At 27.8% G+C, this 129591-nt stretch overlaps 6 protein-coding genes across 22 annotated transcripts in view; 4 read left to right on the top strand and 2 right to left on the bottom strand.

Annotated features, from left to right (window-relative positions):
- LOC101240287 (uncharacterized) overlaps positions 1-19392 on the top strand; it is a 24967-nt gene extending 5575 nt beyond the window's left edge. The window contains exon 3 of the mRNA XM_065787398.1: positions 16189-19392. Coding sequence (XP_065643470.1) covers positions 16189-19343 — 3155 coding nt within the window. The 3' untranslated portion in view covers positions 19344-19392. The remainder of the gene's footprint in view (positions 1-16188) is intronic.
- An 11634-nt stretch (positions 19393-31026) lies between these two features.
- Positions 31027-54401, top strand: LOC124810514 (uncharacterized). 6 transcript variants are annotated; one of them, XM_065787402.1, is made up of 5 exons: positions 31027-31095; positions 31376-31406; positions 37405-37557; positions 43024-43211; positions 51256-54401. In XM_065787402.1, exon 5 carries the CDS (start codon positions 52710-52712, stop codon positions 54147-54149), a length of 1440 nt encoding a protein of 479 aa, XP_065643474.1. In that variant the 5' UTR covers positions 31027-31095; positions 31376-31406; positions 37405-37557; positions 43024-43211; positions 51256-52709; the 3' UTR covers positions 54150-54401. The 6 variants fall into 6 exon arrangements, with proteins under 6 accessions (XP_065643474.1, XP_065643471.1, XP_065643476.1 ...); XM_065787399.1 differs by lacking the exon at positions 43024-43211 and adding an exon at positions 48173-48437; XM_065787404.1 differs by lacking the exon at positions 43024-43211 and having other exon boundaries at positions 51256-53728; positions 53806-54401.
- Positions 54402-62800: 8399 nt separating this feature from the next.
- Positions 62801-64914, top strand: LOC136074101 (uncharacterized). Its single transcript, XM_065786402.1, has 4 exons — positions 62801-63157; positions 63367-63606; positions 63738-63969; positions 64160-64914. Exons 1-4 carry the CDS (start codon positions 62801-62803, stop codon positions 64912-64914), a joined length of 1584 nt encoding a protein of 527 aa, XP_065642474.1.
- A 7374-nt stretch (positions 64915-72288) lies between these two features.
- LOC136075110 (uncharacterized) lies at positions 72289-80708 on the bottom strand. Of its 3 annotated transcripts, XM_065787405.1 has the most exons (5): positions 80566-80708; positions 73967-74171; positions 73331-73788; positions 73011-73213; positions 72289-72895 (listed from the first exon to the last, which is right to left on the bottom strand). In XM_065787405.1, the coding sequence occupies exons 2-4, from the start codon at positions 74169-74171 to the stop codon at positions 73145-73147; spliced, it is 732 nt and encodes a 243-aa protein (XP_065643477.1). In that variant the 5' UTR covers positions 80566-80708; the 3' UTR covers positions 72289-72895; positions 73011-73144. The 3 variants fall into 3 exon arrangements, with proteins under 3 accessions (XP_065643477.1, XP_065643479.1, XP_065643478.1); XM_065787407.1 differs by lacking the exons at positions 72289-72895; positions 73011-73213; positions 73331-73788; positions 73967-74171 and adding an exon at positions 74333-76400; XM_065787406.1 differs by lacking the exons at positions 72289-72895; positions 73011-73213; positions 73331-73788; positions 73967-74171 and adding an exon at positions 74333-76433.
- An 11371-nt stretch (positions 80709-92079) lies between these two features.
- LOC136075111 (uncharacterized) lies at positions 92080-98860 on the bottom strand. 9 transcript variants are annotated; one of them, XM_065787411.1, is made up of 12 exons: positions 98499-98855; positions 95190-95219; positions 95039-95068; positions 94879-94905; positions 94504-94526; positions 94273-94296; positions 94016-94050; positions 93500-93529; positions 93397-93417; positions 93192-93215; positions 92323-92419; positions 92080-92241 (listed from the first exon to the last, which is right to left on the bottom strand). In XM_065787411.1, exons 1-9 carry the CDS (start codon positions 98599-98601, stop codon positions 93408-93410), a joined length of 312 nt encoding a protein of 103 aa, XP_065643483.1. In that variant the 5' UTR covers positions 98602-98855; the 3' UTR covers positions 92080-92241; positions 92323-92419; positions 93192-93215; positions 93397-93407. The 9 variants fall into 9 exon arrangements, 4 of the variants coding, with proteins under 4 accessions (XP_065643483.1, XP_065643482.1, XP_065643481.1 ...); XM_065787410.1 differs by having other exon boundaries at positions 93192-93417; XM_065787409.1 differs by having other exon boundaries at positions 92323-93109; positions 93192-93417.
- A 436-nt stretch (positions 98861-99296) lies between these two features.
- Positions 99297-121295, top strand: LOC136075112 (E3 ubiquitin-protein ligase RNF4-like). Of its 2 annotated transcripts, none has more exons than XM_065787412.1 (7): positions 99297-99435; positions 102790-102833; positions 103412-103568; positions 111552-111693; positions 116868-116949; positions 120819-120894; positions 121028-121295. In XM_065787412.1, exons 3-7 carry the CDS (start codon positions 103425-103427, stop codon positions 121175-121177), a joined length of 594 nt encoding a protein of 197 aa, XP_065643484.1. In that variant the 5' UTR covers positions 99297-99435; positions 102790-102833; positions 103412-103424; the 3' UTR covers positions 121178-121295. The 2 variants fall into 2 exon arrangements, with proteins under 2 accessions (XP_065643484.1, XP_065643485.1); XM_065787413.1 differs by having other exon boundaries at positions 116883-116949.
- Positions 121296-129591: the final 8296 nt, after the last annotated feature.

The raw sequence follows: 129591 nt of genomic DNA on the forward strand, positions 1-129591 counted from the left end.
GAAAAATGATTTTGAAAATTTTTAAAGATATGTTTGGCTTTAAAAGTAAATGTGTTCAATAACTGTATTAAAAGAGTGGTGAGACTTTTTTTGTAAAAAGACTCGACTTGAAAACAACCCTTTGGCACAAAACGTGTTTAAGACATATAAAAAAACGTATTAATACACTTAATTTGACTTGAAGAAAAAAAGTAAAAGAAGACTTCATTTACTTTATTCATCGTTATTCACTGTTTTGTTTGTACACTATTTTATTTCATTGTCATTTAATTTTGTTGTTGATTTTATTATGCTTTTAATGTTAATTATTCTGTATTAACAACAAAATCTTGATCTGTTGATTGATTATAGCATCAGCCTGATAAACCATAAGTTCCTGGTTCGAATCCTGCTCTGAGCATATGACGTCAAGCTTTGCATTTTAACTTCGTGTATTTTCAGACATTGCATGTTGGTTATGATTTTTCATTATGAGTTTCAGTTTATAATTTCCATTACATTATTATTTTTTTAACATACATTTTACTTTAGTATCTTTGTTTTACTCTGAACTTCTCTTCAAAATATCTTTTTAATTTTATTTTTTTATCTTTTTTCTGTTCCTAATTTTTTCCTTATTTCACTTTCAGCTCAGTCCTTTGATGCATATTTTTGCATTTTTTTAAAATAATAATTAAATTATTATTATTATTATTTTTTTAAAGAATAATTGTATTATCAACATACAAAAAAAAGTCAGTTGTTTAAATAAAAAATTAAAAATGTATTTAATAAATTTCAACAGTAAATGGACGTTAGCACCAGACAATACAATTTTTTGAAAGATAAAAAAAGATGTTCACACTTTAGAGAGTTGTTTTGGTGAAAAAAAAATTATTCATCTGTTGAAAGAAATTTTTATAAAGCCTTTATGTTTGGATTTTTATCATTTGATGAAATTTGTAGATCTATTGACTCATCTGACAATTTTTATGCAATTTTGTTATGCAATTTTGTTATGCAATTTTGTTATGCAATTTTCTTATGCAATTTTCTTATGCAATTTTCTTATGCAATTTTTTTATGAAATTTTCTTATGCAATTTTCTTATGCAATTTTCTTATGCAATTTTCTTATGCAATTTTCTTATGCAATTTTCTTATGCATTTTTCTTATGCAATTTCCTAAAATACTACTCTTATGAATTTTTCTTCCTGTAGAAACTTGTTATGTTGTTTTCATCATTGTTGCTTTTTTTGCAATTGTAAGTGCTTTGTTTTCTGATCATTGACTATTATAGATTTACTCTTTAATTATTAGTGATATATGTTGTCTTCGATTAGTAATGTTTGATTTTCTTGGTGAAGCTTTAGCATATGGATTAGTTTTTTATGGTGTAACATATGAATTAAAAAAATGTGTTGATTTAGTGAAGTTTATACTGTGTTAATTTATGTTTTATAATTGTTACAGGATGTTATGATCAATATTATGTTACTTATGTTATGATCAACATTATAAGATAAGGAGATGAATTCCAACATGAAATGAAATAGTATGAGAGACTCATGCTTATTTTGCAGGCTTATATTAATGAATTCATAGTGTTTTTGTCAGTTTAATTTTATTTTTGTGTTTTTCTCTGTTTTTTAATATTTAGTGATTTTGTCTTAAAAACATGATATCTTAAAATCAACATAAGCTTTTAGGTTGAAATTTTCATAATATTTTCTTTATTTATAATGGCAGGAGTTGAACAAAAACTGATTTTTTCCACTAAAAAATTGTCATTTTATGGCACTTTTTAAGGGCAAGTGGAAAATTTCATTAATGAGTAAGAAATATCAATATCTTCTGAACTTTTTTGCATTTGATATTTATTTTTGCAAAAGACTAAATATCAGAGCATCTAAATCCAGATTTTATATTTGTAGAAGTACGAGCTCTATTTGAAATTCATTTGAGAGTTTTGATTCATATTTGTGGTATATCAGAAATGCTATTCGTTTGATTTAGATGTGCTAATATCTATAAATCACTGCTAATGTAAAAATGCTTAAAAATGCCCTTTATGTGTTTTTCTGTGTTTCGGATTTATATTCATGGTCGTTTTTTTTCCTTACATGGTTATTACAAAAATAATAATTTAAAACAAAAATTATAATACTTTTAAAATTATTTTTAGGGTGTCCTAAAAAGTCCTTATGGTCTTATCACAGAGCGCCTCATTCCTAACCGATCTCGCAAAACTTGCCCATTATTGCTTAAACAATTTTTTCTTATTTTTATATGAACCATAATCAACATTGTTCTAATGTCAAGATTTTAAAATGTTTTTTGTTGGAAGAGCAATTAACCAGGAAGTTCAGATCTACTTCAAATATTTTCTTGAAGGCAATTTCTTGAAGATATGACCTTTAAGGGTAACATCGATGCATAAATGCTCAAGTTATTTAGAAACAACGTTTTTTTAAACCAATTTTAGTTTTGACAAAAGTAGAATTTATTAAATATTTGTTAGAACAAGAAAATGGAGCCAAATAAAAAAAAGATCAAGAAAAAGAAATGTTAATAGTTAATAGTTCTGATTGCGGTTGGAACACTTTTTCCTGGATTTTTTTTGTAAGTATACGCCCTACTTAAAATACATATTTTTTGCGTTTCTCACACTAAAATAGAAGGCCATTTACATTTATATTTTACATACGTTTATTTTTAAACACAGAAAAATATTAAAGTTAGATTTATATGAATACTTTAATAATGTCTTGTTTATTTTAATTGGAATTGTTTATCGCACAATAAAACATCAAAAAATGTATTTCTTTTTTGTCCTGATCAATGTTAAAACATATTTTGTAAGGAACAATGCAGAAAAATTATAATAATGTAAATACTTTTATTAACTCCTTATTTTAGACTTAAATATGGTGATCTTCAATTTTCATTTAGTTTTTATATAATGATTAGAAAGTAAATGGAAATTGATAGGTGAAAAAAAAAAGTTGTCATCACATGGCAAATTGGAGCTTAAAATATAAAATAAATGAAAGAGACATGGTCGAATTTGTCATAATTTTTATCTTAGATAGGTTCATTCAAAAAATGAAATAAATAACTTAGCACGTAAAAACTTGAGTTACTTTCACACAAGTTAAAAAATAAAAATTGTTTCTCTCTATCTTTTTTTAAAAGAAATTATATTGTCTTGATGAACCAAATCTTTAATTTTTGAATTGTCTTTAAAGTATATGTTTGAATTAGGGCTGTACCGGATTCAATTTTTCCAAATCCGGCTGGAGCCGGATTTGGAAATATGGATTTAAATTGACAAATCCGGCTGGAGCCAGAGCCGGATTTCGAAAGCAAATTACAGGAGCCGAAATCCTGTAAATCAAACAATGTTTGAAATGGTAAACAATGTTGACCATTTTCAATACCAAGTGACAACTTTTTTCTGTTAAACTTCATTTTTTTTATTAAAAAAGAAGGAAAAATTTTCAAGCAATATAAATAAAACAATATAACAGAACAATATGACAGAACAAAATAACAGAACAAAATAATTGATAAACGATTTTTTTCTATTTACTAAATTAATCTATATGCATAAGACTAAATAGTATTTAGTCTTTGATCAGTTTCGAATTGTACTTAAGAAATAATAATCGAGCTGCATTATTTGGAAGGAGTGAGCTGCGGTGATCATTGAGGACCTCCCCAGCATAACTGAACAAACGTTCTGATGGTATACTTGTCGGCAGTGCACCCAAATAAATGCGAGCTACTGTCGCCAGAGCTGGCAATCTCTGCATATTTTTACTTCATCACTGTAGTGGATCAGCCAGTCTATTTATTTCTGCCAGATACTGGCTTAGCTGAGTTTCAATGCTTGTTGGCAATTGTTGTTCAGGTGCTGACGTAGATTGAACAATTTCATCAATACATCGCCAGAGTAATGATGATGATGTTGAAGAATTATCCAGACGGATTTTTTTTGCTGGAACTTCTTCAATTTTGTTAATCTGCTGCTTAGCATGCTCAGATTGACTTTCATCTTGCATCAATACTCTCTGCACTGTAACTTTATTGAATGCAAGCAGAACCGCTGCCTTTGCAGCTGTCAGTGTTGCCTGTGATGAAAAGAATTTAGTTTTAAATCGTGGATTAACCAATGTCGCCACTGTATAAGGAGGTTTCTCCTCAATGCCTTTAAAACGCTCATCCAATGACTTAAGTAGTGTTGACTTCATAGTCTTTACACCTTCATCATTGCCTTCATTTTTCAACAGGTTCCGCAGAGCTTTTACAATAGGGATAACCAGTGAAATATGTGCTGTTTCATAGCTAACTTCATGAGTAGCCTCTTTAAACGGAGCCAGCACACAAACTACATTCTCCGCCACAGACCATTGATATGCAGTTGGGCAATAAGTTCCATCAACTTCTGAACAGTAGACAGTTAATGCACGACGCTGTTCACATAAGTCAGCGCAGCAAGTAAAACGTTGAATTCCACCTTGTACTCACATCTTGTATCAGCTGGTGGTCTGGTAAACAAAGTTCAGCCTGCAGCTCCTTGAACCAACTAGTCGCAGACAAAGAATGCCTAAAATGACTAACTAAATCTATGTTGGCATCACGGAAACATTTCGATATGTTTGCCGCATTATCGCAAAGTACAACATGACAGCGTCCAACGTCAATGTTCCATTTGTCAAGCATCTACTGAAAGGCAGTCATCAGTGCAGGGGCAGTATGATGTCCAATGAATGGCTTACAATCCAACACAAAGCTCATGTTTTCAAAGTGCTCTGTTAGCCAGTGGGCAGTTAAGCCCATGAATGATTGCACAGTATTGCCTGATGTCCATGTATCAGTGGTAAATGACAGAAATGGAGAAGTTGCTGGATCTAGTATTACCAATAGTTGAGCACACACTTCATCGTTTATCTCAGGAATTAATTGCTCTGAAAAATATTTCCGTGATGGATCAGTGTACCGCCTCTCTAAAACTCTCATCAGTTCAACGAAGCCTGTCTTCTGAACAACCTGAATCGGTTCCATATCAGTTATAATCATCTTAGCAATGGCACGATGAATTCTAATTGATGAGCTGTTGTTGATATCCCATATTTTCAAGCGTGCAACTTGTTCTGGAATTGTGTACTGAACCATGGCTTTACTGGTTGCAAGTTGCACCAGACTTAGCATTTGACAGTGCTACAGTTTCAGCTTTCTTCTGTGAGTCAGCAATTTTTATTTGCATTTCGTTGTATTCTTTAGGATGTTTTGAACGAAGATGTGTTATCATAGACGAAGTTGAAAACTTTTTAGGTTCACCAGCTTTACCACGTGACAAGATGCTGGGACACAGCAAGCACTAGGGTGTCCCTAAAAACAACTTTTTTGAAAAAAATCTGCTCCCACCCCTTAAATGTGTTCTATATAATACGAAAACACTAGGTTTAAATTTTTTTTGAAAAAAACATATTTATAGAGGTCCCCCAAGACCCTTTAATATTTAACGGGTCCCTAATATTTTCAAAAAAAAAGTTTCTCAAAAATAGGTCAACCTGGTACTCAAATGAAGCGCAGTTATATAAAAATTTCAAAAATATTATTCATTTTGAAAAATAAATTTGAAGTTTAAACTTATTTATCACAATTATCATGAAAAATTCACTTATTTCATTTTTTGCTAAAAAACAAGATTTTTACGTAGTAAAACCTAAAATAACTTTATTATTTCAAAATGAATGTTATTTTTGAAATTTTTATATAATTTCGCTTCATTTGAGTACCAGGTTGACCTATTTTCAAGAAACTTTTTTTTTTTAAATATTAGGGACCCGTTAAATATTAAAGGGTTTTGGGGGACCTCTAAAAATATTTTTTATTCAACAAAATTTTAAACCTAGTGTTTTTGTATTATATAGAACACATTTAAAGGGTGGGAGCAGATTTTTTTCAAAAAAATTGTTTTTAGGGCCACCCTAGCAAGCACTGGCATTTTGAGCTGTCGCTATCCTTTAATTTGAAGAATTCCCAAACTGGACTGCTTTTATCATTTTTTCCTTTGCCTGCCATCTAGTTAAAAAAAGTTAAAACAAACCTTATGAATGACTATACAATTTTTGCAAAGTAGTTGAATGTAATATCTCAACATAAATATAGCTAAACGTTAGAAAATTGTATATATTATATTCTTAATTATGTTTGAAATAAACAACTTTAAAAATTTGATATTTTGAATAAGCGTGAATGATTTGATTAATAAGCGAAAATAAAGTAACAAATTACTTCTAAAGATTGTTTATAATAAATAAATTTTATTTAAATTATCAAAGAAAATATTATATTATGTTAATAAAGTAGTTTTATTAATTAAATACTTTAAATAATTTAATTTTTATTTAAGTATGTATTTTTATCAATTTAAATCTTTCAGAAATATTTCAACGACTAAATTTTTCGAATTTCGAATTTTTTTTGCTCTGAAGTTACCAATTTTAATTGTCGCAATGAATGGAATCGATAACTTCAAAGGGGAAAAGGAATTGTAAAGAAATGTAAATACAGATACCTTTACAAACATGGAGTACATTGATTTGTATAAATAAAAGCAAAAAAGATGTAATAAATAACTGACCAAAATTCAGAAATCCGGCTAAAATGTGGCCGGATTTCAAAACTTTTTGGCGGAGCCGAATTCAGGCCGGAATTGGTAAAAATGGCCGGATTTTGGCTGGAGCCGGAATCCGGTACAGCCCTAGTTTGAATAAGTGTGATGAATGAAATCTTGACCCTAAATTCAGCGGTTGAAAAAAAAAAAGCTTCATGTTTCATTGCAATAGCAATAACAAATTCAGCTACTTTTCTGTTTAGCAGTTTTGAAGCATTGATAGTTTTTCCATTGACAATATTGGCATCTTTCAGGTCACTTATAAGATCACTTTAGAAACGAGCAGTTAAAATACAGTCAAAGTCATTTTAAGGTCCTCTACTAGTGATGCTTGGCATAAAAGTTTCCTTTGTAAAGCTGAAGCTTTGAGCTGATAAGGTGAAGTTTTCACAATAATAAAATTTAAAGTTTACCAAGTTAATAGCCACTGTGCAATTGAAAAATACATACCTAAGAGGAAGTAGGTTCAAGCCAAAAATAGTGTCCCAGAGTCATGTCATACTTTTCAGAAAATGTACTGATGTCTACTTTCAGAAAATAACATTTAGAAAAAGTTTTGTAAGGATGCAAGAAAAAAAAAAAAAGTTTTTGTAAAAACACACAAGTCCAGTATTTTGCTTTAGATGTACAATAGATATTTTATTCAATTATGAGTTATTTCTTAAAAACTACATATTTTAAAAACTTTTAGCCTCAAGATAAGCACATATTTAAAAAAATTTTATTCACAAAATGTTCACAATAGACAGAGACAAATGTTCAAATTAGGCCGCATTTATTTGATGGGTAATGTTGATTATTATATTTTATGTTTGATGTTCTCATATCAACAACAATTACTGAGTTAATGGACAAAAATGCAATAGTAGGTTTTTTGAAAAATATTTGAAATAATTTTACTGTTAAAAAACCATACTGATGCCTTGTGTAAGGATAATGTCTTTATAAGGTTGTTTCAAAATTGTGGACTATTTTTATTTTAAATAGCTGTTTAATTGTTTTTTAAGACACTTAAAACCATATCGAGACCTAATATTTAAGTATATTATATTTCCATACATATGAATTACAAGTTTAAGATTAATTTTAGGTAGTCAGCAAAATGCAAATTGCAAACTGGTAAAATGCAAATTTTTTTGCGAATCATGGTTCTATCGGTTGTTAATGATGTAATATTTTCCGTTTACCAGTAAATTATTTATTTTATGGACTTGAAGCAAAAGCATAAAAAAAAAAAAATCAAATAATAATAAAATATATTTAATGTCACTATATTTCATTTAAATGAGAAAATTGATGAGCAAACACTTTTTTAAATATTATATATGTTGTGGTCATTAAAATTTATTGCCTTGGTTTGCAAAATAGTTTGTATTTTACTGGTTTGCTGTATGCGGTTTGCAGTTTACCGACTACCTTATTTTTGATATAAGATAAAGTTAAACAATAAATTTATAAAAAATCTTATGAAATTTACTTGTCTGCCTTTATAAACAATAACTGACCTCAATAGTTTTGGTTTATGCAGTTTGTGACAAAAAGAACAGTTTTAGGAGCCCTCTGTGACCAAAAATCCAGACAGAGTCTTCTCCATTTTATGATTCCATATTATAAAACCATATAATTCCAGAAAAGTAGGCATAAATAACTAGATAACATGTGTATGCACTTACCACATTTTTTTGAGTGCAATATATGCTTCCTTGCAGGCAGTGATGTGATCCTTGTAAGATATGTTCAAACTTAAATTAAAACAAGTTTTCTTCACATTATTTAGTATGGTCATTGCACACATAAGTTTTCGTAATTTATCAGGTACAACATCATACTTGGGTTTAAGAATATTGTCTGTTTCTTTGTCCAATAGCTTTAAACACTGTTCTCCCTTGAATGGGCCACTGTGCAATTTTGGTTTATCAAAAAAATTTTAATAACGATAAACTGATTCCTAATTACCTTGCATGATTGCAGATTGTGAAACCCTGCATGTCCTGCTTTGCCAGTTTACATCAACTGCAGGGGTGAGTAGAGGAAACTGCTTCAATGCCAAAAAAGAATGTAGCAAGTCAAATGCTAAGAAATACTTCTCTGTTGCAATCCCCAATAGATCTATGCTTGATGTTGTGGCAATTCTCTTTGACATATTGAACAATTATAAATTTCTCAACTCCTAGTTTCTTAAATTTTTTATGCTTTAAAATCACTTTATATGTAAGGTTCATTTTTAGTTTGGTGTTAGGTTCATTTATTTCACACTACTTAAATAAACCTTTCAAAAGCCATTTATCCCAATTTTTACAAAATAATCTGGGGATATTTTTCACTTTTCAACAAGTTTTGGTTTATTTTCAATCAAGCTTTTAAATTATGTAATCACTGTAAGAGTTTCTATTTTTCCTAGACTATGACATATTTTATTACAAGTTTTATTGCTGTAAATATTATTAAAAAATTGATGAACTGTTTAATCTTTACAGCCTTCTAACGTCTCATTGAAAATATTTCATGATTTATTACATGATTACAACATATTGCACATATGTATAAAAAAATAGACTCAGTGTTTTTGCAAAAATGCATTTTTTTCTTGGATCATGAAAATTTTTCTCCTAAGTGTTATTTTTTGAAATTAGGGATCATCATGGCTCTGAAAGTGTCATGACTCTCTACTCTAGGGCATTTACAAAAAAGGTATGACATGTAGGACATTTTTTTGGCTTGAATCTATTTCTTCTAGAGTGAGTCAGGCTTTTTTATACCTTTAATAGATGCTGTTCCAAGTCATTTACTAAAACAAAATTGATCTATTGAGAAATTAAGATTTAAAGGAGCTAATATAGTTTCATGCAGTCTAAACTGTTTAAGTTTACCTTGATTTATAACTTTCTGAGACTTTTTTGTAAATTTTTCTTAATTTCCAAATTTTCATCCTTTTTGTGAACATCTTGCAACAGTTTCCAGGAAATTTCACTAGACTTGACATCAAAAAAAGAATGAAATTTAAATGCATAAAAAAAGTCTTTTTCTATTTAACAAATTGTTTCTAGAATTTTTTATCAGATGTACAATATCGAAAAACAAATAAACCTTTTTGCAAATGAACTTTTTAACCAAAGTTTGAATATCTTGATCGTAATCACATTCAATAGTTCTTACTCTAAAACCACTCTTATTCAAAATTATTTAAAGCTCAAAATTTCAGCTTTTTACCAATCACTGTTGATTTTGGTGACTGACAAGGTTTTATTAATGCACTGTACATTTTCTTTTAACCCCTATTATCATAAAACATGCAATTCTCCATTTAATTCTATAAAGTTCATTCTTATCATTGCACAGTGGAACAGAGTGTTTCAAAATACCAAAATATTAATGTCGGCATTGCATGGTGAAAATTTGTCATAATGGTGAAGATATGTTCATTGAAGAAAATATCTAGTTGAAAAAAAACATTAAATATTAATTTAAGCGTTATTAAAAAAGTTATAATAAAACATTGGATTTTGGGAGAGAAATAATGATCAGTTTAAAAAGATGTTTTGTACACAAAGAATACCTACAAAATCTCTCCTTTATGTTATAATATATAAGATCTGTAAGTATAAATCTAAAAAAGTTATTTTATGACAAATACATGCATTGAAAAGTAATATTTTTGATATTTACACTGATAAAAGTTGTCCATTAAAAATATTTTGTATTTTTCACCAAAATTTAATTTTTTAATTTTTTTTAATATTATATAGTTATATGTTTATTACTTTATGTATTTTATATATAAATATAGCTATTCTCATAAAAGAGAAACTATGAAAATAATTTTGGCACAAAAATCTCGATTTTATCCCACTGTGCATTGGTGCCAATAAATTCTCCCCCAGAATATTCTGTACACTTTTGTAAGTACATTTCATTAAATAAAAGAATAATTTTTTTTGATAAACTTATTGTTTCCATTAATCATTTTGCAACTTTCATTGATTCAATTTTACCTCTTTTATCTTGTTTGAAAACAGAAGTTAAAAGAGTTTTTTCCAGAAGAAGCTGCTATGTTATTAAATAACATGGCAGCAAAGCATATTAGATAATACTAGCTGAATGAACGGAATGAACCTTTTTTACAAATAATGCTTCTTATTTTTTGCTTTTTCTTAATCATATGAGTTAAAGTTTTAAGCATGCTTGGTTTACTAAGTTAACAATTGATTCCATACCTAAACCATTGGAACTAAGATCCAGGAAAAAGTTTTATATAAAATTTCACATGTAAGTTTTTATCAATTTCAACACATTCTATAACTTCTGGCAAAAATCTTCGTTATAAAAATACATATAAAAACAACATAGCCACCATAATTTGAGAAGATTTAACATAATCATAGTAATTTTAAAAGAAAAAAAAGGTCTATCACATCGATTTATTCTAAATTGTTTATTATTGTATATTGTTCTTTATAATCAAGAAAATCTCCTTATTTTTAATTATAAAATTGTAGGTAGATGGTATTTTTATTGAATTTGGATAAATTGTAGAAGCTGGTTTAAAGGTTTTAATCAATTAAAATTTTTAGCCTTGATCACCTTTCTTTATAAGTTAATTGTCAAACACAAATAAAAATGTCTTTACACAGATTAAGATGAGGAAGTTGGTTGCCAATTGCCAATGTTTACAAATCAAATCTTTTTTTTTTTTTTATATCTTCACTTGTTGGAAAAGAAAATTTAGTATTTGATTGATTACCTGAATAAATCAAAATCAACAACACAACAGTTGGTAAACATATTGCACTAACAGTTTTGCGGATTAGTTTTGCATTTCTATTTATTATTTGGCAAAAATGCAGATTGTAAGGCTGTGCATTTTAGGGTATGGTAGGCCATGGTATATCCATTTTAGATAGGCCATGGTATATCCATTTTAGGTAGGCCATGGTATATCCATTTTAGGTAGGCCATGATCAGCGCCGCCGAGAGGGAAAGGGCAAAAAGGGCATACGTGACTTGGGCGCCAGAAGATGAAAGACAAAAAAATTTTTAAATTATAATTGTTGTGTTTATAATTGAATTTTAACTTTTTTTGCTTTTTCTAATGTGTGTACATGTCTTCTAGTCTATATAGGAGGCAAAGTCAAGGCTTATAACTACAAGCTGATGTCTCTTGCCTTTACTTTGTGCAAGGTGGTGGAGAGAATTATCAAAGGTTGAATTATGAAACACTGTAAACAATCTAGTTTCAAAATCTCAACACAGCTTTGTAGATCACAAAGGCTACTTAACAAGCCTGATTGAATCCCGCAACATTTTGCAGGCAGTTTACCATAAACACCTAGTTAAGATGATTTTTACTAACTTTGCCAAAGCATTCAACAAAGTGTCACACAATGACTTTTTTGTAAGGTTCAAATCTAAGCTAATTGAGGCCAGCTATTAAACTGGATCACTGGCTGGCTGGCTGATAAACAAAAACGTGTAGTAATTGAAGAATAAATGACCGAGATGAAAAAGTGGTTAGCAGCGTCCCTCAAAAATCAATTCTTGTAACACTGCTATTTGTTTTTTTCGTCAATTACTTTCTAGACTGCATTTATTACCATACTAAATTATGCGTTGATTTTGGCAGGATTATGAGTTATCGATGTCAATTGATGTTGCAGCAATGTCGATCTTCAGCATTGGAAAATCTAGTGTTGCTTTCCTTTATCAATACAAATATTTTTATGTATAAATTCTATTGATTATCTAATAATAAATTAAAATGTAAGATCTTATTTTATTCTTCAGGTGCAATTAGTTTTATAGCTTGCCGCTATAAAACTAATTGCAAAACTTTTGCAGGAAAAAAATAGCCCAAGAGATTTGTTTTATCTTTACTTGATACATCTAATCATGAGGAGCAGATGCCTCTTCTTGACTATGAAATAGAATTTTTGGCAAAATGTATGATCTTCAAAGTTGCCCATCATTGTTTCATTCAAAAATTTTAATCTAGATTTGGTATTGCGAAAACTGTTACTTTAAGATTCTCCTTCATCTGGTTGAAAGATCAAAGGTAAAAATTAAAGCTTTTGAAATAGAAAACAACTTCATGAATAATGTTTTGCATCTTAATAGCATATAGAAAAGCAAAGACTTATCAGATTTTTAAGAAGGTGAACAACCTTTAAGCAATACTAAAAATTAATTAAAAAAAAGATTGTAGGATTACTCAGCATGTGACCTAAAAAAGGCGTATTTTTTACATCCCGTGCCCACTGGGCTATAGAATATATTATGTTGAAAATGAATTAAATTCATCTCTTTGTTAGATGACATAATAATGATAATAATAATGATAATAATAATAACAATAACAATAATAATAATAATAATAATAATAATAATAATAATAATAATAATAATAATAATAACAATAGTTTGCTTGTTAAAATGCAAGAAAAGGGTATTTTCAATATTAATTTCGAAGAATCTGTCTATTATTCCTAATCAGTAAATGCTAAATGTGTCATTGAAGTCAGAATGCTTTCATCAAAATGTTAATGTAAAGCAACAGTGTAAGAAAAAAAAAACAGGGTTGTTAGCTTGTATAATTTTACTTGCTTTTAATTTAAATTTCTTTTAAAAATATGCATTATAATAGGGGTGCCTAATTGCCCCGGGCTTCTTTAAAGCTCTTGGCGGCCCTGGCCATGGTATATCCATTTAAGGTAGGCCATGGTGTATTCATTTTGCACTATATTTCCATTATGTTTCACCTCTTTAGAAAATCATTGAGGATCTTCTTGGCCTAACTGATTAGGAATCCTTAACAATCATGTCTGTTAAACTAAAAATTTTTTTTACTGAGAGAAACTTATTAGTGACTAGTAGCACCATGCCTTTTAAGAGGACTTTTATCCATAATGGTCAAAGAAGATTTAACTTTTTTTTTTTAACTCATTTTTAAGTTCATTATCATTATCTTCATAAATCCTGCTACAAGTTCTCTTCGCCTATTATCCTTAAATGACATAAATTGAATTCTTACATAAAGGGCATATCTTTTTTTGAATTAAAATATAGAGTTAGCAAAATATAATACCAATGTTTTTTATTTTTCCAAACAATTGAAGATTAATTTCCTTACATTTTCTTAAAAACACAAATAATGCTTCTGTGAATTTTTTGCAAAATATATCTCTCTACTTATAATTACAAAACAAAAGTTTCGAAGCAGTTTCTTGGTAAAATAATATTTTTTCTTCTTTCTTCATGTTCTTTATGAATCTATTTTTTCATTGCTCTTAGCAACTTTTTTTCTGCTAATAACGCTGTTGAAGTCTTTTTTGTCATATAACCAGTCAAGTTTTTTTTTTATGGTCTCTATGTCCATAAATTGACCGGTTTTTACTTGTAGTTTTTGAAAAACTTCATATGGGATAACTAAAATCATTAAACTAAAACAGCAGATAATACAGCTATTTCAAGAATATTTCGACTTCCATAAACATCTTAAGGACATTTTTTCTAAATAAAATTGTTAATTGCTTCATTATTGTTTTGTGTCTGTTCATGCAAACATTTATATAATAACTAATTTTTGCTCAAGTCTCAAAAGATTTTAAAATTTTCTTTTATTGCTAATGGAAGATATAATTTAGCTTTGTAATTTGATATACCTTATTTGACTGCCACATGCACCAGCTACTTATATTTTGAGCACAAAATTTATGTCCTTCTGTTTCATCAAGAATATCTGAATTATGGAAAAAAATTTTTTATGACTCTTTTTCATTTCATAAATGCTGTTAAGATTTTGCCTTAAGGCAGTACCTTAATAGTTCTGCAACATATTTATAGCTTTATCAGTTAATTTATCAGAAAATTTTAGACAATATATTTATCAGACAATATATTTAATGTTACTAATTGGCATAAGTTTTGCAGTTGTGTTCCCATACGCTTTTGAACATGTCCAACATTCTTTTTTTATCAATAGTAACATAAGGTCTATATGGTTGAGATTTTTTAACATCATTGTATAAGTATGTATCTCCCTCTCCTATATAAGGTATCTTACATACCTTAATTTATATTTTTAGCATACCTTAGTTTATACTTTTCCATAGGTTGCCCAAACATTTCAATAGCATCAACATATTCAATTGATCCTGAGGATTTTACATGGTTAATCAGACAAATGTGATTATTTTGCCAGTTATTATAACCATGTTCATTCTTTTTATTTTATTCAATATTCACAACCTTTACATTGTTTTGATAAAACAAAATGGTCAACACATTTTTGATTATTTGTCGATATCAAAATTACAACACCATTTATGTATGTGTGACCTCTATTTTGACATGTACTGTTAACAGAAACATGGCAATCAACAATACTTGTATTATCATTGTTATTCTTTTTATTATAGAAAAGTTCATAATAGAGTTATAATTGTTCTTCTTAATTGTTCTTGTAATCTTCATTGTTATTCTCAACATTTTGACATTTCAACAGTTTTTGTTATCAAAAATAACTTTATTGCACTTGTACAACTTGCATTTGGTGATGAAGATAAACTAATTTTTTGGTTATCATTGCATATGTGTTCCTTTAAACTTGTATTTACGTTTTCTAATCATACTGCAAGTCGTTATATATATATATATATATATATATATATATATATATATATATATATATATATATATATATATATATATATATATATATATATATGTATATATATATATATATATGTATATATATATATATATATATATATATATATATATATATATATATATATATATATATATATATATAGCTAGCTAAATCTGAAGGATTATAATAATCGGGTATTGTTTCTTTAAAAATAGCATTAGAACAAGTTTCTTTTGAATAAATTACCTAAAATAACCTTACAAATCTCGTAATAAATTAATTTATAAAAAAATGAATTAAATTTTTTTTTTTAATAAAGGTTGTCTAACTTGAAAAAAAAAATCATTTTAAAAAGTTTTGAACTCATTTTAACAAATAAATTTTACTTATATTTTTTTACTTATTTTTATTTACTTATATTTAGTTTTACATATATTTATTTTTTACATTTATTTATTTTATAGCAACACTTAGAGATTCAGGTTGGTAGTTGTATAGTAACGTAAAGCAAAGAGATTCAGGTTCTTAAAACTCTTTGCTTTACTTTGGCAGTTGAATGCCAAAGTAAAGCAAAGATTTTCAGAATCTTTAGAGATTCAAGTCAGCATTTGAACCTGAATTTTGACCTGAATTTTGCAACCTGTGTTTGAATAAACATTTATATATATATATATATATATATATATATATATATATATATATATATATATATATATATATATATATATATATATATATATATATATATATATATATATATATATATATATATATATATATATATATATATATAATTTTCTTTAAAACTTTTTGCCATTATTTGTTATTTCTGTTATATTTATTTGATAAAGCTTGTAATGGTTTATTTCTTTTTTGATAGGGAGTTCAATGGAAGGGGGTTCTTTGGCACGACTAGCCAATCCATTTTTAAAAGTCACTTTTGAATTTGAAATTGATCTCAATATAGTTATTGGGACAGTGAGTCAAGTGCAGTTTGAATCTTGCTACGAACCAGTGGATCGGAATAAAGCTTTTTTTCATTATGTTATTAAAAACAGTTTGGCTAATGATATCAATATATGTATAAGGTTGCCAGAAGATATAGAGCAAAAACTTATTGCTTCTATTTCTAATTCTTCTGATCCGTTCCAAGATAAAAAGTATTTGTCTGGTATAGTTTTTAAAGAGTTTTTTCATAACAGTCAACCCACAACAAATAATCCACTTAAAACAATAAGTGTGAGAGGAATCAATGGAATTTTTAGTGAAACATTGAAAAAGAAAATAGAAGGTTGTTCAGCTTTTTTAAAATTTAGTACTGAAAATCTTTCTAATAACAATGTAATAATGAGTCTTATAGAGTTGGTCAACTTAAATAAACAGCAAATATACAATTTAAATAGAAAGTTTGATGAATTTGAGGAAGTTGATTGTAATACTGTGAAAAGCCTTATCCAATGTTTGAATGAGGTCAGTAGACTTCAAATAATTCTGATGAATAGAAAAAGTAATTTTACTAATTCGTGTGAAAAAAGTTTTTTTAACAATGGATTAAGTATTAACAAGAAAGATAACCAATCAGAATCAATGTCTTCTTTGATTACTAATGAAAATTCGTTTACATATGAGGATGAGAATATTAAGGAGTGTAAAAATAATTTATCATTTCAGATTACCAATATCTCAAATACTATAAATGAATGGGTGAATTGTTTAACTGTGCTTATGGAGTTGCACAATGAGTTATATAAGTTTTGTTTAGATATGAAATCTATTCTTCCAGAGCATTTTGAGATGTTTTTAAAAAATCGTTCTCATTTAATTCCTGATTATTACTATAAAGTGTTTTTCGAAAAATGCATACATACATGGTCACACAATAAGGGCAATATGGAAGAAATTTTATTAATGGCAACTTCAATTTGTCATGCTACAACTAAAGGTTCGAGTAACATAACTGTTTTGAAAAAAACTTTTAGTGAATTAATTGAACCTGAACTTAATACTGCAATTAGTTTAATAGAAGAGAGTTTATTTTTAACAAAAAATGACTTCATTTCAACTGAAATTCTTATTGATAATGTTCCATGCTTTTATGCACCATTTTGGCCTGATGCGGCATCTTGCTGGATTACACGCAATAGGTTTTGGCCCAGTTCACAACTTGTGGGATCAATTTACAGAAAAGGTTTCCATATTGTGCCTAAATCTTTGCCAGAAGGTGACGAGAGGTTGGAATGGCGATTGTCTTTTTCTGCAGCAGAATCTGTTTTAAGTCTTCATCGAACTGAGAAACAAAATTACATTTACTTTCTTTTCAAGTCATTGTTTTACCAATATGTAAAAACATACAGTCATGAAAAATCATTACCCACGTATATATGCAAAACAGTGATGATGTGGGCTTGTGAACAACAGCAGCAATCATGGTGGGATGAAGTATCACCTGAGAATGGAGTTTTGTTCTTGATAAGAGATTTTGTTAAAGGTATTAAAAAAAAAGTTATAAAACATTACTTTATCGAAGAAATAAATTTATTAGAAAACTTTTCATCATCTATTTTGATTTTTACTGAGTTAAACTTGTTTAGTTTAGAAAAAGATATTGTTGTAAAATTAAATGCCTTAATGGTAAAAATGAATGCAGGAATAAATATTGTACAAACTTACCTGAATCAGAAGCACACAACATCATTTGATATATCTGTACCTTTTGTTTATGAACAAAACTGCTTAGCGAAGTTAAAATTTTTATTCCTAAGTTCTATTAAAGTTTTTGTTTATAGTTATTTTTACAAATGTTTCTGTATTTATGAAGAAATCTCAAGAACAAAAGCAGAACTCACTATTCAAGCCCAAGTTGTTGACCTTATTACAAAAGTTTTTCAGTTTCAAGATAATGTAGAACTGAGAGAATTGCACTTAACACAGTTAAAAAAATTCAATGACTTGGTCTATCAAATAACAGCATTGGATAGAACTGCATCTTTTTTTTTTTCTGGTTTAAAATCTTTAGTTCTTCTAAGCTGTACTAAGTGTGACTCTTGCAGTGTAGACATTAGGTGCAATATTAAACGTTATTCCTGCTCTTTATGTACATCTGTTGGTGGTTTTGATGTGTGTATAGATTGTATTAATAATAGAAAAGATATCTTTCAATGGATTCATATACATCAAGATCAACTAGATGATAATAAACCAAATGTTAATCATGAAGATACGTCATATATTACAAGTGATGAATCACTTGGTTGTAAGAGTTGTACTGAAAATAAACAAACTTATAATTTAGCAGAACAAAAAAATAAGGATTGTCTTTTTTCTGATTTAATTTCTCATACTAAGAATATCAAAGTTATCCTTCCTCAGTTTGATATCGAAAAATTCAACAATTTTTCTGAAACCCCCTCTTATGAAACAAAGTTAGGGCTTGCTTTCCAATATTTATATCAGCAATATAAAGACAGAACTGACATTATTATAAAAGAAATTAAAGACATATCATCTGTTAATGTAACAGAACCAGTTCCGTTTATAGAAAATATTTGTACTCAGTTTATTAGTAAATTTGAAAATGTTATTCAGGAGCCTGTATCTATTTTAAGCAGATGTAAATTTGGCAATGAAATCCATGAACTTTATTTGAAAGGTTGTGATTCACCCAGATGTGCATCGATGTTTTACGACCCTCCCTCAGATTTATCTTACTGGAAATCAATTCTAGTGTTAAAAAACTACTGTGCAAATAATTATTACAAAAATGCACTCAAATGTGTACCTTTAAAACGCATTATCAGTTTACGTCATGAGTTACCTGGAGAAATTATAAGAACAACTGAGTTTTTTAATAATCTTGTATTAGGCAATGTTAATACTTTTGATATTACTGGTAGGTTTATTGAAAACGAATTTTCTTCTGAAATTTTATCAGATGCAACAGAAATATTAGATAAAAGGTTCTCTAATTTTATTGAATCTTTGAAAATGGAAGAGAAATCAATTTTAAATTTAAATTGGTTAATTCAGATAATTTGACATTGAAGACATTGAAACTTCATTATAGTATATCAAAAGATTCCATGCACTCTTTTTTTTGGTTTTGAATATAATATATATATATATATATATATATATATATATATATATATATATATATATATATATATATATATATATATATATATATAATCAGTAAAATACAGTTTTATACTGTAAATACTCTTTTACACACTGTATTTATATACAAAATATTTACAAAATATACAAGGTATTTAGAATATAATTATTAGTTTGAACTTCTTACAAAATAATCAAAAATCTGATCAAGTATTTCTTTTAGCATTTTGGTAATTTAATAATTTTTAAACCATTAGCAATCTAAATATTAAAAAATATTATCGCAATATGTATTAAAATATTAGGGCAAATTAGTTAAATGTTTTTTCTATATATATATTGCGTCTTTTGTATATATATACATTTATATATATATATATATATATATATATATATATATATATATATATATATATATATATATATATATATATATATATATATATACACACTACTGTTCATAATTTATCGAATACTTTCCAATATAAGGTATCATAGTTTTACTTACTATAGAAAGAGAAACTGTAAGCAAAATCTACCTGAATTATATGTTATCTTTATTTTTATTAGGTTTACAAAAAAATTAATATAACTCTGGTTAGATTAATTTATAATTTACTTGTCTTTTAATCACCCTTAGCAACGATAACCACCATACATATTCTTGGCATTCTACTTAACGACTTATCCATTTTGTCAAAGTCAATTTTATGCCACTAATATGTTTTGTCCACATCTTATGCATCATTTGGCATTAGTTTTTTAAATTACCTTTTATTCCTCCCATAAAAATCTGAAGAAGAGTGATCTTGTGAATAGGGAGGCTAAATCATTTTATTTAATATTTGATTGTTCTCAAACTCAGCCAAATAACTTACACAAGTTTTTTGAAAAATATGTCTTAGATTTAAGCTTCAAGTTTATTTTCTTTTGAAGAAATGAATAGCTTCTTCTTAACCTTTCCGAAGATGTAACATAGTTCTTTAAATGTACAAGTATACTACTTTTGTCATTAATCCCTCTATTTTCACCAAGTCACCTGTGGCATTCTAACCAAAACAGCCCCACACCTTAACACTACATCCACCATGTGTTACAGTCAATAATACACACTACTTTATCATAAATTGAACAATTTTTTTTTCCATACAATCTTATTTTGAAACCAAAGATTTAAAACATTGACATGTCAGTCCGCGTTTGCAGTCATTGATGGTCCATTTTTTATGTAGTTTTGCCTACTTTAGCATTTTTATTATTTTTTTGATTTTCATTAAAGCAAATACTTTCATTTAACCAAAATACTTTTAAATTACCTAATAGTGAAAAAATAAACAAAAAATTGTAAAAAAAAAGTAGCATTTTAAAAAAAAATTAATGCCATTTGAATAATTATAAACGATAGTGCATATATATATATATATATATATATATATATATATATATATATATATATATATATATATATATATATATATATATATATATATATATATATATATTTATTAGGGGGAGTCAAAAAAAGCAAATTTTCAAAACAAAAAAACCATCCCCCCTAAATTTGGGGCAAATATGTATAAATTGAACCTAAAAAGTTTAAGCGCATTGTCGGATCACTTTTGACCCCTCCTCAAACCAGTAATTTAGGGAAAAAATGACCAAAAAGTGGTCATTTTCAGACCTCTTGAGGGAAAGGTTAAATATATTTTTTCAAATTTTTTTTTTAATTACTATATAAGGGACTACATATTAGTTTAAAACTGTATGGTTTTTTATTACGCCTCAAAAATTTATGTTTCATGGTATTGAAAATCAGGTAAATTGGTAATTTTTTGCATTTTCTTCTGTTGTTTCTATTGTTGTATATTTATATTTTGGTAAAACTTCTGAAAATTTAAAATTTTACATTTTTCTAATAATTTCAGATTAGTACCTAAAATAAACATATTAAAAATGAGTGCAACTCAACTAAGGTCAATGAAAAGGACCTTTTTATTATAAAAGAGGCAAAACCAGCCATATCAGGTAGAAACATTTTTGTTAATACTGGAGTTAGTAATGAATCTTTTTTGGAATTATTAATGAGACCTTTTTTGAATGGTTCATTGATAATTTAAAATCTTTTTATTTAGATATACAGCTTCCAACGGGCTTGGATATTCTTCAACACTTAATATATGACCAGCAATGTCAATCTGCATCAATATCAAATAATATTGCTTGTCGCCTTAAAAAAAAATTTTCAAGATGCTCAGATAGTTGCTGCGAATATGTTTCGTTTAAAATCAAGAGATCCTGCATTAAAGCTGGATTTGATGTGTTAACTGATTTATTTTTAGTTAAAAAACTTTTTAATTTGCACAAGTCTTATTCCAACTTGAAAAAAAAAAGCAAAACGAGGAACTAGTGGCGATTTGGCTAAACAAAACAAGTTTGAGATTGAAATAAAAAAACTTTTTTGGGCTTTTAATTCTAATCTCAAAAACATGATCAGTAAAGATAAAAAAAGATCTCTAAATGACAAGATTAAAGACTTAAAATTTCTTGAAGATCAGGAAGGTCAAAGAAAGTTTGTTATTGGTTCAGAAGATACTAAGTATAGAATAAAGGTATTCAATGCTTTTAGTTAACTACTTCAGCTCTGGTTTAACCTCTATTACTTTATTCTCTTTTCCACTAATTCTAAAATTAAAAACTAATACTAAAACATTTCTATAAATTAAGCAAGAGAAAGTATCAGGAAGAAAAATTGTTCACAACATATAAGTTTGGGAGATGATGTACTTAAGGTTGAACTTATAGACACAGATCTAAGTGAGGATTCTTCAATTGAATCTGGTTTTGATCCAGGTGATTGGTATCATATAGAAGTTTCTGAAAACCTAGACACAGTTATTGCAAAAATTCCAAAAGATATTTTTGCTGGTAATATATATGTTTCTCTTACTGCCACAACATGTGATATATTGCCAAATGTTTTACAGAAGGTAACAAATGCAATTCTATATCAATCAGGTGTTGACCTTAAAGAAGTTAAAAGCAGTCAGTCTACCGCATATAGAAAAATGAAAACATATCAACCATTACAAAACAAGATCTCAAAGTAGCATTGATGCATCTCCATATCTATGTATAATTCATTTCGACGGCAAGGCATTGTTTGAACTAAACAAAGGAAAAATATTAAAGAGGGATAGAGATTCTTACCTACTTGGAGTACCTCTGCTGGTGTCATCCACCGGTGAAGATTAATTTTTTGGTATAAAGGATTTAATTAAAGAATATCAACTTACATCAAAAACTAGAGGAATATGCTTTGATACTACATCATCCAGTACTAGGATGAATAAAGGGTCCGTTTCAAGAATATCTCAAGAACTGGATAAATATCTTCTCCAAATAGCCTGTAGACATCATGTGGATGAACTAAGAATGCTTCACATTTGGAAATTAGTGATCAATGATAAATAAAATGGACCTGATAATCTTCTTTTCAAAAAATTAAAAAATATTATTGAAGAACCTAATTTTAATTATAATCCAATACAACTCTTAAGGTTTGATTAGAATAATGTTAAAAGCAATCTTTTAAAGAAGGCAGCTGAGAATTCATTACCATTTTGCAGAGCTCACATTGGTAAACCAGGTATTAAAAGTGATAATAGAAGTGAGCTTGCAGAAGTTGTCACTTACTTATCCCCTGTTACATATAAAGTACGAAAAACAAGTGCTATTCATCGTTAGGATTTTTAGGAAAAGCAATTTATCATCTAAAGCTTCAGCTTCTATCCAACCAACTTACATTTGTTCTAGAAAATGATAAACTAAAAACTGAAATTACAGAATTACACTTATTACAGAATTTATAATTTGCTTTTATGCAAAATGGTATTACCAATCTGAGGATGTCATCAAAGCTCCTTTTCTTGATATTACAGCCATACATCAAATGCATATATACAAGAAGGTATGTACAAACCCAACTGCTGTTGATGCTGTATTGGAATCTCAGTATAAACATTGTTGGTATTTGGACTCAACAATGATACCTCTAGCTTTGCTAGATGGTAATTTAACACTAGATGAGAAGACAAAAATTGCATCAGCAATTCTGTCATTTGAGATGCCTAGCTCCGACTATTATAAGCCTGAGAACAAAGTAAAACAAGATATCAAGAAAATTTATAATATGAATATACATATTGGAAAAAAACCACCATCCCTGTCTGTCTTAGTTGATGACTTTTCTTACCTGATTTTTGACATGATGGTCTTGATAAGCAACGAGTTAAAAACTGGCTCTCACTTCAACCAAACTATTGACATACCCAATCATGCTTTAAAAGTTTTCAAAAATATGCTGAAACTTTAATATTTGTAAATGACCATTTGGAATGGTCTATAGATATGATGGCGCAGTATATTCAAAGATACTCTAATGAAACTGAAAAACAAAATTGCACACTGTAGACAAAGTGCGACCTGTATTCATATCACCAAGACAAAATTCAAGTAAAATTTCAAAGATTAAGCTAAATGATGGGCTTGGTGTGATGCATTAAAAGATAAAGAGATAAACATTATTAATGTTAGTCGAATGCGTTTTTATCTTTTATATTTTGAATATACATTTATCTTCTTGTTTATTCTTTTCAATAAAAATAAATAACGGTTTTTTCAATATATATAAATGGTTGCCCCCTCGCCCATGTTTCAGAATAGAATAGAGGGGTTCTTTTGTTTTTATATACACATTTAATTAGTGTTATTATATTGTTTAGTTAGTTAGAGTTAAATATATATATATATATATATATATATATATATATATATATATATATATATATATATATATATATATATATATATATATATATATATATATATATATATATATATATATTATATATATATATATATATATATATATTATATATGTATATATATATGTATATATATATATATTATATATATGTATGTATATATATATATATATATTATATATGTATATATATATATATATATATATTATATATGTATATATATATTATATATGTATATATATATATATATATATATATGTATATATATATTATATATATGTATGTATATATATATATATATATATATATATATATATATATATATATATATATATATATATATATATATATATGTAGATATGTATATATATTTTGTACATTATATATATATGAATATTAGGCCGGATCATAAAAATTAATTTTTTTTAGAATTTGTGAAAAGTGGCGTGATATAGTGTTGTTTAATATTTACAAAAAAAATATTTCTAAAGAATTGATTATACTTTGCATTTTTAAGTTTTAAGGTTTTATATGCTAAGTATATTTACTTTAGTACACGCATTAACTGAAACATGCATTTAACCCTAATACTAGATATAATCCCAAGGTTATGAAATTGAACCAAACCTATACCTACCTAACTAAATTAACCCTAATGATATGATTAACTCCAACGCTACTTTATATTATTATATTATTATTATTATATTATTCTATTTTTATATGATTGTTTATTAATTTCTGCTTTTATCAACTGATTGCAGAATTTATCCGTCTCATCTTGTATTTTTAGAAATTAACTGAAATTCTGATATGTTATAAAATTGTAAAACAATAATGATTTCAAGATCTAAAGCTTCAAAGAATCGTCATATACTTTTTGGAGAAGGTCGTGAATTACCCAATTTTTGCTTGCCAACCCACAAGCAAGTAGGCAAAGCATACTTGTTTGAGAAGAATTATGAAACTGAACCACTACGGTCTGTTTGTAAGAGACTAGCAGAGAAACTTTCTCAGATATGGATTAAAGCATCAGTTCCTACTATAAGTCTTCGAGGCATAGAATTACAGCTGGAGAAGTACATAGGCAATGTTCAGAAAGTGATTCGATCAAAGTCTGCAACAGTCAAACAAGATGAAATAGAAAAAGATCTTGACACATTGTTTGACATTTGTTCGTGTAAATGCAAAGAACTTTCGTCTTGTTGCTGTCCAATGGTTCTGAAGGTGCCAGCAATTGAGCATGACTTCCTAACTGATCAACGCACAATACGTGTTGGCAGAATAGCTGGAATCGACAAGAAGGAATCCGCACGTGCTGAGAGGCGTTTAAAACGAAAATCTGTTTCATTATCAAAGGAAGTTAAGTGTGCCAGAGTCTTTGAAGCATCTGATAATGAATCAGATAATGAAACAGACAACAATTCTGACACCGAAACTTATTCCCCTTCCGTATCAGATGTCGATACCGAAGTCACATCTACTCGTCTGAAAAACCGTTGTTTAAAAAATATTGCTCTACAAGCAGATGGTTTTGGCATATCAGATAGAGCAGTTGCCGCGATAGTATCAGCAACTCTGGTTGATTTTGGTATAGAACATATGGGGCCAGTGGATCGGAATAAAATTCGCAGAGAACGAAAACTACTGAGAACATCCTGTAAAAATGCTGATTGTAGAATTACTGGATTGTATTTTGATGGAAGGAAAGATCAGACTTTAAAACTTGAGGGGGATAGGCAGACTGTGATTTCTGAGGAACATATTTCCATTTTATCAGAGCCAAATTCAAAGTATGTTGATCATTGTACGCCAACAAGTGGATCAGCCAAATCCATTGCACATTCAATAATTGATACTGTTGACTGCACAAACCTTGTTTGTATTGGTTCTGATTCAACTAACGTTAATACTGGTTTAAACAATGGAGTTATACGCAGAATGGAAATTGAACTTGGTCGACCACTGCACTGGTCCATTTGTCTTTTACATCTGAACGAGCTTCCATTGCGACATCTTTTTCACTCCTTAGATGGTGCAACAACTGGACCCCATTCATTTAATGGACCAATTGACAAGTCTATTTCAATGTCTGTTCAGAAACCCATAGTCAGCTTTGCCATATTTGTTGGTGAACCTATTATATGCAATAAGCAGTTGTTAAGCAGTGATCAACTGTACTTTTTCGAAATTGTTAATGCGGTGAAGACAGGTGTTGTACCAGATAGATTTAATTCTAGAACACCTGGGCAAGGTGGTTGACACTAGCAAACCGTGTTCTACGCCTCTATATATCTACTGAAGATCCATCAAATGAACTAATACTTTTGGCTAAATTTATTGTGAATTCATATGCGGTTGTTTGGTTTGACATTAAGAAACATTCAAACTGCTGGAATGCTGCTCCACACTATTATAAAATGCCCCGCTTGGAACCTGTTCTGACAAAACATATTCCAACTGTACAAATATTGGCATGGCTTTCGTCAGTTGAAGACATAGTTATTGACATTGAGCCATTTCCATGTCACAATCAAAGTGTTGAACGTGTAATTAAAATTGTGACTGAATCAGCATCCAAAGTTTATGGTCATGAAAATCGTGATGGCTATATTCGCGTTCAACTGGAGCGCCGCAAGTTGATGCCTCACTTTGACACAAAATCTGAATTTAAGAACATTTAAGTATAGTTTCTAATCAACGTTTGCTAATGATATATTGTTTTGACTGTTCAAATAATTTGAATTTTATTATAAATTCAATCAATCAATTATGTAACAAATGAGCATTTTTAAGTTAATTTATTTGAAAACTTCAAAGGTAAAAATACAAAGTATAGCAAAGTAGTAGCGAAAAACGGTTTGCAGCATTGCATTCAGCGTATTTGAGAGCCAATTACTGGAAATTCCCGAAGAAATTTTCCAAATTTTTTTAAGTTATGTTCCGGCCTAATGTATATATATATATATATATATATATATATATATATATATATATAATATATATATATATATATATTAGGGTGTCCCAGAAACACACTTTTTTTTTTCAGGATACTTCTCAAGTTTTTCCCATTCTCTGATGTCCCCTGAGGCTAAAAATAAATGAAAAAAAAACCGTCGTCAAAAAGTGATATCTGTAAAATTTAAAAAATATGATTTTTTGAAAACAAATGTCCATTATGTCAATGTTTGATAAATTTGTAATGAAATTTTTCTGATGTTATATTTTGTTTTTAATAATCTTTGTGATGATCCATTAGTTTAACAATATTATTATTAGTGTGATAAAATGCCAATTAAAGTTGTCTGTGGTCAATTAAAAAGGTAAATTTAATTACGTGATATTTGATCATATCACACGTTTTTGAGATATGTACTACATAGATGTTTTCTTTCGTTATTATGCTACATAATGCATTTTACAAAAATAAAAATTAAAAAAAGATTCAATGAATAATATAATTGTTTAATGAATGATTAAATGAATAGATAAATTAAAATATGTTATATAATTTAATATTTAATAGTAATTTCTAAAATGGACCGTCATTGTAAGAAAGACAAGAATAAAGGAGAAAAGAGAAAGATACAGACTAATCCCAGAAGGCTACTGTTTCTTCTCAAGTATCCTATAAACCAGCTGCCCACGAACCAGCTTCCCAGCATTGGAAATGTACTCAGATATATACAGTTTATCAAATCTCCTAAGGCTTTAAAGTTTAAATCTACAAAACCTGTTGTAGCTTGCCCTCAAAGTTTTCCAGGTAAAGATCTTATCTGCAAGGGTATCTTGTAATCTTGTAAAGATCCCAACCATAAATGTGTTACTACTCTTGTAATGGATGTGTGGAACAAGGCTGGTTTTAGAGAACTCATTTCTAGAGTTCCAATATAAATAACCAATAAATTACCAATATTTATGAAATTCATAAACTTTGTTTATATATAATTAGGGATAAGATTCTGAAGCTCCACACTAAATATTGCAAACTAATCCATCTGAGAGAACTAAACTGGGATTTGAGCATTGGTAGATTCACTAAGATATAGGAAGAGTTCATTTAAGAGAGCAGCGAACCCCTTGACATATCTGTGGGGAAATTTGAAGAGAAGATCCAGTCAGAAGGCCAAGGCAGAGGGCATTTAGTTATTTTAGATCAAAAAGAAGATAGAAAAATGTATAATACTACAGAGGTAGACAAAGAATTTGAAAAATCTGTTAAAAACAGACAGGATCGGTGGCGGAGAATGAAGAATATGAAGATTACGGAAGTGAAAAAAGGACAAAAACAAGGGACCTAGTTCTAAGTGAACATGAGGCTTCCTTTGAATCTGATGCTGGTTCTTCTGCATCCGAGTCAATAGCTGTAATTTCCACAGATGAAAATTTTGTCAATGTATTACTTCAAAACTCTGATTCTACAGTTAAAGGCGAGGTAAATAAAAAATTGTAATAAAATATAAAGTTGGTTGTACTAATTTTGAGTAAACTTAATTAAACTGAATTCAATTAGATTAGAAATATCATAGCTGTTTATTATATAGATAATGATAAGTATCAGTTCTGACGATCTGGTGGATTGTACTTCTGAAGTATCTTCTTGGTACAGGGTCGAGATTCAACCTTAAACCGCAATCGTTGCAGCAATCTGCAATAAAGCAGGTGTGAATCTTGAGGATGTGCCCATCTCCAGAAGCTCCGTTCATCAAAAGAGATTCAAGAAGATTGTAGATCTTAGTAAGAATAAATAGTAGAATATAAAATTATTAAAAATAATGAGGATCAAGTAAAACTAGGATAAATAAAGATTAAATTATATAGGTGTTAAAGTTATTTTAATTACTAGGAGACCAGATAAGACAAGATATAATGGAAACCTTGAAGGGAAAGAGGCTTGTCCTGCACTTTGATGGCAAACAGATTAAAGAGATGGAAGAGAACCTGAACATTACTGTTACTGTTGAAAGGATTGCAATCAGTGTTACCTCTCCTAATATTGACAACACAAATGACATTCTTCTTGGAGTAGTTCAAGCTGAAAGCTCCGAGGGAATTGACCAGGCAGATGTGATCTTAAATCTCCTACAATATTATGATGTTGTTGATCAGATCTTTGCCATATGCTTCTAACACTGGAGTATTTGTTGAGGCCATTACCATCCTCACAAACATCCTCAACATTCTTTTACTCTGGTTTCTATGCATGTGACACATATTTGAGTTAAACATCTCTCATTTTATGGAGGCTCTTACTGGTAAGAAAATAAAGGGGCCAAAGAGAGCACTCTACGTAAGACTGCAGAAAACCTGGCCATGCATCAAGGAGGAGGTGGACAAGATGGAGGAGATCATTAGGTTTAATTGGAATGATCTACAGGTTGGATCATCCTTGTACAACATTGGAAGGGAGGCCCTGGAGTTTGGCAAGAGGGCACTGACCCTAGAGACATTTAACAGGGGGGGGGACTAGAAGAAACTTTGTGAGCTAGTTATCTTCTATTTGGGAGGAGATGTGCCAGGATTTCATTTTTATCAACCTGGAGCCTGCCATAAAGCCAGGTACAGTTATAGTATATTATCAATAAATTTTGTGTTTAGGGGAAAGTACATTTTCAAGTTTTTCTTACATATTAAATAATAATAATAATTTATTCTAAAAGTTCATGGCAGATACTCTATACCTGCTGACCCTGAGGATGACTTAGAAGGTAGCTCAGGTGATGAATGAAGAAGAGAAGAAGATGGTAAAAACAGCGGCATTCCTTGTTTCTGTATGTTATGGGCCTTGGATCTTAAAATGGTGGACAAGTCAACTTCAAATGACTAGGCTGCCTTTAAGTCATCATTTGACATAAGGGACCAGTACCCAAATCTTGGACAGGCCCTTCTTTCCATCATGCAGTGGCATGCTTGGTATTTGACAGAACAGTTAGTTATTCTGTCCCTAGCTGATAATGATAATGATGACGAGGTGAAGAAGAAAATGTTGGAGAAGTTGATCAAGTGTGATGTCCCTGACCAGTTTCATATAGGAAAACCAAAGCTACCGGTTATTAGTAGATCAACAGATCTTACTGAGCTGATAGGTTCCCAGAGTTGGATCTTGTTCAAGGTATCTGAGATCCCTGTTGGAGAGGCAGAGAAGATCTGACAAAGAAACAACTCAAAAATGTTTAATTTTTTAAACTGGAAATATATATTTTCAAGAGAATTTCTAAAATACATGATTATTTTCCAAAAAATTGCATTTTTTTTGAAAAATGAAATTTCATAGATATCACTTTTACTGGAACAAAAAATTTGTGTGTGGTACTTCTAGCCCATTTAGACCTTAGAGAACGAGAAGCTTGAGAGGTAATTTTCTTTTTTGGGAAACCCATATATATATATATATATATATATATATATATATATATATATATATATATATATATATATATATATATATATATATATATATATATATATATATATATATATATATATATATATATATATGTATATATATATATATATATATATATATATATATATATTTATATATATATACATACACACACGTATATATAAAAATATATAAAAAGTGGTTTTTATAAACGATTTATAGATTAGAATATTTAGGAGGCAAATTTAGAAGAAGATTTAGGAAACTTCAATTTTTAAAAGAGTTTATACATAATAAACTTTTCAGATGAATTCTTAAAACCTTTTAAAAAATTTCTTAGTTAAAAAGAAAGCTTTAATAAAAATGTAATGAAAGCTTTAACTTGTCTTTCAGTATAATAAAAATAAATTTGAAATGCTCGATCAATCATTTCATTCAATGATAATGAAAAAAATATTTTGCATTTCCACTATAAAAAAAAGAGAGCAAGAATTAAAGGCGAAGAATTTGAAAGACAAAAATTTAAAAAGACAAGCATCCATTCGCAGCAATATGAATGACATGCATTTGAATTTAATGAACTTGTCTCAGAATTTAAGTTTACAACTACCCAATAGAAACTCAAGAAATAGTTTACATGAAATGAACTACTTGCTTAAAGTCGAAGATGAAAAGTATAAAAAGTCTGTTTCATTTAATGAGTTATCTAATTTGACTCAAAAAGAATTAAAAAGTACAAGTTCGATAGCAAATTAAGAGAGTTTTTAATTGGTATGTAAATTTATTTAATTTGCTTAATTTTATGACAAACTATAATATTTAAATTTACAAAATTATTCAGTTTTGTATTAAACTTATTTTAATTTTTGTTTATTTGTTTCTTTATCTATTTTTTTTTCTTTGTCTAGTACATTTTACTGATAATTTCAATGACAATAAACCATTTTCAAACATTTTTGAAAATTCTATTTATTTTAATTTTAGTTGAAATGAATGTAAAATTTGTTTTGTAAATTTAAATAATATAATTATTTTTAAATTTACAAAGTAAATTTTACATTAACATTGTGTGTTTTTTTTTATATTTCTTATATTTACTTTTCTTTTTTTTATTACTAAGATATATTAAATTTTTTGATTGTATTTAGATGTCACTTTATTGACTGGTAACTTAGGTGTCATTTAAAGTCTGTATATATACAAGTGGTTGTCCATAAGTTATGTCATGCTAGGTTGGGGATGGGTGAGAGGTAATGGTTAGTGGTTGTGTGTACTTGATTTGTTACTATAGAGTTACTGTTTTGTGACATGGAGGGGAGGAGGGAATGGGTGAAAAACAGTCAAAAATTGCATGACATAATTTATGAACAACCCCTAAGTTATAAATAGCGATGCCTAAAAACATATGATAAAAACATAATATAAGTTTTTTTAATAGTTTAGTAAGTTTAATAAAGAATTTAAAAAAATGTTTTTAAATTTAATTGTGATTAAAAGTGATTTAAATTTAATAGCAATAATTTAAATTTATAATACAGATCTAATATTTTTATTAGGTAAAAAATCAGTTTTAGTATAATTAATCTTCAATTTTTAGTTTCCAAGTCTAGTTTTATTAAAAAAATATGATTGTTGAATAATTTATTTAAGCTAAGTTTCTAGATTAAAACTTTCATTTGGTGATCTTATTGATTTGTTTGCTACAAAAACAATTGCGTAATGTCAGTAATTTTTTTTTGAAACAGCTAATCTTTTACCTAGCTGTACATGGTTTATGATACTTGCCCACTTCACTAGTGTAAAGTTTTCTAGAAAAGATCTATAATTTCAATAAAGTTTAAAGATTTTAAAAATCAGTTATTGATCAATAAGTGCAGTTAACTAATTGATCATTAACTGATTTCCAATAATGTCCATTAATTGGATTGTCTGGATATTAAATAATGTCTATTAATTGGATTGTTGGGAACTTCATTGTCAGTTTGTGTCTTTTTTTGTTGAGAATTTTACTTCCTTAATCAAATTGTACTTAATACTCATTTTTCTACCTACACGATTAATAGATTGATAACTTTTACACACAATAAAAATATTATTTTCTTTATAACAGTGTAGGTCTAATAATAAAACAAGCCACTAGGTAATATGTGTATACACTTTTAGATGTTCTTGAAAAAGTACAAAAGGGTGGCTTTCTAGTTTAGTAACCAAAATAGTTACTAAACTAGAAAGCCACCCAATAAAAGCAAACAACTGAAATTCTCAAAACCCAGATCATAGGCAAGAACTATTACTGCAAGGGGCGAATTAAGTTATCGCGAATTGAAAATTCCGTAAAAAATCTGGTCTTTAAATTTGTAAAACTTTTATGAATGGTCCAAAAAAAACGCGCAAAAATGGTTTTCAAGAAAAACAAAATTTGAAGACCAGAAACTTTTACGGAATTTTTAATTCGCGATCACTTAGTTAACTTAAAAAATTTCTTCTAAAAACTTCTTCTAAATTGATGAAATGATGTAGGCTGAGTGGCACCATAAAAATGGTGATATTATATACACAACATTTAGTTTGTGTAACTTGAGAAAAAAAAGAACCAGTAGTTTAAAGGTTTAACTAATTTTACCCGTCAGGTTAGTGTCTCAGGAAGACAGGAAGGTAAATAACTTATAGACAGTACACACAGACTTAAAAAAATTACAATTATATCATAAAAAAAAATATAAAAATAAAAAAATGTCATGAAAATTTACAATTGCTTCAATTTAAAAAAAAAAAAATATTTATAATAATACAATCTTAGCTAAAGATATGTCTGTATAAAATAAAACAAAATTTTAAAAACGACAAATTTTGCAAACGCAATTATTACCATATCAATTCTTGATATATTTTTTGAACACCTCAAGACTTTTTGCAAACATGGTCTCATTATTTAGAGTGTTCCAGAGCAAGGTGGCTCTTCAGACATGACTATTTTTTGTACTAAACATTTCAAAATGTGACTTCAGATGTGACTTCAGATGTATCTGTTTTGATTGTTCAAATATTGTCTAATTTAATAAATTTTTGCACAATTTACCTTTATTTAGCTCAATCTATCACCTAACAAGTGGTTTTCTAATTGTTGTGTACAGTTTTTATCTAGTTTTTTAGCCTCCATGTATGCAATGATGCCTACCAACATTAGATAACCAGAGTACTAAATCTAAAGTACTAAGTCCAAATGTTATCTGATTATAAATGTAGCTTATTATATTGGGTTAACCAAGAATTGATGAAACAAGTTCCCATTCCTTACAACTAACTTGACACCATTCAAGATTGTTCTTTGTAAATCCAAGGTTCTCAAAAACCAACCAACTCATGCCTCCTACAAATGATGCCAGATAAGAAGTATTTGGATTTTTGTATTGCTCTTGAAAATTTGGCTTGCCAACATCCTGTTTAGAGTCAGAGTTAAGCAGCTTTTTAGCAACACTTTCTCTAACTTTGGGCATTAGTTCCTTGTCAGCTATGGAGAAAATAACTGTTCTCTAGTCGTGTCTTAAAAATGTTAATTTTTAAAATTTATCTCATTCTCTCTCTTTCTCCTCTCTTCTCTCTCTCTCTCTCTCTCTCTCTCTCTCTCTCTCTCTCTCTCTCTTTCTCTCTCTCTCTCTCTCTCTCTCTCTCTCTCTCTCTCTCTCTCTCTCTCTCTCTCTCTCTCTATATATATATATATATATATATATATGTATGTATAAAGTTCATAATAAAACAGATTCATTTTATCATCTAAACAAAAGTATTGTTAATACATGCCCAGAAAATATAGATCTAAGTAAGAGAGAAAAAGCAATTTCCTCAATTTTCCATTTTTTGAACACCTAAAAAAACAATTTTATTTTTAAGCTATTTTTTATTTGCTATTATTTAATTTATAAAAGCTATTATTTTGCCTTATTTTGAAAGTAACAAAAATAAAATCCTCAGTTTAATAATTTGCAAGCTATAGTGATTGTTTATCTCTATAATTGTTAAATAGAGAAAAATATCTAAAAAACAAAACTTTAATTTCTTATCTTTAAAAGATTTCAATTTCTTATTGGTTTACTTCAAGAGCTATCAAAAATCTTTAAAAATGCCTGCCTAATTATCCATCATGCCTAAATACCCATCAAACAAATGAATAAGTGTTATTACATAACTAAATTAGTAAAACTAATTATTAAATTATTAAATTATTAAATTAGTAAACCTTATTTTTAAAAAATTTTTACTTTCTAAATATAAACAATAAAAATAGTTGCTTATGTAGTTGTTAAAAAAATTTTTCTGATCTTTATCAATTTAGATATTTTTGTGTAGACGTTTATAAAAAAAAGTTACATATAAACAAATGAAAAGTTACCTTTACAAACTAAATTGTCTTTTTTTGTTGGAGAAAATTTACAACAACCTTGATAATGAAATAATTAAACTAAGTAAATTTATTTTTTATCTATATTGATACTTTTAAAAGTTATTTAAATGAAGAACATGTATTTGGTATAATATGCATTTTATCTTTATAATTTTATAATCTTATAATACAAAAAAAATATTACTAGTTTATAAATTTAAATAATATGCAATACATTTTATGTAATAGAAAGTAATTGCATTCTTATTAATCATATTGCATTTGATTGATAAATAAATATTGCAAATTTGAAGCTCTAGATTGTTGGAAAGTTTGAGATAATTTAAATATTGCATTGAGTAAACATTTTTCAATTGATCTCTAATAAAAATCCAGAGAGCAAAACTTTAACATTGCATGTGAGTAATTAATCATATGCAATGTTAAAGTTTTGCTCTCTGGATCAGGATTTATTTAACTAAATAATGTAATATTGTGTTTAATTAAATGTAACAGGGTTTATTTAATTAAATAATGCAACATTGTATTACATTTATCACAAAATAGTATAAAGTAAAAAATAATATAAGAACTTATTATAAGCTCTAGTACTATTTTAAACTTTATACTATTTTGCATATACATTAGCCTTATGTTAAGAAATAAACAACAAATACATTAACAATTTAATACCTGCACATATTTTACAGACAACATAGCCATCAACAATTGTTTCTCCATGGCATTGGATATCGATTATTTTTTTACATAAGACACATATAGTTCCAGAAAAGGAAGTGTCCCCTGAACATATGTGGCATTTAACCATTTGAATATATAGCAGTTATAGCTGACTAAATATTTTTGAAACTTTCAATCAAAATAATTATGCTTTTCTAACCAACAAGGCAAATCAACACCAAACTTTAAAATCTATGTGTTTTAGTAAAATGACTCTTGTATGAATACATACATACAGTATGTATACAGCTAAACAACATTTAGTGACAATACAGCTTCAACTATTTTTATTTTTTGATAAAATCTATTTTTATAATTCTTTTAAAAAAACTAAAATTACTTTTATTATTACAAACTTTTCAAAACATTCTTAAAAATCTAAAACCATCTTAAACAAATTTTTGAAAATTTTCCTCAAGTAAATTTAATGTCAGAAAGCTTAAACATTTTCTGACCGGTGCCAATTTGACCTATTGCGGGTTGCAAAAATGAGTTTATACACATTTTGGTTGCAAAAACGAATGATGTGGTTACAAAAACGATAGTGCTGTTGCAAAAACGAAAGCAAAGTTGCAATACCGAAAAAAAAATCTACATAAACGAAAAAAAAAAGTGACAATACCAAATTTAAATATGGTCATCATCATCATCATCATCATCATCATCATCATCATCATCATCATCATCATCATCATCATCATCATCATCATCATCATCATCATCATCCCCGTCATCATCATCATCATCATCATCATCATCATCATCATCATCATCATCATCATCATCCCCGTCATCATCATCATCATCATCATCATCATCATCATCATCATCATCATCATCATCATCATCATCATCATATTCTCTTTCGGCAAACACTACACTGTATAAATACTAAAGTTTGTACAAGTATGAAAGGATATTGTATGCCAGCATCTAAATAAATAGCAAACATATATGTTTATAACCATAATATGTATCCATAAAGCGCATCTCAGAAGCTTTTATTCCTTCTGGACTAAATGTTTGCAAGCTTTTATTCCTACTCTTCAATTTTAATTCAAACCTCATTCTACTCCATATTTTTCACCATCTTGAGCAGTTGCTTTATTAATCATTTATTTAATCTTTTTTACAAGAACATCTCTCTTAAGAACAAATGTCTTTTTATTATTCCAAGAAGCAAAAAAAAAAGATAATAAAAGCACAAATTATTTAGTCTGATAAAAACTTCCCAATATGCTAAGGTCAATGAATTAAATATCAGTTTTATAGAGTTTACAACATGCAGGGATGCATGGAGTGGAATTTGTGAGGTTTCTTAAGGAAAACAGTGTGGTGCTTTTAATATCAATCTTGATTTAATAAGTTGATTTCTATATAAAATTCTTTTCTGTTTCTATGTTACCATCTTTTTTAAAACTTAAAAAGTCAATATTATTATAAAGATAAATTTTATATCTTTTTTATAATTTTTGTCTTTTTGTTCCTGGTTTCCATTATTATTTATGTTATTATCTCATGTTTTGAAAATATCTTTAAACAAGCACACATTTTTTCAAAAGTATTTATTAAGTGTTTTTTTTAATAAACAAGCAAATATTTTATAAATAATTGTGTTATACTTTTAAGTTAATTTTTTCTTTTAAGGTTTAATTAACGATAAAGCTTCATCTGCTGAAACAAGTAAAAGTTTTTGCAACAACAATTCCTCAAGCAATATTTTTGATGAAGTAGAGAACAAATGGAAAGCAATAATCAGTGAATCATTCACACTACAAATTGCTCCTATTCTGCTACAAGGTTTCATATTTTAATTCTTGTATAATTTTGTTTGATTTTGCGCATTTATGTCTGTTTATATGATGGCTTTAAGACAAATATATTGGTTACATAAATATATTGGTTTCATCTCTTTGTTGTTGTCATGGTTCATTTTTTGTTGTTAAATTCAAGTCATTGGAATATTATCATTTTTGAAATAATGACAATATTTAGGGAATAATAAATATTATCATAGTTAATAGTGAATATAAATATTGTAAATGAAAGGTAGTTTTAAGTCAAGGCTTTATTTTTTGTTGTTTAAAATGTCCAGTCAAGCTGGAAACATGTGCAGGTTTTTATTTTTTTCATATGAGGCAAAAAATTTGAGAAAAATTGCAGTAAATCAGAACAATAAGAAGCAGAAAATGTTGGCCCTATCAATTATTAAAACATTTTTTTACTCTTCTAAATTGAATATGTGCTCATTAACAGATTTTAAAAGATCTAAAAAACAATATTTTGAGGTTTGTGTTGTTTTCTTCAACTTTCATTCCTTTTTTTTTTCTAAGCATCTCATTTAAAAAAAGTATAAGCATACACAAGTTTGGAATTCACTTCATGTCTAAATGTTGTTATTTTCAAACACCTTAAAAATATTTTTACTGATTTAGATGTGATTTATGTGACCTAAAATATTGAAGATCAGATATTTATTGTGTGTGTATATATATATATATATATATATATATATATATATATATATATATATATATATATATATATATATATATAAAGCCTTATCAGAGGTTGCACGCCTTATCTGACTACAAACAATATTTTTTTCAACAACTTGGCAACGGTTTTTTGCATATTTTGATAACCTGTGTATTTTGCAAAAAAAAACTAAGTTAAAGAGAAAATTAAAAATGAACAAACCATAAACTAAAAAGAGAAATGAATTTAGTGAAGGATAAAATGAACAAAGGTCAAATCAAAATAAATAAAAGCATAAAACTAATATGTTTTTTAAATTTAGAAACATCTCAATTAGTAGTTCAAACTTAATTAATTTAAAAGCAATCAATAGTTTAAAGCTGATAATTTTTCTATATTGCTACGTTGATTTAGTGCATAGTTTGATTAATTGTGTCATTTATGAGAGCAGGATATATATATTTATATCGGCATTAGACAAGGGTTCAAATCCTATTAAGGGGTATTATTACTTTTTTTATGTTGCATTTGCTTTAAAGACATTCGAAAATATCTAAGCATTTAGAGAAAATGTAAAAATTTTTTAAATAATGAGGTTTTAAAGTAATTAGGCTTGGATAAAATAACTTTGAAACTTTGATTTTTTCTAAATTCTTTGTAGTGTAACTTGTACTTTTAAATTAAAATAAAAACATATTTTACTTTTATGCTTCTCTTTTTTCCAGTCTATTTTTTATTCATTTTTGAGATTTTAAATTTTTGTTGTGTTTTTTTTTCGGTTTTTATTTCTCTTTCCAGGTTATAGCTTTTTTATTTATAATTTTAGTTTAAGTTTACATTTGTTTATTCAGCGCATTTTTTACACACACCTAAAACTTATAACATGCAAGCAATATAAAGCGTGAGACGGCTATCTTTTGAAAAGGCTTTTATATATGTGTGTGTGTGTGTATATATATATATATATATATATATATATATATATATATATATATATATATATATATATATATATATATATATATATATATATATACACTACCGTGCAAAAGTCTCCGCTCATTTGTAATATATCAATAAAGTAACAAAAGTTTGCAAGAAAATTGCGTTTATTTTTAATTGTTTATTAAACAATGAATTAGACAGTAAATACAATACATTTTAGGATGATTTTAAATATATAAAATCAATAAAATGTTAATATACAAAGTTGTAAATGTTAAATTTTATTTTCATCAATATGAGACCCCTTGGAGCGTATAACAGCAGCACATAATCTTGGCATTCGGGCTAATAATTTATTCATGGTTTCCGCTGTTATCTCATTCCAAGCTTTTTGCAAACATTCCCATAGCATTTGCTGATTAATAAAAGATGCTTCACCTGCTTCTCTGATCTTCCGATCCAGTTCATCCCACAACTTTTCGATGGGTGATAGATCTGGTGATTGAGGAGGCCAAGTCATAATTTTGCAAACTTTTCCCCTTTCTTTTAGTTTCAAATAATTTTTGCATAATCCAGATGCATGTTTTGGATCCTTGTCCTGCTGCATGATGAATCCTTTCCCAATTATACGAATACCAGATGGAATCGCGTGCTTAACCAAAATATTATGGTACATGTGTTTATCCATGGTAGATGTGATTTTAACTAAATCTCCAGTTAACCCATTGCCAAAACATCCCCAAAGCATAATATTACCACCTCCATGTTTTACAGTACTTTGTATACATTGAGGAAGCACTCTTTCATTAGGTAAACGCCTAACATGCACGCGACGTCGGGTACCAAAAAGTTCGAACCTACTCTCGTCTGTCCATAGAACTTTCTTCCAATCTTCTAATCCCCAATTTTTATGCATTTTTGCCCATTCCAATCTTTTCTTCTTATTTACTGCCCTCAACAAAGGTTTACGTGCAGCAACGCGTCCAATTAAGTTGACTGATCTTAGTCTTCTTTTTACAGTATCAGTTGATACTGGCTTTACCCTTGTTTTGTTGAGTTCTGCTGTTAAAATTGTGGCTGGAATTTTTCTATTTCTTTTGCTGGACACAACAATAAACGTATCTTCTTGCCGTGATGTAACTCTTGGTCTTCCAGAATGTGATCTGTCACTGTTGGAACCAATATCATGCAATCGTTGTAGAGCATATCTCACACCTGATTCGGATATTTTTAACCTGGAAGCAATTTTTCTATATGAATAACCTTCTTCACGTAAAATACATATTTTGCCACGAAGTTCTTCACAATATTCTTTCTTTACTTTCACCATTTCTCAAATTCTTTATTAAATTCAAGACATTAAATGCGCACACTAATGCCATTTTCAAGTATAAATATAAACATAAGTCTATTAAAAGCAACCAATTAAAATTACTGAAAACATCCTTACCATGCCGGAAAGTATCATGCTACTGTCAAACTTAAGCTTACAAAAAATATTTTGGTTAAAACTTTTGTGCAGTTTTAAATTTAATAAAGAATACTGAAGAACTTTATATGTATTTTACGTGAAGGTTATTCATATAGAAAAATTTCTGCCATGTTTTTAGCAGCAGAACTCAACAAAACAAAGGTAAACAAAATTATTTGAAGCAAAAAGAAAAGGAAAAAGTATGCAAAATTATGATTTGGCCTCATCAACTTTTTATATTAACATTTTATTCTTTTTATATATTTAAAATCATCCTAAAATGTATTGCATTTACTGTTCCTTGCAAATATTACACATGAGCGGAGACTTTTGCACGGTAGTGTATATATATATATATATATGTATATATATATGTATACACATGGCTTTCCTGAAGTTTGCATTAAATCACCTTCTTTTTTGTTTATATAAGTATAGAACTTGTGAACTTTGTGACTTCTAGAGTTGCAATTTTATATACTGACCATTATCAAGATTCAGACCTCCATTTTTAGGTCCATGTTTCTTAAGTTAAATTTCAACTTTTCTAAAACTTTATTTAGGTTCTATTTTAAATGAACATTTGTTTTTGATACCTAATTTCAGATTGGTCTAATTTTTCTTTTAGTAAATATTTTTGATGTTGTTTCATTTTTGTAGGTGTTTTTATATATGCTTCCTTAATATATCTTTGTTTAAATTTGCATTCTATAAGGTATACACTAGGGTAGATTTGATTGTAGTTTTGTTTTGTTGTGTGAGGTTAGCAAACATCGTAGTGGAAAAAAGTTATTAAAAAAAAATGTTTACGAGAAACGGTTGGCATTTTGGAAACCACAATACTTTATAAAAGTGTTAGTTACAACCTGAATTTTCAAAATATTCTGTCGATGTCTTTCATAAAAAAAGGGTTTAACTGCCAGATCATGGATTTTGATGTTCGTATGTCACATCCAAAGATAATTCAAACTTTAAATATTTTGATATTGATACTGGTGTCTAGCAAGATTATATAAAAAATTACTGTGATTCGAGCCTGGCAACAATATAAACCTAAAAAATCAGGACCCACTTTCCCAAATGTGGAAAGAAAGAAATTTAAAATGAAATAAAGTTCATTAAAAAAATTAATTCTAAACAAAATTTCTTATCGTTTAAAAAAAGTTACCTTGTAAAGTTTTAAACCCCTTTATTTGAAGGAGTTGTTAAAACAGATTTTGGGAAGTGGAAAAAAAGTTTGAAAAGGTTAAAGAAAGAAGTATTACATCGAACAGAATGCATACGTTCTTTTTAAAATCATCTGATTTTAACAATGAAAATTTCCTTAATGGCTACTGTACTAATTGCAGAAAAGCATTAAGAAGACTTGAAAAAAAAGATAAAAATTTATTTATTAAATTATCAAATTATTTAATTAATTATTAAACTATTTTGAGTAAATCAAAAATTTTCAAAAGTTCTTACCAGAAACCAATCATTTGTTACAATTATTCCAGGATTAGCATCTGAATATAGAGGGAAAATCAAGCTGGGAAGAGTAAATATATCATTATATGGAACAATGAAAAATGCAGAAGGTGCAAGGATGTTATTGGACAAAAATTACTCCACCATGCATTCTTGCAACGAAAAGAGAAAATTTAAGCAAAGAACTTGACCAATTTAGGGTTTTTATTCACCTTTTATTATTAGTTTAATATTTCAAACTTATAATTAAAAAATTTATATAAAGTATTTGAAAAATGAAAGCTAAATACTTGGATGTAAATTTCTTTTCATGTTAAGATACACATGGCATCGAACTTTAGTGCTTAAAAGAATTGAATAGAAAATTTACTGAGGAGGAAATTAAATTTAAGGTCGGAGTCAAGGCAAAGCACTTATCATTGAACACTCATAAAACTCTGCAAAAGTGCTATTTCCAGTTGAAAAAGTCCTTTTTTCATAAGTAAATAAATTTAAAAACATTTTTGGATTGAGTAATAAGCACGTAGCCAAAGTTCCTAGTATATTTAAAGCTAGATTGGAAGAAAAAAAGCACTTGGACTTGGTAATAGACAGGGAGTATAAATACCCCTTGCTCAAAGGGGTATTTTTCCTACTGGAAAAATACCCTTTTAAGCAATAAATCCTGGAAATCCATGAATTTTTTTCTAAAGTAGTTTATTATTTCGTTACCTTTTACATTTTACGTTACTTTTAATATTGTGTAGATTTCTATTGAATTTATTATTATGTATTTTCTAAAATGCAAAAATTTTTTTGTTGACTGTTACTGTCAGTATTAATAACATCTAATAATTATTAAAAGAATATAATATATAATATAACTAATAAAATGCCTAAGACAAAGAACTGTCATTTTCAAACAGAATGGCTATATAACAAAAAGTATTCTTCTTGGGTAAAGTTTTGTATTTCAAATTCTAAAAAGCAAGCTATATTCGGTGTAGAACAGATATTGGTATTTCTAACACGAGAATATCTGCCTTGGATTCTCATCCAACTGGTAAAAAGCATAATGCAAAGACACATAATGCAGCAGATATATTCTTAACTGGTAGTTTTTAGTTTTTAAATTTAAATTTTTTCACTTTTATTTAAATATGTGTTTTCCTGAATTTTGGAGTGCTTCTATAAAATTAACTGACGGTGTTCTATCAGTAACTTACATGAAATTTCTCCTAATTAAAAAAAATATTTATACAAACTATAAATCAGCTCAGCCTACTATTGAAGATCTTCAATCTCTAGCTCTGGTTACCAAGGCAGAAATAATATGGAGCTTGAGTGTAGTAATGTCACATTTTTCTTTAAAATGGTGCTTAAATTTAAATGAAATATTCAAATTTATACTCTCTGACAGCACAATAGCATCAAGGTTTGTATTAAGCAAAATGTGGTTACCTTATTAATTTTGGATTAGTACCATACTATCGAGACCAGTATTTTCTCTAATGTCAGAGCATCCCCAATCTTTGTTTTGTCATATGATGAGAGTACAAGTGTTATCTTCAGAAATGAACAGATGGATTTTTGAGTTACTGTAATTTAAGTTCTGGTGTTGTAAAAGCTAGATATATTGACTCAAAATTCCTCAGACGCTCTAATTCACAAAATTTATTTGATAAACTCATTGAACCAACAAAGATGCTTGATCTTAAAAAACTAATTCAAGTATCAACAGATGGTCCTAATGTTAATTGGGAAATTTTGAAAATGTTAGATAAATATAGACAGGAAAAAGAATATTGTGGTATAGTTAATATAATATGTATATAAACATACATACATACATACATACATACATACATACATACATACATACATACATACATACATACATACATACATACATACATACATACGTACATACATACATACATACATACGTACATACATACATACATACATATATACATACACAGACAGACCTATGGTGGCATTTTTATTGAACAGTTTAGAAAATATGTTGCAAAATTTGATGAAAATGACTCTCAAACCAAACATTTTAAAAGAAGCTGCAAATGCGTTTAGTTCATCTTTGTCTCTAAATGCAATGATTTAAAACAAGGAAGTATCCACTCTGAAGTGCAAGGGTATTGCTGAGAGATTAAGTGCATTAAAATGGCTTTCAACTGACAATGCAGATAATGCAAAACAACAATTTGATGAATTTTTTGGTGCAGAATGTCTTCGATTTAGAGTCTTTGAAACGATAATAAATAAATTTGAGTCCTTTAATTAATAAACTGATTCTGTTGATAAATTTATACGTGTCTATTTGCACAAAACTCAAAAGTATTCAGTATTGTGGAAAGTCTGTGCTATCATTTTTGTTTTATCTCATGGCCAATAGGCAATAGAATGAGGATTTAGTGTTAACAAGCAGTTGTTAAAAGAAAATCTACAAGAAAGATCTCTTGTTTCCCAAAGAATAGTTTATGGCCATACCAATTCCCATGACATTGTTATTCATCAGTATGAGCTTCCCAGTAATCATTTAAAAAAGTTAGCATAAAATAGGTTCAATTCAGTGTTGAAGGAAAAGAATCAGTTAAAGCTAGGTGAAGTATGCAAGAAACTTAAATTGATTGATGAAGAATTTGCAATTATAATGAAACAGAAATTTTTTTTTTTGCAAAATGCATCAAAGTTCTGAAAACGGATGCTGACAAGTTAAGTATTCAAGCAGAAGAAAAAGCGATATTTCACTATCCTTACAAAAACAAATTCCTGTAAAAACACAATTTTAGGAAAAGAACTGGCAATTAAAGAGCTTTATATTTCACTAAAAAACTTGAGCAATCTACGAAGGAGATTAAATAGAAGTGTTTGATAACCTCGTATCTCTTTCTCTCTTTCTCTCTCTCACTAAATATATATATTTATATATATGTATATATATATATATATATATATATATATATATATATATATATATATATATATATATATATATATATATGTATATATATATATGTATATATATATATATATATATATATATATATATATATATATATATATATGTATATATATATATGTATATATATATATATATATATATATATATATATATATATATATATATATATATATATACAATATAAAATATTTTTTAGTTAGTATACTATATACGACTATATTACAACATATTTATATATATAAAACATATTTTGAAGACAAAATAATTTGTTTTTTTCTGGTCAAGAAAAGATCAATATATCCTTGAAAAACCCTAAATTATCCTTGAAAAGTTCTGGAAATATTCTGGAAATTTAAATTAGCTTTTGGCTGGCCACCCTGTAATGACAATAAAAGAAATTTAGCTATGTGGAAGAAGAAACAGGCAAAACTACAAAAATTATTATGTAAACAAATTGTTTATTAATGGTTTAGCAGAAAATGTGGCTGAATCTCATTTTTCATTCATTCATTTAATTCATTCATTCGTTTAATTCTTGAGAAAAATTTCACCCTTTTGAAGACTTTAAATTAAAAAAAAACTTGAAAAAAAAGGTTTAATCTAAATTTCAAATAATAATTTTTAAAATCAGATGATTTAAAAATTTTTTATATTATAATTTTTGATATAAAATTGGCCAGTATATTTTTTAAATTAAAATAGCAGCATCAACACGTTCTTGGTTAGCAAAGAAGAAATGCAAAAAAATCTTAAGTATTTAAAATTTGTTAAGGTTGCATGTTTTGGTTTTAGCTTGTTACATGAATATGAACAGGTCTCTGAATTTGTTCACTTCTTATTTTTATTGTTTAAACCATTCTCTAATTAAAAAATAATTGAATATATATGGTAAGGCGGGGTAATCTGACATGTGGGTAACATTGACTTGTGCTAGATTAAATGCTTTTACCCATATTCCGTTAAATATATTGTTCAAATTACTTTAATAGATGCTGCAAAAAAAAAAAAAAAAAAAAAAAGAATATAAAAAAAGAATTTCTAGTTCTCTTGTTGCTGAAAAAGCTTTAGTTAAAAGATAAGTAAAACCATTTTTCATTTTTAAATTTTTTGATTAGGCATTTAAAATAAAAGTTTTATTTAAAAAATTTTTTTTTCTTAAATGCATATTTCAGTTTTTGTGTTATATTTTTAGGGTAAAAATGCCAAATTCATCCTATGGGTCAATGGTCAAGCGATAATTATTGTAATGTCTTACGGTTTATGATAATTTTAGTGATTTATTAAAATAATCTTTTAAAAATAAATGAAATGGAATCAAACAAAGCAAATCCAAAAATTTTATTGAAAAAAAACGTACCATTTCATCAAATGTCAACAGATCTGACAACTGACACTTGTAAAAAACTAAAATCCTCACCTAATGATGTTGCATAGTTCTGGTAAGAACAAAATATCAAAATCTGAAAATGTAAAAATTAACTTGTTGTTTTAGAAATACAACAAAACACCAAAAAGTCTTTCATAAAAAAGTTCAGCAAAAATTACAACACTGCAAGAGTCGGAATCAGGTATTGAATCATAAATGTGTTGTAGAGCTGAATAGTTGGAAATTAGATATTATTAAGTAACAGTTATGTTAATCATGAATTAACATAATTGTTTATATATAATTTATAACTACTAGAATTTATCTTTAGATTACATTGTACCAGTTTAAATGGCTTTTAATTAATTTTGTATTAATTGCTCATACCATTGACACATGCTACTACATTATGTATACACACATTCTCTACAATAATGTATTTGTACATGTTATATAAATTTTCACAACATATTATATATATATATATATATATATATATATATATATATATATATATATATATATATATATATATATGTATATATATAAACAGTGGTGGCCAAAAGTATGGAAACTTTTTTAAAATTGCATTCTTTGTTATTTGTATTAAATAAAACCAAAATTATTTAACCCGAGTGTACTTGCAATAGTCTACTTTATATATACTACAAGTTTGAACTTGTCTTTTCTAAGACATTTTATTACGTACTAATATTTCTTAATTTCGATTGGACAAAAGTATGGAAACTTGTTCCAACTTGTCACTAAACATAAACAAATCTTATCATTAAGAATTAAAATGTGTTAGAATTGACATCTTTGTTAGTTCATCATAGTTCATTTTTATATTAATCAGTATGGCACCATGAAAATATTATTCTAGTGATATTAAAAATAAAATAGTTAAGTGTTTTAAAAACGGTAATAAACCAATTGATATTTCTCGAAATTTTCAAGTTCCAAAAGATACAGTTTCAAAAATTATTAAAAAATTCAAAGAAAGGGGAACTGTGGAAGTGAAAATGAAACCTGAAAGACCAAGAAAAACAACAAAAAGATTAGATAAAGTTATAAAAAATACTTCTACAAAAGATCCTAGAAAGTCATCAAAGGATATAAAAGAAGAAATCTTGGAACAGCACAGAGTTTTATTATCTGACAGGACAGTTCGTAGAAGGTTAAATGATGCGTGCTTATTTGGAAGAGTGACTGTCAAAAAACCTTTAATTTCTTAGAAAAATAAGATATGTAGATTATTGTTTGCAAGGGAACATTTAAAATGGTCATAAGTTTCCATACTTATGACCAGGCCTAATTTGAAAATTTAATATTTTTTTGTATATGTTAATAAAAAAAAAATGTTTTATTTTATTAAAAAGTTGTGTACCGACTTCAATAAACATGCATAATATTTAGTAAGTGTTGCATTTTTTATAAATAAATAAAAAGCATTTTTGAAAAGTTTCCATACTTTTGGCCACCACTGTATATATATATATATATATATATATATATATATATATATATATATATATATATATATATATATATATATATATATATATATATATATATATATATATATATATATATATATATATATATATATATATATATATATATATATATGTATATGTATATATATATATATATATGTATATTGTATGTATTGTATATATTTAATATAACAAGGGTTCTTATACTATATTCAAGAATCCACGTTTAGAACTTTTATTTCACTCATGGATAGTACGAATACGTGCCTTATGGTGCAGTAGGAACACAAGAGGACCTACAGCTTTCATCTGAGCCTGGTATCCCACAAGAGGATTCATTCTAGATGTACACCAGGGTATCTTTTTGTTAGCGTGTGCCTTTGTGTTATCCTTAAAGGACTTTTCTCAAGGTATCCCATCAGGAAAATTGACCTTTGCTTTGACACTGAGACCAGAGAGCACCTAGTGGGGTTTGGTTATTTGACATGGTTGACAGTAAGTAGATTTATTTGTTGCAGTATAATGAGGGGTTGGTGAGAGTTGTGAACTGTTTTAATTTCTTATGGCTGAGCATATGATATATATAGTAATTGTAGAGTATGTGTGTTGCATACTGTAGTACAAAATTCATTTTGTAAATTAGTAAAAAATAAGTTTAAAGTTATTTAAACTTGGTATAATGTAATCTAAGCATAGATTCATGCCTACATTCATCAACATAGATTCATGTCTACATTCATCAACATAGATTCATGTCTACATTCATCTCTGATGTGTTTGTCAAAACTTTTATAATAGTTTTAACCCTTACAATTTAAATTACCATTTATGATACAAAATAAACTAGTTTCAATGATATCCCATATAGAGAATAACAGTTGAACACCAACAACAAAATCAATTTTCTAACAATAATATTACATAACTAATTAAATTTTTTTATCAGATTATTGAAGTAATATCATTTTAATATCATTTGTAAACACATATAAATATTTTATTTCAAAAATATTTTGTCTCATCAAGCAAAAAAAAATCTTATTTCTAAAGATCTGTTGGTGTTACACCACTTTATCACATTTGCTTTTCAAATAATTCATTTCTAATACAATGAGAGCAAATATTTATAATTTGTGCTTGATATAAAAACAGTCTTGTCACTTGCTTTCCTAAAGAATTTTCAAAGTTTTGGTTTATGAAAGTGTTGTGATTTTTTTGTGATTTAAAGGTTGTTGGTTTTCTTACCTTTTTTTTTAAACTTTTTCAATCATTTCTGCATAAGTCTTGTGCATCCTCTTTTTTTGCAAAATGGTTGCATCTATTTTGTTGCAATTAGTTGCATCTATTTTGTTGCAATTCACAATTCTGTTTTAATGCAGAGGACTCTGTTACTGAAACAATGTCCAAATAAGGTAGATTTGATACAAGTTTCCTAATTCAAAAAGATTTCTGTATTTTTAGGTATTTCAGTTCCACTTACTAAATTCATTATTATTTAATTACACAAGTCTGCGACACAAAAGTTGTTTCAAATTTAATAAGTGATTTTTATTGTATTTTCAACGCTGATTTCGGGAAAAATAGTCAAAAAATTCCATCACGTACAGTTATTTCACTAACTGCTTGTCTAGTTTTAGCTTTTTGGATATTTTTTATAACTATTTCAGTACTCTAGTAAGTTTGAATTTTGGTTTTTAAGATCTCCACAAACTGTTATTTAGCCTAAAGTACAAGTTGTTCTATGGACAATGGCTACCAGAGGATGTATAAACTCACCAGATTGCTTCTGCTACATTTGAGGTAACTATACCATTAAAAAGTAACCAAGAAACATCTCCGATTTTGTTGAAAAGGTATATTTTGCCTATTTTGGTATAAAGTTAGGCAATCAAGATAAGTCTTGGGCTCCACACAAAGTTTGTTCAATATGTGATGAAGAACTGAGGCAATGGTTTCAAGGTAAAAAGCAGTTCTACGTTATGGAATGCCAATGGTTTTGAGGGAGCCCAAAAATCATAGTGATGACTTTTATTTTTGTTCTGGAAACGTGCAAGGCTTCAATTTGAAAAATAAAAAAAATATTTCTTACCCTAAAATTCAATCAGCCATTCGCCCTATCCCTCTTGGACCTGGAGTACCAATACCCTCTCCTCCAGATTCTTTGGATGATATTTTAGATGATCACGAGACATTGGCTCAGCAAGATGATAGTGAAGAAGACAGTGATTGCTACGATCCTGGCACAACCGATCCCATTCCATTCTCACAATTTGAACTGAACAATTTAGTTAGAGACCTAGGTCTTCCTAAAGTCTCGGCAGAAGTTTTATGATCTATATTGAAAGATAAAAATATGTTTGCTTTGGGTACATCCTTTTCTTGGTATTGATCAAAGGAAAAGGAATTTGTATCTTTCTTTTCTCAAGAAGGTGACCTGGTGTTTTGCAGTGATGTTCCTGGACTTATGGCATGTTTTAAAATAGAATATGCTCCTGATGAGTGGAGACTTTTTATCTATTCATCAAAAAGAAGCCTTAAAGCAGTACTTCTGCACAATGGCAATAAGTATACTTCTATGCCAATTGGACACTTGGTACACTTAAAAGAATGTTATGATAACTTTGAACTGGTTTTAAACAAACTCAGCTAATCAGACCACAAATGGACACTGTGCAGGGATTTAAATGTTATTTCAATGCTGCTTGGTGAACAAAGTGGTTATACAAAGTTCCCTTGTTTTCTATATGAATGGGACAGTCAAGACAGAAAGCAGCACTACATAAAAAGAGTTTGGCCCTTGAGAAAAACCTTAGAAGTAGGAGTTAAAAATGTTGAGAAAAAAAGCCTTGTGGATCCCAAAAAGGTGTTACTTCCATTACTTCATGTTAAGTTGGAGCCGATGAAACAATTTGTTAAGGCAGTTAAGGAGTTAATTAAGGTTAATTTAATGAGGTTAGAGAGTTAATTGAGGTAAGGGAATTAATTGCGGTTAGGGAGTTAATTGAGGTTAGGGAGTTAATTGGAAGATTAGACATCATAAAAGCAAATGTTTTTGTAATATAAAATGGTAACAGGAAAAAACATTAAAAATAAGCCTAAAAACTTTGAAAGAAAAGTTCAAGAGTTGATCAAAATTTGATTTAATAAATGTGAATCTAAAAATGGTGATATGAATCTTGAGGAGGGTGGGTACATAAAAAAGCAATTTTGGATGCCCTATTTTCTATACTTTACATAATCAAATTAATTATATATTAAATTTGTTTAGTTGTTCAAAATTATGTAATTTATTTTAATTTTATTTTAAAAACAGGGAGTTCAATTGAAGGTGGTTCATTAGCTCGTTTAGCCAATCCGACATTAAAGACCATTATTGAGTTTGAAATGGATCTAAACATTATTATTGGGACAGTGAGTCAAATGCAATTTAAAACTTGCTACGAACCATTGGATAAAGCTTTTTTTCATTATGTTATTAAAAATGACCTAACAAATGATATCAATATATGTATTCATATACCAGAAGAAATTGAGAAAATTAGTCGCTTCTGTCTCTGACTCTTTGCATACAGCTCAAGATAAAAAGTATTTGTCTGGTGCAGTATTGAAAGAGTTCATTCATAACAAACAACCGACAACAAAGAATCCACTTAAAACTATAAGTGTAAGAGGAGTTGAAGGAATTTTTAGTGAAATATTAAAAAAGAAAATTAAAGGATGTTCAGCTTTTCTAAAATTTAGTACTGAAAATCTTTCTAAAGGAGATACAACGTTGTATCTTACCGAGTTGGTCAGCTTAACGAGACAACAAATCAACCATTTAAATAAAAAGTTTGATGAATTTAATAATATTGATTGTGAGACTGTTAAAACTCTTCTAACATGCTTGAATGAAGTTCAAAGGCTAAAAATGATCCTAATGAAATCAGACAGTTTACCGAATAATTCTGATATTTTATTGACCAATGAAGTTCCTAATAAAAGCTCTATTTCATCGGAAAATAAAGGCATTCTTGAATGTAAAGTCAAATTGAATTCTCAGATTTCTAAAATTTCTGATTTTATTGAAAATTGGGTTCAATATGTAGCTGCACTTTACGAGTCATATAAGGAGTTATACAAGTTTTGTTTTGACATGAAAGCTCTTCTTCCGCGTTATTTCGATACTTTTTCTGAAAAAGTTTCTGTTTTATTTCCTGATTGTTATTATAAAGTTTATTTTGAGGGATTTATTTCTGATTGGAATAAAAGCAAAAGCAATAACGAAGAAATCGTTAAAATGGCTACCATAATTTGTCATTTAACGAAAGATATAGGTTTAAGTAATCAGATTGTTTTAAAACAAACTTTTAGTGAATTTATTGAACCCGAACTAAATGCTGCAATTAGTTTACTAGAAGATAGTTTAATTGTGACAAAAAATGATTTTGTTTCAAATGAAATTCTTATTGATAATGTTCCATGCTTTTATGCGCCATTTTGGCCTGATGGGGCTTCTGCCTGGGTCAATAGGAATAGATTTTGGCCCGATTTGAAGCTTGTAGGATCAATTAACAAAAATAGTTTTCATATCGTGCCAAATCTTTACCAGAAGGCGATGAAAGATTGGAATGGCGGGTGTCTTTTTCTGCAGCAGAATCTGTTTTGAGTCTCCATCGATCTGAAAAACAAAATTACATTTACTTTCTTTTCAAGTCAATTTTTTACCGATGCATAAAAACATATTGTCATAAAAAGTCATTACCCACGTATATATGCAAAACATTGATGATGTGGGCTTGTGAACAAAAGCCACAGTCTTGGTGGAAAGAAGTATCACCTGTGAATGGAGTTTTGTATTTATTACAAAAGCTAAATAAAGGCATTCAAAAAAAATTAATAAGACATTACTTTATCGAAGGATTTAATTTATTGGAGCATTTTCCATCTTTTATTTTGGTTCTTACTGAATTGAAGTTGCTTAAGTTAAAAAATAATTTAGTTCAAAAGTTGAGTAACTTATTGAAAAATATGATTGCAGGAATAAATATTGTTTACGAAAATTTAATAAAAAAGCAAACTCATTCTTTAAATATATCTGTTGCATTTATATACAAACAAAAAAGCGTGTCAAAATTAGGTTTTGCTATGGAAAGTTTAGTTAAACTGTTTTGGTATCATTTTTTTTATGAAACGTACGCTATTTACAAAGAAATATCACAAATAAAAAGTGAAATAATTATGACAGCTCAGTTAATCGATTTACTTGTTAAGTTTTTGCAGTTGAAAGAAAATGAAGAGATGAGATTGCTATATTCTGTACAAAACGAAAGGCTTGCTAACCTGATGCTTCACATTATTGCATTTGACAAAACAGTAGCCACTTATTTCGATGGGTTGTTAGCGATAAATCTTCTTAGTTGTGTCATATGCGATGTTTGCGGTGTCAAAATTAAGTGTAATAGCAAGCGATATTCCTGCTCTAAATGTGCACCTGCCGGTGGTTTTGATATTTGTTTAAACTGCATAAAAAAAGCAACCAGTTTAAATGTAGAAATATCTGATACTGAAACGGAAAGCGAATATGGATGTTATCAACAACAAAACAAGTCTCTCGAAAAATATAAAATTGAAAAAACTTTCAAAGAAAATCCTGTAAAATATCTTTTTCAAGAAAAATTTTCCTCTCTGGAAAAAATAGCAATATGTGTTCCCAAATTGGATATCGAAAAGTTTGATCAAATTTATAGTTACGAACAAAGACTGGCACTCGGTATTCGTGAGTTAAACCATAGTTATTGCAATAGGTATGAGGTTATTAAAAAAAATATGCTCTTGCAATATTTAGGTAACTATGAAAGATCAGATGTTACTTTGTTTATAGAGAATTTATGCAATCGTTCTCTCAAGGTGTTGCTAACTGAAAGCGGTTCTGTCTTGCAACCTTTTGCAACCAATTGTAGTAACAATACTCATCAGCTTTATTTAAAAGATTTTGATTCTTCTGACTGCGCATCTAGGTTTAATGATCCTTCTTCTGACTTAACGTACTGGCAGTTTGCTATGGAGCTGTCAAACTATTGTTCGCAAACTTCTTATGGAATTCAAAACAGCACTTTTCCTTTGAAAAATGTTATTAGTGAGTTACCTGGTGAAATTATTAAAGCAACCAAATTGTTCAGAAGTTTATCTTCTGTATGGGAAGATAATTTTATATTGATGAACTGAATACCCCAATAATCTCGCATCAACCTTTACCCAACTTTACATCGCGTTTACCTTTTGTAAATAAATATTTTTCTGAAACAGAAATAACGGACATATTTAATAAAGATTTAACGAGGGCTGTTAAAGGTTTACTATGGTGTGATAAATTGATTTTAAAACTAAGCCACTTAGTTCAAACTTTTAAACATATCGAAAATTATTTGTAATAGATTAGAAAATAGATATAACTAATTGTTATTAAATGTGTATATATATATGTTTTTTTTTTTTTTTGTCAATTCACCTCCCTAAGGCCCAGAAAGCCACTACAAACGAGGAGGCTTCATAATTGTGGTTATAACCCTCTCTCAACTCTATAACTCCGAAACACGAACCTTGACAAACAAGGCCGTGGAGAAACAGGTTGAGCGCGGAACTACTAGGGATGTGGTGGGGATCAAACTCAGAACCTCTTGCTTATGAAGCGAGTGCTCTACCACTACGCCACTACCACATATATATATATGTATATATATATATGTGTGTGTGTGTATATATATATATATATATCTTTGGTCCTGGATAGAAAGGGCATAAGTCAATTTGACCAACTTTTTGAGACAGCGGTATCAATGTTTGAAAATTCCTATGTGTACGATCATTATATCCTTACATATTTAAGGTATTTTAATATTGTATATATTACATTCCTAATACATGTAACCAATTAAAGTTCTTGATACTATTTTAATTTTTATTAATTATTTAAAATTTAAAAATACTATAAATTTGAAAAACTTTTTTGTGAAAAAATGACTTAAGCCCTTTTTACCCTGGACCAAAGATATATATATATATAAATAAGGAGAAAGATAAATATATATAAATATGCAGGGCTTGAAATAATGACCTTTTTTGTTCTGGTTGATTTATCCAATAAATACTTTGGTTTGGCGGACATGTCTGACAAATCCCAACAAAAAAAATTTATTTTCGTAAAGCCAGGGCCAAGCATGTAATATTTTGTTTTGACAACTCAACCATATCAATGTTTTGAATACTTAGGCTTCAAAAGAAAAAAAAATTAAAAAAAAAACTCATCTGAAAAAAGAAAATCTTAATGATAAAGAAAATGAAAAAACAAGAATTTGAAAAGAAAATAGTTTTATATTATGTTTATTAAACACCCATAGTTACATTATTGGTAAAAAAATAGAAATTGCCATGTATGTTCTTGCATTTTTCTAGTAATGTTCTTCTTCGTCATATTTCCAAATATCTGTTTCTAAATACTTGTTTCTTTAAATTCTGTAGTTATAATGGTTGTCCTAAAATTACCACAACATTGGCCTCCAATATTTCTTTAGGGCAATTCTAATTTTGTTACTATTAATTATATATATTTTTTACTTTAATTTTAGGTGCCCTAAATAGTCTTTATGGTCTTATCACAGAGCACCGTGGATGAGAATTTGAAAGGAAGTTCATGCCTCCTTCCTTACCAATGTTATAAAACTTACCTAGAGGTTGAACAACAACAAAAATAACAAGTTTACTTTTTGTAAATTCTTTTTATGATAGTTTTGATAATAATAAAAATAACATCAATAATAGTAGTAATAACAATAATATGAAATACCAAAATTAATACAAGTTATAGTTATAATAACAATAAGTATGTTTACAATAATCACAATGAAAAAAATAATAATAATAAATTATTTATAATAATAAGTTAATGATTTATTAAGATGTTGTCACTCATACAGAAATCTGATCAATGGAGTGACACTAATTTTAGGTATAATATAAGTGATAATAAGCAAAGACATACATTGAAACACATGGACCATAAACACATAGATTTAAGCACATAGAACACACATTAAAAATAAACATGTAAAGTTTATAATTTGTAGGCTTTGAAAAAAAAAAGAAAAAATAAACAAACAAAAAGTACTGATTGTAGTGGTAGGACCATTCTACACTAAACGGTCCAATTTTAAAATCATCCCTACTCAACCATCTCAGATTTCAATAAAATTTTTTCAGTATGTAGCTAAACATGTTTCATTATTATCGCCAAAGTCTTAGGTCAAAATATTCTTTATTTCGGATTTTGTGGTACTTTTTGTAAGGCTTACCCAAATTTCAATATCAGTCAGTAGCAAAAAATCGTATTTTTGAGGTCTTACATTTTTGCAATGAAGAGTGTAATATAAAAACGTGAGTTAACTAAAGATGCAGATTTCAATTTATTTAATACAACTTTTTTATCATGCCTAGAAATTAGTCTATCGTTCAACAAATAGCGTCACAAATTCAACAAAATTAACTTTTATTGTTTATTTGTAGGGTCATATCTCCGCAACAAAACGTTTTTCAGTATTGTTATTTTTTCTGAAGATTTTACATACTAATATAATGATATGGATACAGGGCCGCTCCGAAGTGATCTTAAAGGAGGGTGGTGGTGAAATATCTGGTTTTTTTGCTGACTAAAAAAAAAAAAAGGTCCTCGTTGGCATACATTTAGCAATTGTCGATATTGAGTTATTATGAAACCAATATAGTGAAAAAAGTAAAATATCCTAAAATAACAAGTATTTGAACTCCTAAAATTATATTTTGGCAAATTTTTTATGTTTTTTTAATTGCGTCATTGGAAAAAGCTTATTTCACACTTTTAGAAACAATGAAAATCATTTCGGAGAGATTTTTCTTATGAAGTAAAACCATCTAGTTTTTATAGGCTAAGTTAGCTCTATAAAGTCTTTGATATTTTAAAAGTGATATTAATGTCCGTAAATTAACTTGCCGTTTGCCGAGCTAATTTTAAAAAGTAAGTATATTTTATTCTACAGACAAATCTTTCTAAATTAAATTTTTCATTTAGAAAGATTTTTTTGTTTTTAAATAAATTCAAAAGTTTAATTTACATAAGTTTATCACTAACATTGCATAGAATTATTAAAAGACGAATATTAGAATTTAAAATAAAACAAGAGCTATTTAAAATATTTCATTCAATTACATTTTAAATATTCCATTCGATTTAAGTATTTAAATATTTTATTTGACAAAAGAAGCGATATTTGATTACATCTTTGATATAAAAATTTCATTCAACAAAAGAAGCAACATTCGATTGCATTTTAAATATTCTATTCGATTTAAATGTTTCATTTGATTACAAAAATGCGATTTCTCCCATCGAAATTACCTCAATTCTTTATCAATCAAAAGAAAATAAAAAGAGATTTTGTTACAAAATTTTTGGTGTTTATCTTGATGAAAACATTACTTGGAATAACCATATTGATTATTAAGAGTCTGCGTCTTGAAATAATTTTATACCAATACTAATACCTCGATTAAACCTACACGGTCTTGAAACATTTCAAGACCTATCAAGACTTAATTTTGCAGTCTTGTTACATTGTAATCATTTCAAGAATACCAAGAATTGACAAGACTTTTCAAGATTGCCGATTTTGGTCTTGTATAATTATTCACTCTCTAAATAACAAGACAAAATTTTTTATTTTATTTCAAAAAAGATGAAATCATAACATCAATTTAAGGTAAATGATTTTGAATTGTACCACTTTTATATAAGATTAAGCTTTTCTGATGTTTTTGGACTTTTTAGATAAATAGTTTGTTATTCATTATTTGGACTAAGGTTGGCAGGAAACTGGTAATTTTCCTCATCAAATTTTGTAGCTGCATCAGAGATCTTTGGAGACAAGCTTCCAACGACGAATTTCTACACTGTCATAACTTTGTTGGATATAAAGCAGCTTATCCACTTTTTCAGTCTGAAGCTTTGTTATTTTTGCATGACACAATGCTTCCATATGAAGAAAAAGCTCGTTCTGATAAAGCAGATGATGCTGGAATGCACAACCAATGAAGAGCAACATCTGCCAGAAGTGGATACTTGACCTCATTAGACTTCCACCAGTTTAAAATGTTGCTTAGACATCATCATTTGTTGGCCTAGGCATGGATTTGTACTCATCCGACTCAATGGCCAGTTCTGGTTGTGACTGAGCTTCACAAAGAGACAGTGCTAATTCCATCAAGGGATCCTCCTCATCTTCACAGTTAGTTGGAGTGGTTTGAGCCAAAAAAAAAACTCTGACTAGATAATGATCTATTAAATATTCTAGTTTTTTCACTTGTTAAAAACTTATTTAGAAATCTTTCATAATAAAGTTAGATTAGCTATTTTTTATTCTGCCAGTTCTTTTTCCTAAAGTTACAGAAATAATGATTTAAAAAAAAAAAAATCTGATTTCATTAACATTTTTCTGGTCAGATCTAGTAAAATATCTAAGTACCTTGGTTTTGCTCAGTGAGCCATGTTTGGTGATTTTCATGATTGATGATCAATCGTTGGTACATCTCTTGAAAGTTTTTGCTGATACACTCAACACCAACACCAAGATAAAAAGGATTGAGCATATTTCCAAATGCATAGGCCTTCCCCATTCCTCCACACTTTAGAAATCGCTTGTGGAACAGCTCATTGATAAGCATTTTGACAAATGATTCAGCTCCCTCTGATAGTTCTTAAGTCAAATTTTTTTGACACGTGGAAAATTGTTAATACAATAAACATATCAGAATTTATACCTGAATTAATATCGAATTCATCTTTGTCAATGGCTGTTTCCTTTTGAATCCTTTGCTTTGCAAGAGTTGACTTGTGTGATTTAGTTGCAAGTGCAATACAGCATTTCACTGCTTCATTCATATTTGGGCAAGCTGTCACAGATCCAGAGATTGCCTGATGGACCAAATGGTCGGTGCAGGGAAGAGATTGGTTGATGATGCTACTGCAAAGTACTGCATTTTCATGTTAGCAGCTGAATCATGGACTGCAACAATTTGGAGATTTTCAATGTGGGGGATGTCCTTCAACATCAGTTCAATTTTTTTGGAGATGGCCTCACCAGTGTGACGACCTACAACAAATAAAAAAATTCAAGATAATATATCGAATTTAATGTACATTGCTTTGAAATAGACCAAAAGAGATTTTGAGTATTGAATAAAAAAAATTTGCTTTAAAACATAAGATTCCTACAAATTCATTAAAAAATTACCAGTGTCAAGGATTGATATAGATCATTTGCTCTTAATATCCAAATATCTGTTGACATTGCAATGCCACTGCAGAGAGGTAGCTCTTTTATCAGGACTTTGTCAACTGCCACTTTCAAATTCTCATACAACAAAGGCAGCTTGAATCTTCTGAATGTAGTAGCTGCCTTGACAGTGAGCCTGGGGACAGCATGCTTGACGAGATCCTTGGTGCCAGGTGTGCTTACAAGATTAAAAGGCAGGTTGTTTCTTGCAAGGAATTTCATATTTTCTCAGTTGATCTCATATTGATTTGCTTTGTTTTTGCTAGTTGTTTGCTTTCATTGGTTTTATACTTCACAAAATTACTAAAAAAATAAAGAAACATAATAATAATTATTTACATCCACTCAATTAGAAAAATTAAATTTTAATGTGGCTTAAAAATAACTCAAGGATCAATTTAATTTACCGAAGATTTAAGTTGGGATGAAGAATCTGAAATGGCCAGATTTGATTTTTTCTTTGCAATGCCAAGGACTTCTGAAGAGTTTCCAAGAGTGTGTGAGCTTCAAGTGCTTCATCATTCCAGACATATTCGAATTTTTGATGGGAAATGTTTTGAAACACTTCTTACACTTTCCAACATCAGCTCCATCAGTTCCTTCATTTTGTTCGAAATGCTCCCACAATTCCACGGTTACGAGGCATGATCACCAACTTATAATTTTAATCAAAATTCAGACAAGCGTTAACAATGTTCGTATTTTGCATTGGTTGCTAGTAGACCGGAAATTAATGACTCAATCAGCTTAAAAAACTCTAGTACAAGGTTAACTTTTTGAAGCAATCTTAGAAATTGTAGTCATGCTTCCCCTTCTGCAGATGTTAGAAGTGTTTATTTAACCAGATGAGTTTTATATTTAAAAAGAGTTCAAAGTAAGATTACAATTTTACAGTTAATGAAATTTTTAATACTGATAATTTGGAAAGTTTATACTGTTTATGCAGTGTTTTGTTTTCGTAGCAGTGAATAAATTAACTTGTGTAGTGCTGTTTTATGTTATACATAGTTGTTGGAAGTTTTTGTATTTTTTTTTTAATTGAAGTTATTTAAATTTATGTCTGTATTCAACTGTATCAAACAATATCATAACAAAACGGCATCAAATCTCAAGGGATAAATTAAATAATGACAAATATTCAAAATGGTCAGCTAGAGGCGGTTAAAGCAGAACTTTTGGCGAATTGAAAATCTCAGATAATTTAATTTTGGTGCAACAAAAAAAAATTGAAATTCAAGATTAGATAATAAATTTAATACTAAAAATTGGAGATCAACAAACTATATCTAAAGGTGTTCCAGAAATTCATAACCGGGCATCAGTCGTGTCAAGAAATAAAGCACCAATAGAATAACTATAATATAATATAATTGCTACAGAAATATATAATTAATATAATATAATTGCTCTCTATAATATAATATAAGTGCTCTCAGAAATATATAATTAATATAATATAATTGCTCTCTATAATATAATATAATTGCTCTCAGAAATATATAATTAATATAATATAATTGCTCTATAATATAATTGCTACAGAAAACGTTTAATGTTTACCGTTTAACGTTTAATGTCATTTCATTAGTTACTAGGCTTTGAAAGAGTGTGTTCTCAAAATTCACGCGGTCATTGGAGAAAGAGCTCTTAAGCGAGTTACAACTTTTTTCCTTTTAAAATTTATTATTATTAATTAGTTTAGAAATATTACATAAAGAATTATATTAAGTTAAATAATCATCGTTAAGATCATATTTTAATTGAAGTAAGTATAGAAAATAGTTATATATTATTTTTATTAGATATAAAGTATTATTATTTTTATTAGATATAAAGTAGAAAGGATCACCCCTAATAATTTTTTAAATCATTTTTATTACATTTTGTTTGGTTAAGTTTTTCTTTTAGCTTTATTTTTTTTGCAGCAGTTTTTATTATTTTATTTTTTAGAAGGAAAATAGGGGCATGGATGAGGCCTAATTATTTTTTATGCAACAAAAAAGTTATACTAATGCTATTTCCATAATTTGGTTATTACTACTTTAAAATTTCTGTGATGCTATTAGCTATTTTTGTTCTTTTTTATAAAATTTAGAAAAATAAATTAAAATTTTGTGCCAACACTGACATGACATGTCACGTCGCATGTTATTGTATGTAAAGGTTAAATTTTGTTATAAGGATAACAGTTCTTATGAAAAAAAAAATGAAGGTAAAGATTATTGTTTGTGTATGTTTATTTTGTTCACTTTGAATCTTTTTAAATTTTCTCGCGTCAAATGATTTAAAATTTTTGTTTGCACATGTTTATTGTTTGCATATATGCTTTTTTGATAAGTATGTGTATGTGGTAATATGTGCTTTATAGTTGTTTTATCAATTTTTTTTTATAATAATGTAAAGCGTTTTTTTATTGTTTGTGTATGTGTTAATATGTGTTATATAATTGTTTTATAAATGTGTTTAAATATGTATACAAGGTATATACTTAACGTTATATACATATTTAAACACATTTATTTTGTTTATAGTTGGTACATACGTTTATATTACGTTGTTTCCATGTTTTCAAAGTGCTATGACTTGGTAAACGTGTAGAGCAAGGTTAGTCAACCTTGACAGCCAAGTACTTATAACAGAGGGTCACACAACAGTGTTTAGTGTCAAACTGTTACTGCTTTAGGTCTAGGTGTTTTCAAGCCTTTATTATTAATTATTCTAATGTATTTTAATAACATTTTGCATAATGTTGTTACTTATGTTCTGATATATATATGAATGTTATGTTACTTAAGTTATGTTATATGCGTATTATATTAACTTATGGTGCGTGCTATTGTTGTGTGTTGTTGCTGTGATGTTTTTTTTTTTTTTATCTTTTGAGTTGTTATAGGTAATTTTATTATTAAAAATCACTTTTAATCATTCACTAAAAGCCAAGACAAATTATTTTGCCATTTATACAATTTGTTTTATCTCAATTTGATTTTTAGTCTTTAGCGCTGTTTACTAAATGATTTTGCTATAAATATCTTGAAATTATGATGTTCCAGCATAAATTATTTTGTAAAAGCTAACATGAAATAAAATTATTTTACAACTACTACTCTGGTAAATCACAGCAGGTTTTTTTCATTTTTTGTATGTTATGTTTTTCTTATTTATTTACGTTACATTTTTTATTTTAGATTTATCAGATGATGTATTTATGTGGTATAGAAGAACAAAATATTGTATAGTTTTATGAATTTTTTAAAAACTTTTACTAATAATTTTTTTGAAGAAATAATATTTAAGTTTGCAAAAAAGGGTTTACAACGTTTTTTTTTTAATTTTTCTGTGTTAGCAGTATGTTTATTATTAGAATTGCATGCTTTTAATAATTTTTTTTATTACTATTTGCTAATTTTTTTTCAAACATCTCCTAGCTGATATATATATATTTTTAAAGTCATAAGATTATTTTTAAAGTCATAAGATCATAATGCTATTCCAGATATTAATTATTTAGGAGAAATGATTTTGTCAGCATCTGCTGCTAAGAAATTTCCTGATGAAACACATTTTTTATGTTGCCAAAATGGAAAGGTAGTTTTGTCGCAACCTTCATCATTTTCACGAGATTTTGAAGATTTATTTAAAGGAAACTATGCAAATAGAAATCCTAATCTGAGTTTTTTAAAATATATTAGAAATTATGATGCCTGTCTTTCTTTTGCTTCATTTAAAGCTTATGTAGTTCAACCCATGAATCATGGGCCGCCATGTTTTAGAATATGTGGTCAAGTATTTCATCGTATAGATAATCTTAGGCTACATCAAGATGTTCCGCCAACATATTGTCAACTATACACCTACGATCCACTTGCAGTAGTAAATTTTAGAATGCAACAACGTGGTAATGATTCTTGCTTAAATGATTTAATGTTTCGATTGTAAAGTTTTATTAGTGAAGAGAACCCATTTGCTCTTGCATTTAAAAACATGGCGTGGAGTGAAACATGAAGTGGAAGATAAAGAAATTCATTGAGAAGCTCATGAAGATCGCTCAGTGTCAGTTGTAAAAATGTCTTTACTTGAAGGACAAGATAGACATTGCTATAAATCTCCCTTCACATAATGAAGTTGCAGTTGTATTTGTTGATGAAAATGGTGCACCACCTGCATCCAGGGAAGTTGTTATTTACCCAATAGGTCATCCTCTTAAAAATATATCAAGTATGTCTGCCAACTTAGATCCTATAGTTTATCCTCTATTTTTTCCAAGGGGTGATGCTGGTTGGCATAATCAATTGGTTCACAACCCTGAACGTGCTACATTGGTTAGAAAATCATGTTACATTATCTCAGTATTACAATTATAAATTTTCAGTTAGACAATTTTTTTCTTCACTCTTTTATGGCAAAAAATTGTTTCAGCAATATGCTGTTGATGCATAAGTTTAAATTGAAGACCTGCGCCTTCAATTTAAACTTATTCATCAGAAATAACCAAAACAAACTGAGAAAAATTAATGGCGAGCAGTATGATGCCTTACACGAGCATGTAAACAACCTTGGAAATAATCATAATGTTAGACCAGGGTGTGTTGTAATCTTGCCATCAACTTATGTAGGAAGTCCTAGAGCTTTAACAGAAAACTTTGAAGATGCTATAGCTATAATTAAAAAGTATGGTAAACCAGGTCTTTTTATTGCTTTCACTTGCAACCCAAAATGGCGCAAGACTTAAAATTTATATCCAGGTCAGACAGCAAATGATAGACCTAACTTGGTTACTCGAGTATTTAAACTCAAATTGAATAACCTTCTCAATGACATTTCTAAGCACTGTGTATTAGGGAAAGTTGTAACACAACTTTCCCTAATACACAGTTCAGGTTATTGAATTTCAAAAAATAAACATTCAGGTTATTGAATTTCAAAAGCGTGGTTTGCCACATTTTTTTCTTTACTTTGCAAATGATGATAAGCTTGAAATAGCACATGATATCAATAATTTAATATCTGCAGAAATTCCAGAACCGATTGTTAATCGTGATCTTTATGGCGTTGTTAAAACTTGCATGATTCACGGTCCATGTGGCATACTGAATCCAAATTCTCCCTGCATGAAAGATGGGGTGTGCAGCAAAAACTATCTTAAAGAATTTAATGCTAACACAGTAGCAGTTCATAATGGTTATCCACGCTATAGACGTTGTGATAATGGTTTGGTTATCAATATTAAAGGTAACAATGTAGATAATCGCTGGGTGGTACCTTACAATCAATGGTTATCAAAGAAATATCAAGCTCACAATAATGTTGAAGCTTGCCTATCTGTTAAGGCTGTTAAATATTTGTACAAATACATATACAAGGGTTATGACTGTGCCAATATTTTAATAAATGAACAAATTAATCATGATGAAGTAAACACTTTTTCAGATTGTCGTTATATTAGTGCACCTGAAGCATTGTGGCAAATTTTCGAGTATCCAATAAGTCATATGTCACACACTATTATATGCTTTGAAGTGTATCTACCTGAAAATCAATTAGTGTATTTTAGAGAAGGAGCAGAACTAATGGCTTTAGATTGTGCAGCTCAACCTGGTACGCACTTAACGGCATGGTTTAGTTTATAAATACTGAAAATAAAAGAGCACATTGCTATTTGTATGTAGACATTCCTTATCACTTTATATTTGATGATAAACATTGTAAATGGAAGGTTAGACAAAGGGGTGGTAATAAGTTGATAGTAAGAATGCATAAAGTTAATCCAACTGGAGAATTATTTTTTCTAAGACTGTTACTTTTGCAGGCAAAAGGAGCAACATCATGGGAAGATGTACGTACTGTTAATGGTATTGTTCTTGAAATGTTTCGTGAAGCATGTGTTTTAAAAGGTTTGTTGCAAGACAACCCTGAATGGCAGAATACTCTTTCTGAGGCAGTTTTGACGCATATGCCAAAGCAAATTATACAGTTGTTTTCAATAATTTTGATCTTTTGTGAACCTGACAATCCTTTACATCTCTGGGATACATAGAAAGGTATTATGATGAAAGATTTCATTCACTGCTCAGTCCCACTTCTAATAGCTGAACAAGCTTCTCTTCGTCAAATTGATAATATCACTAATCAAAGTGGTAAAACGCATGCTGATTACAATCTGCCTGTTATTGATGAGTTAATAGGTTTAAATCTAGAAAATTTTGATGAAAATGTTCAACAATCTATTGACGAAGCCAATCGAATGAGGCTGCTGCTTAATGTCAATCAATTAAATGTATGTAATGATATCCTTGCTGCACTGAATGAGAAACCAAGTGTAGAAAATCAACATTCTAGATTGTTTTTCCTGGATGGACCAGCTGGTAGTGGAAAAACCTTTACGTATAATTATTTGATTGCTGAAACCATAAGTAGGGGCTTTAAATCTGCTACAGCTGCATGGACTGGCATAGCAGCAACTCTTCTTACAAATGGATCTACATTGCATGGCTTATTCAAACTTCCTGTTCCAATATTGGATAATAGCACATGCAATATAACTCCTAACTCTATACACTGGCATTTTTTAAGACAAGTTACTTTTTTCTGCTTGATCAAACATCCATGATACCTAAACATGCCTTAAATGCAATTGATAGGTTGTTAGAAGATATTTGCAACAACAATTTTCCATTCGGAGAAAAAGTCATTCTTTTTGGTGGTGACTTGAGGCTAATTCTGCCTGTTGTGAAAAGAGAACAACCAGCTAAAATAGTAGAATCATGTATAAAATGCTCTTTACAGAGACAATGGGTGCAGAAGTTTGCATTAACTGAAAATATGAGAGTACAAGATAGGGAAGGTGAATTTTCCCAATTTTTTTAGATTTTTACACTTTATACCATTATAAATCTTATATCATTATTTTTAAACAAAATTTATTCACCATCTTAAAGTCAAAAATATTATACAACCCGTATGCCAGCAATTTTTTTTAAACACTCTGACATTGTCTAAAAGCACAGTACGTCGTTTTTTTTAAACAGAATACGCAAAAACAAATCCTTATACGACGTATTCTAAACCTGGTTTTTTTGCTAGTCTCAATGGTTTTTAACCGAAGCAATATGCAAATGAGTCTATTGATTCTTTAGAAAAATCGGAATCTCATTATTGTAGAAAAGACACTAAAAGACTCTACTTAGTCGATGACTATACATCTAAGGCTGAAACATTCAGGTATAATATACCTAGATTAAATGTTTATAGCTGTGAGGTCAATTTATTTATTTTTAAATAAAAAACACCTAAGTTCTATGAACTTGCTACACTAAGTTCAGCTATTTGAATTTGAATAAAAAGAATTTGTTCAAAAAAAAAATTGAATTAAAAAAATTTGAACTTATCTGCCTAACCTAACAAAACCTTGTTGTGACAGTTAAATCACGCTAACTCTCACCTATAAATAACTACGGAAAACGATTCAACGTAATGTAAAACATATTCCTGCTTTCAAAAGACCTATAAAAATACTTCGAGATAAAATAGTTTGAATTAACTGGTGTTCGAGTTACCGAAATTTAACTGTACTTAACACAATACAGTCCTTCTCAAACTGGGTAAACTATGCCCACGAAAGTAATGTAAATAATTTTATAGCGTGGTATTTAATGTGGACTTTTTCCAAATTTATAAAATCTTTTTTTATAATATAGGTAATACCTAATAAAAAAAAGTTTTTATTATATATATATATATATATATATATATATATATATATATATATATATATATATATATATATATATATATATATATATATATATATATATATATTGCAGATATTACAAGATTAAAGCAGCAGAACAAAAAGTAGAATCTGTGGGTCACACAACCTTTTATGAGTTATTAAAACAGAAGAACGTTTTTATACACAAACCTAGAAAAGATCAATTTGACTTCTGCGTGGAAATTCGAGAAAGAAAAAAAGGTACACCTAATTATATATTTCCTTCTAGCTATACAGATCACTGGCTTTTAAAAACACAAGCTCAAAATAGTAAAGACTTTGATAAAACAAACGTTATTCTTAACGAATTAGTTTTAACAATGGATTGCGAACAAACTCTTTTATGCCCTGTTATGTTTGCAGGTGCTTCATATTTTAAAAAAAAGATCAAAATTCACAATCAAACAATTTATAATCTTCATACAAAAGAGGCAACTAATTATTTATGGGATGAGACTGAAGGTGGGCTGGAAAGTGACGTGTTTGCTTCCATATTATTTTATCACTTATTAGAATGTATAGAAAAAAATCCTAATTTAAAAAAGGGAAAATATATTCTGAAGGTTGTACGTATCAAAATCGTTGTACTGCATTAGCTTCTTCTGTTTTCTGTTCAAAATAATTTAATAATTGAGAAGAAAGTATTTAGAAAAAGGACATACGCATATGGAAGGAGACAGCGTACACGCTGCCATTGAAAGAAATCTTAGAGGTAGAGCAATACATGAGCCCTAGTGACTACATTGCTTACATTAAAAATGCGAAAATCAGTTTTCCAATGTACAAAGTAAAGCTCCTTAAATATGATTTTTTAAAGATATTTTCTAATATCAAATATTACACCGAAATCCGACCAGGTTGTAAAAAGGGCAATCCAACTGTTGCAAACATATAGTGTCTAAAATACACATCAGAGCCAAAAAATTTTTACAAAGTTACTCTTCCACTGAAGAATGCAAACCTCTTCCTCAAAATCTAAACACAAACCCTTCAGTTGAACTTATTGACGCTTTCCAATCTAGAATACCGATACAAGATGCCAAGTATAAAGACTTCATGAATCTTAAAGCATTTTTGAGGAAAACTGCTCGGGAATTCTATTCCAATATGCCTCATAACTTGAAGGTAACAAATTAAATGATTTCCGCTTTGTATACCTTTTAAACATATTTAATATGTCACGTAATAAAATTTACTTATGACCTTATTAGCTTTTTTTTCTCACCATAAAGTTATTCATATTTATATAAGTTATAATTGGATTTTAGAAATCTAAATCTTGAAAACAACTAAAACGATTTAAAAAAAATACAATAGCTAACCAGTGATAAGTGTAAAGTTCCCTTTAAATCCGACAACTTTATTTTATCATTAATTGTGTATTATGTTATATATTGTGTGTTATGTTATAAAGTGATACCTCGGATCATTTTCCTATTTTTTTATCTATAAATATTAATACAGATTCGATATTACATGAAAAACAGATCATTATCAAACGCTTTATTAATGATAAAAATATTTTATCATTTAAGGAACAATTATCCTTAATAAACTGGAATTCAGTAAGTAATTTGTCAGAGGCAAATAATATGTATAATGCATTTTTTAAAGTTTTTTATGAAGTTTATGATGTAAACTTCCCAAAATGTAAAATTAATAAAACAAAAAAAAGTTTAAAATCACCATGGGTAACAAAAGACCTTAGAAAATCCTCAAAAATAAAACAAAAGCTATATATTAAATACCTTAAAGCAAAAACAATTGAAAGCAAAACACTCTATAAAACCTTTACCAAACTATTTGAAAATAAAAAAAAAACCCTTAAAAGGAAGTATTACAACGACTTATTTGATAAATATAAAAACGACTATAAGCGAAAATGGCAACTTGTTAATGAAATCACTTGTAACAATAAAATGAAAATATGCTCTTTGCCAAAGGCAATTAAAATAAATACTGACATCTTTTATAACCCTACCATAATAGCAAACGAAATAAACAAGTTCTTTGTATCAGTTGGACCAAACTTAGCCAAAAACATCCCCATAATTAATAATTCAATCAATTCAAAAAAAGATTTGACATCCCCTGAAACATCTTCTCTAAATAAATTTAAAGTATCTTTTGATGAATTTGAGATTGCTTTCAAAATGCTTAAGACTAATAAAGCAATTGGTCCAGACGATGTAAACGGGAATATTGTTATTGGTTCATATGACATAATTAAAAATATTCTCTTTAGGGTCTTTACGTGCTCAATAAGCCAAGCAGTATTTCCCGACAAACTCAAAATAGCTAGAGTTACCCCAATTTTCAATGGAGGAGAACTTACAAACCTCAGTCATTATCGCCCAATATCAGTTCTCCCAGTTTTTTCAAAAATTCTAGAAAGAATTCTATATAATAAAATATTTAAGCACTTATCAGAAAACAAAATATTATATAACAACCAATATGGATTTAAAAAAAATAATTCTGCAGAACATGCAATACTTCAACTAACAAGAAATATTGGTGATTCATTTGAAACATCGCAATACACATTAGGTATTTTCATAGATCTATCGAAAGCTTTCGATACTATAGATCATGAAATTCTTTATAACAAACTAGAACATTATAGAATCACTGGAAATACTTTATTATTACTAAAGAACTATTTAACTAATCGTAAACAGTTTATTCAAATAGACTCATCATTATCATCAAATTTATTAAATATAACATGTGGAGTGCCACAAGGCTCAATACTAGGCCCATTGCTGTTCCTAATATACATCAATGACCTCTACAAAGCCTCAAACTTAATGACAATTATGTTTGCGGATGACACTAATCTTTTTTTAACCAGCAATGATCTAACAACATTATTTAGAAATATGAACACTGAGCTTATTAAAATCTCTAACTGGTTCAAATCAAACAAATTATCAATTAATATAGAAAAAACTAAATGGATGCTTTTTTACCCAAATTCAAAAAAAAAATTAATTCCAAGTATTACACCACCTATTTTTGTTGACAATATTGAAATAAAGCGAACAAAAATTACAAAATTTTTAGGCATTTATATTGATGAAAATCTTAAATGGAAACACCACGTTAACAACCTAAATAACAAAATTGCTAGAACTATAGGAATATTATATAAATCAAGAAGTTTCTTAAATAAACATACTTTAACTCAATTATATTATTCCTTTATTCACTGCCATATTAACTACGCTAACATTGCTTAGGGTAGTGTGAACAAAAGTATACTAGAACCTCTTCATCGTCAACAGAAACACATTGCACGTCTTATAAACTTTAAAGACCGTTTTACTCATGCCAGGCCTCTCTTACTTGAAATGAATATTTTAAATATATATCAGCTAAACGTTTATAATATTTTATGTTTTATGTATAAATGTAAAACCAACGATTCCCCTTCTTCCTTTCATAACTTATACTCAATAAAAGAAAAAAACAAGTACAATCTACGAAATGATAATTCTATTCGACTACAATTTTCGCATACGAATTTTGGTAAATCTTGTGTTTCTTTCCGAGGAGCCTTTCTTTGGAATAAAATAGTTTTGAAACATTTTGACTTTTCTCATGAATGGACTTATACCTCTTATAAAAGGAAACTTAAGAAAATCATTTTGTCCATTGATAATATACTTTTATACTTTTAATAGGAAATTTATTTGAAAATTTCTATTTTTTATTTAAATTATGTTTTTCTTCTAATATTGTTAAACACAGTTTTTTTTTTATTTATTTTAAAATATGTAACACGTAAATTTGTAACGAGTTTGCAGCGGTTCTCGACGACAAGACCTTAAGGTCTTCTACGAGTCTCCGCATTCTTTTTTTTTTATTTTATTATTTATAGTAAAAATCCTCACTTGTAATTGTTTATATTATTATATCTTAACTTGTATTTTATAAATATTGAAGAAATGTAAAAAAAAGAAAAAAAAAAAAAAAAAAAAAAAAAAAAAAAAAAAAAAAAAAATGTTATTATGATGCTTTTAATAAATAAGTTTTTATAAATCAGTGAACTTGATGTATGAGGGGACACACATCAGAAAACTCTTTTTATATCTATCTATCTTTGCTGTTATTCAGGTTTACTGACTTGTTAGTAGTGGTGGATTGGACCTAAGGCAATTTTGATTTACGAACCCTCAACCCACTTTTTTAATATTTAAACCACTTTTCTTAAGAAAGCATCAATTCTCTAAAGAATTTTTCATGGAACACCAACTTTTCAAACAAAAAAGAAGAGAAAGGTCTTCAAATCACATAGACCCTCTAGAAGACTCCGAACCCTTGACAATTGTCTTTTTTTTCTATTCATTAGTTACAGCTTGTAAGCAGGCAATGCCATAAAATTTGCTCAACACATTAAATAAAATTTCGTGACAGTTTTAAACAGCCTCTTTTATTAACTTTACGCTTACCAACAACGTGCTATATAAAATGTATAAACTGACGAAAAATATAAATGCAAAGTATCTAAGAAAGCGCGATTGCTCCACTCCACCCCCCCCCCCTCCTATTATTCTGATTGTTAAACGGCGATTGGTCCCCACGATTGATCCCTAACCCCTGTAAATCCGACCTTAGGCTATAATAATATTGAAAATGACTTTATTTTCAGGTATATTGAGTTGCATGTTGAGAGGTTAAAATTATCACTCTTTTATTTATTTTTTTATTGTAGCTTTTGTATAATAAATTAGGGAGGTCATAAGGAGGGAAAGATATAGATCAAAAGATATTATGTTTCTTAATTTAAAACATTTTTTCACCTGTAAGTTGCTACTATGACACTTTAAGATGCTCATCAAAATAATAAACAGTTCTTTAATTTTTCTGAAAATGATAAAAGGAAAATAGAAAATCGGAGCTATGGTCGTAGATTTAGGGGGGAAATTAAATATAAATTAAAGACAAATACAATTTTGTATCACTTTTGAGACAAATACAATTGAGACAAATACAATTGAGCAAAATACAATTGAGACAAATACAATTTTGTTTCACTAAATATCCAAAAAATAGTAATTGAAACAAGTTGTTTAATATATACATACATACATACATATATATATATATATATATATATATATATATATATATATATATATATATATATATATATATATATATATATATATATATATATATATATATATATATATATATATATATATATATATATATATACGTAGGCAAATTAAGACCGGGGCTATTTTTGTTTTTCGAGGCCTTTTTCAGTGTATCAGGGTAAAAATTACTGAAAAAAAACAACAAAAAACTCCTCTTATAAATGCCGGGGCCCCTAAAAGTGCGAGGCCCGGGGCTATAGACCCCCCTAAATTCAGCCTTGACTGCTGCGCGTTTTGCATGCATTGGCATTCGTTTTAATTGATCCCCGAGCGCCTCTGCCACCTTATCGGGGTTAATGCGATTTTGCGATCTTAGCTGCAGAGAATCTTTAAAATATTAAAATTAAAATCTACATCTTTAAAAAAATAGAATCGATAAAAAAATATATATATTTATTCAATAATATAATTATTGAAATCGCATTAGCACAGCAGTAAAACTTTTTTTGACAAAATAAATAAAAAAAATACAGCATGGCTAGGTTAAACATATAGAAATCAATCACTTTTACCTATTATGATGGGAAAAATACTAGGGCTAATACTCCTTTTCCCTCTTTTCCCATCCCGGCTATATAAAGACCAAACTGAGCTGGGTGCCAGGGCCAACAACATATTAGCAAGCTTGCCAGACAGATTTTGTGATGCAAGTGTGACATTCGACAAAGATGTAATCTTCAATTTAAAAACATAGGCAAAATATTAGTTTAAATTAGAAATAAAAAAAAATAACTGCATACATTTAGCTAGACCTATAGCTTTGTATAAAGTTATTTTAAATTAAAGTTACCAAAGACTGACGATCACAATCATTTAATTCCAGCCAATAAGACAGGTGACTATCAAGCTCGTCTGCTGATGTGCTGAATTTTAAAGCTTTGACAGGCGCATTAATAGCAGATTTCGTATTGCTTAGACCAACCATCATGCCCATGAGAGTTTTTTGGGTGTCCTCAATCCGAATGAGACTGGTGAATATTTCTTGAAACCACGCTACAATAATCAAATAAAATGATATTAAATTTAGGGACTACTTCAGTATACGAAATAACAGATTAGGAAAAAAATGTTGTGGTTAATGCTAACTAACAAATTATCATGAAAACTTACAACGCATAGTTGCATTTGAAATTGGCAAATTAGATTTCTCAATTTCATTATCCTTCGAACTTGGAGTCTTTTGCCGAGCTTTAAGCATGTTCGAACTGATGCAGATGATCCAAAATATTCGGATGAAGTTTCAATTAGTGGCAGTGTTGGACGAGGTGGACTTTGTGATAAAAACAAAGAATAAGGTTGTGATGGTGCTGAAAATAATGGTGATGGTGTAGTTGGAAATAAATGAAGAAGTTGTGTATTCAGTGTTGTTGGTGGAGTTGGTGGTGATGCTAAGCCACATTCGTTTTCTTTGTGAGTCAATTTTGACTTTTTTTTGTCATTTGTTTCGTATTCCTCGTCCGAAAGGTACAGAGGTTGTTTGCGATTTCGTCCATTTTCATAGTCCGTTGAAAGTAAATTTCCAGTCTCTGAGTATTTTTTGCAGTGTTTATAAATATTTTTTAGAGATTCTAGAATAAAACGTTAATTAAAAATTTTTTTATTCTGATTAAAAAAACTAGTATTAAATAAGTTAATTTAATCATAATTCATCTAGCAAATCATCCTACCAATCTATCAGTCTAGTATTATTATCAGCTAGATTTTGAGTTTTTTTTTTTAAATTTCCTATTTACTATGCACACTTACCATGTTTGTATAAAACTTTGCATGGAACAGTTTCCCATGTTGTTAGTGCTGGTAATTTATTCTTCAGCATATATCGTGTTTTTGTATATTTAAAATCGGGAAATGCAACCATGTGGAAGCCGTTTTGATCTACTTCATCCGACTCTAGCCACGAATGTAATGCTACGGCTATAGAACTGTCAGCAAACTCAATTAAAATATTCATCTGTAACAAAATTTACCATTGTTAATTAACTAATATTTTGTATGTTGTTTAAAAAAATTAACCATTTTTAAATCTTCATATTTAATAGTTAAACGCAAAAATAGTAATTGGAATTACGACACATAAATAAAGCACAAATAAATAAATAAAAAACAAATTGCTTGCAAAAACTAATATTATTAAGATAATTTAAGAATTACAAGTATGCAAAATTGGAGTAAAATTATTTTTGTACGAAAATAGTTTACAATAAACTAAATTAATAGGAACTTTAGTTAAAGATTTAGAAAAATGTGTTCCTTTGTAAATATCCAACACAGAAGACTTTAGGGGATAATCATACGCATCAGTTTGTTCCAATAAGTAACATGCTTTTAACCATATATCATCATTTCGATTGCTATTATAAATACTACGTATCTTAACAATCTTTTTGTCTAAAAGCATAACATAACAATTTGGTTTTTTATTTGACAACAAAAATGTTTTAAAATAACATTTAGCGTAATATGAAATCTTTGTAGTTTTGTTATAAAAAATACACGATGATAATTTACAAAAACTTTTAGGTTTGAAAGCAATTGATTTTAGCTGCCTTAAATTTTGACCTCTGTTAAGCACTTTATTTACAGCTTGCTGCAATGGAAGATTTGGCGATTTAACAAATTGTCTTATAAATCGCATAAAATTTTCCGATTGAAAACAACTAAAATTATCAACACGCAAAAATACTTTACAGTCATCAACAATATGAAGCATACAATGGACATTCATATTGATAAATTCACGACCAAAAAGAAGTGCTGAGTTTGTAATAAATGTTTTAACTAGGTCTTTACAATAACTGTTTAAAGAAATGCTCAAAATTGGATGACAAATAATTCTAAATATTGTTGATAACAACAAAAAATTATGGAAATATTCTTTATACACATGGCGTTGCAATTAAAAGGGTCCAAGATACAAACAAAAATATCGTGTTTCAGTTGCTTTCCACATATTAAGATGGTTCATACTACGTGGTTTTCTGGGAAATTCAAAAGGGGTACAGTTATGACTAATTGATATATCGGTGTTTAAATTGTGCATACCTTTTACACTTAGACGATAGGGCAATTGACCACTTCGTAAAATTTCTAAATAACGCACAAATACTCCTTTACAAAAAAGGTGCATATAGTCAAAAGGAAAGAATTTAATCATATCAAGATGGGCAATTGACTCAAAAGGTGACATTTCGTGATGATGTTCTTCTTGACGTCTATTCCTAAAGGAATCATTAGTTCTTAAGATTGATTCACCTTCATATATTCTACGATGTTTGAAATTTGTTCCTTTAATTTCACATCTATCGCAACCAAAATAAGCAGTATGACCTTTTACGCATTTCAAGAATGATTTTGCAGGCATATCGCAATTGCAAAATAAAAATTCCACGTATTAAGTAATTTCTTCAAAAACAAATCCGAATTCCGAACAAATTTTCATTTCATTTATTAAATCAAATGTAAATTTATGACATGATTTTGGTTTATTTTCACCATAATACAACCCAACTAAAAATACTGAATTACTGATCTTATCAATTGCAGCAGTAATAGGCCAAAATCCAACAATGTGCTCTTAAACAAAGGTAAACCATCAATACCAATATTTAATTTAAATACATTATTTTCACCAATCAAACTAGCTTGCTTCAAAATAGGAATGAGTTGGCATAAACCATTTTGAATACCAAAATGGTAGTATTTACCAGGAAAAACATCACGTAAGTTAGGAGAAATTGCTTTTTTAGAAATATTAAACAGTGTTCGTGGATCTCCGGGTAATTCAGGGTGATGAGTAATCATTTTTTCAAAAAGAACTTTCATATTGGCATAGCTTTGACCAGTTTCGATTCCAAAATCTTTTAAAGATTTGCTCACATTAGCAACATTATCATTTTCACCATCAGTAGATATATCGATATCAGATACTGATAACGATGAGTCTGTCAGCTGATCGCTACTTGTATCTGATACATTACCTTCTGAATTATAATTAAAAATATCTTTTTTGGAATAGTCAATAGGTGTTGCTTCAATTTGGTCTTCCTTCAACAAATTGTTGCTACTACAAATAATTTCACTCATTAAACGAGTCATTGGCTGCGCTAAAGTATTGTCCGAAAACATTCTGTTGCACTTTTTTAATAATTTTCGACGCTTTCTTTTTGTGGAAGGATCCATTCTAAATTGTAGCCATAATATAAATATATCAAATCTAAAGAGAAAACAAAAAATTTAAAACTCTTTAAAGATTGATTCGAACTGGACTCGAAAACCAGTTACTTTAAGGAAATGCATGCATCCGTGAAAGCCTCAGGGAAAAATGAGCAAAGATTATATAAGAGAAAGAGTTAGTTTAAAATTATTACACGATGTTTGCGCAGAACAATGTCAAGTAGGGGTGTTATAAAAGTTTTTTTCACACAAATACACAAAAAACCAAATTTGGAGCAAATCTAACAAAAATACGATTACAAAAAAAAATTCCGAAAATATTGTTGACATTTACCGTGTGCTCAAGCAGCAAAACACCTCGAAAAATGCCCCAAATTGTCCCCAAATTATTTGGCTTTGAGCGCAAGGTAAATATCAGTATTTTGTAAAAGAAAAATTTCTAATTTGATCATAATGGTGCAATTTTTTTTTTAGATTGTTGTATATTCGGGTTTTTTCGTAACTGTTGTTTAAAATAAAATAAATTTTGCAAAATTTATTCAAAAAAACAAAACTTTAAAGTTTTGATTTTTTGAATAAACTTTGCTGGCTAAACTGCATTGGGCCAATGTAATTGGGCCAATGTATGCCCGGCGGCCTTCAAGGAATCAAATTAATTGATTTAATTAATTGAATCAATTAATTAATTAATTGATTGATTCTTAATTGTTCTCACTAACAATTAAGCTTTTCGATTAAAAGTAATTGTTACTTGATCGCACGCACATAAATAGTAAGGAAAGTATTCTGATATTTTCACAACAAGAAGAAAAGAATAGGATTTATTAATTAGCGTCTTGTTTTTTTGTGTGTATTAATTCACCTTCCCAAGGCCGAGAAAGCCACTACAGTCGAAGAAGCTATTTTAGTTGAGGTTACAAACCTCACTAAATTCTGTAGCACCGAAACACAAACTATGACGGACAAGGCTGTTTCGCGAAGAAACAAATAGAGCGGTACTACTAGGGGCGTGGTGGTGATCAAACTCGGAACTTCTCGATTATGAGGCGAGCGTTCTACACCACTATTGCACTACTGTTGAATAACAACTTAGACGGTTGTTATTCGACGATTTTAGCGGTGTTAAGTATATAGCACAATAATTTACTATTTCTTACTATGTGATGTTTTAAAGAAACGACACACTTCATGCTAAACTAAAACTTTATTTTGAAATTAAGATCAAAAAATCCTAACACAATTTAAATAACAAAATAAAATAACACGGTTTCTATGTCCTTTTGAAAAAATTTAACTTGGTTAAAAAAATTTAAATTTGGGCATTTTCGGAAGAAATTCAATTTTTCCACATGGAATTACAAGCCTATATAATATAGAAATATAGTATAACATAAATAGTATAATAAAAATGCAGTGAAAAATAATAAATACTTGCTTTTGTGCCAGAAAAATACTTAACAACTGCGTTGATCAATATATGTTAATGAATTTATTTACAAAATGAACTCTAAATTTGTGCCAAAAAAATTTGAATCTTTGAAATGTATGAATGTTAAAAATGCTAAAACAGTCACGTCATTTACAAGCCAGAATAGTCTAAACTATTACAATATTCTATAATAAATTGATCAAATATCTCATTAAAATTAAAAATAACATAACCATATTTTTAAATATTACTCTTGTCGTTGTAGAAGTACTTATAGCTAACTGCTACAAAAACAAACGCTTGTAAGTAAAAAACATAGTTTAATAACAGTAGCTATTAACTATATATCGATAATCCTAATTAATATAATAAATAGCCGATAAGAATAAAAAATAAACTACAAAGTAAGCAAAACAAATCATCATGCCAATAACAAAATAAAGAAGAAGCAAGAAATGACCTAAACTAACCATTTATATAACTTTAAACGACTATAAGACATATATAAACATAAAATAAATAACTAACTTATTACCTAAAGTTTTAAATATATTAAATAACTAAAATAAACTAAATCATTAACTAAAACAAAAGATACATAAACAAACCCACAATAGAAAACAAAAAAACTTTTTATTGTGTATTATGTCATAAAAACTAAAAAAAATATAGAAACAACAGGATACATAAACACTAATGATGTAACAGGAATTATAAATCCATATCCAGAAAAACTTGAATGACAATCAATTATTATTATTTTGTCTGCACTTACAAAAATGATTGCAATCAATAGAAAAGGCAGACCTTTTACAACTGTCTAACACAGTAACAAAGGGAAACATTTCTAATACATTTCAGGTAATGTTGCCTCATATCATTATGTTTCCATAACTAGACTTGGATCGATACCATTACACAAAAAAAGACCACAATCATTTCCATTTGGCTGCGTTTGACAATCCATTATTTCGACAATTAAAGAACTGCTTGTTTGACAATTCAAGGATGAATGTGCAACTCTGTGCACTATCAATGGCATATCATCTTTATTTGAACGTGAATTGTAGAACTAAACACACTTCAAAAATGGGAAACAATATCAGAGGATCCAATGTGATTTTCTAACATTAATCTGCATAAAACTGTAATTTTCTAAAAAACCACCTGAATAAAAACAACTAAAAATACACGAACTTTGAAACTTTGAAAAAGATATTTTAGGAAACTGATATGAAAGTAATCAATCAAGGTGTCATCAAGCCAGCCAGATGGATTTCTTAAAATATCTAAGGCTTTTTCTTTAGACTGTGTTGACAATTTATGTTGGTAATTATAGGAAGTCCAAGCCAATCATGCTCCATACATACTTTTGCAACCTATCTTTTTGTAATTTTTCACTAAAACCTTGTCCCCTATTTTAAAATTAAATGACTTGAAACCTTTTAAATGTTTTTTATCATGGTGCTTATACATTTTTTTTGTGTGCAATACAAATATTATTATTCACTATGACATGAACTGCAATACAGGAATCCATTATTTGTTAAATCTGTGATTCAGTTGCATTACTTTCTGCAATGTCAATATTATTATCATTAAAATCAGGATCATTATCATTAAGAGCTAAAGATGAAAAAAAATCGTGCCTCCCTGCCAAACATTAAAGAAAATGGAGTGAGCTTAGTTGAAGATTGTACGCATGTATGGGGACCAATGAGGTCTATACCTAAAAACTCCCACAATTCGATGACCTTAATTGGTTTAAGTTCCGGAGCACAAGTTTTAATCTTCTCCATGCGCTGGCACTTGTCACATTCTTTCACCCATTTTGTAATATCACTAACCATACCTAGATAACATTATGCAAACAATATGATAAGCTTTTGTGCTGGAAAAATTTACCATTATAATTACAATTACATTAAGTTAGAAAATAAACCATGTTGAAAATCATTTTTAATGCAAAGAAGACAATTATTATATGAGAAAATTTGATAAAAATATATTCAATTGAAATATTTAACCCTGTTACCTAGCCAATAAAAAGCACTTTTTAGCTTAATTCTTGTGTTATTAGGCCAACATAAGCTCCATGATTAGAGTCGTGCACATTTAAAAGCATGTTTTTTTTCTTTGTCTGTTAAAAGAACTTGCAGCTTGTTAGAAACATTTTATATTACAGCCTTCCATCGAAGAGGAAAAAATAGAAAAACAAGTGTTTCCACACTTTCATCAAACTATTTCAAAATAAATGTTCATTTGAAGACTAGTTTGCAGAATTTTATTTGCAATGTTTACGTTTGTATGCCAAAGGTGTATGCAATGGTTACTTTTGAGTATTTGTATAAGGTTATTATTCATTACAGAACTATTTCTGCAATGTTTAGAATCGTATATAAACTATATGCAAACGTTTACAACACATGTAAACATTTGTAAACACATGTGACACGTGTATGCAAAACGTGTATGCAACGGTTACTTTGTATACGTTCATTTGTCAAATGAACAATAATTCTGCAAATGACTAATCTTCAAATGACTTGAAGATTAGTCATTTGCAGAATTATAACTGCAATTTTTACAATCGTATATAAATTATACGCAAATGTTTACATTTTATCTGAGATTAAATACTAAATCTTCAAAAAAAGTTAAAGTCCAAATACAAAATTATTAATATACAATAATACAAAAATATACAATAAACATACAATAATACAAAAATATTAATACATACCAGTAAACTGAAACTTTTAAACACATTTTAGAAATGATTTACGCTGTATTAAACTTATACATTTCTTAATTGTTCCATCATAAAGATATTTTCTAACATCTTCAACAGAGTGATCGTCATCCGTCAGCCATCTTTTTTGTTTATAAGCAATGTTACTTAGTTAACGCTGGGTTTTTATGCATGCGCAGAACTGTTTGTCTACTTATTTAACGCGACACCGCACAGTGGGCCAGTAGGTGGACAAAATGGGAAAAATTTTAGTTGTCTAATCTTGAAAACCTATTTAATTTTAGTATCTACATATATTAGGAGATATCTATTGATAATTTATTTATATTAAATCCCTTAGTTACCAGGACTCTAAGCATTTGAATATTGAGATAAAATAAAAAAAATAAAAAATTATAAATAAGTAATTAACGGTGACATCAACGTTGTGTTATATTTCAATTACATCTACGTTTTTGAAACAAAAAATTAGTACATGTTATTCTAGAGTATTTAGAGATAAGAAAAACCAATGTGTGAAATAAATTTGTCATAGCATGTTATCTCAGTTATACTTTGAAAATCACAGATTAAAAAAAAAAATTTCTTAAGAAACTTTTTTTTTTAATTTTTATTTTAGGTGCCCCAAGAAGTCCTAACGGTCTTGTCACAGAGCACCGCGGAAGTGCATTTAACCAGGAAGTTCACGCCTCTTTCCTTACAGTGACGCGAAAATTTGTCCAGAGCTCGTTTCGAACCTGGATCTCCTGCTTATAAAGCAAGCGTTCTAACCACTGCGCCACGGCCGCACAATAACTATTAATTACCACAATTTGTCATGTGTTGTCTTATATTTATTTGAGCTATATGATGCTTCAATCGAGTTTTAATTGATTGCTCATCCCCTTAAATCCCCGTTCAGATTTTATGTATGTTTTAACTTGGTTGCTATGGTACTAAATTTTGCATAGCAACAACTCATTTTTACATTAACGTTGTTTTAACAGTATTTTACTTGCGCTAAATACACAATATTGGGGGTATGTATTAAAATGAGATTCAGAATTCTTATGAGGTTAACTTTTTTTGGTTACTATGGATACCTTACTTTGCATAACATAGCAACAACATATTTTCGGTAGTTGTTAGTAATTTAATTACTAACACTGACAGTAATTTAATTACTTTTAATTTTAATTACTAACACTTGTAGTAACTTAATTACTAACAAGTATTAGTAGTCCAGGCGGCATATATATTATAACATTTTACTTTTAAATACAAAATACTTGTTACAATAATTATTTAGATATGGTTTTGTTAAACTTAGACATTCATAATTTTCTCCAAAAAAACAATCTTAGTATTTCAAAACAAAATATTACTGAAGATATATTAAAATTTATTCAGCCAAAATTTGCTGATTTTAAAGACGTTGATTTTAGACATGCTGTTCAACGATTTGTTTACTTGTATAAAAAAAAGTGGAAATCTGCAAACTATACTGTGAAAAATTTTGAAAAGAAGTTTGTGAACTGGCTTAATGAATATTTAATTGTCAGAAAAAAAGACAATGAACCAACTGCAAGTAGACGTGGTCGAAAACCAGTTGCATTTGATAATAGTTCTAATAAAACTAAAAAACGGCGTGTATCTTGTTTAATTGAATCTCATTCATCCAATGAATTATTTTTTGCTGCTAATAAAAAATTTAGAGATGAATCTGTTGTTATTGCTGCCAAGAATGTTTTAAATATATCAAATACAGATAAAGCAACTAAATATTCAGCAGACGAAGCACTGGCTTTAATAATTGATGCAAGTCTGACAAAAGCTTCCTATCAATTGATTAGAAGCGGAGCCTTGGAGAAAGAGTATAACATCTACCCCGCTTACAATGATGTCAGAGATGCAAAATTGAAATGTTATCCTGCAAACATAACAGTGGAGGACTATTCAGCTTCAGTTCCTTTAAAAGATTTAATGACTCATACTTTGCAAAGAATCTGTGCAGTTCAGGAACCTGTGCTAAGGCACTTGATATTGAACGACAAAGCAATAAAAACAATGACACTAACGTGGGCTGGTTTTGATGGTGCTACTGGCCAAAGCATTTATAAACAAGTTTTATCAGAACCCGACATTAACAGAGATTTAAAGCGTGAAGAATCATTATTTATTACTTGTCTTGTCCCATTGGATTTGACTGGATTTAACAACAGCAACGAAAAGGTGCCTATTTGGAGAAATCAAAAGTCGTCCTCCACAGCCTATTGTAGACCCATAAGATTTGCATACAAAATGGAATCCAAGGAATCTGTGATTGAAGAAGATCAGTACATTAAAAGTGAGATAGAAAGCTTGGGTATGATTTTATTAGAGGTTTGCGGATCTTCTATTGAAGTGAATTGTATTATTGAACTTACAATGATTGATGGGAAGGTTCAAACAATATTATCTGAAAAAAATAACTCATACCAATGCTGTTCAGTGTGTGGTGTCTCTCCAAAAAATATGAATAGTCTTGATATCCTTAATATAGATTATACTAACAGAGAGTTCAAATATGGTCTTTCCAGTCTTCATGCATGGATTCGATTTTTTGAGATGTTATTGCACATTGCATATAAAAAAGAAACAAGAAAGTGGCAAGCAAGATCTAAAGAACACAAAGAAAAGGCATCTGTAGCTAAACAAAAGATTCAGACTGATTTTATGAACAAAATGGGACTTGTTATTGATTTCCCTAAAAGAGGTGGTTCTGGAACAAGTAATGATGGCAATACCTCAAGGCGTGCTTTTGCAGCATATGAACAAACAGCTGAAATTCTGGGTATTGACCAAAACCTTATATTCAGATTTTACATTATCTTGGTAACGCTCTCTTCAGGATATGAAACAGACTGCTTAAAGTTCAAGGATTATTGTTTTGACACTTTTAGACTATATGTGTCCCTTTATCCATGGTATTACATGGCTCAATCAGTTCACAAAGTATTGATACATGGACATGACATAATTAAAAGCCTTACATTACCCATCGGACTTATGTCAGAGGAAGCTCAAGAGGCTAGAAATAAAGACTTAAAATAAAATCTTATCGCGAAAATTTCAGCCGAAAAACATCCAGAAAAGCAACAAATACTGATCTTATCAATAGACTCCTAGTTTCCAGTGATCCTGTTATTTCATCATTGCGTAAATCAACATCACACCAAACAAATCATAAAACATTTCCTTCAGATGTTTTACAATTACTTAAACAATCTTCAAACGATATTATTGTTTTATAATTTTTTGATGTAATTTAAAATTGATAACGTTTTCTTGCACTATTTTTTGCTTTTATTATTCCTAAAACATTATTTACCTAAATACTCAATTTTTATTCAATATAGGTGGGTCAAAAATCCGATAAGATATTCAAATATCAATTTACCACTTTGTAGCTAAGGAAAGTATCCGGTAACTAAGCAATATAAGTATCCATAACAACTAAATTTAAAAAATTATCACTTTTGTAAGAAGTGTGATCTCATATTGGTACTCATGCCAAATTTAGTGAATATAGCACTTATAAAATATCTGCAGATAACAAAAGTAGGTTGTTGCTAAGCAAAATAAAGGTATCCATAGCAACGAAATAAAAAAATATTACCTTCATAAAAAGCGCAGACATCATATTAGTACTCATACTTAATTTAGGTATCCATAGCAACGAAATAAAAAAATATTACCTTCATAAAAAGCGCAGACATCATATTAGTACTCATACTAATTTTAGTGAATATAGCTTTAATATTAAATTAGTTATGAATTTTGTCCAGTAAAAGTGCATTCTGGCCCACTGTGCACCGGTGGTGCAGGGAGTTTGGTTTACTTGCTATAAATATGATCTGTCCTCGATGTAACATCCAGTGCAACGAACAAAATTGTTATAATGTCGATGGAAAGATTTGAAGATGCATGCAAAAATAATGCAAACAGAAAATAAGTATTCGTGTTGGAAGTTTTTTTGAAAGATCTCAACTGAAACTTTGGCAAATAATAGGTATTACTTATATTTGGACTCGTAGTGCCGGAAAAAGTCGTGGCCTTTCAGTAGAAGACATACAAAAGGATTTAGAAATTGGTAGCAATAAAACTGTAGTTGATTCGAATCAATTTTGTAGAGATATTGCTGTTACTTATTTCCTTAGCAACCGTGTGCAATTAGGAGGGCCAGGTTTAATAGTGGAAATAGATGAATCACTTTTTTCATGAAGGAAATACAACAGAGGTAGAATTAAAGAAGATCAATGGATTTTTGGTGCTTACGATATAGCAACTAAAGAAGGGTTACTCATTCCTGTAGCGCACCGCGATGCAGCAACCATATTACCCATCATTATACAATGGATTCGTCTAGGAACTGAAATATGGAGCGATATGTGGGCATCATACCAAGGTTTAGCAGCGCAAGGTTTTCAACATGGTTCAGTAAACCATACTTTAAATTTTGTTGATCCTGCAACAAATGTTACAACAAACAGGGTTGAGGCAATGTGGCAAAGAAGCAAAGCCAAATTTAAAGCTATGTTTGGACCCACAAATAGAGAAATGGTTCCCGATTATTTGTCAGAATTCATGTGGGTGCAACGTTTTAAAGAACATTCTTATTTTCACTTTTAGAACCAAGTTGTAGATGAATATCCCGTTTGATTATTATTTTTGTATATAGTAACATTTGTCTATCTAAAGTATTAATATATTCAAAAAAATATGTGTATAATCTGAAAATAAAAAATAAAACTTATTGAAATTCGAAGTTTTTTAAAGAAAAAAATACTAAAATAAAAAGAAAATACACAACAAATTTATCCAGAGAATGTTTTAGCGGAATAAAAACCGGGCTATCAAGTTTTTTTAATGATTAAGTTCATGTTTACCGCCTTAATTATAACTTAGTCATATTTCAAAAAAGATGGCGAATATTAGCGTTTTTGGTATAATTTTTTGACACTTTAACATTAAATTAGAGAACTTCCCTTTGGTTTTCAGGTCTATGTTTTTATTCGATTCTTAATCAGGAAAAAATTCTCTATCATAATCAAAAATAAAAATAGGGGGGGGTAGAGATGTAAATTAGCGCCCAAAATAGTTGGATAGGTATTTTTCCAGATTATTAATAATAACAGAATAGATGTCTTTTCTTGAATTATTAGACGTATTTGTAATAGTGTCCATACTTTATATGACTTCCAAATTATTATTTTTTCTAAAAATTGAAATTAAAAATTTTTTGAGAACTACTATAAAAATTTATGTGTTCCAGAAAAATCAATGATATATAAATACATAGATGAGATTTTTTGTGGAAGCCATATTTGAATACTAGCAAAACATTTCGTTAAATAAGCGATAAAGTAATTATGTAGTTTTTTGAGGTTTTGCGTTTTTCACAAGTATGCAATATAGCTGCTAATAAACAAATTTGCCTCACAACTACCAGCAGATGTTAGATCTTTATCTATATAAAAAAAAACATTTCGCAAGTTATTATGGGTAAGGGGAATTATTTTGACGAACAATAAGTCTTTATATGTCTTTTATGGAGGACCCGGGTAGTTTTTACGTTTTTTCACTTTAGGGGCGCAATTACGCGGGAATTTTTTTATAAAACATTTTAAGCACCTTAGAAGCCATATTTAGGATAGGCTTCTCTTAAAAGAAAGAAATACATTTAAAATTTGCATTTAATTGTGCTTTATATTTACTAAAAAATTTACTATAAATCATTTCTACACGCTTAACCTTTTAAATACTTAAACGTTTGAAAACGTTTTAAAAAAAAAAAATTTTAAAAAAGAAACAAAACATTGTGTTTATAAACAAAGAAAATAGAAATAATTTAAAAAAATTATATTTAAAGTATTTTTTAAATTGAAAGCGCAAATGTTCCCATTTTACCCGTTTACAGCATGCGTTTTACCTTATTAGGGGAACACGGGGCAGGATGGCGAACGTTTTGAAAAGCCTGAGTTATTCTAAAACTATCAGTCATGAAACAGTAATGCTTTGTCAGTGTGTTCATGATATCATAATAATTCATTGCCAGCATTGATTTTTAATTAGCAAATTGAAAAATTTGAAATAAAATTTAAATTAATATGTTCATAAATTTGTTATCTGGTCACGTGACCGGGGCAAGATGACTTATTTTGCAAATTCTGCCTCCAATTTTATAAAAATTTGAACAATACTTACTACTCTAACTAAAGTAACACAAAATAAACACGCTCCACAAAAAATATTTCTAAAAAAGTTTCACCTGAAGGACACCATTCATTTTGAATAACCGGAAGCAAGGTATTTATTTTTGAGCGCAAAAAGTAAACTTATGCGCATAAAGTTGCGTTAATAATATTTTAAAAAACCAATTGGCATTTTGAAATACAAAATGGAAATACAGTTTCGTTTTCACCCATTTTTAAGTTTTTTTGTTGAGTTGTTTTATGGAAAGTCATCTTGACCCATTCGCCATCTTACCCCGTGTTCCCCTACTACAATAGCTTGTTTATTTATTAAACATAAAACAAATTAAGGCAATTTGCGTCATTTTACTAGGTGTTAATAGGCAATCCACAAGATTGCCTATTAACACCTAGTAAAATGACGCAAAACTTATAACAATAACTTTGCCAAAACAAGCAACCCAAAAGACATTTTTATATATCTTACATTAAAAAAAAACTTTAAATGTTTAGAAAACGTTCAAAATCTGAAATTATATCCAGAGCTCGTTTCGAACATCGATCTCCTCCATATAAAGCAAGCGCCTAACCACTGCGGCACGGCCGCATTTAAATAAAAATAAAAAATATATTTAAAAGTTTAGTCTTAAGAATAAAACCCACAAAAAAATCATCTTGTATAATTTGATATAAACTACTATCGCAAAGAACATTTTAAAAACGAAATTTAAGTGTAAATGTAACCATAAAAAAAATTAAAATTACAAATATATTAAAGGTCGACAAATAATAAATCAAAATCAAACAATAAAATTACAAAAAAATCAAACAATAAAAATTAAAAAAAAAAGCAAACAATAAAAATTTAAAAAAATCAAACAAAAATTACAAAAAAATCAAACAATAAATAATACAAAAAAATCCAACAAACAAAAAAATACAAAAAATTAAATAAAAAAATACAAGAAAAAAAAAATTGCTATATAAAAAACATATATAAAAAAACTAAAAAAAAAAACCTAAGTAATTTTAAAAAAAAATTATTAAAAGTTAGGCTCGTCCTACTCATTATAAAATTGTAATTGTATAAGTTTTTTGTCTCGAGTAATGTATTTCTTGAGTAAAACAATATAAATTGAGTAACTTCCGATAACCGTTAGGTAACTCAAAAATTAATTATTGAGTATTAAGTAAGCTATATAAATTAAAGTTGAATGAAATTCTCTAAAACTTCATATTAATGTTGATTTCTTTTTTCTTTTAAAAAGCTACTTGTTTTTTTATTTTTTTTTCTGTTTTTTTGTTTTGTCTTTTGAAGTTTAAACTTCCACGTTATAACACTTGTGTAATTTTAAAAGGTTTCATAATGCCCATTATTTGACATTAGGGAAGAATTTAAGTACATTTTTTTTACAACAGGATGCCCTTTCTGGCGTTAACCTGTTTTACAGATAATGACTGATCAGTTTAATTTCATGAACTTGTCCGGTTCTTCGTTATTTAATTTTAAACAAATTTTAAAAAAAGAATTAATAAAAAAAAAAAATTCAAATTTTTTTATGTATAATATAATAAAGTTTATATTATAATAAAATAAAATATATAACATTATATTATAAAACTAAGTTAAATTTTTTGATTTTAAATTTTGTGTTAATAGCTATGTTCTTTAAACAATAAAAATCCGAATCGTATTTGGTTACCATAATCATAAATCCATTTTAGGCACTTTTTAAAACCTTTTGTATAAATTTTTTTAAACTTATCAAATAAATTAACGGACGGAGTGCATGGTGAAAAATATGGAAATTTATATACACCTTATTAGAAATTTCCTATACCCCTAAAAAAAAACAATGCGATTAAAGGTTTAATTTATTTTTGCTAATTTTTTTGCTCCCATAAGGGCTCCAACTATATCACCCCCCCCCCCCTCTTAGGTCCCTCAGTTCAGCCCGACCCTGTAACTAAATATATTTAAGTATATGTATTAAAAATAATTGATATCATTATAAAAACACGAATGAAGCTTTATTACTGTCTGCCTTTATGATTTTCTATTTAGTTCTTCACTAAGAATCTTTATTCTTGAAAGGTATTCGACCAACGTTGATCACAACAACTAAAAGACTGAATGCATGTTTTATCTTATTATTTAATTGAAAAGAAAAAACGAATCAGGTGAACCTCTAATTCTTTGTTTGACGCTTTACTTTTGAAATATTATTTTTGACGCGTTTTTTTTTTTTGACAGTAACTGTTTTCAACAGCAGTTTTTTTGACAGCATTTCTTATGAAGTATTAAAATTTTTAAAAAAAATTAATAATACTAAAAATATACAAAAAAACAGTAGGCATATCTAAAAATATGTCAACTGCTTTCTGAAGAAAGAAAACTTTAAAAATTGAATATTTTTTTATATATAAAGTTTGATATTAAAGATATTGAATTTATTTTTCTTTAAATTAGTTTTTTTGTACATATAATGTATTTTTTGTATTTTTAGATTTTACAATCTTTTTTATTTTAAAGTTAAAACTATTTTTTTCAATTTCGAGCATATGGTTAAGAATAATTTTTATAGGTAATGCGGTTTATTCTTAATCAGCTACTTGCCACACAGATAATACGCATAACGCTCACATTACGTACAAACTGGTTTAAATATTTCTATTTATTAAATATCAAGTTTTCGACGTCAATTGCGGTTTCAAAGAATAAAACTGACACTAAAATAATCATTAAGAGTTAAATTTCATCACCTGTTATGTAAAAAAAATTTTAATAAAAATAATTCTTTACAATTGACGCGTTTGCGTCAATTGTAAAGAATTATTTCATGGTTTGACTAATATCATATCATTTTTTAAACTTTTATAATTTTTTCCATTTAAGCAACTTCCATTTAATTATTGCTATTTAGTTTTTTATTTTTATTTAGATTGTAATTTATTGAAATTTAAAGTTTACAAATCCCATTGTGATCACAAATTTCGACGAATTTGATGGTGCAGCACAGGGCCGTAGTAATAAAAATTGTATGGGGGGGGGGGGGGGCAGTACTACCCCGAAATAGTTTTAAGGACTTTTTTTTGTTTTTTTCAGTCGTTTTTAATAAGCCCAAATAAACACGATGCCCAAGTAAACACGATGTTTATTGAGTATATTTTTTAACGAAAAAAACAATGTCTTTTTTACCTGATGATTGTTAAACGCATGAAACTTTTAGTAGTAAAAATCATGTAGTTATTTTTATTTAATCTCGTCAAAAAATCAGTTACAAAATAGCTCTGATATAATTTATCGAGCACTCTTGCTGAATATATGCTCACAGCAAAATTAAACTCAAAATTAAACCGCAAATAATAAAGCAAATTCCCAACTCTATCAACAACAGATTATCACAAAATTCCTCGAATGAAAAAAAATTTAATTTATCTATACCAGAATATGAAGATGAACTAAGAAGAAATGGCTTCACTAATTTTAATTTAAAGTATAAACCCCAAATAAGAGAAAAAAAGACAAGAAAAAGAAATATAATATGGTTTAACCCCCTTTACAGTAAAAGCGTCTCTACCAATGTCGGACATATCTTCCTAAACTTAATCGACAAACACTTTCCCACCCCCTAAGTAAACTATTCAATCGAAACACCATCAAACTGACTTACAGGTGCACCAAAAATATCGAATTACAGCTACACGTCAAAAGTAATTAAATGTGACGTATTTGTTAAAGAATAGAACATTTTTTATCTCATTGTTCTCAAAAAGGTATATATTATAGTGCACTGTTAAAATTTAAATTTGATCAAAATGTCAGATGAGGAAATAAGTTCTCATATATTTCATTGGTTAACCAAAAAAAGATTAAAGAAAACGGCCACGGCTTTTGGCAAAGAATATTTTGAAGTAAGGATGTTTTTTGTTTAAATATATAAGAAAAACTTTTATCTTAAATTTCAAAAAATATGTTTTTTAATATTGATATTAAAAGTCATAGTTGGCTTTTCCATGCCTTTGCTTTAAAAAGCTTATCCTACAAGGCAGCAGAACATGAAACAGGTTGTACTGGGTTACACGTTACCAATTGCCGGATAACCTGACCTGACCAAAATCTTAGAGTTGCAGGAGGATGTGTCCATTCTTTCATCCTCCTCCCCTACCCTTACTTAAAAACTAGAAAATAAAAATGCAAAATCATAAATGTTTTAAATAAAAAATTTTAGTTACTTATAATACAAAGAAATATGAAAGAGTTTCGTGAAAAGTTAGAAAAGATTAGTGAAATGAAAAAAAAGTGGCCTGCTGAAATAGAAAAAATCCCAATACTACAATTAATATAGTTGCACATATTTTTATGCTATGCTTTATTTATTTCAATTTAAACCAATACCGAAATTTAGGTTTCGGAACTTTTTGTAAATTCAGTAAAAATCAAAATTTCGGTTGAAAAAAATAGTTATTTTTGAAAAATTTTACAAAATATTTAGAGAATATGCATTAAAGTTTTAAGAATTTTAGTTATAATACAAACAAATATGAAAGATTTGAAAATTATGCATTTTATATATATACACTCGGCGAAAAAACCACGTGATCATTGCGTAATTAAAAAATAAAAGTATCTACCATTATGATATGGGGGTAAACAAACGGGTTGATTTCAGTACAACATTACTTAAGCGCTTTGAAAATGTCTTATTATTATCAAGAAAAACTATCAAAAGAAGCTACTGAACGTTATCAAAATAAGTTAGATTTAATAGATAAGCTTTTTATACAATTAATAAATTTTATTACAGGAAATTTTATATTAGGTTAATATTATACTAGCAGAAAGCAACCCGTAATACGGGTTACGGTCGGTCTGTTACTTAATTTATAGTGACTGTTTTCCACAATTTAAAGTTGCGAAACCTTAACTAATACCCTGTAAGAAAAACACCTTCAAATTAAAAAATTAAACCATCTGTAAAATTAAAATAAATTAATTTACCAATTATTTAACGTTATTTGAGTAATTTACAACTGACATAGATCATGTCAGAACCATTTTCCCAGACATTACTAAGCTCAACACAATACGTTTTTAGTTACAAAATAATAACACTTCATCATGCCTTAAATTGACGAAAGATTAAAGCTAAATTCTTGTTATATTTTTTATAACATGAACTTTAATAAGATTAATATGAAGTGAACGTAAATTATTTATGAGTTATTAATTTTTTGGTATCCCCTTGATACATGTTTCTTTAAAAAAGGAAATTGTCTTTAAAACGATAAATGCACACAACTAAATAAATTTATTATAAATAACTAAGCAATTGAGTACAAATACGTTTCAAACAAAAAAAAGTTGATTTACAATCAAACATGTGTATAACAAATTGTAAAAAATATGTAAACTTTGATCTTTTATATTGCATTAATGCGTCGTATGACAAACCTAAAATAAAAATTGTAACAGATAAGTAGACATAAAAGAAAAACAAAACAAAACAAAAAAAACAACTGGAATACATTTTACCTGCTTTTCGGTAGCCTGTTGTCATACTTAAACTGCTGTCATGATGCAACTTCTCGGTGTTGTTTTACGACGTTATTTCACGTTGGCTTTTAGTAAACTTTAGTTGAATATAAAAGACATCACAATAGATTTAAAATATTTTAATTATAAAGCAAAAAAACAAATGCTTCAAAGAGCCAAACTAAAAACATTAAAAATAAAAAATCAAATAGATATAAATAAATTGCATTTATATAGCTAAATAGTCTTGGCTTATAGAAAATTTTAAAAGCAGTGTTTTCAATAAATTAAACTACCAATTAATTATTTTTAACAAATAGAATGTAGCATCATATTATGATGATTGGGTAGTGAATCAATTTAACTATATCTAAGTTTAATTGGTGAAAAACAAACAAAATTTTAATTAAAAAAGACCAAATATACAACAATAAACCAAATATACAACAATAAACCAAAAAAAATAAACAAAATATACAATATATTATAAAAAGAAATTACAAATTAAAAAAAAAAAAATTACAAAATTAAAAAAAATAAAAATAAGTCACCGAAGAAAAAACGGCAACAAAAAAGTTATAAATATTTTCACTGATAGAAGACATTTACAACCTTTTGGTTGCTGTTTTTTCTTCGGTGTCTCCCAACACCCCGGTATGGATGAGCCCTCCATTTAAGGATGGCTCATCCATACCGCCATTACTTTGCCACTTATTGAAGGACCTCTCCGAGAGAGGCCCTGGGTGTTGGGAGCGATATCTTTTGTATTCCTCAAATATTAACGACTCTAAAATTACAAATAGAAGGATATAATAAAATTTAAAAATATTTACAATTTTTTGTAATCAAAATATAAAGCATAACCTCACCATTTTCACAGGATAAAGAGGATGCTAAAAATAAATTAAAAAAAAGTAAACTAAAAAAAGTTAAAATTGTGAGAAATTTAATTTTAATAAAAATATGAGTAAAATGCAAACAGTTTAAAAATGTCATATTTATATTAAATAATTCTTTCACCTATTGCACATATTTCTCCGTAAAAAATATATAAAATTTAAAACACAGCCCTACCAGTTATGCTTCTACCAGACACTAAAGACAAAAAATATACCTCAGAATAATTGATAGAATTATATTTACATATAAATAAATATTTAACTATAATTTTTTTTACCTATTCCCCTCATTTCTTCCATGAAGTTGTCTAAAGTAAGAAAAAAGATAACCGAAGCTAAAACTAATAAAAACTAAACTAAAATTAACTATAAACTAAACCAAAACTAAAAAAAACTTTAATATCTGTACCTCAGAAGACAAAGGTCGGTTATCCAGTTTTTTGTGAAAATGAGGTATAAAGACTGTTTTCCTGCAACAATGTGAAACAAAGTTTGGTCAATATAAAGGGTCTGGTGTCCCCACAATGTTCAAAGGAAAAACGTCTGTAGTTCAGAAATGACATTTCACTCTTTTTATTTAACTTTTTATTTTTGTAAAAATTATATTTCATGTGCCTCAAGACAAATTAAATAAAACATAAATTTAACCATCAAGAATAAAAAAGCCAATAAAGACTAATAATTTTACTATTTACTCTCTCCTGGACAATTTCTAAAATGTGACAACTGACTTGGACTACTGAGTGTACAGATATAAATGCTTTATTTAACTATACTAATCACATAATTTATACTTAGTTTTTTTTCCATTTCTCCTTTTCCAACTCTCCTAAAAGAAAAAAGAAAATAAAGCTTTAGTACTTGAAGTTTTAAAATTCCAGTTACAGTACAAATAAACAAATTCCTATTAACAATTATCTAATAGCAAAAACACTGACTTATTTCAGTCGTCAATTCTGTGTCTAAACAATAAAACCACTTAAATGTATAGACGTTAAAATATCTACTTAACTTTTTAAAAATAAATTCACTAAACTAATATAACTAATACCTTTATTAGCTCTTTCTTGATCAACTAAAAAAAATAAATTTTAATTAAACTAACTTGATGTAAAATAATAAGAAGCTATTATTGACAATAAAATTTTAAGTATTACCTAAGTTCTTGGGCTTATTGTATAAAATTATAAAAACCTACTGTTTTACTTTTAAGCCAACAACAATATTTTAAAAAACATTTTAGTTACTTTATAAAAAATAAAAATCCTTTTAAACATACTACCTCTCTCTCTTCATTGTTGTCAACTAAACAGAAAAACAAACAAACTGATAGTAAATTTTCCCTTTGGTAGTAGGTTATTAAATAGATTAAATAGATCAAAGATCTATAATCTGCTCTAACAGTTTACAACCTTATCATTAAACTATAACTATTTTCTACAACCTGGTGTAATTTAACATAGATATATTTTTTCAAATGACAAAAATTATTAAAGTACATTATATAAACATAGAACAAATGTAGTGATAGTGGATTTAATCCAAAAATAGAAAGAACCTTTAGAAAAAAGCTTACTGCTTTTAAATCTACAAAAATTTCTAACTTACATTTTTTTATCTACATTTATCTATAATAAAATATGAATTAATGAGTTACCATTATTTAAAGTTGATCCAGAAGCAACTAAAATAAATTATCAAATAAAAAGTTTATTTATATAATCTTGACGATAATGTTGAAATAAACAATATTTATTGCTTGAAAAGTTAAGTAACAAATGTAATTCAAGTATATTAAAATAAATGTACGAAGTTACCTGTTGTGGCTGGTGCAACTGAAGTGATAACTAAATAAAAAAATATTAAATAAAAAAGCTATTTTATCTATCTTATCTATTTTATCCTGATGATTATGTTTAAATAAACAATATTTATTGATTCTTTTTAAAATAAATTAAAAGACATTACTATTTGCACCAACTGATGATGCTACCACACCTAAATGACAAAATTTATTAAAATATCTAAAACATATTCAATGCTTTCAAAGAATATTCAAAAGAAGTTTTTAAATCTACAAAATCTAATTCCTTACTGAGTTGTTCTACCTGTCTGTCTAAAAATAAAAATTGAGATAAAATTATATACAATAAAATTGCTAATGCTACATTTGTGCTCAAATAAAATCTAAATGATAAAACTTACTTAAGTCGCTGTCAGCTAGCCTGTCTAAAAAAAAATTTGTATTCTCATTAACCCTAATCTATAATCTATAAATAAACTTACTAATATAAACGATAAATAAACTTGAACTAATATAAACTATAAATAAACTACTATATACTATATAAACTAATATAAACTATAAACAAACTAATATAACTATGTTACTAATATAAACTATAAGTAATATAAACTATTACTAATATAAACTATAAGTTCGATCCCCACAACGCCCCTGGTAGTACCGCGCTCAACTTGTTTCTCCGCGCAGCGGCCTTGTTCATCAAGGTTCGTGTTTCGGAGTTATAGAGTTGAGAGAGGGTTAAAACCACTATTAAGTAGCCTCCTCATCTGTAGTGGCCTTCTCGGCCTTGAGGAGGTGAATAACAAAAAAAAAAAAAAAAAAAAAAAAAAAAAAAAAAAAAAAAAAAAAAAAAAAGTAAACTACTATACACTATATACTTACTAAAAAGTCCTTCAGCTCCTTTTAACTGCTCTAAAAAATGAAAAATACTTGCTTAAATTGATCTAAAAAGACTGAAGACAAAACTGAAACACTTTACTAAAAAAGAAACATTGTACTAACAAAATTTTTTTTACCAGTCATTTTAGTTTTAACTTCTTCTAAAAAAAAAAACAGAAAAATAAAAACAACGAACAAGAAACAAATTTTAGTTTTTAAACAATGAAACAACATCAGTTTCACTTGAAACTAAAAATTTATCAGCTCTAATCGACTGGAAGACCTTGCTTGAAAGAAAGACCGCGTGGAGTAGAAACGCTTTTAGAAAAGCCTAGAAAGTTCTTTATTAAAAAAGAAAGTGAAATGACACTAGCACTATTAAATTACAGTATTCATATTTAAAAGATTAGATAAATTACAGTATTCATGTTTAGAAAGTACTAAAAAAACTATTTTACCAGACATTTTATTTCTAACTTCTTCTAAAAAATGAAAACAGGCTATAAAAATTAGAAAAATAAAAGTCTAGAAACTACTTAAAAACTAAGAAATGGTGTATTTTACAGAATACAGAACCGTCATTAACAACACAAACATTAGGCGTAACTATGCGCACTATTCATTAGCGTATTAATATTCAGATTAAACACGCTAATACTATTAGTGTGTTTACTTAATTAAGTAAACACACTAATACAGTAATAGTGTGTTTACTTAAACACATTAATGGTTTTTTTAAACACATTAATAGCGTGTTTAATATGCAGCCTTTTTTTAACCTTTAAGTAGTCTGTTTTACAGCAATCACTTTGAAAGATGTTAATTACTTTCATAGTAATTAAAAGAGAAAATTTTTTTTGCGTAGTCATAAATGTGTACTTAAAGTACTTGCTGCAATTGCCCCACTGTGTCCACGCAACCGGTCTGAAGGAATAGATCAAATTACTTGTCTTACGTACTTTTGATCAAGTTACTATATTATAAATACTTATTATAAATAATATAAAATACCTACGTCAATAAGTAATACATAAATTACACGGGGATTGCAGTTGAAAGTCCGAAAAAAGAACCTCAAGGAACAGGCGAAGACTGATTATTTGCTACTTTAAACGCAACAATTACTTTACTTTTTAATACTGATTATAATATGTAACTAAATATGTGAAAAATAAATTATAATATAAAATTTCTTTTTTAAATCTGTTGGGATTAGACAGAACAATCTATATTACAGGCTGAAGAGATTTTACTTGACTTTTTAGAACAAAATTTGGCGTTAAATTACAATTAATCTGTGCAAATATGCATAAAGGAATTATGGAGTTCAATTAATTCATTATTTTGAAATTATTGCATAGTTTACAGACCAGTCAATAAATAAAACAAAAAAACTACATATTGATTTCTAATAATATTTAAAAACTATACATTTTGCTTTAAATTTTCCACATTGTAATATCTATTCTGCATATTTTTAATATGTTATAAATAAAAAATATTTTTCACAGTATAATAATGAAATGATCAAAATTACGAATTATAACAATTTGAATTATAACATTGTAACAATATTTATAAAGTAAATGGTATGAAGATTAACGATATTCCGTCTTGGCTTTTAGAAAATTCTTAACATTAAGGACTTTTTAACTTCGTTCATGAAGGTACTCTCTAAAACCAGTGACAACAGCAGAAACTCTACTAAAGAAAATTGAACCAATTTATGTTAAAAACATTATTTACACATCAATGCCTTATGTATTATGTTAATGTGAAAAATAAAAAAGTAATTTAAAATGTGACAGAATAAATAACAAAGAAGAAACTTTGTGAGATTGTTTTTGTGACCTAAGAACAACCCTAAAGATAAAAAATGCAACAATAAATATGTTTTAGTTTAAAACATGATTCTTGGCTTTTAGTGAATGATTAGAAGTAGTGATAATCAAATCTAATAATCATTGATGTTAATCTTGGGAACTTTGCTTTGAAAACTGCAGGAATAGTGCCAAACAAGTGATCTTGTTTTTGCATTTCAAAAAATAATTTTCACTTCCAAAAATAATTTATTGCTGTTTGTTTTGCATCGTTGCATACGAAAGCAATATTTTCAAAGGTGTAATTATGGTATGTATAATTAAATTATACATACCATGATTTGATTATACATTTCTTCCTTTGAATTTCTTCCATCGCTAGCTTTTGCAATCAAATATAGTAAGTTTTTCCAAAACATCAAACTCTAAACCTGTTAATGTTACACACTTTTCTTTATACATGTTAATGTTTGTATAACTAAATGGAGAATTTGACTTTAATTTCAAATCTGATACTTCTAAATGAAGATATATGGTCTGATTCAACTATTTTATTAGCAAGCTAAAGTTGTAAAAATAAATTTGATACTTCATATTAATAAAATTTGTGCTCTACGAGCTATTTAACATTATTTCATCTAAAAAAAAAAAAAAAAGCAACAAACGCATAATTTATAATTGTTTAGTTTTAATGCATAAAAAAAATAATTTGCAACTATTACATAAACAGTTTTTACAAAAACATTTTAAACAACAAGATAAATTATATACCAAGAGAATTGTTCAATCTATTTATTTCCATTTCTTTCATTTCGTGACAACAATCGGTTATGTCGTTGGGATGATTCCGCTGTATTTTTTTTGCACCTAACATATTCACTGATGGAACAGTCAATATGCTTTTCAAAATTGGATAAGCAGGAAAAAAACAAAAATTCAAGTTCGGATGACTTTAGACATTGGCAGTACATTCAAAAACACAGCATTCTTTCACTATTTTCGCAATGTTTGCCCCCATATCATAATAGTAGCCGTTAGTTAGTTAATGTGACGTCACGTTCGCCACAAGGATTTGAAAATAATTGTTTAAAATTTATTTATAAGGAGTAAACATTTTTTTTATACACTCTTGTATCAAAAAAATGTTTAGTTCTTATAAATAAATTTTATTAAAACAAGTAAAGTTAGTATCCAAAATACAAACAATATTATGTTTTTCTAGAGTTTACATGAGTTTACATATTTTCTTAAAAGTTTTAAAACAAAAAAATGAATAACCAAATGAAAAGCTTCCAAAATAAAATTTAAATTTAGAATTTGACTCTGCCATAACTTAAATTTTTTTAAATAGGAGAGGTCTTTTGTTTTCTTTTTATAAGGTTTTTCTATTCTTGCATCATACATAATTTAAATAATTAGTAATTAAATGTTTAAATATTTTTAACAATTTTTAATTAATATTGCATAATTTATTTACATATATTGAATCGCGTAATATTTTGAAAATTAACAAAATTGTTTTACGTCTTGTATTCGAATAACTATTTGAATAAAAACATAAGCATTTAATAATTGTACTAACTGCTCTTTTAATTTTAAAATTTTGATTTAAATATTACCAAATATGTTCATTTAACTTAGATTAATAATTTTTAAAGTGAGTTTGGGGTGCCTTTTATATTAGAAGTAATTAGATGAAAGAATTACGGTAAACATAATTTTAAAAATGTTTTTTTTTTTTTTGAATAAAAAACATATTTTCTAAAATATATTTTTTTATCAACTAAGTTTATCAGACTTTCTGATGTTACATATGGGCGAATACGGTACATAAAACCAATTGTTTTACTAACTTTTGATTGGATATAATTTATGTGAGGAAGCCATGATAAATTTTCATCAATACAAATTCATAAGAATTTTATTGACTCATTTTTTTCCATTAGTTTATCATCTAAAATTAAATCTAGTAATTTTAAGGGAAGGTTTTCCTGTTGTGATTTTTTATGGAATAGAGTATACTTTGTTTTATTGAGTGACAGTTTTGAGTGACATTGAGTGACAGTTTATTAGTCTTAAACCATTCATTGACATTCCTTAATTCATAATTCATTTCAGAGTAAAGTTGCCTAATGTCACTGTTCGATAAGAAAAGATTTGTGTCGTCAGCAAACATTATCGCGTTAAGTTTTGCTGAAACATTATGCAAATCGTTTACATAGATCAAGAACAGCAAGGGACCAAGAATTGACCCTTGCGGAACTCTACACATAATTATTAGTTCACCTGATTCCTTATTAACAACATATTTTTTTCTTTCAGTGAGGTAGCTTTTTAACCAATCATAGACTTTATTTATTACTCCATAGTGTTTAATTTTTTCTAAATAAATGAGGTGATCAACCGTATCAATGCTTTTGATAGGTCAATAAATAATCCTAGAGTAAAGTTATTGTTTTCGAATCCTTTAGTAATTTGGTCTACTATTTCAATTATTGCGTGTTCAGTTGAATGGGTTTTTCGAAAACCAAACTGTTTTGTGTAAAATAAATTATTTTCATTAAAATGGTTATAAATACTATTATAGATTACACGTTCGAATATTTTGCAAAATACAGAAAGTACTGATACAGGTCTATAATTAGAGATTTCTGATTGATCATTGTTTTTGTAAATTGGGCATACTTTTGCCAACTTTAGTGCTTCAGGGAAAATACCTTCATTAATTGAAAGTTTTATAGTATGAATCAAAGGTCTGGAAATGTAATTTTTGTTTGAAATAACTATATTACTAGAAACGTCATCAAAGCCAGGTGATTTATTTTTTTTTAGAAAAGAAAAGGCTGTTTCATTTTCTTTAAGAGAAAAGTCACTATCGTTAAGTATTACATCATTTAACGATTTAAGATATAATTGAAATGAGTTGGGTGTGGTTATAATTTTTTTAGCAAAGTTCGGGCCAATGTTTGTAAAGTATTTATTTAACTCATTCGATATTTTTAAAGGACAATAAATAACAGTTTTATTGATATTTATTCTTTGAGGCAGTAAAGCCGTAGTTATTTTGTTTCTTTCCCATTAGATTATTAATTACATCCCATGTTTTTTTTAGATCGAATTTTTTTTTTGTAAGTTCTTCACTATAATAGTTTTTTTTTAGCTTTCATGAGAAGATTTTCGTAAAACCGTTTATATTTTTTGTATATTTTTTCATTATCTTCACTTCTGTTTTTCAAAAATTTATTGTAAAGTTTTTGTTTATTTTTTGAACATTTTATTAGAGTTTTATTCATCCAAGGATTTAGTATTGTTTTTTTTAACTATTTTAAATTCATATAGGCACGTTTTGTTATAAATATCAAGTTAAATAAGTTAAATAAGTGTTAAATAAAGTTGTCTTAAATAAAGTAAAAAAAGTTGTCTTAAATAAAGTAACTTTATTTAAGAAATCAAAAAATGGAAAGTTTAAGTTACGCAAGTGGTTATGAAATCAGCAAATTATGTTATCAACCAAAAAAACAAACTATTTTGAACTAAACAAGTAATTTACCATTTAATAAAAATCTTTACAAATGCTATCAAGACAAAAATTATGCGTTAATTGAAATAAGTATTTTAAAATGAACAACAATTTCCTAAGTCTACAATTTCCTTTTCTTTAGTTTAGAAAGTGACATCAGGGTTTTTTTTTTGTAATATTACTTTTTCCCACACCAAAAACCTTGAAAGTTAACCTTACTTTGTCGACGGTTAAAAGTCTGTTCTGCTTGTCATCTGTCATGAGCGGCATTAAATCGTGTGTGTTAATGGAAATTGATTTATGAATAAAAAACAATAAATAATAAAAAATTTAAGACCAAAGACCCATTAAGTTGGGTTTTTGGTGGGTTTTTGGTCTTGGCCTTTTGGGTGGGTTTTTGGGTTTGGGTACCAACCCTGTTAAGAAGACAAACCGAAAAGACAATTGCGATAAAGATAAGCTGATTTTTTTTTAAGAACAAATAAGTTTTAAAAATTGAACAATATTTAGTAATATTTTTAAATAGATTTGACAGTTAAATTAAACACAAACATTAACTTAAATTTTAATATAGTTAAATAAATTTTTAGATCAAATCAAAATTATATATTATTTAAATCTAAATTAAATTATATATTTTTTATTCGAATAAAATTAAATACTTTTATTATTATTTTTTATATATTTTTAATTTTTAATAAAATTTTTAAAAATCATGTATTTTTTATCAGAATTAAAATATGTTATAATGATCTTTGCTTCAAGCCTAAAAAATCAATCATTACAATAAAATAAAAGCAGAATAAAATTAAACTTGTCATTTTAATTGAGTTTTTTACATTAGTAAATATTTACTAATAAAAAAATTTAATATTTAATTTTATTATATAAATAGCTAATATCAAACATAATTGTCATTCAAACTTTTGTAAGAATTATTTTTACATAAACGTCATTTCAAAAGTTAATGCAATTTTTTTTTTAATAATTACTTCTTTTATCTTACCGTTTATTGTATAATTTAAAAGTTAAAACAATGAAAAAAAAAGTCGCTTAATCGAAAACGTTTACTGCTTACGTAAAAATCGCTTAAGGCGTAATCGTAATAGTACGTAAATCGCTCTATGCTTAACGCTTTAAAACAAGGCCTGAACTTTATCAACGTGATTTGGCTTTAAAAATTTGTGACTTATATTTTGATGAAAATCTTCTATGAAATTAAAAACTTGAAATAAAAAAAAATATCTTCAGGTATTTTAGAATTTTAACAGGCTTAGGGAATATTTCAATTAAAAAAAATATAAAAGAATAATTTAAAGAGAAAATTTCGAAAAATTTTTTGCTTGTGAAAAAAAAAAGATAATTAAAAGTTTTTACATTGATATAGTTGAATCAGTGTATAAAAAAAAGACGCAAATATAAAAAATAGACACAAATAAGCAGTCAAGCCAGTTTGAATTTTTAATATTACATATGGATACAAGGATACATATTATTAAATTTAACAGTGTTATGCACATTTATATACAATTTTTATTGTAGATATATGTCAAAAACAGAGTGGACATTTTTCAAAACTATTATTTGTAAGTATTTTTAAATTTTGTTTATTTTAAGATTTTATACCTAAAATTTATTTTAATGTAAAAAAAATTTTTTATGTTGATAGTTTTTTTTTGAAACCATTAGCTGACTCAATTATTTTGTTTAAGTTTGTGATAGGATTATAAACTGTTTTGTGTAGTTATATACTAGTTTGTAGTAGAAATGGTTGTATACTAGAATATAGAAGTTTTAAGACAAATAGCATGGTTTTTATGAAGTAATAAAGCATTAGAGATGTATGTTGCTTCATAGTATAATTCAATGTTGATTAGTAACAAGAATTATTTTTTTCTTTTAGAAAGATATAAAAGAAATATTTTTAATTTAAAACATGAAATTAATTGTAAAATAAAATTTTATCTACTTCTTAAAACTGTTTATTTGCTTTAATATTCAAATAAATTATAAATTGTTTTTACTGCTATTGGTTGAAAGTGTAACATGAATCATGTATATATATGATTAAAACCAAATTATGATCCAATTTCATGAATAATTATCCAATTAAATGTATTTACAAATATTATTTTAAAGCAACTTATTGTATAAAATTTTTCAGTTCAAAAGATGATATGAGTGCAAAACCCTTTACTATAACAAAGTCTAAAAAAAAGAAGGAAGAAACCTTATATTGTCCTGAATTAGAAACTCGACAGACATCTCTCTACAAAGAACTGGGCCAAGATGTTATTGATGAAAATGTGTCCAATAGTAAGGTAGTAAATTATTTTTCTTTATAAATTGTTTTTTTAATAATAATGGTAATCTATTAAATTTTTTAATTTTCTTTTCGTTTTTTTAATTAGCACACTTAAAATAACTTGATGTATTGAGTTTTAAGTTACAAAGTTATAAAGTTTATAGCTATAAAGGAATGGAAAAAGAAGGAGTTGAAAAATTGTGTAGGTTTGCAATAATTTATTGTTTCATAGTTATCAAAGTTTTATTGATTAGGGAAAGCTAAAGTTTCATATATAACAACTCTTGTTTATCTAAATTGAAGATGTTGTAATAATTTTTTTTTTGAACAAGTTTTTTTTCAAGTCTATACGAATTAAAGGAAGATAACCATCAACATTAAGATCACAAGATGAGGCAGCTGAACTCAAATTAGTCTCACTAAGACCAAGTAGGTCTGGTGAACTTTGCTAGAGATAAGACTCAACAGCAGAAGTTACTTTGAAATTCATGAATATTAGTGAATGATAGATTTAGAGAACTTGGTGATGACAATAGTTTTTTGTGTTTTATAGTTTTGTGTTTTATAGTTCAAGAACTTGACTCAATCCACATATATTTCTCAGTAAACTATTTAATAGTCCAAGCGATTTCCTCATTACTATTAATAAACCCTAAGCTGTAACAAAAGGCTCCAAAATATGTCCTTAACAATGCACACCATAAGTACAAACAGTGATATCATCCATGTGCAACATGGCACTGTTAGTACTCTGATGCTTTACAGCTGTAGATGGAATCAATCTCACTGAGAGCTACCACATAATTTGGGAAACCTGACTACCAGCCAGTCTCAGAACCATAAATTTGAGTTTTAGAGCTGTTTTCTCATTAGGAGATAATAGAATGTGTTGCCTCGTCATAAAAACAGAGACACGAGCTAAACCCATCCATTTAGTCAAGAAGATCTAGCATTCAACATCCTAAACTGGAAACAATGTATAAAAAAATGCATATACCCTAGCCTAATAGATGAAGAAGGGGTGCGAAGCTGTTTAATAGATAGAATCTGTTTACCCCATTATTTATAAATATATGTATGTATATATACATATATATATATATATATATATATATATATATATATATATATATATATATATATATATATATGTATATAAATATATATGTATATATATATATGTATATATATATACACATATATATATATATATATACATATATATATATATATATATATATATATATATATATATATATATATATATATATATATATATATATATGTATAAATATATATATATATATATATATATATATATATACATATATATATATATACATATATATATATATATATATATATATATATATATATATATATATATATATATATATATATATATATATATATATATATATATATATATATATATATATATATATATATATATATATATATATATAGTTCTATAGTTTGTTGCATTTTGGAAGCACGGAAGAAAAAAATCCTTCTTACAGCAACACATATGTCACTTTTAATTACTTTTGACTTTCGTCCAACATTTGCGTGTTGGACAAAAGTCAAAACCATTAATTTAATTACAAGTTAATCGTTTTTTAAAAAAACCACAAAAACGCAAATTTAATTGACCTGAATGTTTTTAAAAACATTCTGAATGTTTTTAAAAACATTCTAAATGTTTTTAAAAACATTCTGAATGTTTTTAACAATATAAACAATGTTTTTATTTTTATTTATTTTAATAAAATGTTTTTATTTTTAATTTTTTTACTGTAAATCATATATATATATATATATATATATGCGAAGAGTATTGCAACATCGACTATCTTATAGCCTGACACGCAAGGAAGTGCTGCTACATCGACTGACAAATAGCCTGACTCGCAAGGGAGTGCTGCTACATCTACTTTTTTTTAGTCTGATCCGCAAGGGAGTGCTGCTACATCGACTGAGGGTTTGGTTGGGGCAGGCAGTCTATCAATTAATTAAAAAAAAATTCCGGTCTTGCATTTTAATTTTTACTTTTTGTCAACAAAATATGGAAAAAACTTTCGGACAACATATAAGAGTTCTATATATATACATATATACATGCAATTATATAAATGAGTACAATGCAATTATATAAAAGTATTATAAGGAAAAACACAGATAGTATCAAATCTTTATTATAAGACAAAATGGTATAAATAAAATGTTAGGTTCTTTTTAAAATTAAAAAAATTACTTTTTGCCGTCAAAATCAAATTTTTCAAAAATGAATTCAATAATGGTCTATTCTCTTTTCAAAACGCAATTTTGTATATATAATATTTATAACATGCTGGTTATCAGCACTTTTTAATAAGTTATGTAAGTATGGAGATAACCCTACAGGATAAATGTGCATATGGCTCAAGGGTGCAAGTTCTCCCTATGCCTTTAGGGTGTGCCCATAAAGATGTTTTATATATTATACCATGTGGTAAACTGCATCCCTTTAACAAAGGCATTAGAAAAAAAACCATGCTCTAACTTTTTATAAATGAAAATATGAAGCTACTTCAGATTATACTTCTATTTTAAAATAGGAGTATAATCTCATTTTAAAATATGATTATACTCCTATTAAATTCCTATTTTTTTAAATGCATTCCTAACCTGTAGAGAGGATTAAAATTAATTTTAATCCATATTGAGTAAGCTGTTGCTAATAAAAATAAGACTACCAATTGGCAATAGTTGAAACAACGATATTGTTGTAGATATTGATTAGAATATAAATTGGTTTAAAATATTTATTTGCCAAATGTTAATAATAATAATAATAATAACAATAATAATAATAATAATAATAATTTAGTAATACAAAGTTATAGCTATGATTTTGTAAAATAGAAAAAAATGGAATGCAGTATAAAGTTGCATTATAACTGCCTTCAAATGGAATGTTTCTAAACAATCTTTTTTTTAAATTTATTTCTTGATTTACTCTTTGAGAATTTAGTTTATTCCAATTGTTTACAATTCTGTTGGAAAAAAAGTGATAATCACAATTTTATGAGTAAGTGATTGATGATTTTTTAAATGCAGTTGGTTGGTATTAAAAGGGTTTATGCAATTGATGGTTTCAAATCTCTTGTGGATTTTATATTGATAGCATTGTAGCTGTAATTTCTTAATTCATTAATAATTTTGGTCAATTTTTCTTTGTATGCTTTCTACAGTTTCAATGTCACCTTTTAAGTATGGACACCAGACGACGCTGCATATTCCAAGTGAGATCTTACTAGAGATAGATATTGAATTGTTTTATTACTATTCTGTTATTACTTTTTAATGTTTTCCTTATTAATTCTAAAAAATTGTTAGCTTTATTAGTTTTAGTTGTAATATGTTCCTTCTATTTAAGGTCTTTGTGAACTACCCACCCAAGTCTTTTTTCATTTCAGTTGTTTCCATTTTATGTTTATTTAGTCCATAGCTATTAATTTATTAAATGTTTTATTAGAAACAGCTGCTAACATCTTTGTCTCATCTGCAAACAGTTTTCAGTGACATGTAATATTGTCCAACATCATTAATGTATAGAACAAATAATATAAGTCCCAGCACCAAGCCTTGAGGTACTCTGAATTTTTTGAAGGAATAAATCCATGCTGGTTAGGATTAATTAGTTTGTTACTGTTTAAGTAATATATTAGACTATCTATAATTAAATTTTCCATTAACTTGCACGAAATCAATGTTAAAGACACAGGTTAGTAGTTTCCAGGTTCAATTTTGTTTCCCTTTTGATATATGGAACAACAATTACTAATAGCCATTTGTTTGAAGACATAGTAGAGAAATAAACGATTCGGTAAACAATAAAGAGAGGGGTGCCAAAATAGTTAATGCCAAATTTTTCAAGACTGCTGGATGAATGGAATCATAACCCTTAGATTTATTAGGATTTAACGATGCAATTTTTTTCAGAACATTTTTATAGAATAAGGTATACAGATTGAAAATTTGTTTAGAGTTTGTCCTTTCATACAAGCTATAATTTTCTGAATTTCACATATCTCTCTTCGATTTGAGGATAATTTTTTCTAACAATTTTTTAATACTGAGTTTTGTGGCTTATATTAGTTATTTACATTTGAATAATTACAAAAAATGATTTATAGAATAAAATGAAGAATAGAATAGATTTATAGAATGATTTTGAATTATTTTTGCAATTGGATGCTTCTTTTTTTTCTTTAAAATCCATCACCACCCTTTTAATTTCTTTTGTTGTTAGTTTTTGTAAATTTTTATAATCATGGAGAATCTCAATTTTTTCGCCACTGGCTATATATTTTTGCCATTTTGAACTTTTTTCTTTCACAAATTGTTTGACTTTGCTATTAAACCAGGGTTCATGAACACCCCCTACTACCTTTCTTTTCCTAATAAATTTCAAACTAAAAAACCATCATTGTATATTCTAAAGAAGACTTTAAAACTAATAATCTCAGATTTTAAGCTATTCCACTGAAGGAATTATAATCTCCTTTTGAATATTTATATTTTCTATTAATTTAATTTTAGTTTTATTGTTTGTTGTAGGGTAAAAGATTTGTTTTTTTCTGAACTCCGTAAATTGAAACTTTGTTTAATTATAATTTTTTACTCATATACTTTCCTCAAATGAAATACGCAGCAAAATGTGCAGTAAAGAAAATATTAAACGTGTTACTATCCCATTTTTATTGCACCTTATTGTTTTTACTTAAAAACAAAGTTACTTAACCTATATGTTTTTTGCAGTATGAAATCTGATTTTTGTGGTCGAAAAATTTATTTTTTGCAGTATTTAAAAAAATTAAATACCGCAAATACCTGTTATAAATTCTTCTTTGAAAAAAATCAATAAATTTATAAAGAAACATTAAGATTAAATTTATTTGAACTTGAAAGAATAAAAGAAATTTTATTTTTTAAAACAACTAAAAATATACATATTAAATATTTATAGCTGGTCATTCATGCTTTTTGTTAGCAACAGGTTCAGATGACTTAGATCTTTTTTCCGCTTTTTCCATCTTTATTTTTTTAACCTTCTTTTGCATTATTTTTCATTCTTCTCAATTCTTTTTTCATTTTCCTTTTTTACCTTTTCTTTGTCCACTTTTTAATACATTTTTTAAAACTTTGTCACTCATAAAGATTCCATAATTAACTTTCTTGTATTTTCTATTTGTTTTGCGTTTAATTGGTTCTAGAAGTTTGAGCACATCCTAATTTAAAGTTAAAGAAACCGGAACTGTCGTTTCATTACAAAATGCTGATGAAAGTATATCAATCTGCTGCTTCATAACGAAAGAGTTCAGAACATAGTAACCAGGAGTGTAGCTCAAAAGGTTATGCAATGGCTCTATATTTTCCTGTATTTTTGAGACGTAATAAAGAATAGCTGTTGCCTTGTCAATCAATTGGTACACAAGAAGATTCTACATGAAAAAATCAATGTAAAAATATTTAATCAAAAAAATTAACCACTTTATTTATACTGACAACCTATTATAACTTGAACAGGAGGAATTAGTTCATTACTGATAATGTTTTTACTAGATAAAGCTGCGTTTGAAAAAGTAGGAATTTCAAAATATTCAGTTACTTGTAGCAGATTCAGAATCATTATCATTACTTTGAAGCAGATTCAGAATCATTATCTACTCTAATATATCACTCAAGATGAGCATTCCTAATATTTAGTGGGAAAATGCCTTTACCACCGAAACCATTAACTATTTTTGAATTTGTAATAATTTTATCATTCATCAGTTTAAAATTTTTTATAAACTCAATCTCATCTACTTCCTTGCAACTATTTTTTCTTTTCCAATTATTAACTTCCTTTTTCCATCCTAATATAGCCCAAAATTGATGTATCACATATTTGAAGAATGTGAGTGCAGTTGACACTATGTGAGTTCCCCGATATTTGGACTATTTAAATAAATGAAAATTAATGCGTATTGGATGATTGTCTAAGAAAATGAAAACAGCACGTGCAACATCTTTCAATTCGTTGTCTACTCTTTGAATATAATCTTTAAAGGAGCCTTGGTTTTGCCATCCAGATTCAGTTTGAGTGAACAAAAAATTGCCATTGACAGTTCCAGAATATTGATGACTACCAAATTTTTTTAAATATTTGGTAGTTATCTATTGCAGCTATAGAAGTTTCTGTAAACCAAGATTCAGTTATCATAGCAATGTCTATTTTTTGTGACTTATTGCAAGCTTCAAACTCAAACATTTTGTTGTCCAAAGAGCAAACATTGGTGTACATAAAATTTACCTCACTTGATTTGTCATTTAGATTTGTTGATTTAGACGCGGTGAATAAGTTTTTATGCAAATTTAATGTAGCAGTATATACTTGAGCTACCTTCGATAATAGAGATAACTTTGGGTTTCATATTTGCATGGTTATGGTCTTGATCTTAACAACTTCATTATTTCTTATTCCAAATTGAAAGTCAACTACTTTTTTCTTCCAAATCATTTAGTTTATTTCTTTTCTCTATTAAGGCTTTAGTTAGTGCTCTCTCGCTAAGTGTTTGGACAAATGAATATGTTGATGCAAGTATCAAGTCTGGACCAACGAATGTTCCTGTGATTTTAGAATTTATCAGGTTTTTGCATTTTTTCAATACTTCTATTTTTTCCTCCTTTGAAGGAAGTTCAACTAAAATTGGTCTTATTTGCATCTGAGTTTTTAAATTTTTTCATATAAGCTAACTTTTATGTTAGCTAATAATGTTAAATAAAAATAATTATTTGTTTGTTTGTTTTTATGAAAATATTTAGCTTACATTTATACATGTAGTGAAATGTATATTAATTATATTGTCAAATGCATGTTTTAAAATATATTTAAGGTATATTTAAAACTGTTTTTTAATTATATACATGCTCTATAAAATTTTCTACGAAAAGAAAATTAGCGTAGTGATTGACTTGAATCCAAGACCTCACGTTTGCATATTACGACAACTGCTGTGATGCAATGATGTGAGCATCTTTAAATGAATTTATGACAATCCAAAGTGAAATATACCAAATAATTAACAATGTAAAAAATGACTCCTGATAGATTTTAATGATGGAAAAGTTTTACACTTTAAAATTATGTTGTTTTTTTTTAATTACAATTTTGTTTACATAAATAATTTTTAATTTGTAATATGATTTTTTTCATACCTAAACTTTTTTTTGTTAATACAAATAGTAATTTGTAAAAAAAAGTTAAGAACATCAATAAATGCAGATGTGTGAAATATCACTTATGATGTTTCTTAAAAAACGTGGGAATTCTGTACATGCATTGAATGAGAATTTGGGTTTGGATAGTATCTACAAAAAAAAAGGGAAATTTGTAACAAAAATTATTGTTTTTTTTTTCTTTCTGTTTTGTTGCTTTCATCTTTGTCTGAACAAGTGTTTAGAATAAAGTTTTAAAACAAAGAATATATTTTGTAAACAAAATATATTCTTTGTTAACTTAAATCTGCATTTGTATATGTCAGTATGACATCATCATTGGCATTTTAAGTGCATAAATATATATAATTTAAGTGCATATATATATATATATATATATATTAAGTGCATATATATATATTAAGTGCATATATATATATTAAGTGCATATATATATATTAAGTACATATATATATATATATTAAGTGCATATATATATATATATATATATATAATATATATATATATATATATATATATATATATATATATATATATATATACAAACATATTTTAATTTTGAATTTTTATTTGTTTTTTATCATATGATAAAATATTCATCTATGTTTATAATATACTTATAGATAGTATACTATATATATAATTATTTTATAAATATATAAGCACTATACATAATTTACTTTATTAATATTATCTAAATAAGAAATATTTTTTGATAAATATAAATATTTAGATTGATCTGCCTGAACCAAAACCCATGTTCAACAATTCACAAGAACAGGACAGTAATAGCAGTAATAATATTAACGATTATGAAGATAAAAGAGAGTCAAAGAAAAAGAAAAAAAAGAAAAAGCATTCTGAAGATATAATCGGTATAAAAGTAGCTGATAACTTAATAATTATGTTATTGTTTAAATATTTGTTTATCTATAATGTTATTTAACCCCTTAACTGATGCGGTCGCACGCCTTGTATGTCCACACTTAAAGTAATTTTTTTAGACAATTTGACTTTTAGACAATTTGTTTTTATATAGTAGGCGTTTTAAGAATATGCAGCAAATCAAAGCAATAAAAAACTAGAAAATAAAACAGCAATACTGGAAGAAAAGAACCGAAGACTATGCGAAATAAGCTAAAAAAAAGTTTAATAATTAAAAAAAATAATTGTTGAAAAAAAAATATTTAAATATTTTATTCCTTTTGTTTTCTTATTTTTTAGGCGTTTTTTTTTTTTTTTGGTAAACTAGAGGTTTTCCCATTTTTGTAATAAAACTAAGCGATGTTGTTAGGGTATATGAGTGTATAATTGACAAAAGACAAACTAAACAGGATTGTAAGTCAGCCAGAAGAAGTCAGCCATCATTCTCTCATCGGCGCGCCCCTGGTAGCAATGCTCAATAGTTGAAATCGTTTGGTGGAAACGTTCTCCATGCTCGTCTGTAATGTTTCTCTCAAAATGCTTGGGGAAAAAGTCCAAATGGTTATGCAAAAAGTGATTCTTTGGGGACATGTACACATTCGATTCTTTGAAGGCTGATAATAGTACTAAGATGATGTCTTTATAGTCGTCCGACCGGTACTTGCCTGAATAAATGAGTGCAAAGAAGAAATTCTTTGATAGAATACAAGTATTATGTACTTAATTCCTAAAACTTTCAGATACTTACCCAGAAAGTTCTCCACACAGTCTTTCAAAGTCTTCCATGCTCTGAGCTCAATCAGGGACAAGGAATCAGTAAACTGTTGGCTTTTCAAAAGTTTTCGAGTGTCTGGTCCAACGAATACTCTTTCCTTAACTTTTGCAAGTGACAGTTTTGGAAAGGTCTCTTTTATGATTTTCATCGGTTTGCCGTCAGAGTGTAATGCCTTAACAAAATTCTTAAAGAGGCCAAACTTTATGTGCAATGCAGCTATGAGCCACTTGTTCAATCTAACTTTGTCAGATTGAACAAGTGGCTCATAGCGAATATTGTGAACACCAAGGGTCGCAGTGCCTCGTGCTGGCCACTCATTCCTGATGTAATGCTCATGTTTAGCACGGCTATCCCACAAACATATAAATTTCACGTAACCTCCTTGCATACCTATCAGCAGACCTACAACTTTCAGATCCGAGCAAACTCTCCACTGAAATGTGTCATAACGAACAAGCTGCAAAATAGATTTCATAGTTTCATAAGATTCTTTTGCTGTAATTGAGTAAGCAATCGGGATGGCTGGATATGCGTTCTCATTATGCAAAAGGACCGCCTTTACGCTTCTTGTGCTGCCATCAATGAACAACCACCAGTCATTCTCCGCTTGTGTATAGATACCCATCTTCATCAACAAACCAGGAGTATCACAACAAAATAAAAAGTTATTGTCTTCACTTGTCTTAAAAAATGGCATGTAAGCTGCGTCTCTTGTCTTATAAATAGACGTTCTCATTTTCTTAGCTAGGACACCAAATTCTCTTAGCATTGAACCAGCCAAACACGCATCCTGTTTGGACAGGCCAAGTTTCCTAACAAACAAGTCCAGCTGTCTCTGGCTGATAGACTTTGGCAGCCAATCATCATCATCTTCATCGCTCTTCTTCATATTCGGCACATCATCATCATCACTCAAAACAACATTGAGAAGATTATAAGAAAACACAGGAGGCTCTTCTCCCTCATCATATGCTCTCGGTCTTATCGCTGATGGAAAGTCAGGGTAAATTATGCTGTTAGCTTTCTTTCTGGTAAATTGAAAACAAAAATTTGTCAAACAAAAGTAGCAATCAGTTACATGATCTTTTTGGTCGCACCACGACATAGGTATGGAAAAAGACATTCTCTTCAATTTACCCTTAGACCACAGGGACAGGTTAGACAGACACTTAACACAGATCTTATGAGGTGGGGGGGGGCGAAAACCTTGTCCTCATCCCCTAGTTTCATCTTGAAATAAGCATAATACAGGGTCTTAACTCGAGGTGTAATGGAACGCTCATCTCCTTTAAACATAAACCTCCCGCAAATGTAACAGAGCTTGTTAGGATCGTTATAGCACTTCCGTCTCTGAGACATTCCAAATAATCTGAAATAGCAAAAATAGTTATAAAATAGTAAGAGTTATAATTCATCAAAACTGAAACTTAACATTTGCTCACATGAATTAAACGGTGGATGAAGAATTAGATAAAATCGCCAAAAATAAATTGGTTCATTACAACAGTTAGAATTATCACTATTTTCACAATTTTGTTCTTCAGCTCAAGTAATAATAATGTTAAGTGATAATACATGATAATTACTTTAATATCAAGTAAAATAAATGTATTTGTCCTATACATTCATTAGAGTAAAAGCATCATAGAAATTATAACCATCGACTTCACTTAGTATAAAGTATATGAACAATGGAGAAATAATAAAAAATAATTTCCACTTTACAAAAAAATGGTTCGACCTAGACTATCAAAACTTTTTCTTTCATCATTCATTAAGTACTAAATGTTTTCGTTACAGTTTCTCTTGTATAAAAATTCATGTCTGGTAATTTTTTAAACAGCGCAATCATTATGTTCATAATCTCTAGTAATTCGTATCAACAATGTAAATTGGGCAATATAAAAGATACAATTTCAGAATGCATCAAATGCAGTAAATACATTTATTAAAGTAACTATGCTATACTTTTATTTAACTTATTCCGTCATTAACAAAATTTATTAATAATATTTTTTACAGATAAATAACAATTTATTTTCTTATTTTCTTATTATATAAGTATTGTGAAAAATTGTCAAATATAGCTAAAACTTTTTTAAAAATGAAAAGACATAAAAATGAACAAACGTAATAAACAAATAAACATAAGAAAAAAAATTAACAAAACTTCTTATAGTTCTAGTGTACATTGCAAATTAGTTTCTTAATTATATAGACTCTTAATTATTTAGAAATCGTGAATAAATTGCATATCAAAACTTTCAATTGTTGTTAAATCGTTTTAAAAGATGTTTTTTTCAACGACTAAAAAAAAGAATACAAAAGTTGTATACAAATTTTATAAAAAAAAATATTTTTGTTTATTTACTTTTTTTAATTAAACTTGATATTTCATTACAATTTTGTTTCCTTTTCTTAGGATTGTTTTATTTTTTCTCAGTAGGTAAGTTTAGCTTTTTGCCACGCACTATTGAAACGCTTTATAAGTTAAACAGATGCGAAATGCCGTGCTTAGTTTGTCTAAAAAAATACTTTAAATGTGGATGAACAAGGTGTGAGACTGCACGCTTCCCGGGAAGGCTTGATATATATGTATATATTTATATATATATATATATATATATATTTATATATATATATATATATTTATATATATATATATATTTATATATATATATTTATATATATATATATTTATATATATATATTTATATATATATATATTTATATATATATATATATATTTATATATATATATAAATATATATATATATAAATGAAAGTATTAATTAATTAACTCTATATGATAAATATGATGTCTATAATTTGCTTAGCTAAAGAAGCGAAGAAAATTATAGACATTATCATATTTAAAATCCCTTAAAAATTTTTTTTAGGGATGGGGGGGGGGGGTTACAAAAATGTTGCATAATATTGGAGGGATGGGGGTGTTAATAAAATGTCACCATGTGTTACAAGGGGGCGGAGAGGGTCAAAAAATTTCAAAAACTGCGTGACGTAATGTATGGACGACCCCTTATATATACATAAATTTATAAATTCAGGCCTTCCCAGGAGAGGCGTGCGGTCGGTCGTTTTGAGTGACCACGCATATATATATATATATTTTTTGAGAGTTTGGCCATGGTTTTTTAGCATATATTAATGACGCATTATTTTTATGTTATTATTTCCTTATTAATGAAAAGAATAAATTATTTAAAAAATTACAAAATAATACAACGAATTTAATTTGATTTTTCAGCGCCTTTTTAAAAATGCGTTATTTTTAATATATGCTAAAAAAGCGTGGCCGAGTTATCCACAAAAAAAAATATCTGTGTTCACTCAAGGCGTGCGACCGCACGCCTCTCCTGGGAAGGCCTGTAAGTTGGTTATTAAGTTTATCATTTTGTGTTTGTAAAGGATTAAAGAACACTTTAATTTTAAGAGTTGCTGGAAAAATTTTGTTTTCCCTTTTTTTTCTCTCACTAAGCTGTGTCTTAAGCTTATTTACTGCTGAATTTTCGTTTTACCCAGTCAGCCATAATTATTGACAGTTTTTGAGTAAAAGAAATTGATCAAAAAACTGGGCTTCACAACTTAAATAAATAAAAAACTAAATTACAATGTATCTCACGTATTCATAATACTTGAAAAATCTTATTTTTTTAATTTTTTTTCTATTGACTTTGCTGAAATATATATATATATATATATTTATATATATATATATATATATATATATATATATATATATATATATATATATATATATTTATATATATATATATATTTATATATATATATATATATATTTATATATATATATATTATTTATTTATATATATATATATATATATATATATATATATATATATATATATTTATATATATATATATTTATATATATATATATTTATATATATATATATATAAATATATATATATTTATATATATATATATAAATATATATATATATATAAATATATATATATATATTTATATATATATATATAAATATATATATATATATGTATATAAATATATATATATATATAAATATATATATATATATATATAAATATATATATATATATATATATATATATATATATATATATATATATATATATATATATATATATATATATATAAATAAATAAATATATATATATATCAACCCCTCAACCCCTTAATCCTCAACCCCTCAATCCTCAACCAATACCTTCTAGTAAGAAATAACAAAAATTTTTCATTTATTTTTGATTTTTTATTTTATTATGAAATCTTAATATATAAAAAGTATTTTAATTAGAACTTATAAAATTTAACTGTAATTAAAGTTTTTTTTCTCCTAGTTATTCACACTAATGGTGATGAAAATGACGAAGACGATAGTCTTCGTAATAGGCGAAAATCATTCAGGTAAGTCTCTCACTACTCTACTTTTTGCAAAAGATTTGCAAAAAATCTTATTTTTTTCCTCTTGCATTTTTTTAGTGTTTTTCTGTTGTTGTTTATAGTAATTTTTTAGTGTTTTTTAGCATAAATTTTAGAATAGTTTTCTTTTATTCTAGCATATTTTTAGTATATTACCATTAAAAGCAAAATTACATGTATCTTGTTTTTAATTAAAAATGCTTAACGCATTAGCCTAATGTGAATTTGACGTCATAAAGTTCTCTTTATTATTTTATTTTTAAAGAAATTTTTTTAAATTACTGCCATTAACACAAAACAAGTAAAATTTTATTTAACTTGTTTTTTATTATTACTATTAGGAAATGTTTATTTTTTTTTAATATTAAATTATTAAATTTAATTTTACATTTTTAGTGTTTTTTATATAAACAAATTGTTTTTCTGGGCATTTGTATAAATGAATTTAAATATGTTAAATATTTTTAAATGATTATTTCTTAAATAATAATTTTTAAAAGTTTGCAACTAAAAATGAATTTTTATTTAAAAAAAATTTATGAGTAACAAATAAAAAAATAACGTTAATTTATCTATTTTATTTAATAAAAGTTTGCTATTTTATTAGCGATTTTGTTGTAAAAGCAAAGACTATTTTTCCGACCACCATTTGTTAAAATGATATTGTTGTATATTATTCATTAAAAAATAATTGCTGCGCTCTACTTGCGTTATAAAAAAAGTTTAACTTACGTTTTGTGTAAATTTTTGATACAGCCTCGGAACACGCTTATTTAAAATTTAGTTCTGAGTAAAAAAAAAATGTTTAGGAAAGAAAACCAAAAAAACAATTACGATAAAAATGGGCTAATTTTATTTCTAAGAATAAATAAATTTTAAATATTGAACAATATTTAGTAATATTTTTTAATAAATTTGACAGTTAAGTTAAACCCAAGCATTAACTTTAATTTTAACAAACTTATTTTTATAAATATATTTTTTTAATCAGAATTGATATATATATATATATATATATATATATATATATATATATATATATATATATATATATATATATATATATATATATGTATATGTATATATATATATATATATATATATATATAATATATATATATATATATATATATATATATATATACTTAAAAAGAAGGCTGCTTCAGATTTTTTTTATGCTTGTAAAGCAACATGCTTAACTAAAAATGTTTGGCTTTTTGGACAATTTCTCTACAATAGATGGACCGAGTTAGTTGCAAACTACTGGTGTTGCTTTAAGCCAGGTTTTTTATGAAATGATTGTCAAATAAAAGTCAATAATTTCTATATCCTGCAATACATGATGTTCTAGTTTAAGGCTAATATTCCTACTCGAAAAAACCTCATTTAGTAGCTAAATAAAAGAGTATTTACCAGCAGCATGTTAAAGTGTCTAACCTCAAAAGAAGAAAATCTGCTGCTTAACATAGTTATGAAGAAAATTCACTGCCAAGATAAATACATATTTTGTGAATGGAATTGTTGCCACAAGATGAAGATAAAGAGTTCCTGATAGACCAGCAAAAGATGTAAATCATATCCGAAGACTTAATATATTAGCAAGCAGTTGTTAAATATAGAAAACGCAAACTTGAAGAAAAAAGGTGCCAAAAACGATGATGGTCGTCAGACCAGCCCTGACTGCAGTTGATATTGATGTAAATGAATTAACATTTTCTCCTACCTCTTTAGCTCAAACTACATCCCATGAACCAGAAGGTAGATAAGTTCATTCACGAATGGCTTGGTGTTGAGGAGCATCTTGCTTTGGTCTTTGCTTTCATTTGACTGCAAGTAATATATGAAGTTGTAATGGGGCAATAACTGTCATAAAAAAATTAATGAATCAAAGTTGAATTTTAGATTAAATGTCACAGAGAAAGTATTTACCATTTTAACAAGAATATGTGTCTTCATAACCACATTATATATGTATTTCTGGCTTTCAGCTCCTTATACAACAGAAACGCCAAAAAATGATCTCCTTTTTTTAAGTTAATCGAGAAATATTGTCAAGTTGACATCAATGTTGCAAAAAATAAAATTAAACTTCAGTTATGGCATTTAAAGATCTAGCAGTACTACCATTGTTTAGTGATAAACTTTCTTTTATGTTAAAATCAATGAAAAAATATTTTAAAGTTAAGTACTTACATTGAAGGTGATTTTGGATTTCCAAAAAAAGTCTTGTAAACAAATTTCTAAAGCAGTATGGATACAGGAATGATATATATTGTGAGAAACAGAAATTTGGCAACCAAAAACATGAATTAAAGGTGGTTCAAGTTTTTTAGTTTATTTGTATTGTTCCATATCTTTTTAAGGGTTGTAATTACCCCGGAGATGGAATTACCCCTCTCTACCCTATATATTGCTTGTAGAACATAAATGCAGTGGCGTCGATACAATCATTTGATTGTGAATAAAAGACGAAAGATTTTTGAAATGAAGAAATAACGGAGTTATTAATAAAGAATATTGACCTAAAAACTATTGATAAAGCCAAATGCAAAAATAAGTTAACACGAGCGTGAGCAGTTTAGTCATATTTGGATTTTTTTTCATTTTAGTGTCACCCCCTGTGTCAGGTCATGATGGTATCACCCGGTACGGCCCGCACCCCCTACTACTGCATTTACTAGTTTATTTTTTGTTAAACAGTTTGTAATGGAAGTGAGTAAATTTGTATTTAAAGAGTCAAAAGCAAGATAAGGAAATGTTAATAGTGCTGAAAAGGTTGAAACGTTAAGGTTTTTAAAGGACTCCGATGTATCTGATGTAAAAGGCTGGAAGTTTATTATTCTAATAAACTGATGGTGAACTTGGTAATGTTTCCAATTTGACCCCAAACTTGACAACAGTAACTAAGATGAGATGAGAATGATAAATAGTAATTATTCTTAAGGGTAACTTAATCAACATAATGGTTAACTCTATTTACGTAATGGTTCACTTCATCAACATGATGACGAATTATTGAAAGTATTCCATTAGCTTAAGTTAGTTTCTTGCATAGCTTATCAATATAAAAAATCCATGAAAAATAGCACACAATCAATACTCCAAGATATTTAATCGCGAAGATATAGCCGTTTATTATTAATTATGATTTGAATTTCAACATTGTTAAAGAAAAACAAAGTTCAGATTTTAGTTAAGACATTAGGCTAACATTTAACCAGTAAATTATACCTTTTAGATATTAATTTATATATTCATATAAAGAACGATACAATTTGTTGATATGCAAGAGATTTGTACCATCAGCAATTTGGCAAAATGACAAGAAGTGAACGGAGTTGATTGTGTCCTTTACGTAAATTAGAAACAATAAGGAATCAAGAATCAATAAAAACAGCTCAAACTAAAAGACCAGTATCGAGATTTTTTGACAGTATTTTTTGATTTTCATCATCAATGTTTTCAGTTATACTTATCAATGCGTGGTAAGTAAAATGTTTTGAAAACCTAATTGAAATTTATTTAAACAGTTAAAGGAGTTTAGAGAAGAGTTCACTCAGATTTTTTAAGAAACTAATGTTAGATAAAAGAGAAATAGTCTTTAGTCAGAATAAAACAGTCATTAGTTAGTGCATAAAAGTTTAGAGCTGTGTTTGAATAACAAAATAATTTCAAAATATTCAAAAGATAATTTTAAAATAACAGAAAACCTGTCGATGTATGCAAATGTACGTAAATGTATGTAAATGTTTTGAAATAGTTGGCTAATGCAATTCTTTGAATTTTAAAATTATAAATCTTTAAACAAACATTTAATTTTAACTTTTTAATAAGATATCTATATATATGTATAGGAAGCGAAAGTCTGATTCTATATCTTCGAAAAAGACGAGTGTAACTTGTTCTGTTTGTTTGGATAATTTAGATCAGGTAGATCATTTTAAAAAGGAATTTCAAGTGACTATTTTAGGATGCTTTTGAGATTTTATAATGCTTTTGAGATTTTATGATGCTTTTAAGACTTTATGGTGCTTTTGAGATGAAATAAATTCCTTATATTTAGATAATTTCTGATGGACGCAAACTTACTTCAACAATTTGTGGTCATATTTTTTGTGACCAATGTATATTTAAAGCCCTAGAGACTATTCAAAGTTGTCCAACGTGTAGGATGATGCTTAAGAAAAAGCAATTACGACCTATTTTTCTTTAGTTGTCCTACGTGTAGGATTAATAATTCTTTTGTTTTATTAGTGTATATTCTGTATATAAATATTTTTTATCTTTCTGTAAATTTATCTTTTTGCGAATGATATGGTTGATGCGCATAATTGTTATTATTTATATATTGTTGTATTGTTGATTCTAAACATATTGACTTGTTATTGATTTTATTTAAACATGTTGACTTGTTATTAATTCTATCTACCCAGCTAGTGTTAACGGATATTAGGACAACGGGGCAAGTTTGGGCAACTGAATTATTCAGGAAGTCATTTGAAAAAAAAATTATTCCATTGATTCTACCAAATCTTTTTATTGATAATAATTTAATAAATAGAGAAATTTCGTTAAAATTCTTGGGCGTAATTCAAAATGAAAATATTAATTGGAGAGAACATATTAATACAATTGAGAATAAAATTTCAAAAAATATTGGTATACTGTTTAAAGCTAAACAATTTTTAAACTAATCTTGTTTGAAATACATATACTTTTCATTTATACATTGTTACCTAAAACAATGCAAATATTGCTTGGTGCAGCACCAGCGTTACAAAAATAAATAAACTTCTCTGCAAACAAAAACATGCTATTAGGATTATTACAAATGAAGGTCGACTCTCCCATACAAAAATACTTTTTAGTAAACTAAATATATTAAATGTCTTCAAAATAAATCTTTATCAAATTCTTATATTTATGTTTAAACTTGATTAAAAAACGGCATCGCCTTTATTTTACTCAATTTTTATTTAATTACTCAAAAATAAATCGTATATACAGCACAAGATTCTCAAAAAATAACTTTAATCAATCCAAAACCTATTATTCAGCCACTAAATACTCGATCACAAATCGAGGACCTAAATTATGGAATACACTTTTAAATGATGATCTTAAAACACACTTTTCGCTTAACCAACTCTTCTACTAAACGACAATGAATTATATTTCTTCTAAGGCGTTAAATAAAAGTACTCTTATAATTTGATTTATATAACTATGAATATATTTATAAATTTTATATAAAATACACATATGAAAAAGTAAAAATAAAAATTCTATTGTAAAATTTTTCACGATTTAATTTTATTATTTGTTTATGTATGATGTAAAATTGTTCTTTTTTTGTTATTATTATTTTTTTAATTTTTTTTTTTTTTCTTAAATATTCTCAAACTAATAAAAGAAATTGAAAAAAAAAAAAGAAGAAATAGGAGGTTAAAATATAAAAAATAAAAAATTATTTTTTTATTTTTAATATTTTTTTTATTAATTTTATTTATTTTTTTCTTTCTTTCCTTATTTAAAGCATAATTTTTAAGAAAATTTAATTAATATTTAAAAGATCTTACACGGTTTTTAAAAGCTATGCTATGTATGGTATATATTACGGGGCTTAGTGATCAGACAACTATATATATATATAAATATAGTTGTATACATACATATATATACATACATAGTTGTATACATACATATATATACATATATATATATATATATATATATATATATATATATATATATATATATATATATATATATATATATATATATATATATATACATATATATATATATATATATATATATATATATATTTTTTTCAATTTTTATTAATCACAAATTTCATTATTATTAAACGAAAATGAATAAACTAATCATTAAAAAAAAGTATTTAAAAAAATTGATTTCCTTCTGGAAAATCAAGTGCAACTCGACAAAATGTTGACCAAGCTGTATTTCGCTATCAATATTTCGTGGCGAATCCTTTGTTGTTGTTCACAGCCTTGCATCTTCTAGGCATAGATTCGATCAGGTGATCAATGAAACTTTGTGGAATCGCTGCCCAGGCCTTTTAGATTTGTTCAAACAGTTAATCCTTATTACGAACACCTTCACAATTAATTCTGCGGTTGACGATCTCCCACAGGTTCTCAATAGGGTTGAGATCCGGAGATTGAGGCGGCCAATCCATCACAGATAGGTGTTTGTCTTGAAACCACTGCTTGACTACTTTTGCAGTGTGTTTCGGATTGGTCTTGCTGAAAAACCCATTTTATTGGCACATTCCATTAAGCATGAGGTAACATAACATCTTTCAGGATATTTTTATACATGAAACGGGCCATTATTCCATCGTTTCGATGTATTGGACCTAGACCGTTAACTTCTCAAGGCTTACTGTGTTACATTTACCTTGTGATGATACAATAATGCTCTGTGGAACACAACGTCTTGGTTGGATGCGGACTGTATTGATGTAATGAAACACTTGTTGTATTTCACTTCTTGTATTGAAGTTATTCGATAAAACACTTTGATAAAACTCACTTCGATAAACTGTCTTGATAATACTAACTGATTGACTTCCATATACTAACTGAATTACATGTCGATTTACATGTCTCTTATATAGTAAAATGAACCTGTGTGAACCTGTTCTGGAAGATTCTAGATGCTTCTGGAAGCTTCTGGATGCGTCTGGATGCTTCTGAATGTTTCTGGATACTTCTGGATGCTTCTTCTAGAAACTTCTGGAAGCTTCTGTATGCTTCTGGAAACTTCTGGATACTTCCTTTAATTATTGAAAAACTTCTGTGACGTTTTTTTTTTTCTTTTTATTATTTATTTATTTCGCCGTTTAATAACTTTTACAATTTACAAGGTTTATAAATTAAAAAAAAAACTGGCGGGGCAATTAGAAGACATTATTTTGTCTTATCACTGAGCCCCAATCGTACGTATTTACAATAGCCGGATAAAATATTTACACTTTACAAACTATTTATTAAAAATTATAAATGTAAAAATAAATAACAATTAGTTTAAGAAATACTTCAATAAGTAATAATCAAGTAAACAAGAAAAACTGAAAGAAAAGTAAAAAAGAAAAACAAAAAATAAATTAATTAATTAAAGAGCACGTATTTTCAAGAGCCACACTATATACGTATATTATACAAAGTATTTGTTGAAGAATATGAAAATAAAATTTATAACAATTTGTAATAAAGTAATATTTAAATAAAGAACAAAAAATTCAAAATAAAAGAGTACTTAATTTAAAAAAACCGTTTTATGTATGTATATTTTTAACCAATTTAATTAAAAGTAAAATAAATAACAACTCATTAATAGTTAAGTAAAATGTTGAAAAACTAAGATTTCACCAATAACTTTTAAGATTAGAGGAAACACCATAACTGAAATAATGAAAAAACTAACAAACAAAAAAAAAAGTTGATAAATTCTGATACATATTTTATATAATTGAATTTTAGTTTAAAAGAGGCATTTAAAATCGGATATATTAAAATCCATAAGTAATAACACCTGTTTCGATTCTTTTTTAAACTGATGTATACTAACTTTTTCCGTATTTGCAATATTAGGAAACTTTTTCTACAAATAGGGTCCACGATATTGAATTGAATATGTAATTTGTGTTCAATTATATTTAGGGACAATGTAGTTATTATTTGAAAATTTTGTCGGATATTTATGCTCTACTTTTTCAAATTAGGACTGAAATATTTTAGGAGATAGTCCCATTTTTGTTTTATACATAAACATTAAAACTTGATGTAAGTTTATTTTATAAACATTTAATGCGCCCAGTATACGCAGAAGAGGCTCGCATGGTACAATTTTATTAGCTCCAAATAATATTCTGCAGGCATGTTTTTGTTTACTGTACAATTTTTTTAATTTTGTATGATTTGTACCCATGCAATATTACAACTTGCCCATGCAATATTACAACTTTATAAAAACTTTATAGTAAACAAAAGCATGCTTGTAGGATTGTATTTGGGGCAAACAGAAAGGTGTCTTGCGAACCACTATTAAATCGTCTCAAGGCCTTAAATATTTACGAACTAAAATTTACCGAATATTACTTTTCATATATAAAATGACACAAGGAATATCTCCACTTATATTTCAATTTTATTTTAGTGAAATATCTCATTAGTATCCAACAATGTTTTCAGAGAATAACTTTATTGTTCCGAGAATTAATTTAAAAATGCGTTCTTATCAAGTTCAATATCGAGGACCTTTTTTATGGAAAAATTTTATTAAAAAGTTCAATAAAGAACACTACTCACTAGAAAAATTTAAAATAGTTTCTAAAAGAATCTTACTTCGAATAGATTTTAATACAATAGACTTTCAATATTTTTTTAAAAGGTAATTTTAAAATAGAAAAACATTTTCATTAGCACTAAATATACATTGTTAAGCATGTATGAAATATATTTGTATTAGAATACAAAACTTTTTTTATTTTTAAATCATTATAAAAGTCATTTAATTATTTGACAAAAGTTATGTATTTTATACGTTTTGTGTATATTTAATTTTTTGTTTCTAAACACGGACAGTATTTAAACGGGGCTCATTGAAAAGACAGTCAATGCCTTCTTTTTGGTCCGGCCCGTATTTATAAATATAACATGTCTTTATTGTAAATATAAGAATTGGTTGCGTTAACCTCATTTCAAACAACCAACAGTTTCCGAATTTTTCTGAACGGCGACAGCTGCCATAAATTCTGTCTGACGCTTAGCAGCGATGCAAACTTTTCGGACTCTCTTGATAGGAGGGAGTGATAAACCGGAAGAATGGATAGAAACGTGCTTTTTCAGCATGGCTTGAGAGGCTAAGTAGATATTGCTTTTTTTTATAGATTCTATCAGCTAGGCTAAACCGAGTTGAAAAAAAAAGCACCATAGTAAAGAATTCAAAATATTTTAGCAGGTTGAGGAAGAATATTTCTAATGTTTGATGCGATGAGGATAAACAGGAAAGATAGAAACAACTCTTTGGCTTTTTCTGATATATCTTCTGCTTTGAGACCATCTCTTGTTTGGCAGACCGAGGCAGGTGGCGAAAGAGATAGTGCTCAAATTAAAGTCAAGTAAGAGCTTCTTATATTCCGACAACAAGAACAAATTTTACATTTCACAATTTGAGTAAAGTATTGACTCGTAAAAATATGATGGGCAATCCAACGTTGATCTTGTAATAAATATTGCTAATTAACTTTTATCAATAAATATTTGTAATTACCTTGAGAATCAAGATGGGTTGCGTAATGTTTGTGTGGAAAAATTACCCCAGATAATTCTTTACTTAGAGGTACCATTCGTTGCTCAACTCGGTTAAATGCATTGCGTCGGAGCGTTCGTCACAATGAAAAGATCGTCGAAGTTATTCTTCAATATATAGTGAATTTCGATTTCAATTAGTTTCTGGTTTCTGAGATTTTCTACAAGTCCTATATCGTCACTAAACAAAACGATATATTTATCCATATTAGTTTCTGATATCCAAGAGCTGCTGAAAGTCTAATCCATAAGCAAAATCTGGTAAGAATGCGTGTTTTCCTGATCTAACAGCAATGTTGTAGGTCCAGATTAAGTAATAGCATCTTTTTTCCAAGACCATCTCTTTTGATAGTAATTCCAACGTACACAGATGGTATAAGCGTGTGTTTAGCATCCACTACCCAATCGTGGTCCGAGAGAGTTACCCGGTTCTCCAAACGCATCAACAGCGGCACCTGTTTTTTGGCTGCTATGATTCCAATCGGCACACTTTGGCCTTTTTGTCCTAGCTAATAAAACACACTTCATCTGGTCCCAAAATTGAACAAACTTCTTCAATATATTTTATAGTTGAACTGCAGAAAAGTCTATCAACATGTTTTAAATAAGATTTATTCTGAGTTCTGATCTATCTTACAGGACTGTCTTTTGCCTTTTGATGTTCAATAACTTGTCGGTAGTACACTAGTATAGAGGGCGTTCTTGCTGATTGTGTATCCAATTTTGATCACCTCGGATGTCATTTGGTGGAGGGTTTTAATGCTCTAAATAAAAAAGAGATATATTTAGATATAATGAACTACTTAAAAGAAAATGGTTTTTATATTATAAACTGTATTAACTGGATAAACTCTGACCGACATCATTCATCAGCGGACGAACCATGGACATCAATATCAATAACGGCCTTTAAAAGAAGAGGTTGATCTTTTTATTTTGAAGGCCGTTATGTAAGGCTTTTAATTATGTGATGTTCATATAACAATGCTCTGTAAACTGATTGAGCCATCTATAATACCATGTATAATGACGGTCGACCAGGTTTCTTTCTGATTTTTAATTTTTTCTTGACTTGTGGATGTTCCGACCAGATTTCCAAATCTCTAGCTTTTTTCAGTTTTTTTCTGTTGAGCTTAATCATATTTTTTCTATACCAGCTCTTTGGTTAGAAGAGCTAGTTTCGTCTCTTTCTTTTTCAAACCATCCTCTTCAGCTTCAGCAATAAATCTACTTCTCTTCCTAGTCTTTAGTCCAGCAACTTCACAATTCAAAGCTGCAATCTCAGAATTGATAAGGTCTTGAGCCACTGTTCTTGTTTTATTTTTATTTTTGAATAAATTGATTTTATATAATCAATTTATTCAATAAAAAGGAAATGAAGTTCAAGAGCAAGTAATTGTCATTTTGGGCCAATACTCCAAGTGGAGGTGGCAAAGGGCACGTGCCCCTCCCCCCTTACTTTTTTTCAAAAGGACCTTTTTTTATTATTTTTTTTCTAAGAAAACTCTAGATATAGATGACTTTTTTTAAATAACTCGTGTCGTCGGCCCTGTTCAGTATTGTTTACATAACAATCTAAATAATGCCTTTGCTCCTGTCAGCGCAAGTTGTTTAAAATATCTTTTTGAAGTTGCTAAGGAGCAATTAGCGTTTCGTATTTGCAATAATGACTTTATGTGTTTGCATTTCATCGCATTTTACAAACGGCTTGAGAGCAATTAGAATTTCGTATTTGAAGTAATGACAATTGCATTTGAAATAATGACAAATGACTTTATTTGTTCGCTATGAAGCACATTTTATAATCCGTTAGGGAGCAAATAACGATTGTTAATTTTATATACAAATAGTTGAGTAAAGTATTGACTCGTAATAATTTGTAAACAATTAGATTTGCTGTCAAATGAAATGTTGGCAAATTGTTCATTTGTTTAATGTCTCTAAGAAACTTAAATCAAATTTCCCATAAAGCTTATATACCATTTCTATGCCACATTGTAGATGTAAATACCTGCTCGTCTATAAATGTCTGCTCGTATAAACTATAAATGCCTATAAATGTCTGCTCGTATAAATAAATGTCTGCTCGTATAAACATAAATTTCTTTTTTTTAATTGACATCCTTTTGGTCTCAACGCTCCCCTTACTATTGTCAATTATTGTCAAACTTTTCAGTACTCCTTCCCCCTTTTCAGTACTTCCTCCCCCTTTGCCATCATTTATGGATATTTCCTAATATGAAGAAGCGTATTTTCCATGAGGCAAATCTAGGCAACTACCCAGGTACACCAAAAAAAGGAGCGGTTTGTTTTTAATTTTCTTTAAAAAATGGTTTTCAGGTTTCCCCAAAGGGTTAAAAGGGTGCCAAAAGCTAATTTAGTTTTAAATTTTACAATTAGCATCGCAAATAGATAAATATAAAAAAAGAATCTCAAAATTGAAACAAAAAAAGTTAATTATAAAGACCTTTTTGCTCCCTTTACCCCCTTGGGACACCTGAAGTCTATAATTTTTTTTTATAATTAAGTTTTAATTTAGAATTTGATTGTTAAAAAAATGGTGCTAGACGATCGCCGAATTAAAGTGAGAGAGATAGCAGAGGTTATGAACATATCAAAAGAACGTGTTTGTCATATATTACATGAAAATTTAGGCATGAGAAAGCTGTCCGCGCGTTGGATGCTCACGTTGCTCGTTTTGCTCACGTTGGATCCAAAACATTTTCAAATAAACATCTCTAACTCTCTGTTGGCGCTATTTAGGCGCAATAAATCCGAGTTTCGGCGACGATTAATTACTGTAGATGAAACTTGGATACACCATTTTACGTCCGAAACAAATAAACAGTCCAAACAGTGGGTTGCAAATGGTGAACTGGCTCCAAAAAAAGTAAAAACTGTTTTTTCGGCTGGAAAAGTGATGGCAACTGTTTTTTGGGATAGTGGTAAAGTTATTTAAATCGATTATATTCAAAAAGGAAAAAACATTACAGGAGCATACTACGCATCATTGCTTGACAAGCTAAAGGAACAACTTGCGGAAAACGGCCACATTTGCAGAAAAAGAAAATCCTGTTTCACCAAGACAACGCACCGTCTCACACCTCAGCGGGTACCATGGCGAAAATCCAAGAATCACAACTTTATTTTGTTTCCTCATTTAAAAATTGCGCTCTTAGGTCAGAGATTTTCTTTAAATGTAGAGCCAATCACCTTCGCGAACAATTATTTTGCAAAAAAAATTGCCGTGTTACAGAGATGGGAGCATCGCTGGGAAAAGTGTGTA

The sequence above is a fragment of the Hydra vulgaris genome, chromosome 01, assembly GCF_038396675.1.
Source record: "Hydra vulgaris chromosome 01, alternate assembly HydraT2T_AEP".
Lineage (NCBI taxonomy): Eukaryota > Metazoa > Cnidaria > Hydrozoa > Anthoathecata > Hydridae > Hydra > Hydra vulgaris.

Excerpts from the sequence above, each read along its gene's own strand:
- LOC124810514 (XM_065787402.1), top strand. The coding sequence starts at position 52,710 with ATGATGTGGGCTTGTGAACAAAAGCCACAGTCTTGGTGGAAAGAAGTA.
- LOC136075112 (XM_065787412.1), top strand. The coding sequence starts at position 103,425 with ATGAGTGCAAAACCCTTTACTATAACAAAGTCTAAAAAAAAGAAGGAA. Across the intron at positions 111,694-116,867 it reads GCATTCTGAAGATATAATCG|TTTTTTTTCTCCTAGTTATT; the intron begins GTATAAAAGTAG and ends CTGTAATTAAAG. Across the intron at positions 116,950-120,818 it reads AATAGGCGAAAATCATTCAG|GAAGCGAAAGTCTGATTCTA; the intron begins GTAAGTCTCTCA and ends ATATATGTATAG.
- LOC136074101 (XM_065786402.1), top strand. The coding sequence starts at position 62,801 with ATGATTTTGTCAGCATCTGCTGCTAAGAAATTTCCTGATGAAACACAT. Across the intron at positions 63,158-63,366 it reads CCTACGATCCACTTGCAGTA|GACAAGATAGACATTGCTAT; the intron begins GTAAATTTTAGA and ends CTTTACTTGAAG. Across the intron at positions 63,607-63,737 it reads ACCCTGAACGTGCTACATTG|ACCTGCGCCTTCAATTTAAA; the intron begins GTTAGAAAATCA and ends TTTAAATTGAAG.
- LOC136075111 (XM_065787411.1), bottom strand. The coding sequence starts at position 98,601 with ATGTTAGGTGCAAAAAAAATACAGCGGAATCATCCCAACGACATAACC. Across the intron at positions 95,220-98,498 it reads TAGATTGAACAATTCTCTTG|GTGTGGTAGCATCATCAGTT; the intron begins GTATATAATTTA and ends TTTGTCATTTAG. Across the intron at positions 93,530-94,015 it reads AGAAATGGAAAAAAAACTAA|ACAACTTCATGGAAGAAATG; the intron begins GTATAAATTATG and ends TTCTTACTTTAG.
- LOC136075110 (XM_065787405.1), bottom strand. The coding sequence starts at position 74,171 with ATGAATATTTTAATTGAGTTTGCTGACAGTTCTATAGCCGTAGCATTA. Across the intron at positions 73,789-73,966 it reads CAAAGTTTTATACAAACATG|AATCTCTAAAAAATATTTAT; the intron begins GTAAGTGTGCAT and ends GTTTTATTCTAG. Across the intron at positions 73,214-73,330 it reads TTCAAATGCAACTATGCGTT|CGTGGTTTCAAGAAATATTC; the intron begins GTAAGTTTTCAT and ends TGATTATTGTAG.